The 141,114-nt window shown below is 39.9% G+C and overlaps 2 protein-coding genes across 3 annotated transcripts; one reads left to right on the forward strand and one right to left on the reverse strand.

The window, feature by feature from the left end:
- Nucleotides 1-16,357: 16,357 nt before the first annotated feature.
- Nucleotides 16,358-82,830, forward strand: sema3g (semaphorin 3G). 2 transcript variants are annotated; one of them, XM_085392806.1, is made up of 16 exons: nt 16,358-16,745; nt 37,558-37,718; nt 44,531-44,593; nt 51,233-51,352; nt 60,030-60,120; nt 62,110-62,226; nt 62,414-62,556; nt 64,214-64,328; nt 64,458-64,527; nt 64,650-64,794; nt 69,554-69,785; nt 69,920-70,011; nt 73,693-73,734; nt 73,847-74,072; nt 76,287-76,414; nt 77,774-82,830. In XM_085392806.1, exons 1-16 carry the CDS (start codon nt 16,637-16,639, stop codon nt 78,284-78,286), a joined length of 2,367 nt encoding a protein of 788 aa, XP_085248932.1. In that variant the 5' UTR covers nt 16,358-16,636; the 3' UTR covers nt 78,287-82,830. The 2 variants fall into 2 exon arrangements, with proteins under 2 accessions (XP_085248932.1, XP_085248931.1); XM_085392805.1 differs by having other exon boundaries at nt 16,359-16,745; nt 76,284-76,414.
- A 25,588-nt stretch (nt 82,831-108,418) lies between these two features.
- On the reverse strand, nt 108,419-139,728 carry sema3b (sema domain, immunoglobulin domain (Ig), short basic domain, secreted, (semaphorin) 3B). The gene is made up of 18 exons (XM_085392645.1): nt 138,988-139,728; nt 131,690-132,208; nt 129,499-129,656; nt 127,764-127,826; nt 119,879-119,998; nt 119,452-119,545; nt 119,200-119,319; nt 118,937-119,079; nt 118,731-118,845; nt 116,276-116,345; nt 116,011-116,155; nt 114,465-114,684; nt 114,284-114,375; nt 113,861-113,902; nt 113,332-113,489; nt 113,153-113,208; nt 112,182-112,321; nt 108,419-111,961 (listed from the first exon to the last, which is right to left on the reverse strand). Exons 2-18 carry the CDS (start codon nt 131,877-131,879, stop codon nt 111,470-111,472), a joined length of 2,418 nt encoding a protein of 805 aa, XP_085248771.1. The 5' UTR covers nt 131,880-132,208; nt 138,988-139,728; the 3' UTR covers nt 108,419-111,469.
- Nucleotides 139,729-141,114: the final 1,386 nt, after the last annotated feature.

The following is a 141,114-nucleotide window of genomic DNA, read 5'->3' on the forward strand; positions in this document are numbered from 1 at the left end:
CTCTCTCTCTCTCTCTCTCTCTCTCTCTCTCTCTCTCACACACACACACACACACACACACACACACACACACACACACACACACACACACACACACCTCTTCCTCACACCTCAGCTGAAGCACTAGTTAAGCTGTTTTACAGGCTTGGTGATTATTTTGATAAGCCTTAATGATGATGGATTGACTGAGATTTAATGTAAAGGGATTTAATGTCTCATAAATTTTAAGGTGGCACCTTGTTTTTCCTTGTTTCAGAGGTTTGAAAACCATTACGCAGCGAGGGTTACAGAACATAAAACAGCCCACCTTTATGGCCTGGAGTGAGACGGCAGCAGGAGCGGGGCTGCTGTTTATCATCTCCAAGAAAAATGATATATTTGAAAAGAAATGCTCAAAATTTGGCTTACGATTTTCATTTAATCGAAAGTGATAGTTTGTTCTAAATCAAATGTTTTCCTTTGCCAGTACCCTCCACAAGTTTGATTAAGTTGGCCGGCAACCTCTGGCTCTGTGCTGCTTCCAGAGCGTGTGCTCACTGACTGAAGGTTAAAATTTGGAAAATATGATAAGTAAGCTGAAAAAATATTATTCCAGTAAGGCAGCAGTTGACTGGATAAGCTGTTAGCTTTGGAAATATGACAGGCAGAAACACATCAAAGGTTGGAAAGTGTCATCAGCATCCATTAACAGCTGTGCAAGGAAATCACACAACACAACATCTAACCGCTTCAAATTGAAATGTCATACTGTTTTTGACACTGACAGCTGTGGTCGGATGTTAACAAGCATGCTGACAGTGGTCAAGTATGCGTGTTATTGAACAAATCCTGCACATTTCCCCCAAATCACTTATCCAAATTAACACTGATGAAGAAAAAAATAATAAAAGTAAATCTTTACTGGCAATAATTTAACCAACTGATGTCATGGAAAAAAGAACTGTTTACAGGAGCCAGTCTGGTTTTCCTGAAACAAGATTTTAAAACACATAACATAGTGAACACATACACTTTAGATCATGTGATGAGCTTCTTTAATGTCAATTATTCTCTAACCTCTGCAGCTATCACAATTACATGCTTTGTCATAAAACATAAAAAATTCCAAGCCAGTTTCAAATTCAAGAATTCCAGTCAGTGAAACCTTCCTGACTTTTCAGAAATGTCCTCATTCTAGAAACCTTAACATTCAATAACAAACAAACAACACAGCGTAACCCTGAATCTTTCTTTTTTATTTTAATACATCTAAATATCATCCCCCAGCACATCTCTCAGCACTCAATATGGCACCCTCACCCTCACACCCAAACACACACTCCTCCTCCACTCTGACAGTGATGATGGATGCTGTTAAGGATGAGCGGAATCAATAAATAAACATCTGTGAATGCGGATCAGTGGGTCAAAAGGTTACAAGCCACGGCCAATGTCTGTCTGTGTGTGTGCTTGTGTGTTCATGACACCACCATGCTAATCTTGGTTATCGTGAGCTTCAGTGCAGGGTCTTGACCTTGGCATGCTGTGGTAACCACACAATAGTCATCACTCTGTCCCCACAGAGTGGTTGCACATCACCACATTGTTTGATTTAATTTAATGGTGATTTTTTTGATGACGGACAGGAAAAAAATGTGCACTGAAGTGTTGGCTGTCAAGAAATAATCTTATAAATAAACAATGTAAAACATTTTCCTTAAAAAACTGTCTCCACTCTGTGAGTTGTGAGGCTGGAGAAGCACTGATAAGAAAACAATAATACTACTAAAGCTCTATGAATTAAATAAAAAAGAAGAATGAATTAAAACCATATTATTTTCCTCACTCATAGTTAATATATGGTCTCTCTATCTACATCGCAGAACAAGATAAATGGCGGGCTGCAGTCATTATTTTCCTACAGTGCTTATCAGATACTGTCATGCATAATGCATGCCTGGTATCTGCAGGAGATACTTTTGAATACATGTGTATTAAGGAATGTGAGCTACAGGAAAACTTGTTCCAACACACTATTAAATATAATTTATGCTAGTATTTCTTTTGATAAGAAAGTCAGTGGTAGTTTGTCTCCTTGCAGGCTGTTTTATGCACTCACCTGGAAACCGGCTGAGGGTTCCCCCAGGGAGGGAAAAAAGGAGCAGAGGGGTGGATGATTCAGATGAGGGGGATGAGGGTGACGACAGGAAAGTTGCTCAATTGGGATTTCACCCAGGATAAAACTATCTCTGGGTCTGTTTACTCTGTGCTTACAAGGGCCAATTTTTCCTCACAGAGACGCTAAGTGAGGATTTTTTTTAGTATGCTATCACTTCTTTAAGCCAAGTCGAGTCACTTTTACTTATTTAGCCCATTTAAAACAAGAGGAGCTAACCCTAAGTGCTTTGCAGGCAGGCATATTTGCATTCCAGGTCCAAAAACCTACTTAAATCAAATCAAATCAAATCAAATCAAATCACTTTTTATTGTCACATCACATGTGCAGGCACACTGGCACAGCACATGCGAGTGAAATTCTTGTGTGCGAGCCCCACAAGCAACAGAGATGTGCAAACACAACAACACAAACGAGCAAAATACAAGAATGGCCAACCTGAAACTAATAAATATATGTACAATATATAATAGTGTATGCATTTCTGGATGTGTATACTAAATATTTTCCTACGTGTGTGTGTGTGTGTGTGTGTATATACACATTTTTACAAATTAAATAGTAAAAAAATAAAATAAAATAATAATAATAATAATAATAATAAAATATATAAAATATACAGAGTTGAATATGTGCAAAACAAGTGGCATTTATATACAGTGTGGAGTGCATAATGTTAAAGTTCCAGTAGTGAAGCTGAGGTGTCTATGACGTGTTCAGCAGTCTGATGGCCTGATGGAAAAAGCTGTCTCTCAGTCTGCTGGTACGGGACCGGATGCTGCAGAACCTCCTTCCTGATGGAAGCAGTCTGAACAGTTTATGGCTGGGGTGACTGGAGTCCTTGATGATCCTCCCCGCTTTCCTCAGGCACCGCTTCCTGTAGATGTCTTGGAGGGAGGGAAGCTCACCTCCAATTATCCGTTCAGAGCACATAAAACCCGCACACAACAAATAACATGATAAAAATGTTTTTCTTTTTTTATTCAGGTAAAAGTCTCATTGAGATTAATCTGTCCAAGAGGGCAGCAGAAATGAGAACAAATACAACATGTAACAGTATAACAAGTAAACAAGCAACTGATATTGAATACAGACGTGAATACAGACATGTGAATACAGACATGTAAATCACATGTAATAACAGATCATGATGAGCAATCACCTGCAGTCATTGCAAAGCAAGTAAAAGGAATAAAAAATCCCACTATAATGATGTACTGATGGTCAAGTGCTATGAAGTAGGGTGATGGTCTCCTCCTTAACGTGTGGGCCAATGAATGACACTTTGCATGGACATCATCACACATGTAACTATTATTAACATCTACATGTTTTAAAAAAGACTGATTAGAAATCCTTTGATTTCCCTGTAAGTTACGTTCATTTCCTCATCTCCCTGTGAGTGCTGTTACATTTTCTGGTTGAACTTGTGTCCAACACAAGTAACTTACCAGTCACCAGTAATTACAGCTTAAGAACTTAAAAAAAGTTCCAGTAATTAAAAGATACACATATGTGATAAAATTATAAAGGCACTTAAATAAAAATACTTAAAGATATACAGAAATAAATTTTAACAGTAGAAAGAATTCAAATGAAAGTGCAGAAGGAAAACGTTCACAGTGGACTTGACAAAACCGTGAGGCACCTCAGATTTGATTGATTTAAAATTGTCTGTTGTTTCACAGATTTTCTTATTACCATAAAGTATGGCAGACTATTCCCGAGCCTGGGGGCAATAACAACAAAAATCCACTCGGCTTTAGTTTTGGGTGACACATTTTGGAAGACGACCTTGCAACAGAGTACATGAAAGTACGACTCAGAGTCAGGGATAAGAATGAAGGATATGTCAAGGTAAGGACACAGACACATGAGAGAGTGTGTGTAGAAGTGTTTGGTAGCAGAGTGCAGATGTTATTCCTCGTGCATGACCTGACTTCATTCCTCCCACTACAGGATGCAGCTTCTGGGAGCAACCTGGAGTAAATTATAAATTAAACAGAGATAACTTTCTCTGAGAACAAAGAAGAGCTACTCAACTGTAAAAAAAAAAATTTAGCCTGAAAAGCCAAAAACATGCACGCATGGAAACATGCACACATGGAAATATGTACACATGCTCTACTAAAGAAATAATTCAAATCCGAACTGATCCGCACATTATTGGCAACAACACATTCAAATACAGCAACTCAGCTTATTTTTCTAATGTTAGACCTGTCCTTGCACAAATGGCATATATATGTATATGTATATATACATACATGTATATATGTATATATATATATATATATTAGGGGTGCAACGATATTCGTATCGATATTGAACCGTTCGATACAGTGCTTTCGGTTCGGTACGCATATGTATCGAACAATACAACATTTGTAATTTATTTTATCAACTTTCCTTCTGACGATGCTGTCTGTGTTGAGCGCTCAGTGAATCTGCGTTCGACTACTCCGCCTAGGCTGCACTGTCGAGCGCAGATCCACTGAGCGCTCAACACAGACAGCATAGTCAGGAGGAAGAGCGCAGGGCAAGCTAGCGAGACAGAAGTTAAGCTCTCCTTGCAACATGGACCTCCCCCACCCTCATTCAGATCTGGCGTTTGGAATTATTTTGGTTTTCATGTGACGTATGACCCTGAAGGTAAGCGAGTCATGGACTAAAGTAAAACAGTATGTTGGATGTGCCATGCAATGCTTAATTACATTGGTGTGAACTAGTGTGTTAGCGCAGTTAGCTCGTTAACGTGTTGGCCGTCTAGCCCCATGCACGGGGCGATCGGCGGTAGCTCGTTAACGGAGATTTGCCGTGTTGTGGCGTTAAGGTCATTTCAACGAGATTAACCTGAAAGCACTAGTGGGAACACAACGAATATGACTGCACATTTACGCCGACATCATCCTAGTGCAAAGACAAAAACAACAAGCATGCTACTAACTTTAGCCGAGTCATTTAGACAGCTGTTAGCACGTGATTCTCCTTATGCTGCTGAGAATATAGCCCAGAAGAAGCGGATAGTATAGCTTTTATTTTGGAAAGAGACATTTCTCTGTAATAAACTCTCTTTTCCAAAGATGAGTGATTCCTCAATCAGATACAGGGCTTGCAAAATCGCTAGCCCGACGTCCCGGAGCTAGCGATCTTTCCAGTCGGGCTACAAAAATCTCTCTGCCCTGCCCGTCGGGCTATTGTAGGAAAAATATATGTCAATGCTTTTGCATTCTTTCAGAAATGTAGCTGGGTAATTATGTCATTGGCATCGGTGAGCCACTGTCAATATGTGACATATTGAAATCGCGTTTGAATTTGCGCTTGTTTTTTTGCTTTCACTTTGCAATGACAGCACTGATCTGTGAGTGATGATAATTTGTGCACCAATTCCTCTGACATCGTCTTATTAATCGTTAGCTTACTATGCAAACATGACGAGTGAAATCTCCCGCAGCAAGCTTAAACATGTGAGAGGTTGATCGCGCAGAGAATCGCTGAGCTTATGTGAGTCGTGTGTAAAAGTAGCAGTATATATATTTTAGTTCTGCTGAGCCAAATAAGACAGGTCATTTTTTTGTATCGAAAAAATGTCGAACCGTGACACCAAAGTATCGAACCGAACCGAACCGTGAATTTTGTGTATCGTTGCACCCCTAATATATATATATATATATATATTAGGGGTGCAACGATACACAAAATTCACGGTTCGGTTCGATACTTTGGTGTCACGGTTCGATATTTTTTCGATACAAAATAAAATGTTCATGCCTTTTTAATTTGTCATTTATTAAAATTATAAATATATATTTTAACTCAAAAGTACAGTTTTTAAATTTAACCCTAACCCTTGTGCGCGTTTTTTATTTTGACAGCGAATGCGCACCTGCGGACCACTTATGTGCAGCCCTGGTTATTTAGCTCGTCATATTGCAGCCACAGAAATTCTTTTGTCCATGAAACCATAAAGCTGCACTTTCTTTTTGCCTTATAGTCTCATTTGTCATAACTTCTCCGTTTTGTGGTAAGCTTTTCTTTGGCTGTCACTTCTTCACCCTGACCTGTCTTATTTGGCTCAGCAGAACTAAAATATATATACTGCTACTTTTACACACGACTCACATAAGCTCAGCGATTCTCTGCGCGATCAACCTCTCACATGTTTAAGCTTGCTGCGGGAGATTTCACTTGTCATGTTTGCATAGTAAGCTAACGATTAATAAGACGATGTCAGAGGAATTGGTGCACAAATTATCATCACTCACAGATCAGTGCTGTCATTGCAAAGTGAAAGCAAAAAAACAAGCGCAAATTCAAACGCGATTTCAATATGTCACATATTGACAGTGGCTCACCGATGCCAATGACATAATTACCCAGCTACATTTCTGAAAGAATGCAAAAGCATTGACATATATTTTTCCTACAATAGCCCGACGGGCAGGGCAGAGAGATTTTTGTAGCCCGACTGGAAAGATCGCTAGCTCCGGGACGTCGGGCTAGCGATTTTGCAAGCCCTGTATCTGATTGAGGAATCACTCATCTTTGGAAAAGAGAGTTTATTACAGAGAAATGTCTCTTTCCAAAATAAAAGCTATACTATCCGCTTCTTCTGGGCTATATTCTCAGCAGCATAAGGAGAATCACGTGCTAACAGCTGTCTAAATGACTCGGCTAAAGTTAGTAGCATGCTTGTTGTTTTTGTCTTTGCACTAGGATGATGTCGGCGTAAATGTGCAGTCATATTCGTTGTGTTCCCACTAGTGCTTTCAGGTTAATCTCGTTGAAATGACCTTAACGCCACAACACGGCAAATCTCCGTTAACGAGCTACCGCCGATCGCCCCGTGCATGGGGCTAGACGGCCAACACGTTAACGAGCTAACTGCGCTAACACACTAGTTCACACCAATGTAATTAAGCATTGCATGGCACATCCAACATACTGTTTTACTTAGTCCATGACTCGCTTACCTTCAGGGTCATACGTCACATGAAAACCAAAATAATTCCAAACGCCAGATCTGAATGAGGGTGGGGGAGGTCCATGTTGCAAGGAGAGCTTAACTTCTGTCTCGCTAGCTTGCCCTGCGCTCTTCCTCCTGACTATGCTGTCTGTGTTGAGCGCTCAGTGGATCTGCGCTCGACAGTGCAGCCTAGGCGGAGTAGTCGAACGCAGATTCACTGAGCGCTCAACACAGACAGCATCGTCAGAAGGAAAGTTGATAAAATAAATTACAAATGTTGTATTGTTCGATACATATGCGTACCGAACCGAAAGCACTGTATCGAACGGTTCAATATCGATACGAATATCGTTGCACCCCTAATATATATATATATATATATTAGAGGGTCAGGCAAGTCCTGAGGAATCAGCTGAATGGTAAGAACAAGATCCGGGCCATCAACACGTACGCCCTGCCCGTGATCAGGTACCCTGCTGGGGTAATAGGCTGGCCAAAGGAGGAGATAGAAGCCACTGACATAAAGACAAGAAAGCTCCTTACCATGCATGGAGGGTTTCACCCCAAGTCCAGCACCCTGAGGCTGTACACTAAGAGGAAGGTCCAGGATGAGACAACGAACATCCAAGAATACATTGGGAAGATGGCCCCAACTGACCGAGTGCTCAGTGAATACCTCAGGCAGCAGAAACCCAAGAAAGAGGAGGGAGACGAGGAACCATCATGGAAGGACAGGCCCCTGCACGGTATGTACCACCGGCAGATAGAGGAGGTGGCTGATATCCAGAAATCCTACCAGTGGCTGGACAAAGCTGGACTGAAAGACAGCACAGAGGCACTAATCATGGCAGCACAAGAACAAGCTCTGAGCACAAGATCCATAGAGGCTGGGGTCTATCACACCAGGCAAGACCCCAGGTGCAGGCTGTGTAAAGATGCCCCAGAGACAATCCAGCACATAACAGCAGGGTGCAAGATGCTAGCAGGCAAGGCATACATGGAACGCCATAACCAAGTGGCCGGCATAGTGTACAGGAACATCTGTGCCGAGTATAACCTGGAAGTCCCGAGGTCAAAATGGGAGATGCCCCCAAGGGTGGTGGAGAATGACCGAGCTAAGATCCTGTGGGACTTCCAGATACAGACGGACAAAATGGTGGTGGCTAACCAACCGGACATAGTGGTGGTAGACAAACAGAAGAAGACGGCCGTAGTGATCGATGTAGCGGTTCCGAATGACAGCAATATCAGGAAGAAGGAACACGAGAAGCTGGAGAAATACCAAGGGCTCAGAGAAGAGCTCGAGAGGATGTGGAGGGTGAAGGTAATGGTGGTCCCCGTGGTAATCGGAGCACTCGGTGCGGTGACTCCCAAGCTAGGCGAGTGGCTCCAGCAGATCCCGGGAACAACATCGGAGATCTCTGTCCAGAAGAGCGCAGTCCTAGGAACAGCTAAGATACTGCGCAGGACCCTCAAGCTCCCAGGCCTCTGGTAGAGGACCCGAGCTTGAAGGATAAACCACCCGCAGGGGCGTGCTGGGTGTTTTTTATATATATATATATATATATATATATATATATATATATATATATATATATATATATATATATATATATATATATATATATATATATGTTTACAGCCTGGGATTTGTCAGACATTTATTCTCAGACTAAATAACATCCCAGCTGCAGCAATCATTACGCACATCTGTGACATCTGTATGAAAATGATCTCACTCACACCCAGGCTCTTCTAGAAAAAATATATATGACATGGAAACGATGCAATTAAAGTGTTTCATGTTTTGCGTGGATTTTTTTTTTATTGATTTATTTTTTTAGCACGACATCCAAAGCAGCAAAACACTGAATGCAACCACACTGAAGGGAGAAAAATGTGGATAAGATCATTATAATCACTAAAACTGTCGTTAACTGACATACGTTTCAAACAAAAAGTATCTTCTGAAAGGACTTGAAGGCAAAATAACTGATAACAGACGCGGCGGCGTTTTCCAATACATTTAATTATATGTGAGAAAACACTCCCTGGGCATATGAAAAATCTAAATATCATTATAGCAGGAAACTTTTGACTTTTCCACGCTGCAGTAAAGTGAAATTACCCACATTTTGAGCAGGACAAGGAGCTTTAAATGAGTTCCTCATGCAGTTCCACAGCTTAAGCTTTTTTTAAAAAAACGTTTTTTTCTGCATAATGGAAGTCCCCATGTGGTCTCCCCAGTATGTCAGCTGTGTTTTATCCTGGTCTGGGAGTGTTTAGTGTCCAGTGGTCAGTGGCAGGGTCACAGCTTAATCAGGACAGGCAGGAGCTCTCCCTCTGCGTGTGTGTGTCAGTTCACTGCTGAGGTCAGGCTCTAATCAGTCTAAATTGAGACTGGGGGCACATATAGGTCCTAAAGGTGCCCCGCATGGTCTCTCTGTGTGTGCAGACAGTTCCCAAATGTCACCCTTTTATTAACAGCCCATATGTGCAGAAGGCCCGCTCTTCTGTTGCTGTGTAGCTGTGTGTATTTAAAGGTGGATGAAAAAGTACAACGAGAGAAAAGATTTGAGAGAAAACTAAAACAGAATCATTGTTGGCTCGTTAGCCTTCTAATTGAAACTACGCCTAAATAGCCGTCCAGTCTGCTGGCTTGCTGAAGGAGCGCAGATGTTCATGATTATATCTTCTGCCCTGTGATTTGAGCCAGATGAAATTAGCAAAGCAGAACACAAGCAAACAATGCTGCAAATTGTCATCTCTGATGCTGAGTCCATGGCATCCAGGGAAAAACTATGAGCAGCATTACTCTTTTCATATCTTGATCAGTCACAATATTTAAACCACCGGCCAAATATTGCCTAGATAACTGATGTTCCTCAGCAACTCCCGTCATTTCATCTGCTGCCTTTATCCACTCAGGACGGCTTTGTGTCAAACAATGTTACACTGAAAAAAAGACCATGTTGGACTTGCTTAATTCAATAGTGGACATTGGTTGCACACAATTGTTTTGCTTTGGCAGAAACTTAAAAAACTTAGTTAACTCAACACAACTTAATTATATTCAGTAAACCTGTTCATTTAGTGTTGATAAAACATGATTGAAACATGTTTAGATAAAGTAAGTTGAGCTCTTGGAATATTTTAATCATTCACCATTTTAGCATTTTATTCCAACACTATTCAGTAACGTTTACCCTGATACTACTTGATCACTAAAATACTACATGTTGTCTTCATATTACATAATGTTCAACGAAGTCTAGAGTCTGGTTAACATAAAAATTGAATGGATTTACAACAACTACCATCCTACATGATACAATCTGGTAAGTGTGGTTAGTTGCTGGACTCTTGAAATTCAAAAGATTACATGAGATTTCAAACTGCAGAAAAATCACTGGAGTTATAAGAGGCAGACAGCTACACACACACCACGTGTATGCTATCGCTATTTATTGTGTGTCTAATCTTTACCTGTCAACGACAAAAACGTACAGGAAATTCTGCATCAAGTCTCGAAATCATGGCTTTCCTACTTTTGTTAAAGTCATGTAGTTATTTGAGTTAGGTTACTTGGTGATTCCAAATTGCCCATGAACGTGAGTGCAAATGGTTGTTTGTCTCTGTGTGATAGACTGGTGAGCTGTCCAGGGTGTACCCTTAAACTATCACTTCTGGGTCATGCCCCAGCTCCCCTGCAACCCGGATAAAGATAGTTATACCGAAAAAAGTAGAGGTGACTGCTCGCCTTGACCGAGATGGATGCCTTCCTCAAACCATGATCCAAAGCGCGTGAGATGAAATCACGTGTTTTATCGTGAGATTTAACATTGCTATATTATTGACTTACTTCACTTGAACATGATATGAATAATTTCATTTACCCTCTCTGTATATCATGTAGTTTCTACACTATATAGTTACACTTAACTTTAAAGCATGAGGCAATTGTGTTGAATACATAAACACATGCAACATGCTTACATAATCCCAAGAGATGGACGATTCCTTTTTTTCAGTGTAGGATGTTCGACAGCATGCACATGAATGCCAGGACCCAACCTTTGATTTTAGTGAGATGATGTTACATACACTTGGTATTCTGTACACTGGCTGGGAAAGCCACATAATATAGCATTAGATGAAAATATTGCTTTTTAAAAAGTAAATTAATAAACACTCCAACAAACTTAAGAAACATAAACAAATACAGCCATAGCCAAAGAAAGCCACAAAATAATGACAGAGAGCTGTATTTTGAAGAATGTGGCGAAACATTTCAGGGCTGTGTGGAAACGCTGCGCTCCCCCTTCTCACAGATGCTGCAGCTGTTGGGAGTATTTTTCTCAATGGATTTCTTTCTCTCAGTCTCGTGGAAAGCCCTCAGTGTTTGATTGCTGTTAATTCTTGTGCTTGCTCACAGCTCATACATATCTTGTTCCAGATCAGCTGGCTGTTTTGAGAAACACCTGACTGGAAAGTGTGGTCCCGGCTTACAGTTATGCAGGTTGGTTTTTGTTTGTCTAAAGTGAAAGGTGAGTAAGAGTAACATGTGCTTAATAATGTTGGCTTGTGCTGATCTTTCCTTCCTGCTTCCCCTGTGGAAAAGTGGGGAAAAAAAGAAGTAACATGCTGTAGCCTGTTACAAAACAGACTTCCAAATTTGGTCAAACTGACTCACTCATATTCGTCTCTCATTTCAGTTTTCCCACAATTACTATTTACACTCATATCAGCAGCTCTTCATGTTAAGGTTTGCCAATTTTAGGTCATTTCCATTTTGTATAATGTATTATGTGCCAAAATAAACTGCTCACTCTTTTATATTTAAAGTTTTCTTGAGCTTGTACCACTGAGTGGTACATGCTGCTCCAAGTAAATAGATACAGCAAAATCTTAGGTTTGTATGAATTTTAAAAGTTTGGTATGAACACCTTGAATCTTTATCACAGCCTGAACTCTGTTCGGCAAGCTTTGTTATAATTTCTTTAAGTAGTCTTCAGGAATTGTTCTCCAGGCTTCTCGAAGCACATTCAAAGTTAATCTTTGGATGTTGGCTGTCTTCTGTTCCTTTCTCTGTCAGGATGATCCCTTCAATAATATTGAAATTAAAAATTTGGATTTATAAGATCTGCTGGCACTGATTTTCAGTCGATTTGGGATACCTCAGTCTTTTCTCCCTGGTGATCTTTCCGTAAGAATGGTTTTTGTTACAACCCATACCACACACAAAAAACGACTTCTTACTGTAGCTTTGTGCGTGTGTGTGTGTCTCTGTGTGTTTGTAGATTTAGTTAAAGAAATTTGAACAAATGTTGTGCTTTTGTAATAGGCTGTTAGCTACAAGTGCTTGTTTTTACAGACAACACACACAACGCCAGTTCATTCTTTGACTTAGGTGCCATTTCTTAAGCTTGAATGATTCTTAGGTCATTAAGTGGCTTAACAAACAAGAAAACATTCCTCTGAAAATGGTCAGGTACAAGGACTGGACTGAAAATGAGTGAAGAATCAGTCAATATCCAAAGAAAAAGTTCCTTCAGAAATCCTGGAGAACTGTTTCTCAAGACCACTTTAAACATAACGAGGAAGTTTGTCTCATTGGAAGTAAAATATAAAGTAATGAGGATAATGAGGGATGGATCAAGTCTTTTGAGCAGTACGTAATCATAGCTTCTAACACTTGCTTCATCACAGCAGTAGCAATAAAGTCTTAAATGTGTTTTAACCTCCACATACGTTGTGTACTATATAGTATATATTTTTTTAAACAAAATGCAGCAGCACAATGCTGTAACATCACCTCACAACAAAACAGGCCTTTTTACCTGCATGTATTTTCCTCCAGGGTCTCTGTTTTCCTCCCACAGTGCAGAAACATATGTGTGAATAGGTTAAATGAAAAATAGCTGTAGGTGTGACTGACACATTGATGAGGTGATTGAAGTGCTGTGCGAATGGTTGAATGTGGTGTACTGTACAGCACTTTAAGTGGCCGGTGCGACTGGAAAGGTCCAGTTTAAATGATATTTCATTTCAGTGTGTCATACTTTTTGACAGTGCTGTGTTCACTGTCCTTGGACTGCACAGTACCTCTGAGCTTCCCATTCTATACATTTGACATAGACTACAATTGACTGGTCATGGATATCAACACTCTCTCCCTCTGCTCCTGTCACTACTGATCACTGCTTTCTTAACATCTCCACTCACTGTGCCTTTCCTAAACCATATTGTTCATCACTTTGCCTCGATAAACGTGAGCTCCGTTCTTTGTATTTCTTTTTCACCACAAAAGATGAAACATTTACGAACCCCGTGGCATAAAAACAAAAACACCAGCTGTCTCTTTGCCTTGTGCCTCCAACTTCTCCATCCACTCTCTCTGCCCAACCTCCCACATTGTGAATTCATGAACTTCTGCTCTGCCATTCCTAATCACCACTCAAGGAGCAGCAGTGTGATTTGTCAGTGCGACGCAATGTCAGGATGATAGTAAATGGTCTCGGGTTTCATCTGTACTGACAGCACGAAGAGCATAATGTAGCCCCCCGGAGGATTGTGTGAGGTGCAAAGAAAGTCTTTCACTCATACAGTAGGAATGGCGCACCTTTCAGAATGAATTATGTTGTTAAAGAGTTTTGGTGAGACTGAGAACCAAGGAGATCCATTGTGAGATTTTTGTAAAGAGAAAGTAACATGTTTGAAAACCACACCAGTGTCGTCTGTGATTGGTAATGACACTGAGGAATTCACGGGCAGCGTTAGAGAAAAGACAAGTAAAGCAGAGCAAAGGAAATTGATTTAGTTTAATCATTTCAGCTCCTTGTAGTCCTCTCTGCCATTTCTGCTCTCAGGTCGTTCCCACTCCTTCTGACAAAAACGGAGAACACTCATTCACCAGGATGGAAAGAGGGCTGCTGCTGCTGCTTTTACAAATTAATTAATTCAGCTCTTAAACACTCGCCCCGCTTGTGGCCTCTTGTGTTACTTTCCCACGTCTGTTTGTCCTTCTGAAAGAAACTACATTTGAGGACCTTTGTCCAATCACGAGCCCCCGAGGACTTTTGTTGAGCACTTCAACAAAACTGCCAGTCACAATGACTTCAATCACAATCGGTCACCAATTTGTAAAATCTGTTTGTAAATTTTAATTGTCCTTCTCATTAGCAATTTTGTAAACCTAAGAAATGCATTCGTGTAATCTTTGTCAGCTTGCTTTCATTGTCATGTGAATCGTTTGTCTGCACAGTTAGTTAGCAGTGCCTCGTTGTTACACCAAAAAATCTTCTCTGCATACAATTCAAGCAATCCTTTGTTTTAAGTTAGAATAAGTCAATTAAGTTTACACTGTTATTGTTTTGACTGATGCATTTTATTAAAGAGTGCCTAAAAAAAGCAATATCTGCTCCAGTTAATGATTAATACATGAAAACATCATAAATGCAACAAACTTTTGAACTTCAAGGTTGAACTGATCATCTTTGGATTAATGTGAATAAACTTTATATGTTAGGATTTCTGAACCATGTTTTAAATGCAATCTGATTTCGGCCACCTTTTAATCATTAAAACAGAGAACACAGCCTCAAACTGACGTCATATTAATGGTGGCTGAAAGCAGAAAACAAACACAGCATCATCCTTGGCAGCTTCTACTGACTTACTTCAACATAGATCATCATGTGCAAGTTGCATTTCTGCATGTATACCATTATACCTGATTTTTTTTCCTCTTTGATTTAAATACATCTGTTATATTGTTTAAAGGTACAAACATGAGAATGCACAGATACTGTTGCAGCATTTCTGGCAACAGAAAACCAAAGAATGTCAAATGGAAAAAATCCCTCCAAACATGTTTGTGTACTAAAAGATACCGAAAAGTGCCCAAAGAGAAGGAGAAGTAGAAACATCTTTTTTTCCATCAGTGAACATCAGTATTTACTCGAAATATGACCTCAATTTCACGAAGCACGATACCGCTAGAATAAGATGGAGGCTACCCCTTGTCAGCCTTATGGTCTCATTTATCTGCCGTCATTTTGCAAGTTATTTTGATAATTTGCCCAGTGATAGATTAATGTTTGTGTTACTTCACGAGAGACTTTTAAAGCAATGGTAATTACCGTGCATGTTTCTGTTCTTTGCAGTACAGACTGATTGAATAATAGTTCTGGACAGTGTGCAGTACACAGTTAGGTATCTCTCCAGTTCTTGAAAGATATTGCATTGTGGTTTTAAGTGCACTTTCAGCATATATTCAAAAATAAGACAGTAGGTGTTGTTTGGAAAGTTTAAAAACCTCCCAAGTACTAAAAAGGAACAAACAATTAATTTTAAAGACATATGAATATTTGTGGGCTCCACAGTGATGTTGACAAGAGCTAAGAGGTGGCTCAGTTTTATGAGCACACAGTGTGTGGGACTCTTTCCATGCTGCAAACAAGCATTTCCAAAAGACCCGGGGTTGCAGTAACACAGACACCTTGAATGGCTCTTTCTCACTCTGCCGTGACCTCTGTGTTCACTTGAAAGTTTGCTTGTGAATAGATGCACATAGGAGGAGGGGGTGTTTGAACTCCACAACTTAATTAAAATCATCACAATGGTGCTTAAGAGGTTAAAACAGAGAACTTGGTTAAAAGTGTTGTGGAGGAAAGAAACGTAGAAGGGGAGATCTTTTTGATTCATTCATAGTTCATAAATTTGTGGGTCTTTTGACATCTTCAGTCCCTTGAAAGAGGGACGTCTTCCTCCTTCTGTCCTGTGAAACCACAGCTCACACAACATACACAAAAATAGCTTTTGCTACTTTTAGAAATTGGGAGCTTTTTATTTTTGTGAAAGGAATGTTCTGGGGTTTATCAGGAGTTTGCCTTGAGCACATCAGCATACAGTCCAGCTTGTGAGTCCTTAGTTTTTGCTACACGCTGCAGTAACCTTTCTGTGTTTGTTATGTGCTGCAATTGAGAAATATTTACAGAATGTGGGTGGAATTAAAGTGGGGGTTAAGATTTTATTGTTGTCTCCAGAAGTTTTACTCAGCTGTGTGTTCAAGCTGTTAGAGTGCCATCACTAGCAGATGATGATAAATTTGTACTATAAGTCATCTTCCAGGTGCGTCTGTTTGGAGAGTGCTCTGTTATGCGTAAAGAGGGGGCAGGTCACTTCTCGCTACTACAGCTCTCCCTCTCTCCCTTCTGTTGAGGCGTGGTATTTCTCTCTCCGTGGCTGTAACAGACTTCTGCGGGGCAGCTGTTGGAAGTGAACTGCTGAAGCTGAGTCAGTAAATCTTCTCACCAGCCCAGGCTCAGTCACTAAGCTGGTGTGTCAGAGAGCCATTTACGTGCTGGGGGGGGGGAATTACACTTCCAAGTCAAATGCTGACATCGTGAGAAGAAGGATCCGTCGGATTTTCCCCTTTTAAATTCTGTGGGAATATTGTGTTTGACAGCTCCTGTGTACAGCTTCAGCTTAAGGCTGGAGGACATCTCCTCGGGATGATGAAGATATTTTCACCTTGCTCTATCATGATTATTGTTGCGCTACTTGTCGCCACCGTCTCTGCCACCAAATTAAACGTGCCACGGCTGAGACTGTCCCACAAAGGTAATCTATCTATCTATCTATCTATGGGCAAAAGCTCTCCATCACTATTTTATGCGCTTGGTTTTTTCCTGTTGTTTGTTTTTTTCGGGAGAAAAGTCTTGGTTGTGAAATATTTATCTGATACTTGGAGACGCTCCAATAACCGCTTCTTGTATTTTGCGCATTTTCTCCTCAAACCACTTATCGTCTCCGTGGTGGTCTGAGCTGGAAGAGCTAAATTGCTTTTTTTTTTGGGCTACTGTTTCAGGGAGTTAATGCGCTTTAGGAGACGCACATGTATGCATTTGCTGGTTGGCAGATTGAAACAGCTCGCAGTACAAGCCGGGTGCGCAGCAAGAGGAGAGAATTTGGCTGAGGCTCGTCTTTCTGCGGTCAGACACACCGCGGCGATCGTCTCACTGTAAAAGTTTATTAGGGAGGGCAACTGCGACGGAATAGGTACCTAAAACGAGATTTGTTTGATAATTAGTATTTTCGCTGCTAAATTGTTATAAGCACTGGAGAATTTAGCTAGACTTGGTCTTTTTTTGTTGTTTGTTTCGTTTTTACTGCAGTCGTCCTCACAGGTGGATTTTGTGCGTCATTGTGTGCAAGCTGTTTCGCTGCCGTAATCACAATTCTCCAACATATGACTGTACTAATTGCTTGCTTGATGATAGATTTTTTACTTGTTTACCAAATATTTTTCCTTAGCATTGCCATATCTTTTGGCTTGTTCCCACACATGATCTCTTCCTTTCCTGGCTCTAATCTAAGCCCGGTTGTTGTCTATGACTCACCCAAGTTTAATGATAATGAGGCAGTAAAGTGTATGAGTGGTTAGGTGATGCTTGACTGGGTTTTTGCCAAACTATTGTCATTGTTTCGTTTCACTCAGGCTTGAATGATTCTGTAATCATCATCAGCGATAGATATCACACAGGATTTCCTTCTGTTCATTTTTTCAGGGGAAAAGTCACCAACTGAGCTTGCTTATCTTCCTGTTGCCTGGACTGAAAATAAATACAAGTGGAAGAAAGAGAGCGAGAGAGGCTCATAGAAAATAGGGAGAGAAAATGGAAGTGGTTTTTAATATTGAGGTTAAAGGGCAACAAGAGGAGCAGAAGTTAATAAATGGCATGAAAATCTGAATTTGTTTAGCATTTTAGGAGAAGAGGCAGGGAGGAGATACTTCTGTTACGGCGCAAATAAAGTCAGGCCCCAGGCAAACACTAGAAATGGAAAAAGCTCACGATTGTGACTCACTGTATTTGCTCATGCAAAGCCTAGTTTGCAAATCCCATATTTTCACTTTGGTGGTGCAATAAGCAGATCCATATTGAGCCATTTTTCTTCATAGCTTGCCATCGAAAGACACTCACTTCTCATTTTATGAGCATCACATGGAGTGTGGAGAGGTCTCTGCTTACGAGATTAACATTATGGAGCTTCTTGCTTCCTTTCATCATGACCTCAGATTTGACCCATCACTTTACCCTATTTTACATAATTTCCCCATTGATTCAAGTCTCTCCCCTCCTCATCTGTTTTTTACAAGCAAATCTCTCATAACCTCTACATGTGTCTCATCATTTCACTCTTTAGTCTAATCTCTCCCCTGCCTCACATCTATCCGTCCCCTCTATATTGCTCTCTTGTGCTCTATCAGCTGCATATGCCATTGCAACCCCCAAAAGCCCAGAGGGTGTTTGTATTCCCAGGAGGATGTAGAGGTAATTTAGCAACAGGAAAAGCTGTCATTATCTCATTTCAATCACTTAGTTAGTAGAAGTTCAAGCAGGAAGAAGGCCATTTTTACCTCATAGGAACCATTAAAGTACTTGGATCCCTCTTGTCTTCTTAGTTTTTTTTTCAAACACCATAGTTTGAAAAATGTATTCAAAGGTTTGTTGAATTTAACAATTCAGTTAAATTAATGATAAAACATCTTTTCTACATAACACATGGCTATAGCGTCAATAGCATTTTAATGACTGTTGCAAAGTGCGCCCAGTTTCAAATGTTTTCATTAGCACATGCAAATCTTTCATTAATTTTCCTTTTTCATTTGAATGGCCTTGTGACTTGTTTCATTAGAAAAACTATATTTTAAGAATTTATTGTAGTTTATATTTTCTGAAAACGTGATTGTGCAAAAGTAAAAATGTGTGTGTTCATGTATCTGTGAGCTGACGCTGCAGCGTTGAGGTCTGTAATGTGTGATGTGTTGGCTGGGCTCCCTGCCCTCCCAGCAAAGCATCTATACAAATCTCCCATCAAGCTTCTTTCTCTTTCTGTCTGTGTATGTCTTTCATTTGTTCTCCTCTCCCTTCAGCTGGCCCGATTCTTTTATTCGTTCGAATTCTCTGGGTCTTGTGTGCTCACACACTATCCCACACTGACTTTAGACACACACACACCGTGTCTAACACAATATTCACTTTGTCTGGCGTAAGGCAGGGGGTGCACTTGAAAACACAAACGTTCACATCAGCGTCCCATTCTGATCAGATTGCATTAGCTCTCTGTGTGAAGGGTCCTGTTTGTTTTTGCTTACAGCCTGTGAATTAATGAGTTTGTTTTCCTAGTTGGCTTTGCCTGGATGCTTACATGCAGACTGGTGTTAGTTGTTCTTAGGTGGAGGAGTGTAATCTGTCATCAAGTCAGATGGAGATGGTCCGAACAGATGGAATGTAAACCGTCTCCCATCCTTTCATCTTTTGGGTCTTTTCCCTCTGGTCTGCATCAGTTTCTCCCACCCTCCTCATTTATTGTAGTCTTCCCTAATGCCTTTGTCACATTCAGCTGAAGTGCTCCCAGTCCTCTGACTGGATTGAAAGTCCAGCAAAGAAAAAAAGCTAAACAAAGGAATGAGACTGGAGGGTTTAGTACACAAGCCAATGAGCTTTTTTTTTTTTTTTTTTTTTTTTTTACCTTTTTTTCTTTCTTTTTTTTTTTAACTACAATGTATATATGTTTGCACTAGGCAGTCAAGAATATTTTAGAGGTTTTTTTGTGCTTTAGTAATAGCTGACATGTGTTTAAATCTAAAATGCCTGTGTAAAATGCTAACGTACAGTCAAGAGAGCCTTTAGCCTGCAGGCTCAATAGCAAATATTTAAAGTTTACCGTACATGAACAATAGTCCAGATAGCTTAATAAAACTGGAAAAAATGCAGGAATGGCAAGAAACAGACTTTAAATAGGGTTCTGATCCAAGTGAAAGTAGTGATCCTTTATTGATTTCAGCTGTACAATACACCTTAGTTAGAAAAAGATGCATCTAAAGAAGCATTTCAAAAGCTCTCTAAGCTTTTGGGTCAAAATCAAAGTGCTGCGTTGTTTTTTTAAGCCTTGTATGTGAGTTTTTGTCCAAGAATGATCCACTGGATCTTATTATGTATGTGTTTATGTGTTGCAATTACTTTTTTATAGTGGCAGCATTATACCAGTGATATTTAAATGGATCATATGAGGGTGAACAACTTCTACTTTCCATTCCAATCATGGAACATTTAAGTATGGAGGGTATGATTATTGTCCTTGTGCTAACAAAATGCTAAGAAACATCTAAGTGAGTATCAGGTATTGTAAACATGCATAGACGAGGTCATTTAGAGGTTTAAATTTAAAGATGAACTTTGAACTGCTGCTGTTTCACAGTTCACAGCTGTCCTGTGGTGCACCAACTGGAGCGCATCACCCCTTGTTTACCCACATCTGCAAACCTTTCAACACAGAAGGAGGCAAATCCTACATTTACTGAGATCTGCTGCTGAATATGGGATGATGTTCATGCAAAGTTTTATTTGGATTGGCACACAGATTAATGAGGAGATAGGGTACAAACAGACACATAAATACGCTACCGTACAGTCATTATAGTAAGGAAAAAAGAAGAACATGTGAAAATGACTCAGTTCTGTTGAATGTATTGCAGCCTCATAGATTGCAGTCTCTAACTTGTGAATGATGCAGTGCAGGACTGTTCTTTTCACTCTGATGTGTGTCTGCTTCTCTCTATCAGCCCATCAAAGCAGCTGCACCATCACTTGCTAGGCCAACAAACCATGTGCGTAATTTCCTCAGACACACAGCCTTCATAACTGCAGGATGTGGCAGACAGCAGAGTTTTAATTTAACAACTTGATAGAAGAAGCTGTAAAAGTCACCTATGTATAGAATTCTGAAACCAGGATTCAGGCAAGAGTTCGGTACACAGCAGGAAAATTCAAGGACTTTTCTTTGAGTTTCTCTTTTTGCCTTGTTACTTTGAAACAGTGGTGTTTAGTGTCTTAATGAAAAGTTGAAATGGACAAGCTCATGTGCTACTAATCACGAGTGCTGAAAGTCAAAGTCAGCCTCTGTTTCTGTTGTTGCTGAGATAAATTCAACCTGGTTTCTTCAACATTGAGTGAGTTCACTGTACTCAATTGACTTCCAAAGTAACCAGAGCTCAATCCAGCTACATCTTTGGGATGTAGTGGCCAGTAAATCTGAAGCTACTGTGTGACGCTATCCTATAATTATTCAGTAAAGTCTCTCAGAAATGTTTCCAGCACTTTGTTAAATCTGTGCGAATGAAGAATTAACGCAGTTCTGAAGTCAACAGCAGGTACAACTGGGTATTGGCAAGGTGTACCTAATGAACTGCCCAGTTACTATAAGCAGTAAACTGTTCCTAACCCTGCAATTACCAAAAAAAGCACACAGCACATTAAACATCCTATCAAAACAGCATGTAACTGTTGTCCATGTTTGTTCAAATGGGTCAGAGTGGGCTGTTCATGTTATCCCACAGACAGCCTCCAGCAATCAAAAAGCAAATGTTGTTTTAAAACATTGTTTTGGTATATGTAACCGAAAGCTAAGCTTTCACATTTGTTAGTCGTGATATAAGCTTATCAACTAAAACAAGGTACTTACAGCTTAAATCATAAGAGTGATGTAGAAGTTGCCTCAAAGATTTACACGTCTGACACTGTGAAATTATTTGCAAATGTGATTGGTTGAAGGGTGTGGATTAACATTTAAGCACAAATGCATGTATGCAAAGCTGAGCTTTCAGAACATAGTGAACACATTGCCTGCACATGTCACTGTAGTTCAAAACTGTATGCATGTTTTGATAATATATAATTACTGTAAATCTAGTCATGGTGGAAATGTGTGTTTGTGTTTTAAACTCACAGGTGCTTTATATAAAATATAAAAGAGGCACAATAGTACTTTGTCCCATTCGGGAATATCAGCCATAATTGTTTTTGAGGCTACAGAGACATAATGAGACCTTTCCTGTCTGGTATGTAGACCTGCTGACAGAAGAAACACATTGCATGTTTCTAACACCACAGGCATGATATGAGGGGTGAAGAGTGTCTGAGAGATAAATACAAAGCACTAATGTGTGAGTGTGCGTGTTTTATGTGTGTATGAAGTGTGTAATGTGCACGCGTGCGTAGCCTTGTCCTTGCTAAATACATAGATGTACTGCTTTTAAAAGTAAACATCTGCATGTACTGAACTACTAGACTATGTGTGCGTGTGCAGAGTTAACTGTATGAGAGTGTCTCAATCAGAGAGCTAATGCATCTGATGTCCACATTTGTGTCTCTCAAAGTGTCACTTGTGTGGCCTCGTGTGACAAGCCTCAGACGGTGACCAGCCAAAATCACTGACAAGACACAGATGGAGAAATTAGTGATGAGGGAAATAAGAATTGACAGTAAATGTGTGAGACATGTGTTGATATCAACGCAGAGCCAGGTTTCAGAGCGCAGATGCGAGGATGGAAAAATAGTGTATGCGTGAGAGGAAAGGATCAAGAAAAAAATGGCACAGTATAAGACAAGAAAGATAAAGACACCAGGAGGAGGAGGCTATGTCTATGATGTGCATCTGTGTTGGTCCAACACATTCCTGACACTTAGTCAGAAACCCCTCCTCATCACATTTCCAATAAACTTAGAATCTTATAAATGCATCATCATTTCAGAAGTCCACCACAATTTTGCTGACAAAGAAGAATAAACAACCAACAAACATCCACATTAACAGGTATACAGAGTGACGAGGGACATAATCACGCAATTAAGCAATCTTGTTGCAGACTGATATGTTGGCAGGTTTACTGTAGGCACCAAAACGTCTTGGTAAAATTTTAGGGGAAAATGCTTTGGGTTAAAATATATCCCTTTATATCACTGACCAGACTTTAGTAGCACGTTTCTCCTATTTGCAATACGTGCTATACCTTTATCAACATAAGGGAGCATTTTTATTTCAGTGATTTCGTGCCAGACAGTGTAAGTGTTAATTTTGTCAATTTGTCATTTCACTGAATTTGCTTACAATTAGGAAAATATGAAGAATAGCTGATATGAAGTAAGACATCCTTATTCTGTCAAATGTTCAACCATCACTTTTCTGCGAGTCTCTGAAAGATGACAGCAATAATAAAGTTATTTTAGGTTTACATAGCTGTAGCATATTTTAAGATATACTCATGGCAGTTCTGTGGATAAGCACCTACTCATTATCCTTAGGAGATAAATATAACCCCCCAGCATAGCACTTAAAGTTCAAGGCTGTACTGATAAACCAGTGTTGGATTTAAATGGCTTAATGCTGGTGCAAAACATGTTCAGATAAACACTGCATTGATGCCCTAAAAGGTCAGTGCGCTCAGGCCTTACAAGGCTCGACTGTCTAAAGCTGAACTCTGAATTAACACATGCGCCCCCAGTAATCAGTGAGGTGAATGATGAACTGAAGAGGGGGAATGCTCATGAAAGCAAAGAAACATCAATGAAATTTTAAGATCAGAGACGGAAAAGGAGAGAGGTAATCAATGAAAGATTTGTGAATGTTGAGAGAAAACCAATGAGGGATTTTTGATAGAGAGACTGTAAAAGAAAGCGAAAAAAGGATGGTGAATTGGGGTGAGTTGGGGGGGCATTTTACAAGATGGAAATGCCAGAGGAGGGTAGATAAAAAGAGGTCATGGTAGTAGAGAGAGATAAATGGATGATAAAAGACGGAGAGGGGCTAGGAGAATGAAACGGAAAGGAAACGACAGGAGGTTGAAAGGGTTGAGAGAGAAAAATGAGAGCGGTGTAAGCATGACAGATAGAAGGATAAAGAGAAGACAGGAGCTAACCTGACGACTGAAAGACACTGGTCCCTTTGAGAAGCAAAGGTTGAGGGTTCAAGTCCCAACAATGTGGCTTTGACTATCTGTCATGTAGATTACTAAGTATGCCACTTACACACAGGAATTACAGGGTGTGTGTGTGTGCGCTGGTGAGTCTTGTGCGTATAGTGGGAGTATCCTGTATCCCTGTCTTTTGTGAAGCCTTTCTGGCTGCCCACAATTGTTTGACTAACACGTTAAGAAGAGTTGTGTGTGTGTAAATGGCTGTATGTGTGAGTGTGCATGTGTGCTAAGAGGCTAGCCAAAACCAATCTCAGTGTCCTCAGTGCCGGGTTTATGTTGTCTTGAGCGAGGGGGACTCAAGTCCTGACAAACTATTTATCTAGTCTTTCCACACTCTGCCACACCCAAAAGACACACAGCCGCCCCCCTCCATGGTTTTCACAATAGGTCTTCTCTACTCTGAATCTAGTTTGGGTCTTGTTTCCTGATAACAATCAGACTTAGAAGTAAGGAGGAACTTTTCTGAAAGCTTTTTAGGAAGTCTCTTACATTTTCACGCTTGTTTGCCAAATTAGCACTTAGCATCATTGACAGCTTCTTGAAGACAGCATCAGTGGAGCTGCAGATCATGTTATCTACACTAAAGTGAAAAGAAAAATGGTAAAACTATGACCAAAAAAGTGTCATAAAACATCCAAGTCCAGGCTCTCAAGGTAGGCTTGGAAAAGTAGTCAAAGGAAAGTTAGAAGACATTGAAAATACACTACACCCTTCTTGGTAAATGGTCTGTATTTGTATAGTGCTTTTCTAGTCCCTAAGGACCCCAAAGCGCTTTACACATCCAGTCATCCACCCATTCACACGCTGGTGATGGCAAGCTACATTGTAGCCACAGCCACCCTGGGGCGCACTGACAGAGGCGAGGCTGGCGGAGGCGAGGCTGCCGGACACTGGCACCACCGGGCCCTCTGCCCACCACCAGTAGGGGGTGAAGTGTCTTGCCCAAGGACACAACGACCGAGACTGTCCGAGCCGGGGCTCGAACCGGCAACCTTCCGATTACAAGGCAAACTCCCAACTCTTGAGCCATGATCTCTCTGTGAGCCACGATCGCTTCAGTATGTTGAGACTCTACAACCTTTCTAATGACCAACAGGGGGCAGCACGTCTGGTTGCAAGAAATAGACTGCGTAGAAACCTATGAGAAAATTACCCTACATCTTATGTGATTTATGACCTCGTTAAACATTTTCTTAACTATTTTATCATCAAAGGTGTTAGTTTTTTGTCTTTTTTAAGGCAACATGATGAAATTATGATGCCATTTAGGACCTTGTGATTGTCAAGTTGCTATTATATGAGGATGAGATTGATGTGGAGACTGATATTGGCACACACAGAGATGTGATGTGATTTGAACATAAAACTATGCTGGTAAAAGTCATTCCAGTTGGTTTGTTACCGTCACTTTAATAAAATGGTGATTTCACCAAGCCGCATGCATGAGCAAGCGAGACTCTTTTGGAACCTGTAACCTGAACTGAAATCAGTGAACAAGATGCTGTAATCACAAGAAGTCCATGGTCAGCCTAGGTAAAAAATAATAATAATTGTGTTATGGCCAACAAAGAAATATAGGTTTAAAATGAAAGTCCACATATTTTACACGATCGTCTGTACTGTTAGTCCACCCAAAGTTTTTAAAAGCTTTACACAAATCACACAGAAAACTTTGTACTCACTTGGACTAATGTTGAACTTGGCCTCCTCCAGCATGTCATCATCTGCCAAGAGCATGCAGGGCTGTGGTGCTGAAATGACAGATGCCTTGCCAGTGTTTTTCATACAAAGTCCTGCTGTTCCAGCTTGAGGAACAAACATCATTCAGCCACTCATTTTCTTGATCTGAGACAGATAAATGAATTTATCATTGCTTATGTATTCTTTCTCTGGAGACATAAAGGGAGTAGTAAGCATTTCAGATAGAAATGTGGTACAGCTGAGTCTTCCAGCAGAAATGAAGCAAACAAAAAAGGACACAAAAACCCTTTAAGAGACAAAGAGGGTTCCTCTTGCCCACTCACGTCATTGTAGTGTGCTACCATTCAGTGTTTTGGCTCCAAGCCAAAGTGAAATGGCAGATAAACAGGTCAGAGCCCTCTCTAATGCTGGGCGAGGGGCATTACAAGCCACATGTAGGGAGATGCTTCACCCCTGCCACCGAAACAAACAAACTCAAGCTTGTAGCAGTCAATTAGTTCCACAAGAGCTGCTGACAAGAAGAACACAGCACAAAGGACTCCACTGTGGACTGATGGATCTATTAAACAGCGACTGCAAACATACAAACATGGCCGTTAACTTATACCAGAGGAAGGCTCTATGCGTGAATGCATCTTTGTGTTTGCTACTGTGACAGCCAAACGTGTATTGCAACCAGCTGTCCGATTTTAAGCGTTCTGTCTTTAATTGAATCCTGATTCGTTTTGCTACAACAGAACAAATCAATCAGTTTGTTGTTTTTGTTTTTTTTATTACATTTCAAAACTGAATTTGAAATATTTTGTATGTTTTAGAAATGATCTGCAGCGCAGCGACATCGTTCATCTTCATTAGCGCAGCAGCAGATTACAGCAGAGCTACTTCAGTAGTCCTAAAATCATTTAATCAGTGGATTTGATTTAGGAATGAGGAATTAAATGCATATTTGTCTTCATTTTGTTGCATTTAGATAAAGCGTGGGTGAGGCCAGCTGTAATCTGGTTGAATTGTTTTTGCAAAAACAAGTGACATCACAGAATTTCATACAGATTTGGAGGCATCGAGGGAGCAATGGCTGGGAGCAAAACTGTAAATTAAAAAGCTGAGTCTGAGGAGAAAATCTAGAAAGATGCAGCATTGTTTTTTTCTCTCTCACACAGTTAAGTGTGATGTAGGACTGATGAAGTGATATTAAATAAGAGCCTGACAGGAAAAGACAGAAGGATTTCTGAAACAATGGGAGAAAGAGCGAGATTAAGAGAGGTTAGAAGCAAGGATGATGAAAAGAATGGAGGAAAGCTGAGGCCAGGAGATATGGAGTTTATGAGGGATCAGTTTGGATGAAAGACATAAAGAGTAAAGTGTGTGGTAAAATTGATTAATGGAGTTAGAGTGGATTAAAAACGGGAGTAGGAAGAAAAGATGAAAGAGGACAAAATAGAAAGCTGGATAAAAAGAAAGCATCTGGCTGTCAGAGAGGATGAAAGATAAGGAGAGAAAGAGAGGATGATGAAATAAGGGAAGAGGGGGGTGACCTGATGGGAATTGAGGGTGATGAGGTAACACCCTACGCTGTGTTTTGATTGGACCAAGAGGGAAGATCGAATAACAGGAATACTGACAAGCATCCTGAGACGACTTAGGGAGAAGATGCTTTGACTACTTGTGCGTGCGTACGTGTGTGTGCGTACGTGTGTGTGCGTGCGTGCGTGCATGTGTGTGTGTGCGTGCGTGCACGCGTGTGTCAGAATTTTGTGACAGAAGGAAGATTCAGGAAGTAAGAAAATAAAGAAACTGAAAATCCCACGTAAGATTGTGCTCCCTTTCTGAAATTCATCTCAGTTTTTATCACATGTCATAAAGGACTGGCTGCATTAAAATGTGAGCTGTGAGGGTAGAATGACATCTGCAGTGAGGAGCAGTAACAGGTTGGCAGGAAATCCCAGGATTTATTTTGTCATGAGTTATCTGCAGGATAAATCCTGGGGAAATGTAATGTGGGAATTAATAGCTGTAACGGGCAGGGATAGCTCAGTAGGTAGAGTGGTGGCCCCATGATCGGAAGGTCGGGGGTTCAACTCCACTGAACGGCTACCCTGAGGTACCCCTGAGCAAGGTACCGTCCCTACACACTGCTCCCCGGGCGCTGCATTGATGGCTGCCCACTGCTTCACTGGGTGAATGGGTTAAATGCAGAGGAACTATTTCCCTATGGGGACTAACACATACACATTAAAAAAAAAAAAAAAAAAAAAAAAAAAAAAAAAAAAAAAAAAAGGGAATTAATAGCTGCAAATTAATACTTTCAAAATAATTGCGTAACAAAATTGATAGATAGCACATGGGTGATATGTGCAAGCTGCATGAAAAAATTACATATTTAGTTAGATTTCTTCTCCAGTTTCAGCAAAATGAGTAGAACCCCCCCCCCCCTCCAAATAATTATCTTACAGGACACAATTTACATACATGAGTATAGAAAAGTGTTTTTTGTGTGAGAATGTGACAGAGGCTACAATCACAGCTGTTATTAAAAAAAATCTTAATATCAGATTGCAGTATTTGTGAACTGAAATTCAGTGCTATGCTCAGTTTTGTTCTTGAGGATACATTTTTTTTATAACTCATTTATAGAAAACAGATAATCTGTAGAATGGGAAGAGGTTGATTACCTCACTAAAAAAAGAATAACTTTCAGCAAAGGTCTGAAAGTTATTCTTTACTCTGAGTAAAACTCACATTTAGTTTGGTTGTTAGCACAAACAGACTAACATGGATCCTTTCAAACAATGTGAAGATGAAGATTTGAAGCTTGTGTTTACCATTTTAATCTGTTTATTGTGTCAGTTTGCCAATAGGCTTTAAATAAATGGGTTATATTTTAGGAAGTGTTATAGACTGTATATAATAGATGGACATCACTGACCTACAAAAAGTGCGGCAAACGAAGAGACATATTCCTTCTAATGACCAGCAGAGAGTGACTCTTGGTTTTAGTCTTCTTTTTTCTGAATGCTTTGAGTAATTTTGCAGTTCAACTCGATTCAGTTTTATTTATATAGTACCGAATCACAACAAAAGTTGCCTTAAGTTGCTTCATAAGTTTTTTGAGACAAATTTTTGAAAGAAATGTTCAGATTATCAATAAATGCGAGGCAATCTGAGCTGAAAGTGATAGAAAAGTGAAAGAAAAAGTGAGAGAAAAAGGAAAGGTGAAACTCTGTGGAACAGTATACCTAATTCAAGCATGCCATAATGTAAACAAATCAACCCAGAGAAAAGTAAAGTCTGTGATGAAGCGTCAAATGCAATAGGTAAGTAGTTAACAGTAAATGTAGCAGAATTACACTGTGCATTTTTTTTCTTTGCATATGCTGTCAAGAAGGAAATAAAAAAAGCGAGGACATAGGTCAGGAAGAGGTCCATAATTCTGAGGAATTTTCCAGCTCTTGTAAAAATGAGGAGGAAAAATGTAAAGGATGAGAGGGAATCTGATATCCTTGAGAGGAGGATGAAGCCCAGGAGGAGTGGGTGAGGTGAGAGAAGGAGAAGCATTGTGAGATGACTTTTTGTGCACGCAGCGGATTCCAGAGATATTTGGCACTCTGCAATAATATACAGCCAAGATCTAATGATACCCTGGGAAGTCTGTCAGCAGTGTAATGAGCCTCTGTTTGTGGATGTGGGTGTGTGCGTTTTTTGGTATCAGAGCTCGTGAAAATAAAACATCAAAGAGCAATATTTAGAGAAAGCGTCTGACAGTAAGTTTTGTCATCTCAGATGTGCACAGATGTGGTTTGAACAAGGATAGTTTGACCTTATTGGTTCATTATGGCATGCATGTGTGCCCTACTAGCGCGTATTTTGTAGCTCAGGGGGTCTAATAGGCATCAGATGTGTTCTTTTCTCCTGCCGAGCCAACAATAACACTGATACTATCAGACATGTATGCATGTGCATACATATATATATATATATATATATATATATATATATATATATATATATATATATATATATATATATTAGGGGTGCAACGATACACAAAATTCACGGTTCGGTTCGATACTTTGGTGTCACGGTTCGATATTTTTTCGATACAAAAAAATGTTCATGCATTTTTTATTTGTCATTTATTAAAATTATAAATATATATTTTAACTCAAAAGTACAGTTTTTAAATTTAACCCTAACCCTTGTGCGTGTTTTTTATTTTGACAGCGAATGCGCACCTGCGGACCACTTATGTGCAGCCCTGGTCATTTAGCTCATCATATTGCAGCCACAGAAATTCTTTTGTCCATGAAACCATAAAGCTGCACTTTCTTTTTGCCTTATAGTCTGATTTGTCATAACTTCTCCGTTTTGTGGTAAGCTTTTCTTTGGCTGTCACTTCTTCACCCCGACCTGTCTTATTTGGCTCAGCAGAACTGAAATGCTTTTACACACGCACTCACATAAGCTCAGCGATTCTCTGCGCGATCAACCTCTCACATGTTTAAGCTTGCTGCGGGAGATTTCACTTGTCATGTTTGCATAGTAAGCTAACGATTAATAAGACGAGGTCAGAGGAATTGGTGCACAAATTATCATCACTCACAGATCAGTACTGTCGCTCTCTATACACAGTTTGCACGATTGCAAAGTGAAAGCAAAAAAACAAGCGCAAATTCAAACGCGACTTCAATATGTCACATATTGACAGTGGCTCACCGATGCCAATGACATAATTACCCAGCTACATTTCTGAAAGAATGCAAATGCATTGACATATATTTTTCCTACAATAGCCCGACGGGCAGGGAAGAGATAGATTTTGGTAGCCCGACTGAAAAAAATCGCTAGCTCCGGGACGTCGGGCTAGCGATATTGCAAGCCCTGTATCTGATTGAGGAATCACTCATCTTTGGAAAAGAGAGTTTATTACAGAGAAATGGCTCTTTCCAAAATAAAAGCTATACTATCCGCTTCTTCTGGGCTATATTCTCAGCAGCATAAGGAGAATCATGTGCTAACAGCTGTCTAAATGACTCGGCTAAAGTTAGTAGCATGCTTGCTTTTTTTTGTCTGCTTCCACTTGTCTTTGCACTAGGATGATGTCGGCGTAAATGTGCAGTCATATTCGTTGTGTTCCCACTAGTGCTTTCAGGTTAATCTCGTTGAAATGACCTTAACGCCACAACACGGCAAATCTCCGTTAACGAGCTACCGCCGATCACTCCGTGCATGGGGCTAGACGGCCAACACGTTAACGAGCTAACTGCGCTAACACACTAGTTCACACCAATGTAATTGAGCATTGCATGGCACATCCAACATACTGTTTTACTTTAGTCCATGACTCGCTTACCTTCAGGGTCATACGTCACATGAAAACCAAAATAATTCCAAACGCCAGATCTGAATGAGGTTCAATTTTCCTGTTGCAAGGAGAGCTTAACTTCTGCCTCGCTAGCTTGCCCTGCGCTCTTCCTTCTGACTATGCTGTCTGTGTTGAGCGCTCAGTGGATCTGCGCTGGACAGTGCAGCCTAGGCGGAGTAGTCGAACACAGATTCACTGAGCGCTCAACACAGACAGCATCGTCAGAAGGAAAATTGATAAAATAAATTACAAATGTTGTATTGTTCGATACATATGCGTACCGAACCGAAAGCACTGTATCGAACGGTTCAATATCGATACGAATATCGTTGCACCCCTAATATATATATATATATATATAGTAGGGGTGCAACGATACACAAAATTCACGGTTCGGTTCGGTTCGATACTTTGGTGTCACAGTTCGATATTCTTTCGATACAAAAAAAATGTTCGTGCCTTTTTAATTTGTCATTTATTAAAATTATAAATATATATTTTAACTCAAAAGTACAGTTTTTAAATTTAACCCTAACCCTTGTGCGTGTTTTTTATTTTGACAGCGAATGCGCACCTGCGGACCACTTATGTGCAGCCCTGGTTATTTAGCTCGTCATATTGCAGCCACAGAAATTCTTTTGTCCATGAAACCATAAAGCTGCACTTTCTTTTTGCCTTATAGTCTGATTTGTCATAACTTCTCCATTTTGCGGTAAGCTTTTCTTTGGCTGTCACTTCTTCACCCTGACCTGTCTTATTTGGCTCAGCAGAACTAAAATATATATCTGTCTGTGAAGGTTCTCAGTCATCCAGGTCATCGTAGTCAAATATATATCCTGCTGCTTTTACACACGCACTCACATAAGCTCAGCGATTCTCTGCGCGATCAACCTCTCACATGTTTAAGCTGCGGGAGATTTCACTTGTCATGTTTGCATAGTAAGCTAACAATTAATAAGACGATGTCAGAGGAATTGGTGCACAAATTATCATCACTCACAGATCAGTGCTGTCGCTCTCTATACACAGTTCACGCGATTGCAAAGTGAAAGCAAAAAAACAAGCGCAAATTCAAACGCGATTTCAATATGTCACATATTGACAGTGGCTCACCGATGCCAATGACATAATTACCCAGCTACATTTCCGAAAGAATGCAAAAGCATTGACATATATTTTTCCTTCCTACAAAAGCCCGACGGGCAGGGCAGAGATAGATTTTGGTACCCCGACTGAAAAAATCGCTAGCCCCGGGACGTCGGGCTAGCGATATTGCGAGCCCTGTATCTGATTGAGGAATCACTCATCTTTGGAAAAGAGAGTTTATTACAGAGAAATGTCTCTTTCCAAAATAAAAGCTATACTATCCGCTTCTTCTGGGCTATATTCTCAGCAGCATATTAAACAGCTGTCTAAATGACTCGGCTAAAGTTAGTAGCATGCTTGCTTGGTTTTTTTCTGCTTCCACTTGTCTTTGCACTAGGATGATGTCGGCGTAAATGTGCAGTCATATTCGTTGTGTTCCCACTAGTGCTTTCAGGTTAATCTCGTTGAAATGACCTTAACGCCACAACACGGCAAATCTCCGTTAACGAGCTACCGCCGATCGCCCCGTGCATGGGGCTAGACGGCCAACACGTTAACGAGCTAACTGCGCTAACACACTAGTTCCCACCCATGTAATTGAGCATTGCATGGCACATCCAACATACTGTTTTACTTTAGTCCATGACTCGCTTACCTTCAGGGTCATACGTCACATGAAAACCAAAATAATTCCAAACGCCAGATCTGAATGAGGGTGGGGGAGGTCCATGTTGTAAGGAGAGCTTAACTTCTGTCTCGCTAGCTTGCCCTGCGCTCCTCCTTCTGACGATGCTGTCTGTGTTGAGCGCTCAGTGAATCTGCGTTCGACTACTCCGCCTAGGCTGCACTGTCGACCCTAGGCGGAGCAGTCGAACGCAGATTCACTGAGCGCTCAACACAGACAGCATCGTCAGAAGGAAAGTTGATAAAATAAATTACAAATTTTGTATTGTTCGATACATATGCGTACCGAACCGAAAGCACTGTATCGAACGGTTCAATATCGATACGAATATCGTTGCACCCCTAATATATATATATATATATATATATATATATATATATATATATATATATATATATATATATATATATATATATATATATATCGTAACATAGCTTGTACCTATACTTTGCTTGTGCCCAATTTGTATATTATATTTTCTTCACTTTGTTATCTAACCCACTTTTTCTTTTGTTTCCGATAGTCCATTAATAAAATTCTCAGTTCAAACCAGCTTCTTACATTTATTCTTCATCACTAAATGGAGCCATGAAAATGACAGCAGCAGACTGGCGGACAGTGCAGACAGAAGTGTGTGTTGCTGGCAATAAAACACTGACTCTTAGGTTTACCATTGAGATTTTGTGTTAATAATCCCTCCTAAATATTGCGACTTTGCATAGACACTCTTTAAATATGGTGTGTGTGATAATAAGTTGTACAGGTACTCATTGAAAAAAGGCATATTTGCTGCACATGAAAGCTTCTTTTCATTGTTATTCACTTGTTTGGCAATATTTTAAAATTTTAAGCAAACTTTGTGGCACCAGACATCAGTGACCCACACAGCAACATACAGTGCTGCACAGAAGTCTTAAGACACCGCTCAAGATCACAGCTCACTCATTTTCAGTCTCATCATTAACTTGCCTATTTTCAGAGAAACATTTCTGGTTTGTAAAGCCATTTAGCACTTACTTTTGAATCATTAAAGCATACAACCCATGGGATGTACCCTCCGTGTTGTGTGTTGTGTCTGCACATAAGAGACAAGTTAGCAAAGAACAAATTTTAAATTGTATCTTTAGACCCTTTGCTTTTACTAGCCTGCCACATCACTATCACAAATTCTGTTCCCTTTTCATCATTAAAATTAATGAAACATGACAAAGATAACAGAGTTGGACAGGCGTAAAACAGTATTTTTGCACCAACAAGCTGATTCCCAAAGATTTCATGGCTCTTTTGGCATATCTCAGTGTGGTTTCCTTAAACAAAGGGGACAAAAGAAGAAGTTCCAGACCTAAAAGTTCAAATATAGCAGAAGAGCAGTATGTGAAAGTGACATCTTAAGACTTTTGCACAATACTGCATGTACTCCTAATCCACAATTACCGAATTTTAGTGTCTTTTTTTAACCTTAAAAGAAAAATTGCTTAATCTCCCCAACTTTTTTAACTTCTTGGTTTCATTCATTTCATTTGATTGTCCAGGTCCAGTTACTTTTTGTGTTTCAGCCTTTCAACCTCAGTCTGACCGCAAAATCCAACCACTGCTCTGAGGGAGTCTGCAAGTTGGCAGCATTATTAGTGGTCTAGTCATAGTCCATCCATCCATTCTCCAGCGTGTATTGGACATGAAGTAGGATCCAATCTGGACACACAATTTTCACTTCAACATGTAATTTAGAGCCCCCAGATAGCCAAACGTGCATGCCTTTGGACAACAGAGAGACACCCACGCAGGTAATGCAAACTCCACACGGAGAGGCCATACTGCTTAACATGATGGAAAAAACAGTTGCAGATAAGTTTTCTCAGCAGAACATGTGATACCTCCTAGTTAAGAACCAAATTAAAATCTATTCAGGCAGTGGTGGTGCCCTCAATTTTACCTCACTTCTCCTCCTTTTCATGCTCTTTCCTTTACTGCACAGGCTCCTGGATCAAAGAGTAGTATGCAAAACAGGAGCAGTGAATGAGATTGCAAAGTCCACACGTCTGACGTGTAGATTTGACAAACACCAGGGCATGCCTTAGACCGATTGTGCAGAAGAGTGAAATGTAAACAAATCAATAATAAATTATTGCAAACACATCTTTGCAGCGGGTGAGACTGCGTGAGGGTTGACACAGTGAAACCAGATGCTCATTCGCGTGTCGCTTTGCTTTGGCACATCTGCTGTTTGTCAGTGCAGCACTGGCTGACTGCTTTTAGGGAAATAATGCACATTGAAGACAGATGTTTCACTATGGATGCTGTCATGAATTTGTGGATGTATATATAGACTGCGCAAAAAGATGGATAAAAAGAAGAGAGACAAGGAATAAAGATCAAGTAGCAAAAGGGACAGGAAGACAGAAAGAAACAAGAGATGAAACTTAAGACTCTATTATTCAAAAATGACTTCAAGTAAGGACATTAAAGATGGATAGACAGAAGAGACTGAGTGTGGTGGAGACGCAGAAGAGGTGAGGTGAAGCTGGATAGAGAGCAGGGAAGAGAGAGGGGGAGAGGTTGGTGAGAGGTGAGACACTGGCGTGATTTCCACACTGAGGTGATGAGCTGCTAGAGTGATAACAAGCTACAGATGGAAGCTGTCAGCTCACCTTTCCTCTCTGTTTGGGTGTGCTTGCTGGTGTCTCTGTGTATGTGCGCTCTGGTATTTATGTCGCTGCATTTTTGCTTTGGTTTGAGGAAGATTTGTGTATAGAATCGAGTAATTTATGAGAAACAACGGGAGGGAGAAAGGCTGCTTTCAGTCTGAGTGGGTTTGTGTGCATGTAGGTGGAAACAGAATGAATCCGATTGTGCTGTGGAAAACAAATGGCTCAGAACTGCACGCACTTCATATTGAGAAAGAAGAAAAAAGAAGAGTTTGGATTTAATGATGCAAAACATGTCGGACTTTTGAGAAAACACAAGACTGATAAATGCTATTCTCTGTCTATAAGAGATAGTAATGTTGTCAGCAGCCAGGCTATAAATTAATTCTGCCCCTGATTAGAAAATACACAATTTTATAACATAAAGCCTTACATAAATTCTTTAATTATAAAGTCCAGTTCAAGTGCAGCAGCCACGTGGCTCTGGGGTTATGCTTGTTAAGAAGCTTAACAGCTTCATCTCTGAGTTGAAGCTGTCCCTGGAAATGCTTGGTTTGTGAAAATAAGCAAAGCAACAGTGCGGAGGATCTCTGTGTGGCAGATGTAAAAGTTGCAGAGGGTGGAAGAGACTGCTGAGCTTCAGCTACTGTCGGTTATCTTTCCTTCTGTCTCTCCAGCATATTTTTTTCAGCCCTGCCAGTTTCAAGAAATCAATCAGTCGTACTGCTCTCTTTGTCTGTCTGCCTTCTAATTATTTTCAGACTCTTACCAGTTGCTGAACTCTTCAATGTCTGCATTCCTTCTCTTACCAATTATTTCTTTCTTTCTCTAACTTTGTCTAACTTCCTCTCTCCCTAACTTATATTGCTATTGCTTGGCAATTTTCTCATTAATCAGCCAAACTTTTGGCTGTTCAGCAAAGACACAGGATGAAATGAATGTCAATATCAGTGGAAACCTCTTTGGAAGGCCTTTATGAGAGTGTGAGCTAAAACAAATAAATGGTGGATAAGTGATGAAATAATACCTGAGAAAGTAAAGCATACTTGCAGCACTGCTGAAAAGTGTTCATGCTTATGTATGTGGAAAAATGCTGATTTCTTATAAAAACAGCTCCATTGTGTGTACATGGCCCCAGTGATGGACAAGGTATCACTGGTACATAGGACCCTCCTGCCTCACTCAGTCAGTACTCACGCTGAGTGGCGAGTGACTTGGGCTCCCCCTCTCACTCTCTGTGTTTGTGCATGCTAGTCAGTGTGTATTGTGCTGAGTGAAAATGAGGAGAGAAATAACCGATGTGACAGATGAGTGATGAGAGACAAACGAAAAGTCGATTCAGCCCGAGCTGACTCCTCCGCTGAGAGTCTGACATACCAGCGACGTGTTCACACACACACACACACACACACACACACACACACACACACACACACACACACACACACACACACACACACACACACACACACACACACACACATTTCTCTCCTCATTTTCATACCTAGACAGAAAGAAAGTAAGGTGGCGGGCGATAAAGATGAACAGAAACAAAGAAAAAGTGGGAAAAAATAAGACGTGTTTGGGTGAGAGAGTAGAAGATGTCAAAGTTGTCAGAGACTTCCAGGCAGTTGGGTTTTGTGTTTGGTTTTTGTGGCGTATACGTGCATCAATATGCAGTGTATGTGTGTGTGAAGAGAAGACACCCTGTTTCTAGCTGAACTCGAGTTCACCTCAGTCTGCACCTAGCCTGCAGAGTTATTGCAAGAACCTCTTTGAAGCTGCTGCCAAATCGCTCCATATTCGTTACCATGGTACTTTTACTTTTAGTATCATGAATTTCTGCAGTACTGCATCATGTTAATATTTAACATTTCCTCTTATTGTTTTAGTGCTGTGTTTTAACTACAAGAACTACTTCAGTGAAGTAATTTGATTTCAGTGAAATGAATTGACACTAAAGTTTTGAATCCCATACAAAATACAGCAAATATAATGCAAAAAGTGCATTTTTTCAGAATGCACAATAGCAGGGCCGTGACAATAGCGCACCCAAAAATATTACAGCCTTTGTTCTATTTTTTAGTCTGCACTCCTCCATGTTTTCTGCTGTCACTAATGCCTTGCTCTCTTTGCAGACCTGCTGTCCACCAACAGGTCATCCATCTTCAGCGGTCACCATGGCCACCTCTCTGTTACCGCTGTCTTCCTGGATGAATACCGTGACCGTTTATTCCTGGGCGGGAAAGACGTCCTGTACTCTCTCACGCTGGGACCTGTTAGCAGTGAATCGAAAGAGGTAAAAATGATGTGTTTTATATATTTTTTCTGAGTATGCAGAGCTCTGCTTCGATGATTGATGCACAGTAAAAGTTTTTTTTACTGCACAGTCTACATTTGTCATTTTATTTTGATTTAGGTTGTGGACACTGTGCTTCAAGTGGTTTCACCCTGTAGAAAGATGATTTATGACTTGAAGAGACAGATGGAGGATTTAACATTTTATCAGAATTCCTTCCTTGTAGAACATCTGTTTAAGTGTTCTGTTACAAATCAGCTACAAATATGGCAACAGACATTTCATTTAATATTACTGGTATTGCATCAAACTGAAAAGTCTTCCTCCCATCACCCTCAACTCAGTGAGCCTGATTCCACTGGAGTTTTCTTCCTGTTAAAAGGGAGTTCTTTCTTCCCACTGTTGCTAAAGTGCTTATAGGGAGTCATATGATTATTGGGGTTTTCGCTGTTTTCTTTACTTTTACATTACCTTTTGCACTTCTTGTGTTATAAACAGGTATCCTCTAAACTACACTTCATTTCTACCCTTCCCAGTAAAGGAACACCTGTAAAAATGCAGCTACCCATAAATCAAACATCGTATTTCTGTCTGCTTTGCTTTTAATTTCAGCACCGGTTTGTCATTAAGGTTTGTTAAACACTGTAACAGCAAAGAGAATTGAAAGATAAGATAAGATAAGATAAGATAAGATAACCTTTATTAGTCCCACACGTGGGAAATTTGTTTTGTCACAGCAGGAAGTGGACAGTGCAAAAGTTATGAGGCAAAAATTAGGATACAATAAGAATAAATACAGTACACAACTGTACAGAATAGAATAAAATAAAATACTATATACAGTAGAATAAAATAAAATAAATATACAATAAGATAAAAATAGAATACAAATACAAATGCTATATACAACTGAGTAAAAATACAACGATGACAGAAAGGATTATTGCACTTAGTATTATTGCACATGTGTGGATGTGTGTGTTTGATCAGTTAAAGTCTTTATTATGGAGTCTGACAGCAGTGGGGAGGAAAGACCTGCGAAATCTCTCCGTCCCACACCGTGGGTGCCGCAGTCTCCCACTGAAGGAGCTGCTCAGTGCTGTCACAGTCTGCTGCATGGGGTGGGAGATGTTGTCCAACAGTGATGACAGCTTAGCCACCATTCTCCTGTCACTCACCACCTCCACTGGGTCCAGAGGACATCCTAGAACAGAGCTGGCCCTTCGGATCACCCTGTTCAGTCTCTTCCTGTCCCCAGCAGAGATGCTGCCGCCCCAGCAGACCACACCATAAAAGATAGCAGAAGCCACGACAGAGTCATAGAAGGTCTTCAGGAGTGGGCCCTCCACTCCAAATGACCTGAGTCTCCGCAGCAGGTACAGCCTGCTCTGCCCTTTCCTGTAGAGGGCGTCTGAGTTATGAGTCCAGTCCAGTCTATTGTTCAGATGAACACCAAGGTATCTGTAGCTGTCCACAGCCTCAATGTCCATACCTTGGATGTTCAGTGGTTGCAGTGGAGAATGCTTGTGCCTGCGGAAGTCTACCACCAGTTCCTTGGTTTTACTGGCGTTGATCTGGAGGTAGTTCAGCTGGCACCAGTCCACAAAGTCTTGAGTCAGTCCTCTGTACTCCTTGTCGTCCCCATCAGTGATGAGGCCGACTATTGCAGAGTCATCAGAGAACTTCTGCAGGAAGCACTGGGTGGAATTGTGGGAGAAGTCTGCAGTGTAGATGGTGAAGAGGAACGGAGCCAGAACCGTTCCCTGTGGGGCCCCCGTACTGCAGATGACCCTGTCCGACACACAGCCCTGAGTCCTCACATACTGTGGTCGGTCGGTGAGGTAGTCCAAAATCCAGGTAGTGAGGTGATGGTCCACTCCAGAGTTCACCAGCTTGTCCTTTAGAACCGAGGGAAGAATGGTGTTGAAGGCACTGGAGAAATCAAAGAACATAATTCTCACAGTGCTTCCAGCGGTCTCCAGGGAAAGGTAAATTATAAACCAGGAACCTCACTGCAGATTTATCACAGACTGAGAGTCTGACCAAAACAAAAAGAAGAGATGTTCTATTGCCTTTATCATAATTAAAATTGAAAATTTATCTTTTTTTATATTAAAAGAAAGTATCTAATTCACAGTCTAGATTAAGTTGAGAACAATCACTGATTAGTTTAAGTCAAAAAGACTGAATATGTTAAAAATTATTGAAAAAAAATGCATTTCATACTAGAGTGTAATCTAGGTTTTATTAGTATTTATGCTCTGGAACAGTAAATCCATATGGGGTTTTGCTGTGATTTGTGAACTTACAGAGTTATTATACCTTTCAGCTGCATCCTATAAGGTTTCAGACAGTTTTTATTAGAAGAATTTGTCATCAGGGAAATGTGTGAGTTTAGGTTCAAACAGGATATAATTTCATCTAACTGTGTTACTTTGGAGCAAGAATGTACTGCAAATTTGCATCAATATTTAAATTTCCACTAGGATGTCCAGTTTACTCTGTGTTCCATTAAACTGGTTTCTAGTACATAGTGAACAAAAACAACCCTTTCAAACCAAAGTCCCCGGTGTGCTACAGCACTTAGCTAAGAACAGCGGTGCGTGTACATGGGTCAGAGAGACTGATGACATGAAGTGAATGGGTGAATGGGGAATTTAAGTACGCAGGAAGCCAGATGTCGCTCACCGTATCTACCTCTTAATTTTCCATCCCTCTCTTGCATTCTCTCACAGCTCTCTGTCTTGGCTCGTGATCACACACGGTGTTTGCCGACAAAGTGCGCTGTGAGCGGTGTGAGGTTTAACAACCATGTTTCTAAAGGAGCCGGCCATTGTGAGTTCAGTAAAAGAAATTTTTACAAGATTAAGGACATCTGCCAAATCATCCATAAACCAGCACTCGAAGAAAGAAATTTTGTTTAACTTCAACTTTAGTTTGTCCTCACATGAGGGAGCATCGCTAAGAGAAAGTATGCCTAACTCCAGAAGCACAGCATGTCCCACAGCTTATCCCTTTTTACAACATGATTTTACATCATGCTGTAAAATCACATCCTTCTTAGTTTAGCTAGTCAGTTTAATATGCACCCCTTTCTCATTTAACCTGCCAAATGTTTCCCTCAGCATGCATGAGTGTGCAAAGATCTTCCCAAATATGGTGAAAAAATCCAAAAGTTACAATTAAAAGTTTGGTCTGAATAGTGATCTTACAAATTTTACTTAAATGTGAGAAGAACTCAGTCAACTGCTCCAACAACGAGATTCAAAGAGAGCTATTAGCTGAAACTTGCTGTCTTTCAGCACAGTGTACAGTATTTTCTTAAATCTAAAGTATCCTGGACAAGTGGAGGACCAAAAAAGATCTACAGCAGATGAACGGTATGAAAGTCACGCCCTTAACAAAAAGGGAAAAAAATACCTCCAAGGACCTGAAACAGAATATGGGAGCTATGTCTGGCCCATCTGGTGGTCCATCTACTGTTTACTTAAGCTTCATCAGACATGGTCTCAGTGGAAGGGTGGCTGTCAAGAAGTCATTCTTAAGGAAGGGAAACTGGGAGAAAAGGCTGAGGTATGCCAAACTACACAACAGGCAGATTGAAAATCAGTGCCAACAGGTCTTATAGAGCGATGAATCCAAATTTGAACGTTTTCGTTCAAGTCATCCTCAGTCGGAGGTCAGGAAAGAGGTACAACAGTAAGTGTCTATAACCATCTGTAAAACACTGTGAAGGCTCTGGCATGGTTTGGGGCTCCATTTCAGTGATTTTGGAGATCTTATCAAAATTGATGGAAATATTAAAACAGAAAAGTGGCATCAGAGTTTGATCCACCATGCAAAACCATTGGGAAACACATTGCCAATGCAGTAAAAGCATACCTGGATAGAAAAACACACAGTGGAACACTACCAGTTAAGGGCCTCCCCAGAGCCCGGACCTCAACAGTGTTGAAGCAGTGTGGGATCATCTTGACAAAGAACAGAACAAAAAGCAGAAACATCCAAAGAAGAGCTTTGAAACTATTCATGAAGACTACCTAAAGAAATTACAAGGAAGACTTTTTCATAGTACTGCATATTGTAGCTTTTCAACTTAATCTTTGCCCATAAAAGTCTACAGTATATATCTGTTATATAATCCCAGTTTGGTGCCCTCTATAAATCTGACCAGCAGTGCAGTAATGCAGGGTGATTTAATTCTAAACTCAAGGCTTTAGTCAAATAAAAATCAGATGGCATTAACTCGGTCCATGTTGCATGTGTCAGCCCAGAACTGGCTCCACTACGGTTTGAATCACACCAGGAAAGTGGAAAAATTTCCGTAATGATAATTACCAAGGGAAAACTAAAACAAATAATGATTTAGTACATCTAAATGTTTCACGTGATCGAATAAATATTCCACTTGCTCCATGCGAAAAGATAAACACGTTTGATTGGTATTTGATATCCCGTCTTTGAAAAATGTATATGAAATCTTCACTCTTGCTTTTCTGGCTTGAAAATGTGGCTGGCTGTCAAAAACATTGTTTTCAGCAAGTTTAGACAACTGGTTTACTTTGCAGAGTTTTTGGTTACACACTACAGTGTATATTGTGTGTTTCCTTGGAGATTGTGGAGATGGCATCTAACCCAAAGAGTGATCTCTTTGGCCTGAAAAGAGCACAGCGTAAAACGTGATGTGTTGATAAAAGTGGTGGTTGTGTTGACATTTAAATCAGTATTTAAATCTTCTTAGAGAGACGATTTAAATACTGAGCAGGTTTTAAAGGACTCGTAATGTTTTCTTTTAGTATTTAAATCAAGTTTCCATTTACATCTTGCCTTGGCTCTGTGTTGCTATGCAGAGATGTCAGATTATTTTGTGCATAAATGCAAAAAAAAGCTACATACAGCACATAAAACGTGTTGTGTTTGATGAATAAAACAATAAAATGCATACATCTGGCATTTATGGTCTCAAAATTAAGGAGCACTTTAAGACCCTCTTGACTGTGTATATATTAAAAAATGTTGAAACAGACCATAATCAAGCCAAACTTTAGCCTGATCCACAGAATACATTGTTTCCAGTTGATTTCTACCATTGCAAGCCAGCTTGTGGAGTTGTAAATGACAAATGAATCAGCAATAGTGTCCATTTCATACTAAGATTTGTCTCCAATACATTTTTGATTAGGAAGCTGGAAAAGAATTGGATGAAGCGTGTCACCACTCACACGGCTGTGGTGAGAATTCATGTTTCTGCTCAACTAAACAGTTTCCATCTACGTTCAGCTGCAGTGTACACACTGGCTGGATTTGTTTAAACTAAATGAAGCACACTATTTCGGAACAGCTCCAGGAGGTAGTTGGGATGGACGGCTAGTTTACAAAGCGCTAAACCTTCATCTAGGAGACCAAAAGGCTTTCTTTATGGATCCCAGTGCTAAACAATGTGCATCAATTTAGTTTTTCATTATGATAAACATCCATCAACATAATGCTCTTTGATAACAGTGACTTTCGCAGTGGCACTCAGTGCATGTGCACATGCTGTTCATCCACGCGCTGAGCGCAATCAGACATGGTGAAGCAAGTCGGGACCATTTGTTTTCCCCTCCGGTTGCTAACATCCCGCTAAGGCAGTTTCCTGTTAGATCAGACAAAGACTTATTGTCTCAGAGAAACTCGTGGTAGTACACAAACACTATGACTTTACACACCCCACTTAAGCTCAGCTCAAACCGACTTGGGCTTTTCTCTTCAGTGGCAGTGTGAAAACTAGCCCCATTGTTTAAAGTCCAAATTTTACCTCATGCTTCTCTGAGATTCACCTCATTGGATTATCCAATTTGCAGACTGAGAGGAAGACTCTGGGAGTTTCCTAATCTATGCTGTGAGAACTTGTGTTTTATTATAGCTCCAGATGGTGTTGAAATTATACTCTTAAGGTGGCTGAACACTTTTCTCCCTGCTTATCTATAGCCAGAAATCTAATTTCCTGTCTTGGCACAGAAAAAGAAAGTCTTGAAATCTTTCAGACATCTGTGTAGTATGTTAGTGTAGCCTATGTACAGTACATGCAAGATTTGCTCTTCGGACCAAGCGAATGGAAAATTTCAACCAAAAGACTTACATTGTGGTCTAAAGATTGTTCAGCGCTGTGGAAGTAGAGGAGAGGGACAATGACACACAGAGCATTACATTATTCATCAGAAGCATTTCTTTCCACAAGCCTTTGGCCTTGCATCGTCACTAAGAAGACATTGCTGTTGATCATTATAAATGCGTTTGTTTTACTGTGAGGGCCTCAAAAGGACCTTCTTTCACTGTCATATCAAAAACTTGGGGAAAATTCAAACCAAATCATCTGCGTGGCTTGAAAGAAAAACTTTATATAGCTCAGTTTTTGATGTTTTTAATTTATTTCTTGTGATAGTTATGATTCAGTGTGTGGCTCTGGCTTCTGGTGTTGGAGTGGAAAGTACATTTTTGCCTTGTCACACACAGGGTTTCAGCTTTACAAGCCAAAAGTTAACGCCTAACATCTTTGGCTGCCCACTGGAAAGCCTTGTTTCATCATTTGTGGATGAGCTGTTCTCCTCAATTTGCTTCTAACTGCTACAAAAGTTGAATTTTTGAGGAAGATAATTTGCATTTAACGACTCAATGACTGATATTTCTGTTCTATCCCACCAAAGTCGCTCCAAGAAAAAATGACATTTGGCAGTATGGCTGAGTAAGGCGGTTCTTTGCATTACAGTATTTGATAGTTATGAGGTCATTAATCATCAAACTAATTTTTCTGTGTCCCCGTTTTCTCATAGATCTTCTGGCCTCCATTACCTGGCAACAGAGAAGACTGCATTCAGACAGGGAAGGACCCACAGGTAGCTTTTTAACATTGTTAATATCTGCTTGTTTTAACATGGCTATTTTAATTTTCATTGCAATATGGTGATTTAATGGCAAACTTATTTTTTGTCAAAATGAGCGCTTCAAAAGGCACGACTACATCCAGTGTTTTTTCTGTCTCCTTTGTTTTCACTTTTGTTCTTCAAATGGACACTTGGGGGCGTCTCTGTTGCCTGGCTGGCTTTAAATGGGTGTTGTCAGTTTGGCTACGTCCATCAGCGTGGTTCAAACATACCCAAAGAGCTAGAGTTTAGAGCATTCATGGTCTTGACACTTTCATGCCCAGTCCTGCCTCACCTTCCCTTTAATTCCTCTCACGTTTCCATTCTTCAGGGATTACCTGACCTGTGCACGTCTTCCAAGCTGCTGGTTATTCCCTATAAAGTTTTGATGTCCACCTTTAGAGTCTTATCCTTGTTTCCAGAAACTTGGACTCTGACTGTGCATTGCTGCCAAAAATCTCATCAGAACCTCTCCATAAATGTGCCTGAGTTGGCTCATGGTGCTCAGAAGCTCTTTATTCAATAAACTGCCTCCACTATGACAGAGGGATGGCTCTCTCCAGCTTCCCAAGTTTGACTTTAGGCTCCAAATGATTCTGAAGGCTCACGATCCAAATCCTGCATTCAGAGTTCAGTTGGGTTTACATTTTGTTTAGTTTAAAACAAGATTTTATTAGGTTTGAAAACTAGGATGCAAAATATTTACAATGCTTTTCATTAACAGCAGTCCTCAAATGGTGTGTTATGAAGGGAGGAGCAGAGCGTTCCTCTAGGGCTACTAAGTGTGCAGTAAATGGGATAGCTTGACAGTTTGGTGCCATGTTGTGTTGTGCTGACACTGCAGTTTCCTGCCTTAAGGCAAGTCATATTTTGCCTTAAAAGATAGTAAACTATTAAAAGTAAGCATTTTAATGAGTTAGGAACCAAACAAGTTTCTCTGTATTGAAGTCTACATCAGAGGGAAGTTGAGGGAAAAGATTTTTGTTGTTCATTAGAGCTCTTAATAAAGACTTCAGTGAAGGATGCCAGGGAAGTAGGAATATAGAGAGGTAGGAGGAGAAGGAGGAGGGAAAAACATAGTGATTTACTATCTGGGTGCTGACACAGAAGCCTAAAGCTGGAAGGACATTTCTCATCCACATATATGTGTTTAAACCTATAGTCAACTACCTACAGTCAAGGAAATGTAGCACTCGGGTTTAACATTGGGTTTAAAAATGAAAACATATCAGTATGTTATTAATATTAGGAAAATGTCCATTATGAAATCTATTTATTTTGAAAATGATCCTAAACTAAAGCATTATTGCATAAATATAAACATGAAATATGTGACTGAATGTAACACATCTTTAATAAGAAGAGTCAATAAATTTTAACATAGAAAAATGGGGTCTCCACAGTCCACAGACATGCAGTTCAAAGGGTTAGATTAGCTGGTGATTTTAGATTGTTCACATTGTGACTGTGAGTGTGAACAGTTGTCTGTCTCTCCGTGTTTCTGCTCAACTAAACATTTGATTTTTTTAAATTGAAAGGAAGGAAGTCATAAGTTACGATGATAGAAGTCATAAACTGGTTTCAGAGCTGATCCTGGCAAAGTTTATTGGATTTAAAAATCTGACTGGCAGCAGGACACATGAGCTGCTAACAAACATCTTTAAATACAAAAGAAAAATGATGACAGAGGAAATTAACAATAATATATCAAACTGAATTTGATTGAAATAAAGAAAAGATTATTTCAAGCAAGAAAGCTTATTATCCAAATGGCATCATGTCATAAGTTCTAAGCAACTTTAGATCAACTCAGTGCTTTTTTGGAAGGAAGGATGTAAGGAAGTAGGAAAGAAAGGACTGGAGGAAGGAAGGAGGCAAGTTTATTAGAGTGTGGTTGATTTAATGAGACATCGTTGCATTTGGTTCCAGTTGGAGAAGCAAATGGTACTGTTGGTTAACACACACACTCAGACACACACAAACACACAAACACACGCCAAAATGAACACATAGTGTAAGAGTTATAAAAGCACAGCAATTTTTGTACCCTTTTGTGCTTATGGCAAGGAGTTTGACAGCCCCTCCATCTGGAAGTGGTTAGATATTATGTGTGTGTCTGTAAGTATGTGTAGTCTCTGTGTTTGAAGTGGCAGGTGTGTCATGGGTGTCTTATATCACCTTTATTAGGTGTTTCCTCTACAGGCCGCTCATACGGTGCTGGATGTGTGTGCGCTACTGTACTCTCTTTAGTGGAGAAGTGATGTCACGATCCATTATTACACAGGTCTGAAAACCAGCTGTGTGAAACTTTACCTTACTGGTACCAAAGGAGCCGTATTGATTGTGTGTTTCCCTACACGGGAAATAAATTGAGATATTTGACAGTTTTTGTTAAACTGCACCGCCACCTTTATGCATTCCTTCACATATCTCCTTTACTGTGTGTTTCTGGGCTTTTTTTGGTGTCAAATGAGATGGATTACTGCGGCGTCCTATATAATCTACAAAGCAAAAGACATACACACTGAACACACACACACACAGGCGCATGTGTTACAACTTATACGGTTATTGTCAGAAAGCGATAAAGGTTGAAAGGTGAAAGGTCTTTGGACTTTAGTGTGTGGCTGTTTGGTGATTTAGGGAGAAAGGTCCAATCACACTGAGGAAAATCAGGTTAAAAATACAGTTCATAATTTATAGAGAATGTATTTTAATCTTTGGAATAATCCTTGTTACACAAAGTAAAAAAAGCAATGAAATGCAGTTTTCCTTCTCAGCACATTGCAGTAGAATGAATATCTTCAGCATCCACATCCTGACATCATGACACTGAAACTCGGTGGAAATAAATAAATGTGTTTATCTTATCTCCTTAATGAAAGTCTGTCTCCATACTGTTCTACTGACACGTGCCTACCACCTAAAACATGTTGTTACTGATAGTGTTTCCTCCCAGAATCACAACCTCATGGCCTTCACCACCATTAATCACAGCTCACACAAATAAATACCAGGCAGAAGGGAAGGGAGGCGGACAGCAGCTTCTGCTAAACATGTAGTGTCTTGTTTTAAATTTTCCTCCACTTGCCGCTGGGTTGATGATCAAATCAATTCATCGCTGCCAGGAATTGTCACAGTGTTGTTCCTATGGTGCACAAACAAAGCTTTCCAGGGATTAAATCACTGAGATCAAGAACACGGGTGTTAGGATTGCAAAGTTGACATCTGAGCGTGCATATTTGAAGCATGAATTCTTTATGTAGGCTCCAAAAATCAATTGTGCACTCACTGCTCTGCTTTTTTCCTTTAATGGCAGCCCTGATAGTGTCAGTATTCCAACATTTCTTGTAGAAAGACCTGATTATGTCAAGATCCCAAGCATAAAGAATTCTGGGTTTTAAAAAATAAATAAACGTTTGATAAATAATGCGCTCAGACTCCCAAGCTATGATAACATCAAAGCCTTTGGCCTCCAGATTGGAGCTTCTGCAAAAGCTCCTCTCGATTGCGTTTCATTGTTTGTGTTAATATAAATCTCAATAAGATGCACCAAATGTCTGTAACTGTTCAGAATGACTTTTAAGTTCTCCAAGAAGCCACAAAGGTCTCCACACAGGAGTTTCGTGTCTTGACTGAGTGCTTTCATTGCTCAATCGAGAAAAGTCGTTTCTTTGAGGATCAAACAGCAACTGAGACCAAAGACTTGAACACACCATTCAGCTGTCCAGCTTTGAACTGCCTGCACAGTGTTTTTGTGTGTCTGTATTTATGTAGGAGGTCCTGTTCACTGTAGCGTTATACATGCGCATATTTGTGTGCATGTGTGTGCGTGCGTGTGCGTGTGTACAAATGTGTTGGTCCTCACTTCCTGTTAGTATTACAGAATAACAGATTTCTTTCTGTTGAACATTGGCTGTTTATACTGGAAACTGCTCTCCATGTCCAAACCTGCCTCTCCCTACCCGGGTCAGTCATCCTCAAACATATTTGGCTGCTGCTGGAGCTTTCTCTGTGGTTTGCTCCATGTTAGCTGTAGCTTTGTGTTCCAAGGACACGGGTAATTAATGGACCAGTGACCGCAAAATTAAATTTCTCCAATCAGCATCTCACTGGTGCCTCAAACTTTCAAGCAGTCCTCCTCAAATGTGATCCCCTCTTCCAAAATGAGGTATTATTGGCAAAAAAATAACCCTGGACGACCACACAGTGCATAACTGACCTTCCAGGATTAAACATAATAGCAAAGTACATGCCACAATAAGCCCAGGAGATACATTTCTGATTGCAATTCTATCTTTTAGTTAGTTTAAACATAGTTGGTCTCCATTCAACTTTCTTTGTTTCTTCAACTTCTGTTTTTTTACTTCAAATTGACTGAAAAATATGTTAAATATAGTATATTGTGCACACTACAAGTAGGAAGGTAGATGTCAAATAAAACTAAGAAAAGGTTTCTCTTTCCAGTAGCACCCTGCAAATGTTTCACTGTCACTTTGAAATCTTGTACTATTAATGAAAGTAAACTGCTTTACTCCTGTATGATCCAAATTAATAACCTTATTCAGTGGGAAAAGAGGTTTAGTGCTGCAAATTGCAAAGCTCTGCCAGAGATTTGGCAGGGATCTTATTTGCTTATGTTAATGATACTTTTGTCTCAGAGCAAAAGATTAAAAGGTCACTGTCTAAAATGCTGTACATTCTTCTTTCCAAATACCAGGTTACACAAATGTGGTTTCTGTGGGTAATTTCAGATCTTTAAGTGTGGAAGCACTGTTGCTGAGAACACATTTTGGAGGGCGGCAACCTTCTCTTGTTAATTAAAGGTTAATATGAGCACATTACATGCTTTTGTTTTCACCATCTTGCCCTAACCATGACTTTTTATGTGGTAAATTTCAGCCCTGGCCGTTGTTACGACTACTCCCCGAGATCTCCCAGTGAGACAAAACCAGATTTAGTAATCAAACATCTTCATTTTCTGTTAAACACCACTCCCTTTATTGCCACTTAATCCCAGTAAGCCCACACAGAACTGTGAAACCAAATGTCCCAGAGTGGGAGAGACATATTTCCTCTTTTCAACATTTCAATTCGCTCTTTTCTCAGGGCCACACAGATCTTCAGATGACTGCCCGAGTACAAGCACAGAAACGCAGGAGGGGAAGGTTTCTACTCATTTCCAATAGGCTACGTGGGCTGTGCTGTTTGTCTTCTTACAACCACAAAATTAAATTTACGTCTTAATTTTGTCCCTTTAGAAGACGATTCCAACAGGCTGGAGATAAATTATAAGCAAGTAAAACAACACTAATTTAGGATAAATAACTGAGGGGACGCGGTGTCCGAAAACCTTTAAAAGCTATGCCAAACTGGCTCAATGATATCCCATCATCCTCACTGGAAACAGAATGTTTGAAATCTAGACGCTTGTACATCGAAAAACCAGTAGTACATTTAGATTTGCTGAAAACATTTTTAATATAAATGCGTTTTCTGTTTTTCACTTGCCTGGTTTTGTTTGAAACACAGAAATTACCCAGTGGAGGAGAGTAATATAATGATGTAAACTGTTTCTCTTATTGCAGTGACATGGTTTACATCAGGTCTGCAACGAAGCACTCGGGGAAACGATCAGAGGCGGTTTCAGGTCCAACTGCAGCATCGAGAGGGACAGGGGCCAAATGCACAGCATGGCAGATTTACTCGACACATGCACTTGTAAAAACACAAAGACTAGCAAATGCACACATGTGGAGATCAAGATGGCACACGCAGATAGACACACAACACACAAAAACCTTCACCAACACTCTAGTATCTAACTCTTATGCTTATGCAGACACAGACACACACACACACACACTTTAGGCACTGATTGTGCAGATGACTTTGACCTGCGAGTGATCGCTGCCCGATCCTTTCTTTCCTCAGGCTGACACCCGTTTTGTCTGCTGCTTTGTTACACAAAGGAAAGAGGAAGTAGTCATGCCCTCTGCTTCCTCTGCAACTCTGTGTATCATAAAAAGGTCTTAATACTCATTTCCTTAGTCACTACTTCTATTGTTCCTGTCATGTGTCACCAATCTCTGTTTTTAGGACCTTTAACTTGAATTTCTTCTGAATTTCCTTCAGTTACAGACTGCCTGATAAAGCAGGAGCAGCTTCTAGTCTTCCTTTCCGATTTGATCTCTTCCTGATTCTATATTTTTTCTCTTCTCTTTCTTGTTGCTGTTGTCAAAAGTTGAATTTAGATTTATTGCTGAACTCTTCATCTTATCCTCTACATAACCACAAACGTTTTATACCAAACCACCAGAATTATCTACCACATTTTAACACGGGCTCCCAGGATTTTCTTGGGTTTCATGAGTTCCTTTGACCTGAATATGATGAATTTCCTTCTTTATCATCGCTTTGGCGAACATCCAAAAATCACAGATACCACTCCTGGATGGAGGCTATCACATTTCATCTTTCTCAGGGCTCAGGACAACATTTGGTATCAATAAGCTTGTTGGTTTCTCTTTGGTACCCTCAGCTTGTCTGCAGTTTGTTAACATATTTGAAATACAGATTTTTAACCTGACTGTGTGTTTGTGTGCTTTGCAGACAGAGTGTGCCAACTTTGTTCGCCTGCTGCAGCCCTACAATCGTACGCACCTCCTGGCTTGTGGCACTGGTGCCTTCCAGCCCATGTGTGCCTTCATCTATGTCGGGCACAGAGGAGAGGTAAGAAGGGTTTAAGATGGGCTGCGGGTGGTGGTGGTGGCTGTGGGCTGCTACTGCTTCTTATAGAACTCTGGACATCTGCAGATTGTCTTGGGCAGCTGATTATCTGACTGCATCCACCATTCAGCAGAAAATAGAAAAACATGCACTGACAATCAGTTACCTAAATACAGCCACAAACCCCTCAAAACACAGACATGCAAACACATATATCAGCTGGGGTTGCTGATGAAAGCTCTGTGGTGTGCAGCTGTCACGGTTGTGGGAAACTCCTATTTTAGTGTGAACTGCACTCACTCTGCATTTTTGGGAACTGTAAATTATACATGCTTTTTATGCACTGTGTAGTTATTAGCAGTTTGAGCTGCAACTTTAGAAACTCTGAATATATATTTCACATCACAATTTAATAAGAGCCTGACTTCTCACCTCCACATAACTGACCAATCACAGCACTGAATGCTGTAACGCACTCTGGCAGGTTACGCTGAGAACTTTTATTGCTTCTCTCTCTTTTTAAAATACACATACAAAAACACTTTACTGATCGCTAATTTGTTTATATGCACATGCAGCGGGCATGGATCAATATATTTCATTACACTGACCTACATTTCAGCTCTACTTTTTACGTTTTCTTTGACGTCCACTAAAAGTCTTCTGCCTGGGGTGCATACGTAGCTGTTGCAATGAAATGTAAAGCCTCAGTGGACGAGTCTGTGGCCACACAAAAATTGGCAGGCATGTGGAGGTCCACCAACCATTTTGCGCACCGTGTGATGATGAAATTTATATCATTTGGACCCAAGAAGACCCCAGCAGACTCACAAGTACAGAAAGTATAATCAAGGCTTAAGTCGGACATATAAAGATACAATTGGCCTGAATTTTCCTGGAAATGACTGTCGATGATGTATATTTTGAGACTGCTGAAAGACAGTAATATACAATCAAACCACCAAGCCAAATAGTAAGAGAGTTCAAAAAGATGGGTGTTACTTTCTGCACACTTTTCCATTGGTCATCAAACATATTGTCCAGTGACTCTTAAAATGTTCATTTGAAATTAATTTGTCAATACTAAGTAAATGAACACTGACTAAAGGCCAGTTAATCAAAAATTTACAGTTGACATGATAATGAAAGGTAGGTGGCCTTACTACTTCTCAGTAGAAAAGCATGGCACCATACAAAAGAAATAGTGTATATGTATGAGATGATACAAGGAACGACTGGGTGGCCTCAAAGCTGTGGAGGAAATCAGTCTAATGGAGCAAATGGGGTTGGTGCCAATGTGGCTTTTCAGAAAAACACAGTTCAGACTGACTGGGGTCTGTGCACAGATCCCTGAGGTTCAATGTTAATTCTCTACAGGCAGCTCTACCATGAGTTTTTCTGCAGGCCACTCAGCCGCAGCATTAAACCCTCTATACATCTTTTCAAATGCACAGGCTGGCTCTCAGATGCTCAGCTGAGTGGAAACCTCTGCAGACTCTCAGACTTGGAGCCACTTAAAGGACAAGAATGTATGAATGGAGCTATTAAGACAGACTCTCTTTAACGGCACTTGAACAGATCCTTGCCCAGTGTGCTGCCCTGTAGGGCCCAGCAGGAGAGGGTCAGTCTTTAGGGAAGGGGGGAGGTGGATGTTGGCAAAGCGCTCTGTTAGGGAAATGAGACAGTGGGATGGGAGAGTGCCAACCTTGTAGAATGTGTGTTGATTTGTGTGTGTGGCTTGTGTGTGCATATAAAGCACAGGAAGTGCATTTTTCCTTTTCTGTTATGGATTTAGGTGCTTGACACAGCGTGTGTTCTCCTTAGCGGTGTCATTTTCTTCCTCCCCCCTGATCTGTCATCCCGAGTGTGGTTTTTGAACTCTGGGTTTTATGGCACATCATGGAAAATGGAATACATATTTCTCTGTTCATGTTAAATAATTTAGCTCAGAGACAATATACTGTGGTCTGCGTGGCTCAAAACTGGGGAAACAAACACTGGAGATAGAAACAGTTCAGCAGAATCCTTGTTAAGGGTTGCGATGCATTTGGGAGCAGAGCAGAAATGTAGGCCACATGTTTTAAACTGCAGCCTCCTGGGAAGTGCAGGAGTTTCTGCCCCCAGTGCAACTAAGCAACACACTTGAACTCAGCACTTCTTAGTAAGCGGTTATGGGTTTTTTTTCCTGCAGGAATGATTCAGATAGCCAGTTACGAAACTACAGGGACTGTAGGTGTCATTTTTTTTGTTAAAGTGCATTGAATCATCTGTTGCTATCCAGTTTAAGATGATGAAGGTGGTGCACCTGTCTTTGCAATCATTGCTCCTTCTGTTTTATTTGCCCCACGGGATGCACTTTGTGATAGGATAGTTGTGTTTGCACACGTATGTGTGTCTGCCCAGGTGTGTATTTAATGAGCGGAACAGCCTGCAACAGTCGTATGGATGTCAAAAAACAAATCACTTCTTCTCTCCTAAAATATATCATGACGCCAGCTGCTCTCCAGCTTGCGTGTCTGTCTAAAACCACCACTCAGACTACAAGTGTTTCCTGTCAGGTAGTCAGCGAGTCCGGCTGAATGGACAGCACCAAAGAGAGCCTGTCCATTTATATAACCAATTGTAAACTGGTGGAGAAAACACACCCATTTGAGTGCTTGACCTCTCCCAGGAACTGAGGCGGCAGGCTCTCAGTTCCTGGACTCTGGGTGGGATGACCTTTGACCTCATAGGTGTTTCATCTCAGTTAGGGGGCACATACATACTCTTTCTATCGCTCCAGTGGCACCCCATTCTCTCCCCCTTCTCTTTTTCTTGGTGCCACTTTGTTGCCTGACTGTCAACAATGTTTTACGCAAAAATTTCAACATGTTGTGAGAAAATATTTGATTCATTTTACAACAGCTGGCTCTCAGTGGAATAAAATGCACTGTCAGACAGTGTTTTGACTAAATCTATTAGTATTGGACATGCTGTTATTGCCTTTTGGTGTTAGCCAAGCCCAACTGTATTTCATACTTTTATTCAAAGATGAAAACAAAGAATTGGATTTGGAAACATTCTGGTCAACGATCCCACCAGTGTAACCTCATGATTGGCCGTGTCAGTAATGTTCATATTTCTTGGAGGTCAGGCGTGTCTTAGACAACATTTAAAAACCACTAAAAGCATTTTTTATGCTCATGTGCAATGAGATTAAGTTTCATCGGGCCATTCAAGAAGAACTCGTGTGTCGCGTTCCTTGCTTCAGAAAAATGACCCATGATTTAGTGAATTATCATCAGTTAAGAGCATCATAATCCCCATTAAATGAACCTCTAATTTTTGTCTCAGGTCTGTGTGTCTTTGTCTCCCCCTTCTCTCTCTCCCTTACTCCCCCACACTTAAAGACTAACATAAACTGAAGTCCCCCCCGGTGAGTGACACAGCTTGCCTGGGCAGCGTCATAGATGTGAAAATAAACCAACATGTTACAGTGACGACATAAAGATACAAGACCACACACACAGACACGGGCACACACTTATACGCACACATAGAAGCCATCAAAACAAATAACACCAGCTAAAACATAAATATGTGGACAGGGAGACAGAAACACAAGCAAACATTCAAACATAAAAAAGTTCAATGTATATGTGCAGATACAGGGAGTTAAAGCAAGCTTCATTGATCCTGAAGGTCCATTTTTCAGTTAAAGCTGACTTTTACTTAAGATTTGTGTTTTGTGGAGCTTAAAAAAATAAACTTGCTTAGTAAGGAATTTGCTAAATCATTTCCGCTCGCCATCATGGCCTAAAAAGAGTTATTTTTCATGTCCGTTGGGAAAAATAGTAAATGCCTGTCAGTGTAACAGCACTGCAAGTGAACTAAAAAGCTTGAAAGCATGATGAAAAATTGATTCCTTGTAAATCACCTGTTCTAGTCTTCTCATGTGTGTTGCCTTTGGATCAGACTCTTCACTAGAGCTCTTTAAGTGAAAGCTAAATTTACTGCCTGTGCTTTTTCTGCTCATTTTGCCCCATTTGTCTCATTTTAATTGGTAGTTTACATCAACTTTAACTGTAATAATTGCTATAATTGTAGGCAATAGCTCTCGTTCCGTCTATCCTTGTGTCTTTATTTTTTTTCTGCTTTATCTTCCCCGCTTGTCTTCTAATCTCCCTCCATTCTCAGACTGTTTCTCTTTGGCTGACGAATATTCAGTAATTTTCAAAAGCAAATAAAACCAGAAAAGATAAATTCGAAAACAGAAGAGGAATGAAAGGCAACAAAAGATGAAATGGGAGAGTGTGATTCCCATGCTTACTTCCCCCAGAGGGAGAGTTGAATAGTGAGAGAGGAAGCCCAGTCATTATTTGACTGGACAGAGGGGACATAGCCAAGTACAACATGGTGTCACATGAGGTCTGCTAGTTGTCCAAGATGTTTGAAGCGAGACCAAACACTTTTAGACGTTAAGTGTTTTATACAGCTCCGTGTCGCAAAATTTTATCTGATGTTAAATAATAAACCCCGGACAAGTCAAATAAACTTGATGATTCAATGTCCAGGACAGATGATTTTATGTTTTAATGTGGCGTCACTTCTTCAAAACATTTATAACAATCAAGGACAAAACGGGATTTTTTTTCCCTTTGTTTATCTTAATGGGACAGATGATCTAATTCAAACTGAAAGTCAAATTTTTGTTCCTGTCTGTTATTTTTGCATGCAGCCTATTATTTTATTCTTAGGATTAGGATCAGAATGAAAAATCCCAAAGAGACACTATCCATTCATTTAACTGGTGGAGAAAACACACCCATTTGTGTCGTCAACCTGACAAAGAAAGGATTGTAAAAATATGGGAGGTTGAAGGCGTTCAGTCTGAAATGTCTTGTAAAAGTTAAATGATAAGTAACAGTGTAGATGCAGTCACCAACCTAGAAGTTGAATCAAAATTAAAATCCTCCAAAAGGTTTCAACAGCACACAAACACCGTGAACAGGTCCAGTTTAATCACTTTAAGTAGTGTTGAAGCCTGTGAGATGCTAATTGAGACACTTGTCAATGATTGCATCACAGAAAAATGTCACCCATTTCAGAGTCATTACAAAGGCAGAAACTCTCATAACCACTGAAGCCACAGAACAGAAGGAGCTAAGCGACCTGTGTATGCACTGGAAGATACAGAGATCTATACTATATGAAGAAATGACCAAATCCAGTAGTACAGACCTTTTGTTTAAGGCAGGCTGTAACGATCCTTTTTAATGCTGAAAGTTGGACATCTTAACATGTGAGTTTATGGGGGTTTTGGAGCCAGCCTCAAATGGCAAGTAGAGGAACTGCGCTTATTTCAACACTTCATTTTTCAGCTTCAGACGTTGCCCCTTGGTTGTAACCAGTAGTTGGTTTCACATTCCCAACAATAAGAGCAATAGAGTTGTTTTTACTAGACAAGTCGGGCCCTATATTTATGAATGCAACTTTGTCATTCATTGAATTCTGGTTTACTGTAGTTGCTGTCAGCAATGAAAACGCACATATCCATATTACTGCTAACATTACTCACAAAATATTAGCCCCCTAAGTGGTCAAACCACCAAAACAGCTGGAACAGAAAACACCTGGATATACTGCTAATAGCAAAGTTGTGTTCACTGTCTTGTGAATCCCAGCACCTCATTTATAAGAAGGTGGGTCAGTCTTTAACATTGAATCTGTAGTCTCTCTTTTAGTCCGCTGATTAAGGGTGAACATTGTTTTCAGTATTAGTTTTAATTTAAAGGTTAAATAATCCGCTGGATGGAGGTTAATGAATAAACTAAATAAATGAAGTTTTCCGCATGTTAAATTACACAAATGGAAGTGTGTGCCTGTGTCAGTAGTCACTTGTCTTGCTGGTCTTGTAGCGGGGGTCCGATGTGTTTTGCTTGGCACAGCTGTGTGTAAAGTGGCCTGGATGTTTCTCTCTCCCTGTATCACGGCACTTCTGTGTATTTGTTTTGGCAAAGTATGGGCAAAGTGACTCTGACAGTCTAATCAGCTGAACAGGCAGCTGCGCCATTCCTTTGGATCACAATGAGATAACACAGACGCACACATGCAAACACCCCGAAAGCCGCACCGACTCGTATTTGCTGCACAAGTGCACAGCGGAAAGACTGCATATAGAAATGCAAAACACACACGCACACTCAAACACACACACACACACACATATGTGCACACATGTGAGTGAAGAGGTGCCGAAAGGATAAGGATGACTAATGAATGAGCTAAACGACCTGTGCATGCATGAGAGGAGACGAAGAGCAGAAAGCAGCTGGAAATGAGAAAAAATGCAACACAGAAAGAGTCAAAGTGGTGGAGGAAAGGGTTTACTGTATGACATAATGAACTAATTAAACAATACATTTACACAAAAGGTTCTGCTCTTTTGCTATAAAGTTATTGACATATGAAAGTTTTTGAATAAAAATTGTCACGGTGTGGATAAAATCTGGTCAAAATGACAAATGAAGCCCTCATAAATCCCGCTTGTGTAGTACTGGAAGAATTAAAGAGTTCTATTCTCATACAGGGCAAGACATGAATCAGATTACTTTTAACTTCTCCTCGTAATCTAAAAAACTGATGAAGTGTGAATTCTGTGCATATGCCTGCCCTTCAACACCTTTAAAAGTCATTCAAACCAAAAATCTACATGTAGATTAAATGAAAAAGTTTGTGCATTAAATTTGAAGTGTGAAGAAATTTGACGTGTCCGTGATATTTGGCACTTATTACTGCCCGGGTGACACACTGTGTGTGGGCGTATTTGCTGTCCACTGTGTTTCTTACAGTATTTTTATCAAGCCTACTTCAATGTCATCATCTCCCCTGTGATCTCTGCTCAGTCAAAGCCTCGCCCACCTTGTAACAATGCTCCATTGTTTATTACAGGAACAAAGACTGAGACGGACAAAGTTCACTGTAAGGACACTTAAATCAGTAACATGCACTTGCATTAAACCAGAGGTCCTACTGCTGCTCTTGTCACCTTCTATTCCCCTTTTTTTCCCTGGAAGTTGACTGCATTTGGAATTGATCACATGCAGGCGTCTCTGGCAAACACAGACTGGTACACTGGTGTCACTGAAGTGGAAATTCAAAGACAGAAAAACACAAGGCCTTTTGTCCACAATGACCCTTTTTTAAGTGGACACATCACACAATCCAAAGATACAGTATGGCCAGTATTTGTCAGGTGAACTTTACAAAAGGGTAAAGGACAAAGAAGCCTTCTGTGTGAGGCTTTTTTAATTGCTTCCTTACTCCGCTCTGCCAGAGTAAGAAAAGTAGAATTTAAATGCAGTTTCACGTAAAATGGACGTCAGCGGGGAATGTGAATTTATGTTAACTTGGCAGGCAAGAACTGGATTATAAAACCTAAAATATATTCTTCACCTGGACGCACTGAAGGACGAACCAGTAAAATCATGTCTCCATCCATTTCTATTCAGCATACTCAAATTATACTGCCAGGTTGGGGGGGGGGGGGGGGGGGGGGGAATCACTTTACCTGTGTTTAGCTTTAATTTTGACAAAAGCACAGAAAGGTAAGTGACAGCTATGTAAGTGTGGCTCATTTTCAGCATGTCATGAAACCCCCAAAATCCCATCAAACCCCAGGTCATTTGCATCAAATGTGCTCCATCAGATACCTTGGGGTGTTGTCACGGTGCACACACGATGCTTTGCTTCTGCCTTTTTGGAGACAGGCTTTGATTTTGACTGAATTAACAGACTTTTTAGCCAAACAAAACAAAGGTAAGCAGTAAATCTGTAGTGGGTCAGATAACAACTTGATTTCATCACAAAGTTCAGCCATTGTCCCAACATGCAATATAGAGTGATGTCACATTCATACTTCCTACATTTTTCCAGCACAGACTGTTTTTGGAGTGAGTGAAGGAGCTGATGTGGCTGCAGACTCTTGTCGCCTTGTTTCAGACTATTGTTGGTGGTGCTGAAAACAGCAGTTGCTGTGCAGCAAGATATGCTGCTGTTATGAAAATAAATGAAATAGGAAAGGTTTGAATGAACATGGTGTACGGTTCAGTCTATCATCTGGCCACAGACTCAAAAAACTGTTTATATTTACATGTCATGAATTTGGCTGTATATTTTTGCTTGTTTTTTCCCTGCAGAGTATGTGTTGACTGAGATTTATGATCTCAGGATTGAAGCACTTTTTTTTTATTGTTGACAAAGTTTGTATTTTAAGTCGATTTAATAAGTGTTTTACGGACTCCCCCCCCCCCCAGCTCTAAGGAATAATCTGCACTGGGAACAGGGTGGGAAATTTCTCTGAACCCTGGCAACTGCTCTGATCCTGCATTTCCTCTTATCTCAGACAGCGCCGTCAGTCTCAGACAGTCGCCGGGTTCGCTGAAAGGACAAATAAATGTAACACCCGGTGAAACTAAAACCAGCCCATGGTCTCTTTTATTTGTGTCGACAATGGAACAGAGGGGAAGAACAATGGCCTTTCAGTTATTAAAAAATTAACCCTTTATACAAGATCCAATTTGCTCTGCTATGGAGACATACCTGCTGAGCTTTTCCTCAGAATCAGAAAAAATAAACACTGATACATTATATCAGCTATACTTAAGGAATTAAACACTAACTGAGTGTCTTCCTTCCCCAGCACGTGTTCACAATGGACCCTCTAAATGTGGAAAATGGAAGAGGAAGAGTTCCACATGACCCCAGCTTCCCCTTCGCCAGCACCTTCAGTGGTATGTCCCGTATTGTTTGGCCTACATTTCTAAACAGCTTCCTGAGTGGTTTATGAAGCCATATGGCGAGGGCACCCGTTTAAGATTCATTAGATGTTTTGTCGTACAGCAATAACGCTGACATATTCCAAACATTTAAAACACAGACTGCTCTGGCACGTGTCAATTCCCCTTTTCCTTTTCCTGTTTACTGTCTGCCTCTCTGCTGTCAGAGTAAAGGTAAACATGCCAAAAAAGAGAGAGTAGGTTAAAGACCCAGTATGGGGTGTTCTAGCCGTCATCATTTTCCGTCAAAGGGGTTGCACAACAAAATATCAATTTCATAAGCCTCTGTGGCACAGCTGTTAATTCATTTGCCGCATCTGACTATTTAACCCCCCACCCCCCGGACAAGGTTGAAAAGTTCTGGGTGTTTCTCTCTAAATGTCACGAGGTATTTACTGGGGCTTGTGAAATAACGCTGATTTATGCCAATGACACACAATCCCAGGATCCACTAAGGGTGGAAATATATATAGTGTGTGTGTGCACGTATACATCCCTTTCTGGCTCCACAGCTGGGCGCTTTCAGCATCAGAATTCATCCCTCAGTGCACTGTAATTGGCAGGAAGACCGCAAATTAGAGCCAAATAGTAGTTTGGACATCTGCAGTGATACTGCAGCGGTCACATGCATACAGAAAAAGAGACACAAAAGCATTTGTCATAGAAATAGTAACAGATAAAGACGAAAGCATACTGTACATGCTGGTAGAGGCTCATAATTTGTTAAAGGTTTAGGATTCATCATCAATTTGAATGGTAAAATCTAAAAAATGCAGTCAGCAAATCTCCAGCTCCACTCTGGGTCAGCAAGGATGTGTTTGATGACAGACTGAATTCAGACTCTTGTTACGGGACTGAATTTGACTTTCAGTTTGTCTGCTGGCCTCAGTGATCATTAGTGGTCAAAACCACAAGGTTTTGTTATGCATGTTTTCTTCTTCGCCTTAAAGCTTCTTCTTTTGTGTCCCTAAAGCCATAACCAAATACTGAAAGAAAGAAACAACAAATACACATACAGAGCTTCGACCGACACTCTGCAGCCCTGGATGAGAAAGATAAAGAGAAACAGAGACGCTGAGAATGAAACAATAAAAACCTGATGAAAATCCTCTTCATCAGTTATCAACTCAATGATCTCTCCTCCTCAGTTTTAGGATCTTTTCCCAACATGCGCAAACCTCAATTCCCCACGACCTGTCAGCAAGCATTATGTTGTCCGTGCGTTTATATTTGCACGTTTAATTATGTCTTACCACATAGGTTTGACTGCATGGGTGTCTCGCTGTACGGTAAAGAAGTATCTGTGCATTTCTAATACCATTATCATGGCCAAATAAAATAAGAAGAATTAATTTTCACTTTCCACAAGGTCACATGAGAACAGTCTGTCACCAGATTGAGTTTCTACACCAGCTGGGAAAAATTAAAAACAGTTGTGTTTTTGAAAACAACCCAGCTTCACTATGAAAAACTCACTCTTATAATTCTTCATTATGTGATAGTTGCAGTGGGTTGTTTTATAGGCATTTGGGGTCGCTGTCTTGTCTTGTGACCGATAACCTCCAACAGCTGAGGATTTCCCAAAATATATTGTGAAAAATGTGCTGGAAGAGGGATTTTGTTATTTATCTCCATTTGCAAGAATTTTCAGAGTGGCTGAAAGTTAAAGTTGGTCCACTACTGATGGTCTCAGTGGAGGATGCTTAAGTTTCAAATTACACTCCCTGTGTGTTCTGTGTTGGGTTTGTTCATTTTCTTCTTTCCTGTCCTGCATCTATGTTCTTCATTTAACTAAACCTCAAACTCACCCATTATTTTTGGCTGCCTTTCCTTTTTTATTTACTAATTACCCTCTTTTTACATTCTTGCAACCATTTTCTGTAAACTCTCCTCTTCTCATCATCTTTTTCCCCCTTCTTTTAAACATTTCCTGTCTCTCTGTAGGTGGGGAGCTGTATACAGGACTGACAGCAGATTTCCTGGGAAGAGACTCTGTGATATTCAGAAGTATGGGTGGTCGCTCCACAATGAGGACAGAGACTGACCAGAAACTCCTTCATGGTAATGTTTCACTCTTTCCCGAGCGTTTCTACAATACAAGACAATGTTAAGTCAACAAGAAGTACAAACAAACAACAGCAAGTCTGTTAGAAATATGCAAAATTTTACTATAAAGATGCTGAAATAAAGATCAAAGTGATTTACTCATACTCCCACATGCGACTCTTTTCCATCTTCAACCTTGCAGATCCCAAGTTCATTGCAGCCCACCTCATCCCGGATAATGATGACAGAGACAATGATAAGGTGTATTTCTTCTTCACTGAGAAGGCCACAGAGGCTGGAGAAACAGAGGGGGCCATACACACACGAGTTGGACGAGTGTGTGCGGTAAGATGCTCCATAATGCTTTTTATATTTGATGTAAATCTTTCCTTTAAGGTTTAGAATTTAAATTGTAAAAGCCACATCAATTGAGCTCGTTGTGCACAGACCCAGGCTTTTCACTATGTGTGTGTTTATTATTAATCTCTGTCTCTCTTCCACGGTGGGTTTTTGCCCTATCTTCCTCCCCTCACCCTTAACCGGTTGTGGCAGATGGCTGCCACACCTTCAGCCTGGCTTTGCTGGAGGTTTCTTCCTGCTAACAGGGAGTTTTTCCTTCCCACTGTCATCAAGTGCTTGCTCATAGCGGGGACATTTAAATGTTGGGGTTTTCTATTGGTTATTATTGTACGGCCTTTACCTTAAAATATAAAGTGCTTTGTTGATGATATTTTAAGATATCTACAACTACACAAGAAACTGCATTATTAGAGGATTGAGCATTGATAAAATACATACAGCATCATGCATGTCACATCATAATGCCACAGAAAGACAGAGAAACAAAGTTTCATTAACTCAGGAGATCCACAAAAACTGATACTTACATATGCAGAAACACTGAAAGATGGTTTGTTGATAGCTGTGGATGAGAGAAGCCAGATGTTCAGGTGAGCTAGACATGCACTTCCTCGAGGCCATTCAAATATCCTGTCCCCGGAATGAGACATCTGTAGGGATATTTCACTTGAAGATGAGATTGCAAAGGAGCACCAGATGAGTCACGAAAGGTCTCATATTTTGAGTCATTGATAAGCTACAGAAACACTGAGCTAGATACTGTACAGCAAAAAGTTTGACTCAAGGGACTTTCTGAGTGTATGGCCACATACAGATGTCTGCAGAATTAATTTTCCAGGACAGAAGGTAATTGTTTTATGGGTTTATCCTCCTATTATGTCAGTCATAAACTACCTTGTGGAAAAGACAAATTTCTTTTGGGGCGATCAAATATTTACTTTCCCCAAGGTTGATCGTGAAATTTAGAAGTATATGAAATGTTTCTCCTTCCAAAATGCACACAGCTGTCAGATTTCCCAACAATGATCTCCATCTGCCCTACACGCTCCGTAACATTCTTTCACGCAATGATTTGCCTTATAAACCCATGTCTGTACTGTAACAGCACACGCAAATACAGGCATGCATAAAATATTACACACAAATACACACAAGCACAAAAACACGCACACAGCTGCTGGGGTTTCCATTGATTTTGATAGACTGTGTCAGTAAAGTTTGGATAAACCACTCAGGCAAAAACCCACTTAAACTTTCACCATCTAACTTTCTTTCTCCTTGTGTTCACCTTTTTCCATCTTTATTTTTTTCTTCCTCATACAAGTAGTATTTCCTTGTCAGGCCTCCAATTCTTTCCAAGACAAATGTCATCCACACTCCTATACTGATTTTTGCCAAAAAGCTTTTTACCAAAGCTGATCACCATTATACGCATTCACACATACACATAAACTGAAGAACTATGAGTAGATCTCTTGCTTGAAAATCCTTATTCGACGCTGAAGCTGAAACTCAGCACTTTCATCATCTTTCACTTCACATCCAGTGAGGTGGTGTAAAGAGCCAAAACAATGAATGATTTGTGTTTGGAAATAAATACGCAGCTGTGCTTTATAGATTGATTTTCTGTATCTTGAGCCAGAATGATGTCGGCGGTCAAAGAGTGCTGGTCAATAAGTGGAGCACCTTTATCAAAGCCAGACTTGTCTGTTCTGTACCAGGACCTCATGGAATCGATACTCACTTCAACCAACTTGGTGAGACACATTAAAGCACACACGCACACATAAGAATTTTCATATGATCCTGCACTTGGTTACAGTGTATCATATCTGCACATATTTATACTCCCACGCACACACTGACACTGTCTTTTGATAAAACAGAGGATGTTTTCCTGATGAGGACCAAGGATGAAAGGAACCCAGATGTCTATGCAATTTTTAGCACCATCAGGTAAACACGCATAGAGCTCAGCTTTAAAAATAATGTGCACTCAACATCTGTACGACTCAGTAACATGATTTTTGGATATGTTATATCCCAACACTGTACATTTTACATTCTCTTCTTTACAGTAATGTATTCCAGGGCTTTGCTGTGTGTGTTTACCGCATGACTGATATCAGAGAAGTTTTCAACGGACCTTTTGCACATAAAGAAGGTCCTGACTACCAATGGGGTGCTTATGAAGGCAGGGTTCCTTATCCAAGACCAGGCGTGGTGAGTGATTGCAATCCAAATGTATCATTTTTAACTTTTTTTTTTTTTTTTTTTTTTTGCCTGTCCCGTTTGGCTCTTTTGCCATCAGAATTGTTGTCTAAAGGCAAAGAAAGATGCCCACCGGATTTACTTTACCAAATTGACCATCCCAGCCTTGCCGTAATGGTCCATTTGATTCACCTTTTATTGTTCATTTTATTTTCATTTACTGAATACGGGACATTTTTAACTTTAAAGTTACTTGAGCATTGTTGCTGCCCAGCATTAACCATCCCAGTGACCCTGCTGTGCTTCCCAAAAACATAATACATGTTATTGATGCCAACATTATGAGCAAACACTCATAACTTCTAATGAAATTCAGAATCTGTCTCTATAATCTGCATAACTAGTGTTGGCAAACCAACTGCAAAGACTTTCTGAATGCAGACACCTCACTTAATTGTTATTGTCAGGTGTGCTTAGGTCTTCATTTTGGTTTTTTTTTTTAGAATCACCCATTCTTAATGTTGTTATTCACACTGAGTGCATAATTTCAATGGCCGAATTTGCGAACCAAGAAAGATTTTTCTGATTTTTCATATCCAAATAAACAGATCAGACAACTCAGACCACTGCATTTGGCAGCAAGCTATTAAATATACAAATATTAAAATCATAGTATTTTACCCCATCCAGGTCAATTAGTTTGGGTCAAATGAGTCAATGACTCCTCTGCCTCCTCAGATGACATCCCATCTCTGCCAGCAACAGTTCAAACTGCCCCAATAACACTTCAGTCGTGATACACCTTCAACTCTGAGATCAAACCTTAAAATTTCCCCTGTTGCTGACTTCTTGTGAGAATTGGATGAAGCCATGAATGGATTAACGTACATCCATTCATGGCTTATATATATATATATGTGTATATATATGTATGTATGTATATATATATATATATATATATGTATGTATATATATATATATATGTATGTATATATATATATATATATATATGTATATATATATATATGTATATATATATATATGTATATATATGTATATATACGTATATATATGTATATATATGTATATGTATATATATGTATATATATGTATTTATATGTATATGTATATGTATATATATGTATATGTATACATATATATATATATAAAAACTTTATATATAAACTTTACTAGTAATAGTAAAACTTGACTGTTGGTTAACTGACTTAACTGAAGCTTACTCATAACATTTGCAAATTACCTCCCGTACAGTAGCTGAAACATATCTGATTGTGGTTTGACACTTCAATTTTTTCTTTCATTACTTATTTAGCAAAAAAAAAAGAAAAAGGACTGCAATGGTGTGTATATATGTAATAACAGTTGCTCGGCTCCTGTGTGTACTGAATCCGAGGGGAAAGAGGAGCTATCACAACATTAAGAATGGGGTGTAGAAAGTTTCCGTGTCAGTAAACTAAACTACTGTATACGGCGGTGCAGCTGTGATGACTGTACGCAGTGCAGACCCTTCTTCTGGTTAACATCCTGACACTCAGCAGAGCTCTGTCAAGTTCTCCCAGCCACATCGCTGTAACTCAGTGTTGTTATACACACAAACACATGTGTAGGCAGCATCATTACCATAGCGAATGGGAGAGTATGGAGGCAGGAGGAAAATGAATTATGTGAGAACAGAGCAGACACCTCTGTGGTTTCTCCGCACTGGCTCTTTGATTAACAGGAATGTCTTGGCCTTAATCTGCGAGTAAGAGAAGGAAAAAGGAAATAGAGAAGGAGAAAGAAAATGGTGATGGCTCAGGGCAGACCGGAGGAGGCACAGATGGTGGGAAGAGTGAGGTTGCTTTTTTTTTCTGGCTTGATATTTGGCTGCAGTTAAAATTGTTACCCTCTCCTCTTAAACTCAGTTACAATAACCTACATTGTTCTTTTTCACTTGCACCGACAGAACATTAAAGTCCTTTTTATTTCCATGGATTTTTCATTGAAACAGATTTAAGCCTCGTCCTACCCATCATCGTCTCTTAAGTCACCTGTCAAAACATAAAAGAATGGAAAATGGAAGTTAATTTCAGATTTAGTTGATTTATCTGCTCAAGATATTTATCTTGGATTGAGATGTTCCTGTGTTTAAACTTCACCAGAATTGTTTCCAGCAGACCAAATGACGGGGGGATCTTTTTTATTACAGTTTTGCTAAAGCTGTAGAGGTAATCCTACCAAGGCACAGATATGGAATTTGATAGATTTATTAACCTTATGTTTTCTGAAATTGTTTTTTTTTTTTTTTTGCCATCTTTACTGAAATTTTCATCACGAAAGCCTCAGATTTGATCTTGAACTTTATCTTAATTCTTAATCTTTACAGAACAGTGAAGTCAGATGGGATGAACCATACTTTTTGGCATTAAAGTTATATTTGTAATGCTTTAAATCAGCCCATATCTGCCCACACCAACCTATCTAGTATGAAGTATTGTTTTTGTTTTTCTTTTACCTTCGAGGTCAAAAAGGGGTGAAAATGCAGGTGATTCATTAGGATTTAAACTTACAAAACATATGCTTGACACGTGAACATATACAGTAATAGTATAAATTAATAGGTGCCTGTCAAACATACATCATTTCCTTCTCATTATTTATTGTTGGGCTTTAAATGGAGACATAAGGCAGTTCAGCTGCAGCAGCAAAGTTTAGATAGGTCGAATATTAACTTGGGAACTTTTTCAGTTTAGGTTTTACTTGAAGTGCAAACAGATGAATGGAGACACATTAGTGAAGTTTCCTCTGCTGCACAAGCATTTAATGTTCAACGTGTAAGCTGAGCAGGTCGAAAACAGATGCATTTTAAGTACACTTATTTCTGTTCAGAAACCATGTTCAGGGTTACGTGTGAGGTCAATTTTACTGTACACAAATACCACCAGTTGATTTTGCTCCATATTTGAAATTGTGCTTGGAAGGTATGCTAGAACAATTTACAACAATGTCATGCATTCATATTTAAAACTGTATGATAAACATTTGAAGTTAGTGAGTTATTATTATTCTCTTTGAAGGGTTTAGCTTATACATTCCACATCTTCTGGAATAAATTATAACCAGTGTGATTTGGAAAGCATACTCAGAAAAATTATGCATCGATAGTTTGTGCATATTTGAGGGTAACCTCCCTGCACAGCTCAAATCCCCCCTCTGAAACTGGATCTATGCCATTCCAGAGCTATTGTGTGGATCAGTTACTGTTGTGATAAGCAGTAGTAATTAAATTCCCTCCATATGGAAGTGCAGTCTGGAAAGACAATTACACGCAATACAATATAACAATACCATACCTTCCATTATAATGTGATCAAATACGAAACTGGACTCTCATGAATCTGTTACGTTTAAGTTCATTAATCTCTATTTAATTTCTCTCCATTTCTCAACCTCAGTTTAAGATTTTTTGGCAAAACCGTTACTACTGCAACCTTTTTTGTTCTTTAAATGTCAAACTTGTCGTCAGCATAGAGAAGCCAAACTTCAAATAATCAGAGAATCTGATAGTCTATAGTCTTTATTCTGTGATGTAAAAAGCATTGAGGATACTGGTATCTCTACACATGTTTGTGTCATAATACCTCCAATTACCCTGAAACAAATGAAACTCAACTCAACCAGAAATAAAAACTCAACTGAATTGAGCAATCTGAACTGATGAAAAAACTGGTTGCAGCACTTGCACTTCAATAAAGTAACACTATTGAAACGAGCCAGTAAGTACTCTTTTGTTGTCTTTGGTGACCATTTGTATATTAAATCCAGACTGCAGTCTTGTGAACCTCTTTTCTTTATCTTGAAAGTAAAGACCTCTGTAAAGAAGAGGTCAAGCCGTACTTGCTTATTGTTGAAGTACTTGAACTTAATAAGAGCCACAGCAGGTTGCGTCATCCTTTAACTGTGACAGGAACGCCATCAAAGCTTAAGAGAAAACTAAACGAACTGACAGACTGAAGAAGGTAAATCAGCTTTGGAAGCGCAGAAAAAGCCGTTGCTTTTCAGTGGTTTTGACCACCAGCAGAGATGGAGGGGTCAAGTATTTGATGACTGGCATTTTCTCACCCATAAATCTAATGTAAAAGAGTTGCAATGAAGATTAATGAAACTGTCAGTGTGTGTCACAAAACCTTAAGCTGCTTCATGGAGAGCTGCAGATCTAAATCAAATAAACAAACCCAGAGACCATATAGGTCATATAAATGCTTTCATTTGGACTGTTTTCAGCACTATTAATTTTTTACAGAATCTCCTAGCACATTCATTTTCTCACTGTTACACTGACACAAATGACTAGATTTTTTTCTTTGTTTTTTGGCAAAAAAACTGCTACCACTGTTGCATAAAGCTGCAACAGTGGTTCTGAACTTTCATCCAAAGTTTTCAGGCACAATAAAACTCTTAATGAGGGCTTTCTGAGAAGTTTTCTACACAATAATTAGCCCACAGTTGTTACCGAAAGCACACCCCCTGTATGCAAGAAAATGCTGGGAATTTAGAGTCAACGTGGAAAAGGCGAGAATTTAAATTTCTTCCTTCTGTCGTGATTCTGTTTGCCTGTCCATGTCTCCTTCCACTTTCTTCACTGCAAATGTGCCATCAGTTAGCCAAACAACAATTTTCTCTATGGACTGAATTTCAGCTATCGTCATTAGTTTTTCTCTCTTTTCCTTTGTTTCTCTATGTCTTTCTTATTTGCCTCATATCTCTCCAGTGCCCCAGTAAAATCATCAACCAACCTGGCAGGGAGTTTGGCAGCACAAAGGACTTCCCCGATTCAGTCCTGCAGTTTGCCCGCAGCCACCCGTTGATGTGGCGGCCGGTGTATCCAGCCCTTCGTCGCCCTGTGCTTGTAAAGGCCAACATTCCTTATAAGCTGAAACAAATAGTGGTGGATCGTGTTGAGGCGGAGGATGGGCAGTATGATGTTATGTTTATTGGCACAGGTAGGTGCATTTTTATTCCATAACTTTTAGGCATCCAGGTCCATTATAGCCATCCAAGCACAGTCACTGAATTATTGGAGCAGACAACACTATGTCTGTTCTGTAGCCCTTTAATTTTTCTGCTTCTCTTTCAGATATTGGCACAGTGTTGAAGGTCATTGCACTAAACAATGGAAACAGTCTAGAGACAGAGGAAGTCACACTAGAGGAGCTACAAGTCTTTAAAGTAAGGCTTATTCCATTGAGTCGGTTAAATATACACTCTGTGATAATGTACTGTAGGATTCATCCATATTCCAGAAACGTGTTATCATCAAGGTTCAAGGGTTCAAGGTTCTTTATTATTTGTCACATGCATAGTTATACAAGTATAACACACAGTGAAATGTAGCCTGACACGCTCCTCGACATGTGCAAAAATTGGGGGGGGGGGGGGGGGTGTAGAGGAAGAACATTGTATATATATATATATATATATATATATATATATATATATATATATATATATATATATATATATATATATATATATATATATATACACACACACACATAGTATATACACTGGGTGAATGTGCAGTAGTAGCAGCAAGCAGGTGAATTCTGTACATTAATATGAATAGACATCTGACTATTTTACAGGATAGACAATATAAACATATTTAAAATTAAAGGAATTGAAATGTACATTGTGCCTTGGTTTAGTGTCTGGAAGAGTCCTGACTCAGTCAATTATAGATGATGTGAGAGGGCGGGTGTGTGTGTTTAGGGCACGGATGGCTTGGGGATAGAAGCTCCTCTTGAGTCTCTCTGTCCTTGCCCGGAAGATGCGGAACCTTCTACCAGCTTGCAGAAGTTGGAACAGTTTGTTGCCAGGATGGGACGGGTCCTTCAGTATCTGCACTGCTCTAGTCCGGCATCTCCTGGTGTAGGTGTCCTGAAGCGGGGGGAGAGCAATCCTGCAGCAGCGTTCTGCTGTACGGATCACTCTCTGGAGAGCTTTTTGGTCCTTCACACAGCTGTTCCCGAACCACGATGTCATGTTCTGTGTGAGGATGCTCTCCACAGCGCCTGTATAGAAAATCCTGAGGATCTTTGGAGAGACCCTGAACTTCCTCAGTTGTCGTAGGTGATACAGGTGCTGCCTAGCCTTTTTGGTCTGGACCTGAATGTGGGCAGCCCATGTCAGGTCTGAGGAGATGTGGACACCAAGATACTTGAAGGACTGCACCCTCTCCACTGGAGCTCCATTGATGATAATGGGCTTGTAGTCTCTGTGCTGACCCCTTCTGAAGTCCACCACCAGCTCCTTGGTCTTGCTGACGTTCAGCTGGAGGTGGTTGTCCTGGCACCACGATGCCAGATTCTTCACTTCATCCATGTAGGCCGCCTCATCGTTGTTGGAGATGGCACCCAACACCACTGTGTCGTCAGCAAACTTCACAATGGTGTTGGAGCCATGGGTGGCCACACAGTCTGAAGTGTAGAGGGAGTAGAGCAGTGGCGAGAGGACACATCCCTGAGGTGCTCCTGTGTTGATGGTGATGCTGTTGGAGAAGCACCTGCCCACCCTCACCACCTGAGTTCTGCCAGTGAGGAAGTCCAACACCCATGCACACAGACGGCTGTTAAGTCCCAGATCCCTCAGCTTTGTGAACAGTCTGCAGGGCACTATTGTGTTAAACGCTGAACTGTAATCAACAAACAGCATTCGCACATAGTTACCCTGTTTCTTGTCCACGTGGCTGAGAGTGGTGTGTAGGACGTGGGCGATGGCATCCTCTGTGGATCTGTTGGATCTGTAGGCGAACTGCAGCGGATCTGTGGTGTCTGGGATGGAGGAGGAGATGATGTTCTTCAGCAGCCTCTCAAACACCTTCATTACTACCGAGGTCAGTGCAACTGGCCGGTAATCGTTCAGGGATGAGGGTTTGCTGTTCTTGGGCACAGGGACGATGGTGGATCTTTTGAAGCATGTGGGGACCACAGACTTCGCCAGGGACTCGTTGAAGATGTAAGTGAACACACCTGCTAGCTGGTCAGCAGCGCAGCAGACGGCCGGTGATGCCGTCTGGCCCCGCCGCTTTCCTTGTGTTCACTCTCCTCAGTGCCGCTCGGACGTCATGCTCCGCGATGCTGGTCACCGGTCTCTCGCTGATGACGTCACTGTCCTCGGTAGTCAGGCGGTAGATAGCATTAGCCGCCTGGCTAACCTCGAAACGGGCGTAGAACCGATTCAGCTCGTTGGTGAATGCAGAATCGGCGTTGATCGGCGCAGTGTCCCTGGCTTTGTAGTCCGTAATGGTGCGTAGTCCGTGCCACATACTCCGTGTGTCGCCCTGGTGGAAGCGGGACTCCACACGTTCCCGGTACCTGCGTTTGGCATCTCTCACCGCGCGCCGCACGCCGTATGAGGCCGCTTTGTAGGCGCTCATATCGCCAGTGGCGAGACCCGCGTTGTAGGAGGCGGTCCTGGCGTTTACTGCAGTGCGGATCGATCTGTCCATCCACGGTTTCTGGTTTGGGAATGTGGTGACTCTCGCAGTGGGGATAATCTCCTCCGCTAGCATATTGACGAAGCATACTGCTACTTCCGTAAACTCGTTGATGTCGACTGCGCATGCTCTGAACATGTCCCAGTCTACGTCGTTGAGTGCGTCCTGTAGCGTAGCTTCTGATTGGGCAGTCCACCGTTTTACTTCCTTCGTGGTCACGTCTTCCCTCCGTATGCTTTGTTTATACTGGGGAATGAGGAAGATGGCGTTGTGGTCAGACTTCCCAAAAGCCGGGTGTGAGACAGCTTTGTAGCCCTGCTTGTATGGCGTGTAGCAGTGATCCAAACTCCGATCCCCTCTCGTTGGACACGAGACATGCTGGTAAAAGTTTGGCATGACTTGTCTGAGGTTCGCTTTGTTAAAGTCTCCTGCTACAATGAGGGCTGCGCCCGGGTCCTTGTTTTGAAGCGAGCTCAGCACATCATGTAATTCGGACAAAGCCATACCTGTGTCCGCTTGGGGTGGGATGTAGACCGCCGTGGCGATGACTGAGGTGAACTCACGGGGCAGATAGAAAGGGCGGCACTTAATGCTCAGGAACTCCAGATGTGGCGAGCAGCCGCTGGAGAGAGTAGAAATGCTCCTGGCATCACACCACTTTCTGTTTACCATGAAACATACTCCTCCACCTTTGGTTTTGTTCGACTCTGCCGTTCTGTCCGCGCGGAGCACAAAGAATGAATCCGACGGAGTTACGGCCTGGTTCGGCACGGTGGGGGTCAGCCATGTCTCCGTGAAGCACAGAATGTTGCAGTCCCTCATGTCACGTTGGAAGGTGACCCTTGCTCTTAGGTCATCGAGCTTGTTCTCCATGGATTGTACATTGGCCAGTAGGATACTGGGCAGTGGTGCGCGATGCGCCTGCTGTCTCAGTCTGTTCCTAATACCAGCGTGTTTTCCCCGGCGCTTCTTTGTTCTGCGCCTCGGATGAGCGGCCCGTCCTTTGTTGTTCTCCGCGCCGCGTAGAATCTCTGGCGGCCAGGAAGGGTCAGGTTTAAAAGTGTCCAAGATTAGATGTGCAACCTTGGCACCGATGTTTACAAGTGATCCGCTGTCGTATACTATAAGACTAGAGGATTTTGGGATGTAAACCAGAGCAAAAAATAAGTAAAAAACAAGAAAAGTGGATAGTCGGAGCGGAGCGGTCAGGAAGGCGTCTGGACGTGGCCGCGCCATCTTGTCAGCATCTCATTTACTTTATCTTTTAAGATTTATTTGCAGATGATAGTATGCAAGAATTGTGCAAAAAGCTGGTTCATAAATTGTAAAATCTATGATTCTGCTCTTCTATTTCAACCCTTCTTTAAGCCTCTAAGTGCAACAACAGAAGTTAATTATTTTCAACATTGCAGGTGCCAACTCCAATTACGTCACTGGATATATCTGTGAAAAGGGTGAGTTAATCCAACTGTAGCTGCTACTTTCAGTGCCTGCTTCTGTCAGTTGACATGCAGTGTTGTCTACATGATGCCTTACTTCCTTTTTTCTCCTCATAATTTCAAACAGCAAGCCTTGTATGCAAGCTCTCCACTAGGTGTGGCGCAGGTGAAGCTCCATCGCTGTGAAACTTACGGGAAAGCCTGTGCTGAATGCTGTCTTGCCAGAGACCCTTACTGTGCATGGGATGGATCGTCCTGTACGCGATTCATTCCCAACAGCAAACGACGCTACCGCAGACAGGACATCAGACATGGAAACCCTGCACTGCAGTGTGTGGATCAGAATCTCAGTGGTAAGCTTGGCTGTAACTCTGCCCCTTTCTTTGTTTCTTCTTTGTTGATTATGTGGGACTGGCCACAGTGACTTCTTGAAGTAACCACTGTAAGGCTTTTCTCTGAAAGTCAAACAATTGAATCATCTGTCACATACCCCTTCATTGACTGGGCTTCACTGAATCAAGTAGTCTTTGTTTTTGTCATCTAGTGTGCATTACAATCACTGGATAAACAAAAGCTTACTAAATTGATATTTTCATATTCTAGTAGGGCTAGCTGTCATGATTAAAAAAGGAACCCACATGACATCATGGACTAGTGGTTAACCAATCCATCATGGGAGAGCTGAAACCTGAGACGGAGTGGTTTTTAAACTATGTTAGCTACAACCGCGTCTTAACGAAGTATAAGGTATGGCAATATTTCAGACTTTTGTAGGACAACCCAGAAAAACATTGAAGTTGCTGATCATTCCACATCAAAGTGGCAATCAGCTGAAAAATGCATGACCTCTTTTCACTGATTTTAAGAGATTTAGGAGTAGACAGGAAGGACACCAGTGAGATGTCAGTCTCCTGTATACTGCACATCTCTTTAGAAATCAAAGGCCGGCTTCTTTTAGTTTGAAAGAATAAATGAACGTGGCTGTGCCTGTCTGGGTCAGATTATGTTTGTGAGACTTCTTCCACAGGATGACAACCATAGCGATTACAGTAGGAGATCATTAAAACAGTGATTGAAGACCGCAGCTCAACCAAAATGATTCTTGGTCCAATGAATTTGATCTCATTGCCTTTGAAATGGTTGCTTTACCATGTCAGTGACCAGTCAGTTGCCATCTTCAAAGGAACTTTGGTGTAGCAATAAAATGAAAAGCTATCAGAGTCAGTCATCAAGCTGTTTGCATTAGTTGAAATGGTTAAATTGTCAGTTACATGTACTCTGATTAAATCTTGTTACCCTGCATAGAAATCAACATTAACTAGTCACATGCAGAGTCCAATCAGGAGCTGACAGATGTGAAACAAACATTTTATCTGTTTTCAAATGGAAAATTGGAAACTTTGCTTTTAACTTTATAAGAATATAACCAGATAACAACTAGCTGAATCGAGTCGCCTACTGCAAAACAAATGAGTGGAGTCAGGTGAGTCAGTCTGCATCCCAGTGCAGACAGACTCACACTGGTTGCAACTTGCTGGCAATCTGTCTGTGTTTATAAATTGGACTGCAGTTATTTAAGAGTCCAGCCAGTCTAAGCTGGACTGTGATTGTTTGAAGACAGGTCCCACCAGGTAACCTGTACAATCAGCTTGTAAATTAAAGTGGTCATCTCAACTATTTGCAGTTGGTCTCTGACTACAAAAAATACTATACTATCTCAGGGTAAGCTGTCCTATTTTTACTCATGTGACTGAGACATATTTGCCAAGTATATGAGACAAAGGTTTTACAATATGTTAGTGCATGCAGAAAACAACCTAGGATTCATTTAAAACTAGTTCTCATAGTGTAAGCTTTGGGATTTGTGAAGTAGAAATATCAGCTAACATACTGAGTTCTTGGCAGAAAATGGCTGAGTTGATACTGGAGATCAGGGTGAGAAAATGTGAAGACAGACAAGAAAAAGGAATTACATCATTGAGAATTGGGATAGAAAGAGTGTGTTTTCTTACCTAAGGGCACACAATGTAAGGGAGTGCACAGATGAAAGATGCCTCCCTAACACCCACCTGGTGAATCAAAGTTTCTTTGTGCCCAAGTGTGAGGTTGTTTACATAAGTACTCAAGGGGCAGACGTCTTCAGATTCCATCTCTTCATTGTTTATGTGTAGTCACATGACAAACTCTTGACTAAGTCAGTCAGAGTTTTATTTTATTCACTATATTGTCTGTGACTACACACCTAATATTCAGGTCTTTATATTTATTTTTATATTCATTCTGTTAATGCTGTACAGTAGAAGGTGTCCTTGTGGAGAATGTAACCCGGATATAGGTAGTGGTACTTCCCTTCAAAGGTCTGGGCTCACATTGTCAGATAATGGTGAAGAGCTCAGTCATTCAGGAGGGAATGAATGTAGAGTCACTGTCCCCTGCCACAAAAGAAACCAGCTGAGATGATTAGACCCAGGACAGACTGAAGATGTTGGATGGATGGACGGATGGATGGTTGGATAGATTTCATTCTTTAATAAACTATTTGTCACTCTCTGTTTTAAAAAAAGAAGAGCTTGATGTAACAGAAGACAGAGTGGTCTTTGGTACTGAGAACAACAGCACCTTCCTAGAGTGTGTTCCTCGCTCCCCACAAGCAACTGTCACCTGGCTGGTCCAACGTGATGACCACAAGGAAGAGGTAAGATTCCCAGTGAACAACATTCAGGTTAGAATCAACACAATAAAAGGCCTGTCGATGTCACTACATCCAAAATAGGATGAAGGTGGGAAGGTTTTGGCAAACAGTCAAGGGGTGGTATAAAACTTCTGGCAAAGAATGTTCTGAGTAATTGCCTTTAAAAGTTAGACTTGAGTGTGAGTTTGGCACGTGGTTGATACAGTTGACAACCATTTGACATGTGGTTGAAATTAAGCAGCTGCATTTCAAAGCAAAATGCCCAATCATTCTCTCTCTCTTCCATAAACTGTGAATTCTCTGCAAAACTTGACCATATGCCACTGAAAGTGTCACTCACTGTCTGCTGGTCACTGAGACTTAAATACAGTCTTTTTTTCTTTTCTTTTTAAGTCAGAAAATTATGTTGCTCTGTATGCCCAAACCCACAGTAATCATTCAACTGTTTGAGGTCATGCTCCTCCAAGCTAAACTGAGTGTCGTGGTCAGCCATGCAAGTATTAAAGCATTACCACCCTTCTCCATTTCCCTGCAAATAAACATCTGGCTGCCACTCTATCTGACAAGGCTGCCATGTTTTTGTTGGCATCAAAGGATGGTTGAAAGATAGGATCTGACGGGGGAGTTGGGAGGTAGATGGAGGAAAATATAGAAATGAATAGGGTTGGCAGAGAGACTTTGGGTGGCAGTATGGAAAGATTAGAGAATGTGAGGAAAGAAAACGGAAGAAAAATAAAAAATAAAAACAGTGACTGATCCCATGATATATTTTTGATGTTGCAAACCAAGTTGAGAAAACAATACAAACAGTTCTCCCTTTCTCTTTTCTCATAATGTGAAGTGAAGACTGAAAGCTTTCTTGTCCCGATTTCTTTGTACTGTGTTTACACATTGTTGGGCAGTCTTCAGTGTTTAGTTCTTTAAAGAACAATGCCTCTGTGGTATTTGCGCTGAGAAACATGTGCTATTTAAGGTCAAATCCTGGTCAGAACTCCTTTAGGGACAGAAATCCTAAAACTTTAAACAGAAATCAAGAATTAACCAACCAACAAACAAATCTCTCTATATATAGCAATAAATTAAAAAGATAAATGTTAGGTTAAGGGTCTGATTGCAGTTATATATAAAGTGCCAGTTAACTTTTTCATGCTTTTTTGATTAGCACATGTAGCTCTTTGCATTAGTCAGTGGAGATTTAACCAAATCTGTGAAAAGTTATTTCCATCACGTTGCATCATTATGACTTGACAAATTGAAGCAAACTTCAAGTGAAAAGCAGTGATGGTTGAATTGACTTAGTGAGGTCATTAATATGTTGTTGTATCAAATATCAGACACATATTTTCTATCTGCCACACTTAGGTGAAGCTAGATGATCGTGTGATGTCCACGGATCAGGGTCTCCTGTTTCGTAACCTTTTCCACCAAGATGAAGGCGTCTACATCTGCCGCTCTCGAGAGCACGGCTTCACGCAGACTTTGGCCCGCATCACCCTCGAAGTCCTCCAAGGGGAGACCGTGGATGAGCTCATGTCGCGTGGACACACAGGAAACTCTGACTCAATCAAAGACCGGTCTACAGGGACTTTCAGAGCCTGGATGCCTTGCAGCGCGTACAGCAGGGGCGGTTCATCAAGCCAAATCGGCCAGTTGCGCATATGGTTCAAGGATATCATGCAGCTCATCGGGCCGTCGAATCTGCCGCACGTGGAGGAGTACTGCGAGAGGATGTGGTGCAATGACAAGCTGAGGAGGAAACACAAAAGCATGATAGAGAAGTACCGCCAAGCACAGGAGAGCGCCAGGAAGGCTCGTAGCAAGAGCTCTGGTGAACGCAACAGGACGCCGCGGGATCTAAGGGCGTGGGAGGAGTGACAAAAAGAAGGCGAGGAGTGGAATATGAGAGCAAAAATGAAAGTGGGAAAAAAGACAAATGTTAGTTCAGGACAAGATAAATAGACAGGCATAAAGACCAGCCTAATAGTTTTTTGTAAAACCATGGTAGATCAAAGCAGCGTGTCTCTTTTGCTCATTTTAACAAAATGAATTTTAGTGTGTAAAGAAAATTAGTGTATAAAGAATCTGAAAAAATGACAGTCATGTTGGATGGAAGCACAACTTGAGCTGAAAAACTGCATGTGAAAGTGTATGGGAAGTTTGGGGTATTATGAGGTTAGTGCATAACTCGTGTGTTTCTGGCTGTCACCCGAAAATAGACCGAAGTGTTCACCTGTCTGGAGGGATGGCACAAAAAGAGACTCCAACTGAACTAAACAGGTTGTTGCTAATCCTGATGTTGACTGTAGTTTAAAAAAAGAGATCAGAGACAATTTTTCAACTACACTCTGAGGATGCTTTTTAAAATCCCAGTCACTGAGGAGTTGTCTGCCTTCCCCACCTTTGTTCTTTCGTATTTCTAGTGTCACTGAAATGGCAGGAAATGTTTTGATTTAATCAACTTCTGTCTTCACTGAGAAAACCTGCAAAACTTCTCATTCTCTGATTTAAGTGACATACACGTACCTGCAGGGTGATTTTAGTTACAGCTGGTTTCCTGCTTTTCAGCCTCATTGACTCTTCAATGGTGGTTTGTGATTACTTGTATGTAATTGTTAATTTTCTTTTGCAAAGAGAGCACACACACACTCATGTCTGGTTTGCTATCCTCGTGGGGACATCCCATTGACATAATGCTTTCCCTAGCCCCTTACCCTAACCCTAACCATCAAAAAGGAATGCCTAACCCTGATCCTTACCCTAAACCTAACCATAACCTAATTGTAACCCTGACACTAAAACCACATTTTGAGTGTGAAAATTGCTTTCAACCCCAAGGGGACCTGGATTTTGGTCCCCACGGTGCAGAAAGTCCCCACCAGTATAATAAATATCAGATTTTGGTCCCCACCAGGATACACACACACACACACACTTTTTTTTTTTTGCAAGAATTTCATACGATGCAGTTCACTGGATTCATTTCCTTCTTGTTTTACATTTAATGACCTGTGTCTCTTACCTTGCTTGTTATTACATATTCATGTGTGACTTCAGCTCATAAATGACTTTGCAGTATATTTGCAGAAGGAAAGTGCAACTTGTAAACATGTTTAGGCAATTGCTGTATCTGATCTTGGTCTGTCTGGCTCCATTTGTGCCAAGTCTTACATTAATGGAAGTCTCACTCAAACGGCTAAATGCATAAGCTCAAACCAGAAGCTACCATAAGACGACTGTTGATGGTTCAGCAGATTAAAGGCACATGGCTTTATGTTTATTCCACTGGGTTGAACTTTCCATTAAACAAAATGGTGGTTTATTTTTCATGATTTTGGTTACATGCCATAACACCTCTTAGAAAGAACCTGCATGATACTTGTCTCTGATATTTAGCTCTGTGAACTTTATACGTCTCTGTGCACTAAGTGCTCTCACTAAAGCTCCTTTTTAGTCCTTTCCATCAAGCTAAAGTCACTGGCACATGTCAGCATCGTGTCTGAATGAGGACCCTGATTTATTTTGCCATACAAATAACAATTATTTTAATAACCTCTTAATTTATGCATTTATTGTGTCTGTACAAAATGACTCAGCATTATGCTTTCAATTTGTCTGTGTGACAATCTCATAAACATCTTTAAATAGCTTCTTTTTTTCTTTTCAAGTGCTGGTTAAAAGGAGCTATTCAAGTCAAAATTACGTAACTTGACCTCTCTGTGGGGGATCCTGGCTCACACTTAAGCCACCCACTAAACTAATTTTCCCACAGTTTCTCTGTGTGCTGAAGCTCTCCGCTGATAATGGAGGGAACGATAGAAAGGGGTCAAGTGTATTGGCTGGCTCCTCTAGTTTTCTGCAGTGTAAACACTAGTTTTAAGAGTAGCTTTGTCGTTAAAATATGACTTATGAATGCTGAGAAAAAATTCTTTTCTAAAATCGAGGGTGGAAAAGAGAAAATATGGTTGACATCATGGAACAGAGCACATATCTCAAGACAGAAGGGATTGACACTGAACAAACATAGTCTGGAAATAAGTGAATTTCACACTCACGTTTATCCTCCCTGTGTTGGTGTAGCAGTAATGACGAGATCTCAATCTCCATCTGCCCCAGGTCCTCCTAAGGCTTCGCTTTGCTTTTGGTTTCTAACCATTGAGTGTTGTCTGAAAAACTACAAATACCGAATAAGGTGAAATATAAGCATTATATATTTGGGTAAAAAACATAATTTCTGTTAGGATTATCAAAGTATTGTGATTCTGATTCTGATAAAATATTCATGAACAAAATGTAAAAATCCCTCATAACAAGACAAAATCTGTTTGTTGAACTTGGGTGAGACATGAGTGTTGGGATAACTTCTCTGTTAACACCAGCCTCATATTTATTCAGACTATTATCTAGAGACACCAGTTATATTCCTCAAGGCCAGTGATCTCTTCAACATAAACACTGTTTTTGGACTGGTAAAGAACTGTATAAAAAGACCAGGTAATCAAGTACGCTTAGCAAAAGGCAATTCTTCACAAACACAGGGAGCGTGTGCTATACGTATAACGACAACAATGTGCTTATTCTTATAGTCCTTCCAGTATTTACAGTTAAATGGGAAGCTCTGTGGTCTGTGTCGATGGCTTTTCAAAACAGAAAGGAAATGACAGAAGTGACAAAAGCAGAAAAAAGAGTCAGGGTGTTGTTAATTAAAGAGGTACTATAAGCATCTTATGAAGGCTGTATTTGGAATTCCTAAAGATCCTAACCCATAATATTATTTTTTTAATACATCATTGTATAATATTTCTAAAATGTGATCCCCCCGAACTCCAACCCTAGTTTTGCAGCAAATGATCATTTTTAATCCATCGAAGTTTATTTTCTTAGTTTGAGAGTATGAGAAAGCCTATTAAATGACACCTATTACTTGTGTTTTCTCTATAAACTCTTCTTCTACTGCACTGTTAGGATGGAAGAGGGTTTTTTTTCTCAAAGCTTCCTATTTTAGTGTGAACTTTTTTCCTTTTCTTGCCGTGGTGTCTTTTGTTTGAGCTTCTGCTTATCTAAGTAAGGCATGAATTACTACCACTGCGACATTTTAAAATGTTTTTAAGGTGTAGTTGATTTGTAATCGTGATTGTAAACATAGTAAAATTGTACAAACATGCAAATTTCCATCTAACAGTAACTGTCAGGAAGAGGAAATTGCCAAAAATAAATGCTAAAACTTGCTGTTACTTAACTTATATATTGAAATTTAACAAGTGTGGACTCCATATTTACAGACAAATGTGCCGTGACTGACTAAATGCAGTTATTTGTGCATGGTTCATAAACAATGTAAATCCATTCAGTGCTTTTCAGATTTGCACAAAGTGTGTTTTGTTATTGCATGTGATATTTTCTATTTTTATCTTCTTAGGATGATGTTCTTATGATGTTCACTTTCTATAGCTATCCCATGCTCTCGAGATCATTTCATTTTCATTTGATGGGGATTCACCAGTTAACATCATGATACTTGTGTTTTAAGACACCTTTTTCACAGTCTTCATTCTGACATGCAAATAGATGTAAGTGCAAAACTTTTCATCCCATTCTATGTATAGCACCATGACATATATAAATTGAAATGGGCTATAACTAATGCTATTAATTACACCTGTGTTTAAGCAGAAACAATCTGTCAAAATGAACCTTTCTGAGGCAGGAGGCTTGTTTCAGTGTTTACACCCTCTGGCAAAAAATTATAGCATCATTGCATGTGGAGGATCTTCATTCAACTCCTTTACCTTGTAGCAAATAAACAAACTGTGTCACAAAACTGTTTTTGTTTAATAGTGGAACATGAAAGATACCTCAAGCACATTAAATAATTGTAATTAATGTATTTGGTTTTTTCAAAATCAAGTAGTGGAAGAGAAGCTGTTGCACCTGGCTGATTGAAAGGAGGCAAGCCCCCAACAAGAGAGCTGTCAGTTAAATCAAACTCATTGCCAGAAGAATCCAACACTAAGTGTAGCTAAAGATGTTTGTTCCCAGTCAACCGTGTCTATAACTTGGAGTAAGTACAACCGAAATGGGAAAGTTCTAGGAGGAAAACTTGCAGGTAGACAGGAGATGTCAAAGTGTCAGGATAGAAAATCAGAGCAGTACGCCCTGAAAATGGAAAATGTTCAAAAATGTTAACAAATGGGCCGTAATGTTTGTGACAGAATTATAAAAATTAAATGGGATCTACATACAGAAAACCAAAAGGAAAACCAGCACTAACATCCATACAGAAACAAGGTTACAGTGAGCTAAAAAGAGAATGAAAGGCTATCTCGCTCTCTCTCTCTCTCAATCTTGGGACTATAGATGAGTGGATGTAAGTGACTCCAGTGATAAATCACAAAGTCAGCCAACTAGGCAAGGAAAAGATACCCTGATGCTGTTCCAATGACACATATATGAAGATGACTGCTTGATGAAAACAAGCAAACTTTATCAAATAAAAGGCCCGGGGAAGATGGCAATCATTACTTCAGCAGTAAATGCAGAAGTGTACACTCAGATTTTCGTACCATTCTAATCAGAAAGCCGGTTTGGTGATGATAATAGAGTCATTTAATCAGAAAAGGCCCATTACCTCAGTGCTATGGACACAAAAAAAGGGTTAAGATTTCAATCTGACTGAAAATTTATGGTGAAAAACTGAGCTCAGCTGTTATTTGAAAAAGTTGGAATTAACCAGATGGAGAGTATTGCTTTTCATTAGTGAGCTCCATGCCTCAAACCTTTTGGGGCGTCATAAAAGCCTGAGGAGGTACTAAATTGAGATGATTTCCTCAACAGTGATTCCATTTTTTTCCCCTCCACATGATCTTGAACAGAAATGTCATGTATTAAAATAGTTGAAATTAATTTGTTTGAGGTATGATTCATGAAGCCAGAATGTTCAGCTAATGAATAAAATAGTTCTGTGTCATATCTCTGATTTATTATTGTGCCGTGATACCATAGTTTTGCCGGGGGCTGTAGCTGCTCCTCCTGAATTTGACAGAAGTCTGCACATGCTCTAAACTCCACAGTTAAAGTGCATTAAGAAACAAAATGCAAAATGTGGTTTATCAGTTATACAATAGAAAAGCCTGTAGTTCAGTAGTTGCAGTCCAGCTAGCACATAATCATTTTAAACCTGAAGGGTTCTTGAAGCATGTTTTTAACCGTAAGGATTCTTCAGCTAATAATACTTTGCTTTGTGAAGTTTCCCATTATTATGTGGTTTAAAAAAGTGTGCTGGTTTTAGACTCTGGCAGAAAGAGTCTTATTTAAATGTATATTTAAATACTATTTAAATGTCTTTCTATCCTGCATGCTATGAACTTGTAAGCTATTTAACACAATTAAAAGTTTTTAACATCAGGTGATCCATGACTGGCTGCTTTACTTTAACTTTATTCACAGACTGCAGTGAACATACTTTGACTTTGGTTGACTTTGTAGTGTTGTGGGAGGATTAGACTAATGGGACCAGTGACATAAATGTGGATAAATAGCAATGCCTTAAATCTAATCACTCATCTAGACGGCAACATTTACTGTACTGAAACCAAGACATGCTCTATTTCATACTCAGCAACAAGCACCATGGAGCACACTGGCGATGAAGCACTAAATGTCACAGTACAAGACACTGACTCTATTTTAATATTGTTAAGACCTAAAGCATTGTTTTTTAGCTCAACCCAACCTTAAAGTTAGAAAATACATACAGCTAAAAGAGGTTTTCATACTATAACAAATATCTCAGTGCAATTGTATACGCTCTTCACATGCTCATGAGTGTGTGCGTGTGTGTATGTGTGTGTGTGCACTCGCTCAAAAGTCTTCATAATAGCAGGAAAACATATGTGGGTCATTGGAGACTTAGAGACCAAGTGTCTGCCTATTTTACTGCCCGGTTACTGGTTCTGGCCATGCGTGTGATTGGAGGGTAATTGGGCTGTAACATCACTGGAAATGTGGGGTAACAATGGCTGCTTGTCGCTTCAGCAAACAGACCATCTCATAAAAATCAAACCTGCAACTGAACCCACTAAACGACTTCACACCCTGTCAATTACTACAACCACAGAGCAAACAAGCCCGAGTGAACGTTGGCTCGTGCGTTTGACGTGCAGATGAGAAATTCTAGCGTGCACACAGCTCGCTATAAAACTTCAAAATACCAGTTCTGACGTCAGTCAACGTGTAAAAGAGAGTAAAGCGGCCTCGGTTTGTTGAAGTAAGTTTGAGGATTTACTGATGTGCAAGAAATCAACAAAGGGAAACCAACAGGAGCCTCAGGAGGTTCCTGTCTGCGGATTCCAAAATGTTCAAATTCTGGACACATCTCATTAACATGTAAAAGTCTTACAGCCTGCAGAAAATAGCTTTATGCTTTGGTTTCCAGTGATTTAATGGGAGATTTCATTTAGTTGTGCAGAGATTTACCTCCAGGCTATGGGCACATCAAGCAGAAATCTCTGAGGTTGAAAAGTTAAGTTAACTTTGTCAGGAAGGTACATTTTGTTTTGAGTCTTGCATATTACGTTTAATGTCACAGCGACTTATGGAAAACTAGCATGGGGGAATATTAACTGGCAGATTAAAATGATTTTATCCAAATACAGCGATGTCCTGTTTTGAAAATAATAAAGGTGAACTGAAATAACAAGCTCAAGGGTTCAAAATGAGAGCCCACAAAACCAATGGATGCCATGACACTGGCCACATCCATCGTTGTATCACTGATAGACATAAACATGGTCAGCTATTACTGAAAAAAGAGATATAAATTTTCTAATGATCAAATTCACCTTGGCTGTTTAACCTCTATTATTGACTATATATTGATTATTGTACAAGTGTAACAAACACAATAGACTTCCCAGTATTAAACATATAAATCAAGTCTAAGCAAAGGCTAAAGCTAAGGATATTTCCAGTATATGTTTATTATATTTTACTTTATTTTACTGTCTTTTTTATATCAGTTAACTAAATTGTTGTTTTACACTTTACTTTAATTTTAGTTAACTAAAATAATCCTGATCCACAACAGCATTATTGATGCTGCTGCACTGCCACCGCCAGCCCCATCTCTCTACGTTGAGTTATGACCTACATTTGCTTCCTGTTATGACTACAGCTCAGAGGGAGCTGTTGCTGTCTCCTGTAATAACAATTAAATTCAAGTGCTAAAATGGTAAAATAATATTTATATTCTTTTGTCTGTGACATGTTCAGGTGTATCCTAGACATTTAAATCATAACAAAATCTGTCCTGTTATATAATGCTACAGATTTCAATGTGCCTCCCAACAGATGTTTAAATATAATGGCTCATCGTTCTTGGTTCTTTGCTAGCTTTGTGGTAGCATGCTGTGTGTACTTGCAAAGAGCTGAAGCTCTGTTAGGAGCATAACATGATTGTTTATGTCCCAGATACCATTTGCATTATTTGCATTTTACTATAACACTCATGTCCTACTTTTCAGTGAAAAAAAGGAAAAAAAAGAAAGAAACTACTTGCAGCAGCCAGTGGTACCTTTCAGCCTCCTAAAAATGTGTACATATGTACGAATACATATGTGTGCATATACACCTTTGGTATCAGTTTCAAAATCTTAGCATTCACAAGATTTTCTGAAATCTTGAAATCTGACCCCTGACCTTGAGTGTTGAGGTCACTGAGATCTGAAATATTCTGAGATTTTTAGTACATAGAAATTTTGCAGAAACGATTGGACTGTATAGAACTAGATATGTGTCTTTTTTTTTTTTTTTTAGCTTAAATCCAACTTTGCATTTCTACAATATTTTGTAAAAGAAAACTTAATTTTAATTTGAAAATAGATGCATCAACAACTATATACATAATTAATTCCTCTGTCACTCCTGTGGGTGGTCTTTATCCTTCAAGCTCAGGTCCTCTACCACAGACCTGGGAGCTTGAGAGTCCTGCGCAGTATCTCTGCTGTTCCTAGGTCTGTGCTCTTCTGGACAGAGATCTCGGATGTTGTTCCTGGGATCTGCTGGAGCCACTCGCCTATCTTGGGAGTCACTGCACCAAGTGCTCCAATCACCACTGGGACCACTGTTACCTTCATCCTCCACATCTTCTTGAGCTCTTCTCTTAGCCCTTGGTACTTCTATTCTTTCAGGTCTTTCAGATCTTACAATAAGTTATTTGTACTTTTTAAAATTTTCTTTGTGTATGCACTGCATACTAATACTAAAGCTTTTTCTCTCTCAGAGAAAATAACCATTACATGCACTGGTATCAACAGTCTTGACAAACATATTAACATGTTTATGAGGAATGAAATGAACTTTAACGACCAGGGCTCAGACAGTTTCCCATATTCACAGACAATTAACTATTGAAAATAGTGTTTTTGATCATGTTGTATTCGTTTCCTCTATTCACAGTTCCTGTAACCATAAAATTTATAATGTGAATCTGAATGATAACACTTTGTTATAAATTACACGCCATAAAAATCCATCAGATGATTTAAAGCTGACTGATTGAAGCCACTTTAGATTAAAAAGAGGAATGTCTGAGTTTCCATGTCTTCATCAGCTCGGACTGCATTGTTTCGCTTAGATGGATTAAAGCTTTTTTTCTAGTTCGCAGTTGAATTTTTTAGAAGCAAGAATCTACATGGATCAGCTTGGCCACCATTACAGATCTGATTCACATATGCACACATATAATGTTTCATTTGAAACTGTTGTACACAGCCCTCTTATGCCTGACTAAACTGTGACCATATGGAAAAACACTTGGCCTGTTAAAGTCAAATTTTGGGTATGTTTATATACTTATATACTGATATTAAATTAGCTGATCAGGGATATATTTAATAGCTATAATGGATCACACTGGAAGGACTTTAATTATCTTAATAATAACATGCCCACTGCTGAGCAGTTAATGCAATGCATCACTTTTTACCAGTAAAAAGAATAAAAAGGAAAAGAGAGACAAATATAATAGAACAATATTTGACACCACTGTGGTTAAATTCATATAATCAAGAGCAATCATTTATTCCAGTGAAAAGATTGCTGCTGAAGGCTGGCGGCTCCCGGGGCAATAAACATGTTTTAAAAGTAGTAAACGTTGGAAAGAAAATACAGCACACGACTGCTGTTTTATGCTTTTGCTGCATTTCTAGAAAAGGTATATATTATCTCGGTAATAGATGAACCTTCATGTTTCTGCCACCACTGTTTCCTTTTGCTAAGACCCAAAATATGTTGCGATACTGTCTCTTCAACTTTCCCAGGATGGATTTAGCCACAGTCCGGTGTTGAGGTGTCATTTGCGTTCAAATAGGTTGGGCTAAGCAGCTTTATAGCCTCTGATTTAACTTTACCACAGCACCTCAACAACAACTTTATAGCTCAGTTTTCCCACCTCACCATGTTGGCCTCAGTAGGTCCACTTTTTTGTCTGGAGGACTACAAACAAGTGTCCACTTGTTGAGCTTATTTTGCTGTTTCAGGAGCAGTCTAAACTCACTGATCATAATGGGTTAGGCTGTCTTTTAAATTCTGTGCGCTGGAAAGTGTCACCCGGACTGACTGCAGAGCATGACCTGCCCAATACTGCCACCATTTCTATAACATCATATTAAATGATATATTAAACAATTTAATTTCATTTTAATTTTTGGCTTCATTGTGATTTTTTTCTGCCTCGAATCCACGTTTTGCTTCCAAGTTTAGCAACCTGTTTACAAAAAAGAGATTTTGAAAAGATCAGTACACATTTACTATGGTGCCTGTATTATTTCAGATTATCTGCATCCCTGCTGTCCTATCCCTCTTTCATAACAGCAGCATGTTTCACATGTGGGCAGATTCACTACCGTTGAGCTTTCCGGTATTTGTCTTTGGAGAGCCATATTTTACTGACTTACTTATTTCTTTATTATGTTCTGCGTTTTGTGCAAAACATACCTTTGCAGTAAGGATATAATACAATATCTTCAAACAGAGCTATCTGCATTAGATGTATTGGCTCTCACTAGAAAATGTATGCTGATTGCACTTTGCTAAAAGCAGATGAGAAGCTTTTGTGAGCTTTAGATTAGGCTGGTAGTGATTACATTCTGAGAGGAAATCATAAAGAGACACAGGGGTGTGTGTGTGTGTGTGTGTGTGTGTGTGTGTGTGTGTGTGTGTGTGTGTGTGTGTGTGTGTGTGTGTGTGTGTGTGTGTGTGTGTGTGTGTGAAGTACTGGCATGCTCAAGCAATCTACAGGGAGCTGGCTATAGATGTGGAGGCTCCATTTTGACTGATGAAGATTAATCCATAGAGACGGGGCCGGCTGTGCTGGATAGATGGTGAAGTGATATTTCATTTTGGAACATTCTGGTTTTTGTATAACTTTCCTCTAAAGTAAAATATCACCCATCAGCAGCAAAACCAGGCTGCCCTGGGGACTTGACATCAGCAACACTTTAAAAAAACAAGTCTAAAAATCCACATGTGTTTGTAGTACGCTGAAGTGGATGACATCTGTCTTCATTCTAAAACATTTTTTCCTGTTACTACCATGGTAGTTATTGTGAAATGGGGAGCTTTCATTCATATGTGTCAATTTAAAAGGATGTTTCTAATATTTTTTCTGACTCGTTTTTTGAACATTTTGATAAAATCCCATTTTTAGAATAACCACTTTTCATTTTCTTTTTTCTTTTTGTAAGGGAAGCTCTCAACAGACTACTTTTTTACAGCTCAACTTAAAGCAGCTATGAAAACAGAACAAAGCCAAATGAAATGTCACATTGTCTTTAACTTCCACATGTCAGGATCTCTCCCAACATGCATACATGACTGCTATTTTTTCTTAACTGTAAACCAGTGGACTGTGGATATGCACATATCATCCTAATTGTATCAAAGCAACAAGTTTGGACTAGCAGGAGAGAAATAGTACACAAAGGAAACGGAGGAGGAAAACATAATAGTATGTGTGTGGGGGTATGGGTGGGGTACACTTGATAGTAAATTTTTGAAAAGAAAGTGATGATCAAGGGCAAACAAGGGAAATGGCCAAGGGAAGAAGGAAGACTCATGAGAAATGAAGCCGAGCTTGAGCATCAGTCTTTTATGTTTGGTCTCAGTCATCCCGAAGGAAAGAAATAAAAGACATTTCAAAATAAAAGATTATTTTGTGTCAAAGCCTTTAGCAGAATGGGAGTGGGACTCTGTATACAACAGAACCATCACTCATTAATGTCATTATCCCACGGTGTTACAGGAAACGCAGTCCCTGGACGCACTTAAACACTGTGGCCCACTTTCAGCTGGACTATATATTACTTATCTTTCAGTACACAGTCCAGGTTCATTTATCTCTCACTGACCCTCCTTGATGTTTCACATAACCAAAGAACGTCCTTAGGCTTGCATACTTCATAAAACCACAAAAGAAGTCACTGATGCAACTTGAAAGGATGCTTAATTAAAATAGTGTGGAAATCGTTTTTTTTTAATCCGTGCAGACTTAAGTTTCATTTGAAAAAGAACAGAGCTCTAAAAAAAATCCTCCAGACACATAATCTGTTCGCTGAGAAGTTTTTTTTCCTTTTTAAGATTTAAGATGACAAGACTTGATTGCAGCTTCAAAGTTAATAAGACAAATAATAGGTTTGTTGCAGGGTCACCAAAGATGTATCCTATAGAAAAAGGGGGCAAGGAACATCTGGCTGAAAAACACAGAGTTGATCGATTTTCTGTTTAATGAATAATGTAGTTCAAGTTGTTAACTCAATCTCAAGCAACATTTTTTTAATGTTTTCCCCCATATTTATAACTAATATCAAGTTTAACTTCCTGTGGAAATAGATGCTGTGGATTAGTCTGTCATCACTTGCTAAAAAATTCCATTAAATGCACCTCCCTAACTGAAAACCTTTCCCATGAGCATGTGCTCCAGTTTAATTACTCAGATCTCTCCGAATTTAGTAAAAGGTTGTGTTTGGTGTAAAAAAAAAAAAAAAAAATCAGATTTTACTGTCTTGAAGATAAACTAGGACTGTTAAATTCAATCCCAGCAGTTTCTTTTGTCTTATGTTAGTGAACTTGGAGAGAAGCACAAGGAAGCAAGAATCTTTTGAATCGTTTTGTTTGTGTCTTTGATGAGTGACAGGAAACCCACGACAAACCTCTTGACTTTAAGACTATCCCCGATATGGAGACGTCTGGAGTCATTCTGCTGCTGGAATCAAGTTGATCATAATTCGCTGTGACACATTTATTTGATGTTGAATTTGACTTCTTCTGGAAATCTCACTGAGACCAACATCTCTTTTGAATATGAAAAACATCATATTAGATGCTGACGTTTCCACCCACTTTCTTAGTCACACTTTATGAAGAGTCTACATGTCTGTAAATTGTGAGAATTTCTTAGTTCCTGGAAGCACAGATGGATTATAAAGGCTTAATGACTTCTGAAGAGCACAAATAAGGCAAGTGAATTCTAACTAACAACTTCAACTTATTAATAAACAAAATAAAACATCCATTCAAATCTGGTCACTAGGCAGGAGGAATAGATTAGTGGATTTGTGTTTGGGTGAAAGGTGAAAGTCTAATACTTCAATAGTAAAGCACAAGACTTTACATTAACAGTTGCTGCTGTAGATATGCTGTCTGGGTCAGTGGCAAAGGCGAGGAGAGGGAGGGTGTAAACGTTGTCCTGATTGTGGTGATAGACTTGAAGTTATGGACCTGGGTAAGATGAGTAAGGAAGCATAGGATAGATTTACTACTGCACCATTTCAGTTTATCTGCTGGTATTGAAAGAAAATATGAGAGACAGAGCAATTTGCTTCACCTCTGTGGTGGTGAGGCGCTAACTTGGCTGCATCTGGGGTGTAGTGACACTGTGGCCCGTTCCTGCTCCGCGCTGAGTTCATGTCTGGACGTGTAGACTTAAAGCAAAACAGATTATTAATAGTCCAGAATCCAGACTCAGAATATTCACCCACCCCTTGCATACCTGATCCTGAACATGATTTATAGCACATCAGCGTTTATGAGTCATCACTGAGGTTAGCACTTCATTTGCACTGTTTACCAAGCAGATGACAGGGCTTTTGTATCATCACTGTATAACGCAGCCTGTCATCAAGAGATATACATGATGATGTTTGGGCTTTTTAATTTCCTGATATTAGCAAGATTTTTTGTTTTGTTTTTGACCCTTGAACAGATGTTTGCTGCACGGATAAAAAGAAAATGTGTTTTCATGTGGGTTGGCAAGGAGAGTCATCTGTTAGGCATTGGAAACTGATTGGATCGGAGACAAAGTAATACTGTAGTTACGCAAAACACATCTCAGAGAAGAACAAACACCTGGTTATTTAAAGTGGAAGTAAACAGTACAACAACACACATGTTCGTGCCAAATGTTTGAATAAATCTGGAAACTCCGGTGAATAACAGACATACCACTGGTTGTTTACCGTCACACACACTTTCAGTCTACTTCCTGCTCTTTTTCCTGTTTGGGATCAGTGCTGCATTAGGATTTTGTCCTTTCCAGATTGTCCTTATTATGTCAAAGGTAATGAACAGTCTCAGAGCACTGGGCAGTTGTGTGTGTGTTTGATTGCTACAACAACTGTACCTGGTAAGAGAGCAGATATGGTGATGAAGAGAAGAAGAAGAAAAACCCCGCATTATTTTCCCACCGTCTCGCATATAATTCAGTACACAGTTCACTGCTGTAATGTTTTGATCAAAACATATTGGATAATTATCTAAATAAGGATTCATATAGTGATTTAATAAGCTTATCTGCTTGTTTTCCTCTTGTCCCTTGTTTTTCCTCTTTCAAAAGCCTTACAGTCCATGCAGATGTGTTTTCTTTTACATTTCAGTGAAGTTCAGCTGTGTGTTCAACTGCCATGTGCTTTGTGTATATAAGTGTAATCCATTATCCACGTTTATATACGTGCGTCTGTCAAGGGAAGTGTCTTGTATAGAACGCAGCGGTCATTCAGCTGTTTCCTTCCTGTAGGGACAGTCACACCTTGATCAACAGGAAATGTTGCTTCCTATAAGTACTTGTAAAGATATTTGTCATCCAGAGATTTGTGTGCAGCTTTGTGTCAGTGCATGCTAGTTGTTGACTTATTGCTATTTTTATGTTATATGGTTTTCTGAAACATATCATTCCATATTTAGATACATACACTAATACACCGTCCACTTAGTGTTTCTCTTCTGTGATGTGTTATTGTCAAGCTTTGTTTCAAAGAATATTTTGATTGTCTTCTTCTTTTCCCTCCTTTTAACTCTTGCACTACCTACTGCCTTTTAGTGACCTTGGTAGCTTATTTCAGCTATACCCTGTAAATGACTGAAAGTTGCTTTTCTTTTCTTTGTGTGTGTGTGTGTGTGTGTGTGTGTGTGTGTGTGTGTGTGTGTGTGTGTGTGTGTGTGTGTGTGTGTGTGTGTGTGTGTGCGTGTGTGTGTGTGTGTGTGTGTGAGTGAATAGCTATAAAATCTGGTACATTTTGACTGTGTAATTATTGCTGGGGATTTTAACATTCATGTGGACAACCCTCAGGACAAAGGGACTAAAGACCTGAGTAACACTCTGGGCAACTTTGGGCTGACTCAGCATGTAACAGAGGCCACACATAATAGAGGACACACTCTTGACCTACTGATCTCCAAAGGCCTGAGCATTTCAAAGGTTACTGTGTCTGATGTGGGCCTGTCTGATCATTACTGTGTTTTCTTTGAAAGTAAAATCTCAGCCCACACAAATATATCAACAACAGTGATCACAAAACGGTGTATAACTGAACACAGTAGTGCAATTTTTAACCAGGTCTTCCCATTAACACCTGACCTGCCCAGAGGGTCAGTCAATGAGCTCGTCAATAGCTTCAATGCTAACATGTTAAATGTAATGGACACTATTGCTCCCATTAAGGTGAAGGTTATCTCTGGAAGGAAAAAGTCTCCATGGAGAAACTCCACACTGGTGAAAAATGAAAAAAGAGATTGTAGGAAAGCTGAGCGCAGATGGAGAAAAACAAACCTCCAGGTTCATTATGACATTTATAAAGAGAAACTTCACAATTATAATTTACAACTGAGGAATGCAAGGAGGTCCTACTTCTCTGACATCATCACTAAAAACAGCCATAATGCTCGGGTCTTATTTTCTACAGTTGACAGGCTAACAAACCCTCCTGTGTCAGTGGCAGCTGAACTTCATTCGACCATGGCCTGCAATGACTTTGCCAAATTCTTCACTGAAAAAATCCAAAAAATTAGACAAGCAATTGGTACATCAACAGCAGATCCAGGATATGTACTGTGTCCACCAAAAAACTGTTTAAACACCATGAAACAGTTTCAACCTATTAACAGCAAAGACCTGGAGGACATCTTAGGTCAACTGAACTCCTCCTCCTGCTGTTTAGATGTCCTGCCAACAAGTTTTTTCAAAAAGGTCTCAAAGACTTTAGAGTCAGACCTGTTACAGATCGTCAACTTTTCTTTATTATCAGGTGTGTTTCCAGAATCACTAAAAACTGCTGTAATCAAACCTATACTGAAAAAGGACAATCTTGACAAGACACAAATGAACAACTACAGGCCGATCTCAAATCTCCCGTTTTTAAGTAAGATCATTGAAAAAGCAGTTTCTCAACAGCTCAGTTACTTCTTAAAACAGAATAATTGCTACGATGCCTTCCAGTCAGGTTTTAGACAGAACCACAGCACTGAAACCGCTCTGACCAAAGTGTTTAATGACATATGTCTGAATACAGACAGTGGAAAAATGTCAGTCCTAGTTTTACTGGATCTCAGTGCAGCATTTGATACAGTTGACCACAACATATTACTCAAACGACTGGAGAACTGGACAGGTCTTTCAGGAACTGTACTAAACTGGTTCAAAACATACGTAGAAAACAGGAAATACTTTGTATCAATAGGTAACTTCACATCTGAGCAGACAAGTATCACATGTGGAGTTCCCCAAGGTTCCATCTTGGGACCCCTTCTGTTTAACATCTACATGCTCCCACTGGCACAGATTATAAACAACAACAAAATAAACTATCACAGCTATGCAGATGACACACAAATATATATCACAATGTCACCAGGAGACCGAGGCCCTGTACAGGCTCTTGGTAAATGCATTGAGGAAATCAATGACTGGTTGTGCCACAATTTTCTCCAGCTAAACAAAAACAAAACTGAGGTAATAGTCTTTGGCGCCAAAGAAAAACGATTACAGGTCACCAGAGAACTTCAATCTATACATCTAAAAACCACAAACCAGGCGAGAAATTTGGGTGTAGTGATGGATGCAGACCTAAACTTAGAAAAACACATTAAGACAATAACAAAGTCAGCTTACTATCACCTCAAGAATATATCAAGGATAAAAGATCTGATGTCTCAACAGGACCTGGAAAAACTAGTCCATGCATTCATCTTTAGTAGGCTTGATTACTGTAACAGCATCTTTACAGGTCTACCTAAAAAATCAGTCAGACAACTACAGCTCATTCAGAACTCTGCTGCTCGAGTCCTCACTAAGACCAAAAAAGTGGACCACATCAGTCCAGCTCTGAGGTCCTTACACTGGCTGCCTGTCCGTCAGAGGATAGACTTTAAAGTTCTGATGCTGGCCTATAAAGCTCTGAATGGTTTAGGACCAAAATACATCAATGACCTCCTGACCCAGTATGAACCATCCAGATCCCTCAGGTCATCTGGATCCGGTCTTTTATCAGTTCCCAGAGTCAGAACCAGACACGGAGAAGCTGCATTCAGCTTTTATGCTCCTTATATCTGGAACAAACTCCCAGAAAGCCTCAGATCAGCTGAAACACTCAGTTTATTTAAATCCAGGTTGAAGACTCACCTGTTCTCAGCTGCATTTGAATAAAGCACCAAATCCACACTTTAAGCTTAAATTTCAAAACTTACATTTAACTACTGATTTTATCTACTGTTCTGATTTTATCTGTTTTGATTTTATATACTGTTGTTTGTTTGTTTGTTTGTTTGTTTGTTAATTAGTTAGTTAGTTTATTTGCTTGTTTTATTCAATTTTAAATCATGCTTTTTATTTGTTCTTGTTTCTAATGTCTCTGTAAAGCACTTTGAATCACCTTGTTGTTGAATTGTGCTATACAAATAAACTTGCCTTGCCTTGCCTTGCCTTACATGTTTTCAAGTTCATTATCATGAGCAGAACTTCCTCTAGCACCACCTTCAGTTCAAAACTGATCAAACACTTTGGTCTACGATCAAACACCTGGAATGTGATAGATTTACACAAACATCATTTCAGTCAGAATCAATGTAGTCACAATAAGTTTTGTTTTGTCCATATGCAGTGGAGCATCAGCAGGACGCTAGCACGGAACATAGCAAGCATCAGTGAAAAGAGATTTGACACCTAGTTTGGAATGGAAATGAGGGTTTTCCTATCTTAGAGTAACATTGGGATGAAAGAATTCCACATCCAAGAGAGTCTGACTATGGAGATATCATTTTTAATTTGGTCTTCCCTCTATCTAGATATGGGCCTCTTTAACATCTATAACCAAGTAGTCTTCTTACCTTATAGAGGTTTTTTCTTTGGAAAATATATAGTTGTGTGTCACTTTGGAAAGTACCGGCAAACCACCTATTTCACCACGCGGTATGAACTTTTCACTTAACTCCCATTTTCCCTTTATAAAGTAAATAGTTGGTCAAATGAGGTGTGTTTCAGGGACACAGCTAACCCTTCACTGGCATAGATGATTAAATAACCTGATTTTGCTCATGGGATATTTGATTTTGGCAGGACATATGCACAAGTCCATATACTTTTTTTTTTAACAGAGCTTAGAAATAGCCTGATTTTCATGGTCTGCTCTCAACTTACACACAATACATGGTGCAAACACTAAGTAACACACTCTCAGTATTAGATTACATTTGTGGTTTTGGAGTACAGTATTCTTCAAAATGAAAAGACATGCTCTGACTGGTTCTAGGTCAAAACATGATGTATAATTATGTCCAAGCAGAGTAGAACGTACTTTTGGCCAACGGTCAGCATTTCAGGTCAAACAAGCATTTGGAAGCATTTTCTGTAATCTTAATCTTAAATAGAATCAGTCTTAATAGATCTCAATCTTAATCTTGTAATAGAATCAATCCTTTTCAAAAGGGCGTCTTTGCTTTTGTATGAAGTCGTTCTGTCTCGTGTCTGAGCCACTTGTGTTCTGTAGAAACAATTTGCTGTTTGTTTGTGTTGTCAGGGTGGTAGGTTTCCATCACCACAAATCTGGCACTGGCTCGAAGTCGGTGTGTGTGCGTTTGAATGAGTGACTATGGTTATTTAGTGGGAACCATGTCTCGGTTGTGCCAACAGGCTTTTTAACTTGTTAAGGCTAATCACCAAGGTAATTACTTTTAATTAGGCTCATTAATCATTATACTTGTCAGTGAGTTTTACTGTGTGTGTGTTTGTTTGTGCGTGTGTGTGTGTGGGAGGAGGTCTTGGTTGTGGACATGGAAATGCAAATGAAAGTGTCCCTGTGGGTGTTTTTTGAGGAATGCTTAGGAAGCATGGAATATCAGGCCCACTGTTACAGGCCAGTCAATCACTGTACAACGGGAACAAGAGTTTGGTTTGCATTGCTGGTAAAATGTCAGACTGATTCCCTGTGTGACGCTGGACACCACCAGGGCTGCCCTATGCTGTAATATTTCAGGAAGCTGGTAACATGGTCCTTCAGTCTTCTGTGCACCTGATTCATTTCTACGTAACTCTTCTCATCATGGTCTCTCTTCTTTCCCTCTGTGAGTGTGCGTTTATTTCTTTCCTTCCTTTTTCTCACCTTTGCTTGAGATAATGAACTCACCTGTGGCAATCCTATGACTGACTGCCTGCTATTCAAGATGTAGGAAACCCCTCAGTTGATGCCTGATCGTTGAACTGGCAACAGTGCTGTTGGCTTCATTGTCAGTACTGCTGTATGCTCTGGTTTTTGTTGTTGCCTTACCTTTGTCTCTTCTCTGCGCAGGAATTGTGGTTATGTCTTGTTGAGTTACTAAGAGAGAGATTTTCTCATGTTAAGGGATAATCTCTGCCATAGACCCAACAACCCATTACATTAGCATTAAATGAGTAGAGGCACTGGTTGGAAGAGGCCAAACAACCTTTGGTGGAGTGAACTCATTATAGGAGCTTGCATCCAAACCACTAAAAGGTCAAACTCCTGTCAGGCTAGCTGAGTTTTGTCACTTACTGCTCTGGCTTCATCTGTTAAGTCTGACACCGTCTTTCAGCAGTTTTCTCTTAGGGAGAAACCATCCTCAGAAACCATCATTTCCCTTGTGGGAGGCCTTGATTGAGCCAAGCAGAGGACCCAGACCAAGTGGAAGCCCCGCTATTTATTTACCCCTTCCTAAACGCCTGCAGCTGTGGAGACTACCAGTCTGCCTGTGCAGCACGTGTTCCACCTTCATGACAAGGATAGCTTGACTTCAGGGTTTCACCCAAAGAATAATGAACTATCTGAACAAGCAAATCAAGCATTAGAGGCAGCCTTACGTTGTGTCACATCCTCCAACAAATCCACCTAAAGCTCTCATCTTCACTACCACTAGGCTGAGTCAGTGATAGAAAACAGGATGGATCCATGATTTCATGTTATTTACACCGAGTTTTGACCCTACCGTCTGCATGTCACAGCCGAACTCAAGATCATCAGACTTATGTTGTATAATTTTAGTGAGCTTGTGTGAACTGTAGCTTCAGTTTCCTGTTCTTAGCTGACAGGCGTGGCACCTGGTGTGGTCTTCTGCTGCTGCAGCTCATCTGCTTCAAGTTTCCATGTGTTGTGTGTTCAAAGATGCTCTGCTGCATATCTCTGACCATTTTCATTAAAAACTGACATACTCAGATCTGACCGTCTGACCTGCCAGATTCAGCTCTGAACTTCAGCAGGTTATCTTGGACATGTTTACATAACCAGATGCGTTGAGTTGTCGCCATGTGACTGACTGACAACAACCTGCTGAACTGGTGTACCTAACAAAGTGGCTGGTGAGCATACTGTTTGTTTTTTGTTTTTGTTTACCTTACCTGTATATCCTTGAAGTTGAAGTTCTGTTTATCCTCAGATTTCCAAAGAGTTATGTTTATATTAACTCAATTTTTTAGATATTTTTTCTAAAGGTAATTTGTTTTTTTAAATTTACAAATAAAAATTTTAATGGAGGAATCTCGGCAGCACACATCCTAACAAAAAGAGATTTTATTAGTAGCACACAACTCTGTGTCTCTCTTTGGTTGTGAAAGTATGAAAGGCTTAAAGTAAAAGGTTATCCAGGTTTACAATTAATTATGTACTCAATATTCTAAACTAAGTTTGATGTTTTTTAATATAAAGATTTTAGTGATACAACATGATTTTACTGTTGCATTTAATGTAAACTATATTAAAGCCTTCAACAGAACCAGACACAGTGATCACATGATCGTAATAATGTTAATGTATTAATAAAGATTATCTTAACATTATACTTCTGAAGGGTGTAAAGTTTTGCAGCACGGTGGTGCAGTGATAAGCACTGATTCCTCACAGCAAGAAGGTTCCTAGTTCAAGTCTGCTACCAGGCTGGGGTCTTTCTCCAGATACTCTAGCTTCCACCCATAGGCTGAAGACATGCAGTTAGTGGGGTTAGGTTAATTGCTGATTTTTAATTGTCCGTGAGTGAGAGTATGAATGGTGACAGACTGGTGAACCTTCCAGAGTTTACCCTGCCTCTCGCCCTAAGACAGCTCCAGACCCTCCCCGACTAACTCTGAAATGGATAACAGAGTGGAGGATCTAAGGAAGCAAAGTTGATACACTAATAAGCTTAAAAGAAAATGTAATTTTTTGCATGGTGGGAAGTTTCTGAAATTTTGTTGATGCAAGCTATTGATTATGTCTCTGGATGTTTCTCAGTACTGGAGTGCAGTGTCTTTGTGTATGCTCTCCTCTCTCAATACAAGCTGCCATGGATATATCCTTTCGCTACACTGTTGCAAGTCCAAAAACTTTCCAATATATTTAAATATTTCTCCATCAACACTACAGAGTTGTGTCTTATATCCACTGCCTTACTTTTAGATCAAAATATTGTTTTTTTATTGTTATTTAAAATATGTTATGAGATCACTAATGTACAGGATTCAACTCTTTTTAGTATTGGTGGGACAAATTGAATGAAAACAGTGAATATAGGGGGCATTAGTTTGCGTGTGTAGGAGTCTCAGTGATATCATGTTTCCTGTAGGTCACTGTGTGCCAGCTTCCATTCATTCCATCATGATGCTCTCTGTATAGCTATATATGAAAATACAGTTCTGTGTGAAAGTACTGATTCACCCCTTCTTTTAGATTTTTCTGGGAAAATGGGAAACAGGTGCAGCGATTTATTGAATCATGAAAATATAAATGGAATAATAGTATATGAGTAAAAAACAGAGCTTGGATAGCTCTAACAAGCTTGAAAGTTAATATTTGCTATATAGCTTTCTTGTAATTTCTTTAATTAGTCTTCAGGAATAGTTTTTCAGGCGTCTCAAAGGACATTCAAAGCTCTTCTTTGGATCTTTCCTCCTTTTGTTCTGTTCTCTGTTGAGCTGATCCCAAACTGCTTCAATAATGTTGAGGTCCAATCCATGACTGATAGTGTTCAATTGTGTGTTTTTTGCATCTAGGTATGCTTTTACTGCATTGGCAGTGCATTTGGGATCATTGCCATGATAAAATATGAAGCTGTTTCCAATCAAACAGTTTCCAGATGGTATGCACCGTGTTGCAAGGTGGATCAAAATCTGACGGCACTTTTCTTCAATTTTGACAAGATCTCCAACACCACTGGCTGAACTGCAGCCCCGAACCGCAGAGCCACAGTGCCTCCACCGCATTTTACGGACGACTGTCTGGATCTGGAGTACTTACAGTTTTTTCTGATTGCTTAAGCACATTTTTTGTAACTATTGGCTAATTTTGCAAAACTCTTCACACAAATAAGAAAACCTGTCACCCAATCATCAAAACATTGTAGTTCTCTTGCAAAAGCAAACACAGCTAGATTAACTCTTCACACCTTCGTAAAAATGGTGTTTCCGTATCAAACAGTACACACAAGCCATCATCTACTAAGCACACAATGCGCCAACTGCACACTGATGGTATGAATACAAAACACATCTGGCTTTTGCTTTCTCTGTGCACAAGGTAGGCTATGTCAGTTTGAGCTCATACTTCTGTCATAGATCCATAAGCATAGAGGGATCCAAACTTCAAGTACATCAAAACAAACACAAGTGTTTATTTCCAAGTATAGGATTATTTGCAATCGCCATAATGACTATATGGGTTACTTGGTCTGCAGTGAACATGCTTCCTCTGCCCCAGCATCTGGTCATCTAGCAATTCTGTAAAGTAACAATTTCAGTATTTTTACATCAATGGTATTGGTGTGTTTCTCATTGGCATATGGCAGTGCTACAAATCTTTGTGCGAAGTGACTGTACTAACCGATTCTCATTTCAAGATGTCCCTATGGTACTTGCTACAGTGTAGCGGCTCGAGTTAGGCTGGACCCGTTGGCCAGCTACCCTCAGGGTCATTCCACGGTTGATTACATGGTCCACTATTGTAGCTCTGATGTCATCAGCAATTCTATTTCTTACTCTTCCTACCCTTCCTCTCCCCCCTCCTCATCTTCCTCTCCCTCCTCCTCGTCTTCCTCTTGCTCCTCCTTGTCCTTGTCGTCCTCTTCATCCTACTTCTTCACCTCCACGTCCTCTTCCTCGGCCTCCTCTACTTCTCACTCTTTCTGCTCCCTCCATTGTACTCCGCACACACAGCTTACCTGTATTATAGTGCTTAGGCTGATTGCAAAGTGAACGAATTATCTAAAAAAGTTTTCACATGTGAAAGTGTGCCAGACAGTTGGCAAATTAGTGTTAATGATAGCCATACATGTGTATACTTTTGCTAGGAGTGTGTTGGAAATTTGGTAATTGAGTGTTGTGCAGTGAATTGTGCCTACAGTTTTGCAAAGTGTGTGTTACAAAATTGCAAACTGAGTGCAAAGCAGTTTTTGTGCTTTTAGTTTTGCAAACTCAGTGAGTGGTTTTGCTATAAGTCTGAATAGTTTTAAAGATTGTGCTACAGGAATCACAGTTAGGGTTTAAGCATTCAGAAAAAACTGTAAGCAGAAATTCTGTATTTAAGTAGCACAGATACTTACATTTACAGTTTTTTCTGAATGCTTAAACCCTAACTGTGATTCCTGTAGCACAATTCCTAAAACTATTCAGACTTATAGCAAAACCACTCACTGAGTTTGCAAAACTAAAAGCACAAAAACTGCTTTGCACTCAGTTTGCAATTTTGTAACACACACTTTGCAAAACTGTAGGCACAATTCACTGCACAACACTCAATTATCAAATTTCCAACACACTCCTAGCAAAAGTATACACATGTATGGCTATCATTAACACTAATTTGCCAACTGTCTGGCACACTTTCACATGTGAAAACTTTTTTAGATAATTAGTTCACTTTGCAATCAGCCTAAGCACTATAATACAGGTAAGCTGTGTGTGCGGAGTACAATGGAGGGAGCAGAAAGAGTGAGAAGTCGAGGAGGCCGAGGAAGAGGACGTGGAGGTGAAGAAGTAGGATGAAGAGGACGACAAGGACAAGGAGGAGCAAGAGGAAGACGAGGAGGGGGGAGAGGAAGATGAGGAGGGGGGATAGGAAGGGTAGGAAGAGTAAGAAATAGAATTGCTGATGACATCAGAGCTACAATAGTGGACCATGTAATCAACCGTGGAATGACCCTGAGGGAAGCTGGCCAATGGGTTCAGCCTAACTCGAGCCGCTACACTGTAGCAAGCATCATAAGGACATTTTGAGAATCGGTTAGTACAGTCACTTCGCACAAAGATTTGTAGCACTGCCGTATGCCAATGAGAAACACACCAACACCATTGATGTAAAAATACTGAAATTGTTACTTTACAGAATTGCTAGATGACCAGATGCTGGGGGCAGAGGAAGCATGTTCACTGCAGACCAAGTAACCCATATAGTCATTATGGCGATTGCAAATAATCCTATACTTGGAAATAAACACTTGTGTTTGTTTTGATGTGTTTGAATAAACACCAGTACTTGAAGTTTGGATCCCTCTATGCTTATGGATCTATGACAGAAGTATGAGCTCAAACTGACATAGCCTACCTTGGGCACAGGGAAAGCAAAAGCCAGATGTGTTTTGTATTCATACCATCAGTGTGCAGTTGGCGCATTGTGTGCTTAGTAGATGATGGCTTGTGTGTACTGTTTGATATGGAAACACCATTTTTACGAAGGTGTGAAGAGTTAATCTAGTTGTGTTTGCTTTTGCAAGAGAACTACAATGTTTTGATTATTGGGTGACAGGTTTTCTTATTTGTGTGAAGAGTTTTGCAAAATTAGCAAATAGTTACAAAAAATGTGCTTAAGCAATCAGAAAAAACTGTAAAAATACTCCAAAAGCTGAAGTACTGATTAAATTTCTTTACTCAAGTACAAGTGAAACAGTAAAGGCTCTGAAATGTACTCAAAGAAAGAAAGTAAAGGACAATTCTACTAACCATTTTCTTCTGCACAAGTTGTGTTCATTATTAACTAGTTATCACCAAAAATCTCTGCAAATCTATCAGCTCACTTTTTTGGAAAAAAAAGTCTTGATATCCTGTGTCTGTGTACAGAGCAGGGGGGAACCTCTAGGATCAAACTTTTCGGGAGGGCTCAGGCCCTGATCATAAAGTCATATTTACACTGCCTTGCAAAAATTATTAATGGAATATGTTGTTTGCAAAAAATATTCAGTCCTTTTCACATTTACACACCTTAAATCAATCAAGTACACATTAAAATATGACTTTTAACAGCAACCTAATTGCCAATTAGTACCCATTGTGGTGTTTAAGAAAAAACAAAAATTTTAAAGAGTGGCACTTTAGTTATAAAATCTAAGGGAAAGGTTCAGTAATGTGATCACAATATTCCAAATTGAAGGAATTGTTTATAGCAAATGAGATAAGCAGAGAAAAGTGCACAGTGTTTATTTTCAGTCTCTTAACAACACAAAGGCAGTACATTTTACCTAAAGCAATTAAAAACTCACACTTCTACTCTATGCATCAGGACATAATGCTAACTAATTGCTTTTACATTAAAGTTTTCTCATTCATATACTGTAAATCTTCCTGTTTTTGTGCAGAATAAACACAGGATATCACATTGGAGACTGTTTTTGTGGTCTGTCACTAAAATGTAATGCATGTTTATAGTGATACGAATTCAGTTAAAAGCTACATTCATGTCAACTCATATCATAACAGAAGCTACCCTAGCTATATAATTTTATTGACAGTGATTGCATGTCCACTTTTACTTGCTTCTTTTTGTCCAGTGCAGTACTCTTAGACTTTGACTTAGAGCTTTTTACTCACTGCAGTAACTAGTGTCATTTTAGAAAACTGTCTTCATTGATTGTTTTTCTCCATCTGTCTTAGATTCCCTCTGGTGTGCCCAAAGAAAACAATCCTTCTCTGTGGGAAAGAACAACTCACTTGTGGATGTTCACCTGTCTGCCTTTGGCTGCAACACCTTCTCTTGTGTAATAAAACTTCTAAACCTGGTTCACCTCTCATCATCTGCCTGTGGCTCCAAAAACCTGTGCTGGTTTTGACTTTTGCAATGAATTAAACTTGATGTTTCTGCTATTTTTGTGGAAAGCTACCTGAACCTTGCGCTATGTAAATCAGAATACATACTTTACATCTTTAAATTTTAATTGTAATAAAGTTACTCAGCTTGAATCAGTTAAATAGAACATCAGCAGAAAAAAAAGAAGTAAACCGTTCTTAACAATCCTCTATTTTCTGTTGCCAAAATGGTAGAAGGTGACTTTGCCTTTGAACAGAAAATGAGTAGGGAAGGGGTTAACGTGAAATTCAGCATGTGGGGTAATTAATATTTCTCGTACTGACTAGAGGAGTTAGTTGAAGGTTTAAAATTCCAGTGTTGCACATAGCACTGAGCAGTCCTTGCCTTATAAATATGATCTATCCTGTCTTTCTTATCTTTCTCCATCTCTGAGTGAAGTTTGCTCTCTTTTTTTCTCTCCCTGTGAAAACCAGCAGCTGGACCTTTAGCTAGCAACACACTGTGCGACAAACTGCACGCAAAGTTTGTGTTTGCTGATGTTTGTTAAGCTGATAGAAACGCTGCATTTGAAATTACCTGCTACTTAAAACATGACTCCCTTTATGCTTCTCACTCCAATTATGTAGTGCTAGCTAGATCCTGAGGTTTCGCAACCACAATTGATGAACATCTGCATTCATCACAGTGTTCTGCTAAAAAACATAAAAACACTTTAACCCCTTACTGTGTCACTTGATTTTGCCTCGTTGATCTGCCTTTCATGTGTAACTCAGGCTCAGACTGGTTTGATATATGAAGGCCCACAATGACATAAAAATTACTTGAAACAACTGTTTTAAACCAACAGCCTGTTTTGAAGTAGTAGAAAGTACAGATATTTGTTTAAAAATGTAAGGAGTAAAAGTAAAAAGCTGTCCAAAAAATAAATACACAAGTAAAGTACAGATACCTGAACATTTTACTTAAGTAGAGTGACGAAGTACTTGTACTTAAGAAATGATCTAGCAAAGACCTGACAAAAGACCTGTGAGATCCATCCGGCCCTTCAGTTGCTTCAACTACTGTTCACTGAACCCTCATCAGAAGACCAATTTCCTCAAAACGTTTAAAGAAACACTCCACAGCATGCTATGATATGCTAAACTTTCACCTAATAGCTCTTTGGGAATCACGTTGTTGTTATAAAAATACTGTTTTATGTCACTTAAACTGTCCTATCTTTGACATTGTTCGTGGATTTAACTAAATGAGAACAAATTATGACATTTTAATAGGCTGCTGGTAACAAATTTTAGCAAAAAGTTGTCTACTATGTGTTAACAGATCACTGGCTCATACCTTTTGTTAACTAGAGAACGACCCAGAGCCAATGATTGATGCAGACACATACAGATCGGTATCTTGATAAAGATACACAGTTAGAAACATACAGTGTACATACACATGCACATAAGTACTGACCATTGCACCCTACAATGGTTCCTCAGTTTAAGAAGACAGGTAACTGTGTGTATGTTTAATCCACGTTCTTATCATTAAACCCCTGTTGCTTCATTAGTGAACCAACAATTGACTTCTTTTCTTTCAAAATAACCTCACTCTTTAATCTCAACCCTGACTCAACATACGAGTCAGGGAACACATAAATAGGAACAGAGTGGTAAATAGTAACCAGTAAAATCAGTATACCTCAATTATAACTCCACAGAGCACAGCAGACCCATTTTAACACTTGCAGAATAATGCAGCTCATTGAGAGCACTGGGGAACTAATGGGTTGCCAGTTTGAGTAATATGGACCAAATTTGCCTTCCTATGTGTTTATGACTGGTGACCGCATACTCCATTTGTGTGTGTAAGCGTCTGAAAACTTGAACATATGTGAATGTTTTTCATGCGTAAAGGAATGGTCGTGGTCTTGCTCGTTTCTTTGTGTGCGCTGTGTTGTAAGTCCCAGTGTGCATGTGTGTTCATGTTCCCATTGCTAAGCGGCCTGCCGTGACGATTTCAGGATGAAGAATGTGGGTCCACATGTCAAAGATGTAGATGCAGTTAAACAGTTAAATAGGGAGAGCTACAAAAAGAGAGGTCAACCATGCAAAGCAGCTGTCTGCTGCTTTCTCTATTCGACATGTCTGTGCTAAATGTGTATTTGTGTTTGTTTGCACTAACACCACTGATTATCTGAACAAGTAACAATTTTCATCAGCAATAACAGGACAGTCAGTGGGCTTAATAGTAGTAAGACAACAATTAGCAGCTTGTTGTTGGTGTGTTTTTATTGAGTGCTATAGTTCACTTTTTGGCAGCTGGAAATCCAAATGATGTGTTTCTGCTTCCGATTTCTAGGAATGATTAACACTGTTAATGTTACACATCTATCAGTTTTACTATATAAAACATCACCATTCAGCCTTTCCAATGTCCAGCCCTGTATGTGGAGTCTCAGTTTTATAGCAGCGTAGTCATAGCGACTAGAACAAAAATGATCGTTCTTACACTACCACCATGTGGTCAAAACACAGATGACACTCCAGTCCTGGTAAATTACAGTTTTTTCTGATTGCTTAAGCACATTTTTTGTAACTATTGGCTAATTTTGCAAAACTCTTCACACAAATAAGAAAACCTGTCACCCAATAATCAAAACATTGTAGTTCTCTTGTAAAAGCAAACACAGCTAGATTAACTCTTCACACCTTCGTAAAAATGGTGTTTCCGTATCAAACAGTACACACAAGCCATCATCTACTAAGCACACAATGCGCCAACTGCACACTGATGGTATGAATACAAAACACATCTGGCTTTTGCTTTCCCTGTGCACAAGGTAGGCTATGTCAGTTTGAGCTCATACTTCTGTCATAGATCCATAAGCATAGAGGGATCCAAACTTCAAGTACTGGTGTTTATTCAAACACATCAAAACAAACACAAGTGTTTATTTCCAAGTATAGGATTATTTGCAATCGCCATAATGACTATATGGGTTACTTGGTCTGCAGTGAACATGCTTCCTCTGCCCCGAGCATCTGGTCATCTAGCAATTCTGTAAAGTAACAATTTCAGTATTTTTACATCAATGGTGTTGGTGTGTTTCTCATTGGCATATGGCAGTGCTACAAATCTTTGTGCGAAGTGACTGTACTAACCGATTCTCATTTCAAGATGTCCTTATGGTACTTGCTACAGTGTAGCGGTTCGAGTTAGGCTGGACCTGTTGGCCAGCTACCCTCAGGGTCATTCCACGGTTGATTACATGGTCCACTATTGTAGCTCTGATGTCATCAGCAATTCTATTTCTTACTCTTCCTACCCTTCCTCTCCCCCCTCCTCATCTTCCTCTCCCCCCTCCTCGTCTTCCTCTTGCTCCTCCTTGTCCTTGTCGTCCTCTTCATCCTACTTCTTCACCTCCACGTCCTCTTCCTCGGCCTCCTCTTCTTCTCACTCTTTCTGCTCCCTCCATTGTACTCCGCAAACACAGCTTACCTGGATTATAGTGCTTAGGCTGATTGCAAAGTGAACTAATTATCTAAAGAAGTTTTCACATGTGACAGTGTGCCAGACAGTTGGCAAATTAGTGTTAATGATAGCCATACATGTGTATACTTTTGCTAGGAGTGTGTTGGAAATTTGGTAATTGAGTGTTGTGCAGTGAATTGTGCCTACAGTTTTGCAAAGTGTGTGTTACAAAATTGCAAACTGAGTGCAAAGCAGTTTTTGTGCTTTTAGTTTTGCAAACTCAGTGAGTGGTTTTGCTATAAGTCTGAATAGTTTTAGAGATTGTGCTACAGGAATCACAGTTAGGGTTTAAGCATTCAGAAAAAACTGTAAAAGTTGAAATAAACTAAATTTAATAAAAGATTGATCTAAATGTATCTCTCTGTAAAACATATAAAACAAGTAAGTCACTTAAAAATGTAATATTTACACTTCTTTAACCTGCAAGGAGACTAAAAATCAGTGTTTGAAATTTAGTTGTTTCCTTTTTTCTGTTCTTTAAAATTGTCATCATTTTTATTGGACCATCATTCTGAGGTACTGAGAACCTGTAGTTGAATGTTTTTGTAGTGTGAAGTGCATTTAGTTACTATTTTATGTGCAGCTAACTTCCTGTTTTTTCATATTTATGTAACTTCATGAAATCAGTTCATTCTGATAGTTGAACAGGAGAGATTACAAGCAAATGTGGAAGTAACTGCATATTTTTATTGTGTTAATGAAAAAAAAACATGACAAGACATTTCACAAATAACTGGGAGTATTACAGTGCACCACGTTACTTTGGCCTTCGACCTTTGAACTTTCATCTACAGACCACTCTACACACAGCTGTTCCTTTGCCATTATATACAGAGCTTTGCTTCCCCCCCCGAGACTCACACACGGACACACACGCATAAAACAGAAGCATACAATTCACCCACCCTCACACACACACACACACAAACACACACATACAAGCTTCTCCTTGTGAGCTGTTGAACAGGGGTGCGTCACATGACATGGAATCCAACAGGACTATTTGATTGGAGGACTGTGTGCACATCAAAGACTCTAAGTGGACACTGTCTTTAAGGAAGAGCTTCTCCATTGGCTGTAATGTACAAAATTGTTGGGGATGAGTAATTTTAAGCAAAACACAAACAACACAGATGTAAATCTACATGTATAGGAAAAATAAAAATCCACCACAACATATCAGCTTATCTTTGCACATAAATACATACGAATAATAATAATAATATTCAACATTGTGCTTTCTTTCTCCCCATCTCTTTCTTGCCACCACACCTTTGTCAAATGCATTAGCCACTAACATTGGTCATGCAATTTCAAGCACAAAACAACAGCTGGGTTAAAAGGAATACTCAGGCAGTTTGACATCACTACCAGTGTAAAAAAAAATGCAGTTTTGTAAGAAGGAAAACCCCTATAGAGTTAATATTAGCACAACTTAAGTAGTTCTGTGAATAAAAAGCAGGCGTTGGCACATGCAGAGACTAGCAGCATGCTCCTGCAATGAAAATCAGTTTACTTATTTACTTATGCAGTAACCCCTCTCTACCTGGACGTGGTGTCAAAATGCAGAGTGTCCCTTTTACAGGAGTCAGTCGGTTCAGTTCAGTTTAACGAGTTAATTACATCTCTATAAAGAAGGTATATAAATAACAGCAACAATGAATCCAAACATCAAAAGTCCACTCACAGGTCTAGTTTATGCCATGAAACATAAACAGACCACATATTCATCATGAAAAACAGACTGAACGCAAATAAAAAGCATGTTTTATTTTACAAGGCCAGCCAGTTTCACTTTCTTTCATGTGGATAGACTATGATACATTAAAGTATGGTACCACAGGTAGGCTTCACCTAAGCCTGTACACACAATGGACACTAGGGGCAGGGCTACACACACAATGTTAGCACAGACAACCAACAAACAAAGACTTCTATACAGACAGTACACAGCGAGAGATTAGACTAAGACATGAGAAGGAAGACCTTATAGTACTAATTGTCCATTATGTAGGGATGACATCATTAAGCAGCAGAAATCAGTAATACTAATGACCGGAACACCAAACCGAGAAGTGATTACAACAGTGTATGAAGTCAGATAGAGTTGTTTTTCTTTTCTGTTGCAGTGAAAATGCGCTGTGGTTTTTATAACCGTGCTAGACGAAGAATCTGTGACTCGCTTAATTTAAATCTTTGCATAACTATTTAAAAACAAACAATATATGCAAGAACAGTGTAAAACAAAAGAAGTACCGCTTCGAATACCAAAAAAAAAAAAAATTAAAATTAAAATTATAGACTCACTCATAAATATCATGCTAATATATATACCGCAACGTAGCCCAGAAACACAGGTTGTCATACTTGGAGTCCACCAATATCTTTCCTTTTCCTCTTCATCCTGCTTGCCATATTAATGCTCCTCACCCAAAAAACACCCGTCATCATTTCGTCTTAATGTTTACGCACAAAATGTTGAAATCAGCTAATTTTTAATCTTTGGAGTGAGGTTTTGGATTATGTCAGAGCTCTTCCTACTGTATTTCTTGTATTTTTACACATAACAGATACCAGGTTAGTTTTAGACATACTTATTTAGGTTATTATTTGCTTTCAAACTGATTTCTTTGTGCTCCATCTGTGTCTTTGTACTGTAAACATCTTTTTGTCATTTCATGGAATTCCGAGTAGATTTTCCTCTACTCTTTCTACAGTGGTTCAAGCCAGTATGTAAAACAATATATGTAATCACATCAGGCCAAATATGCCTGCTCTCTAACTATGACCACCTGCTTTGCATTGTTTAATTTAGTTTGCTGTGACATGCCTTAAATTGCCCGAGGAAACTGCAAAATATATTTTTTTAAACAGCAAAATATAACATAACCAGTTATTTGCTGTGATGCCAGGATGCCAGCTCTTTCTTTTGTGACAGCTTTATGTAATATGCGCAAAACCATGGAAAGGTGACATTATTATGAATGCACTTGCTGTGTACAACACCACAGGAAGTTGTTCATTTCTATGAACAAGTTTCAAATGTTACTTTTTTTTTTAACTGCCTGTGCAATTGAACTTAAATAGTAATGTGTTTCCAGTTACTTTTTTGTACGTTCCAGTTGCTCCGTTCGGTCCCATTGTGCATAAAACAAGAGTCCACACTTTTGCTACGCTGGCAGGAAATCTTCAGGGCAGAAAAGCCGTTTGGAGTTGATCCAAAATTTTTGGGCTTACATTTGTTTCTGTGGTTCAGTCCTTTAAAACAGTGTGCACACTGTGACGCACTAACTACACGCAATGTGTAATTGGATTTTTTGAGATGTGGAAATCCTTTGCTATGAACCCATGACAGGTAAGTGAGTTTATTGCTCACACATAAAGGTGTGTTTACTCCCATGTATCTGCTAGTAAACTCACTAATCTAGTGGAACTATAAAGGGATCGTGCAGAATCAGTTAGAGCAGCACATGCAGGGACTGGCCAGTGGGATGAGGACTCAGGGATTGGACTACCATATAGTGGGGGCATCCATAGATAAATATACACAATAGAGGAGGTGCTGTGTGTGTGTCCGTGTGTGTAAATGTGTGCGTATGTGGGTGTATCTGTATGCGTGAACACCTCCAGGAGTTCTTGGTTTCTCAGTCTCTGTCGTTCTCCTGCTTTCTTCTTGTTTCAGTCATTCTTTTCTCCCTCCATTTCTTTCTCCACATCGTTACTCCCCTGCACTGCGTGGCGCACGCGGGTTTGGTTTCCCATCGTGGGTCCGACGGTTTCTCCCCTTCCTTATCTCCTGAAGATGCTTCCATTTCTTATTAGGTGGGCGGACAGCAGGACGCAGAGGTGCGATGTCCTTACCCACCTGGTCACCACCGGTGTTCCTGCGTGCCCAAACCTGCTCACAAATCTGGTCAACTGTGTTTAGGTTCGGATGGTCCACCAGCTGCATGAAGTCCCGGTACCAAAGCTTTTGATTGGTCATTGGGGGTCCGCCTCCGCTGCGGGGGTCTAATCGAACAGGGGCATCGGAGGGTAGATTGGAGACAAATGAAGGTGTGGAAGGTACGAGTTCTAAGGTGATGCCTAGTAAAGTTTGGGTGAAGCCGTGCTCCATTGCATGGCACTGGTAGATGCCAATATCTCTTTTCAGGACACGGCGAATCAGAAGACCTCTGTCTGTCTGGAGTATGCGATCATCTAGACGGACCTATAAGCAAGAAAAAATCAACTTAAATCATGAAAAGAAATAAGCTCTAAAGCTGCAAAGCTGTTGTTTGCTAAAGTAATTATAAACGAAAGAATTTGATTTCTGATCTGATCTGATGATGCAAACACACACAAAACATTTTCATGACCTATAAATGCCACAGTATACTTTAATGACTTCTCGGTCATCATCTCTGGCCAGTGTCAGCCATTCCTCTCACCTCTTCTCGTCGATTCTGTGGATGTTTCTGGAAGGTCCAGGTGATTCTGGCCTGAAGGGATTTGGGGACGCACTCTAAGAAAGTGCTACTTCCCTCTACACCATACAGCTTCTTCTCTGCAATACGATGCTTATGATGATCTGCAGGGGGCAGCAGAGACAAACACAAAATGAGTCAATGTAGAGCAGCACATGTGCTCACTAATAACAAAACATGTCCAGGTTAGAATAAGACAGAGGAACCTGGAAGGATAGGATGGTGAATCCAGAAATGTTACTAGAAAAAACAGACAGGCAGACACAGGTTTGAGAGTAACGAAATTTCTATTCTCTGTATGTCCTGTACATGTGGCAGAATTGACAAATAAAGTTGACTTGACTTGACTTGATAACATTTTCTAAAATGAGTGATATGACCCTAAATCTTAACCACAGCCATAAAATTGCACAAAAGTACTCAAAGACTTAAAAGTCAGCCTACATCAAGGCCAGAGGTGGGGAGAGGATTACACAGATTACTGGTGAAACAATGGTCTACAAACTGCCAAACAGACTCCTGATCAGCATTTTATGGTACTTTGGGGTAGTGCCGATCTCATCACAGACAATTACTCTGACCTTCATTAGTTTTACACAACACAGCTTGCATGCCAAATGATGTAATCGCATTACTCAGGAGCTCCTTCAGTTTGAGCGATTAGCCTGATTCAGTTTTGTGGCAGCAAGACAGCAACAAAATGCTGGTATTGTGGCCTGAGCGGACAGAGGTCACCAGGGGTGAAAGCGGGGGATATTTTAGATTATTTGGCATAAGGACTGTAAGATTTCAGATGGCAAGCTTCTCAATGAGTCCAAGAAGCATCAGACTACAGCTTGCATAGTTTAGTCTTAACAAATAGGAATAACACCAGTTTTCCTAACATGTATACAAAAATCATTGTTGTAGATATGGAAATGATGAAAGAATTGTACCTCCTGAGCACAGAGTGTTAGGGTCTCCATTTCTTACATCCTGGCGGCGAAAACGTCTGTAACAAGTTTGACATTTTAGTTTAAGAAAAGGAATGTTTTATTGCACGACAGTATTTGCAAATTCACTTTTTTCTTTTAAGTAAAGATCATCTGTTATAGGTCATGTTAATGTCGAAGACCTCTTTGTGTTTGGCAGGTAGCGAGTACAGGAAGTTCCATCCCAGGCACAGTACGGGTCTCTGGCCAGGCAACACTCAGCGCAGGCCTTCCCGTATACACTGCAGCGGTGAAGTGGAATCTGGGCAAGGCCTGTGTCAGAGCCGACATACAGCTGTTGCTGTGAAAACAAAGCAAGCAAAGAGAAGCATTTAAAACATGCTTTATTCTGAAACAGCACAACAGCTTATGTGCCAGAAATACCATCCATGTGTCCATTATGGCAATTTATGTTGGCTCTCTTTGGTTATATTGTGCATTATCCATCATCACCATTCTGATTTAGTACAGCCTCAGATACTATATTGCTCTTTCGGGGCATATAAATATATTGCTGTGCAGATAAACAGGTCGATTAATTTCTAAGTCTAGATATGTCAACCATTTCCACTGTGAAGAGGAAATAATTGACTAAAGATAATACAGTGCTGCACTGTTTGACATACTCTTAAAAACATGATTTTGGGGCTTTTAAGAATTAAACAAGCATACCCGCTTTGAGGAGATCTGCATGTTGATGATAGATGAGGCGTCCTGGGAAGGAGAAGAGATGTACCAAACTAAATAACATACTTTTTAGATTTGACCAAAATTATCAGTATGTAGTTCAATTTTATTTATATGGCACCAAATCAAAACTTCAAGGTGCTTTATATCGTAAGGTAAATATACTACAATAATACAATAAACAATGGATGTATACATGCATATGTATACAATGTTCTTTCAAACTATCCTTTGTTTTCCTCTTTAGGTCGTGTCCAGGGAGTACAGTACACTTAATAAAAGGCATGCAAGTTTGAATGATCCATTAATTTCAACACTTCATTGAGATTTAATGCTTGTAAGAATACAACATGTCATGATGACTAAATGTGCTAAATACATGTACTTTCATGTACACAGTTTTCTTACTTTGAAAACTTCCAACTCCTCCAGTAAAAGTTCCTCCATGTTGTTCCAGCTCTCCTTGGGGACACTGATCACCTTTAGTACTGTCCCTTTATCTGAAATTTCACACACACAACCGCTTAATAACTAATTTCATCATTTTCCTGTTTAACCCTAGAGTTAGAAATGATTACTGCTCATTCACCTGTGCCAATGAACATGACATCGTACTGTCCATCAGCAGCATTGACTCTGTCCACAGCGATCTGTGTAAAGCTGTAATCCACATTGGTCCTGATGAAGATGGGCCTTCGGCTCATAGGGTAGACCGGGTTGTACATTAGAGGGTGGTGACGCGCGAACTGAATCACATCATCTGGGAAACCCTTTGTTGACTCAAAGCTGCCGAATGTCTTGCTGGGGCACTAAAGAAGGGCAGAAAAAATCGAATTAGTATTTTGGGAACTTAAAAAGTTTACATTGAGGTTAGTGCACTTTACTGAACATCAGTGGGGATAAAAATAAAAAGAGGATTTTAAAAAACTACTACTACAGTGAAACTACAGTGAGTACACATTTTCTCTCAGGACCTGAATGCGTGAACGTGCATGCATGCGGCTGCTGTAAAGCTCTGCAAAAAACAGCTGACTCTGAGTCAGTGCTCTCCTATTTACTATGTTTGGACTCGGTCATTGCACAATGACTGATATTTGATGAGTAAACTTGTTTTGTCTTTCTGGATGTAAACTGAAATTAAATGCCGAACTTCTCAGCACTTTAGCTGACCTGAAGTACACAAAGCACAGTTCAACAGAGAGGTGATTATGGTGTGATGGGTCTCAAGGACTTAAAAGAGATTTACACCAGGTCAGAGTCCAGCCACCCTCTTTAATTAAAATTCCAGTCCTGGATTTTCTAAATGCTGAAAACTCAATTTAGCATCATGCAGCGTCTATTCTCATACAATTCCACGTTTTTCTTTTTACTAATTTGCACTTTATTGAGCCACACTGTTTGTTTTTTGTTTTTTTTGTGGGTTATGCATTTTAAATCAGAATGTGCATTATGTGCACTTTTTGCGTAAATGTACTTGTAAGCAAGATCGCGTTCTTAAAATCTGATTTGTTCTGCTAATTTTACAATCCAGCGAGGTAATGATGGCGTGAGGGAGGGTTTTCTGTAGGCCAAATACAATTAGTATTCTGCATTCATACAATAGGGATTGTTCTCCAGCAGCAGTAACAGCTGAAGCTCTGCATAACAAATCATGCTGATGCTACACTTGTGTGCTTAGCTGAATGGAAAGGCCCATAATGAGCACATATTGATTGAAAGGAAAGGGGGTTTGGAAGAAAAAAATATTTAATATTGAATACTGTCTCAATGTGACTATGAGGCCATTTTTTTACAACTTTTTTGTTTTGTTTTGAGTTTTAGTTTGAGGCAACAAATTCAACACTGAAGACATACTAAAGAATATTCCACTGTATGTGATGGTCTAGCATTATTAATTTATTGGGTCATTAAATTTATGGCAATGTGTTATATATTATAGGATGTATATATGTTTTGTACTTAAAATCAGATTTTAAGTAATAACTAAACATTAACGTAATCTAAAATATACACTTCCAAGTAAAAGTTTCTCACAATTACGCAAATATGTGTACATTTACTTGATCAGCCAACACTGCACTTCTGGAAACTCTAGATACTGTGACGCTGATGCGCTTTTATGATTACTGACATACCATTCCGGGGCGGGGATAGGGCACTTTTCCCTGGAAGGGGACCCACTGGTAGTTGGGCCCCTCTTTGTGAGCAAATGGCCCCAGGAAGGCCCTCCGGATGTCATTCATGGAGTAGAGACACACAGCTGAGCCTTTAAATACACTGCTGCTGGTGGACAGAGGGAGTTGGGTTAGATGCAACAAAAACACGCAAAATACACAAAAACGTCTCTCCTCACACACAGACATGCACAAACATACACACGTAATATGAACAGATTCTGACCTGGAAGTGGAGAAGACGGTGTAAACCAGAGGGTTCTTTCTGTCTCTCGTCTGCAGCAGGAAAACATCGCCTAAGGATGCACACACACACACACACACTGGTCAGGTGGCAGTAGACTAACGGTCAAAGGTTGAGTGAAAGATAAACAAAACCCTTTGGCCATGTCTAAGAACCTTAACGAGACATGTTACTGATAACTGAGGGTCATGACATGGAACAAAATCCACCACAGGTTCATGCAGCTTATAAAAATCTTTTAAACAAACTGAGTTTCATTAAGTTTTTGCTTCAATTGTCAGGTTTGAGATCTCCATAATAAACAAGAGCGTATTTCTTAGTCTTGAGCCACAAAATGTGTTTCCATGTACTTTAATGAAATTCCTGCTTCTAAAGACATAACATGGTGCACATACTTTAATAGAACAAAAACTTCAGATTAACAATTATTTATTTTTACATGGATATAGTTGGAAAAAATCAAGGTCAAGACAAGAGACTGAAAGTTCATGAGGGAATGTGATGGACAGATGTGGCCAAAGGGTAATTTAGACTTTAGCCTAAACCACTTACTTTTCCTTTCACTATGTCATGAGATAAGCACAAAGACAGATCATATTATAGCCCACAGATACAGCCAAGAAAGCTCTATCGGAAACATCTTGAGAGCTGAAACTCGTGCAGCTGCTCAGCAAACCACATGACTGCAGGTTCGGGGAGTAGTTGTATAACAACAAATAGCTCCTTCTTTTAAAAATATATTCCAATAATAATTTTATTAATACGTATAAGTAATTTCTCATTTTGGTAAAAGTAAATCCTGAATTCCAGATAGAGTGAAACAAACCAAAAGCAACTTGTTTTTTATTTGAAAGAAATCTCTGGTCATCTCAGGTATAGTTAGCTAAATAACTGGCCTGCATGTCTTTTTATTACACCTAACTGACTCATTATGAAGGTGAAAACCCCATAAAAAGGTTCCTAAATGCTTTATTGTTTATATTTTAAAGCACTATTGCTGATTTTAAAAATTACAACAGAAAAATTCTGAATGTCGACTGTAAATCATGTTTGAATGTCAGGTCTCTGATAAAAACTCAGACTTTGTGCTAAAGTGATACTGAGGTCTTCTGATCTTCATGACAGACTCACTGTTAGTGTCTATTCTCTGATGGAATAACTTCCACAATTAGTTTTTGCACTGCGGGTTAATGCTAAATTTATTATAAACAGGACTATTTCAGTTTATAAAAAAAAAAAAAAACAAGATGAGGAGTGCCAAACTACCAAACATCACAGCTATATCCATTTTGTATTCACAGATAGCTTTAAAAGGCAAAAAATGTGCCTAACATTGCTCTTAGGATACTCATCAGCTTGACTTGCATTTTATAACTTCTTATGGGTATGGGTACTGGACACTGCTCTGAGGATGGGTTCAAAAAAGGGTCATTTTTTTCCAGAGAAACAAACATGATTTACATTTGTCCTCTGAGTCCAAGGATCCCTCATAGAATCACACTATATTTCCCCAGACATTCATTTTATTACAACTGCAAAATGTGGTTAGAAATTGGCGTCTATGCGCCAAACTCATAAATCTCCTCCTGGAGCCAAAGGATAGGGGTTGAAAGAGTGGCACCGTCATGTCAGAGGAAGATATGGAAGGTTTTGGAGCTTAAACAGACCACAAAACTGGGAATGTGTGCTTGGTGTGCAAGGTGTACAGGACAGTCTTTAGAAAAGGCTTTTAAAAATATACACATATATACATATATATATAATGAAAAGTATAACTTCTCGGTGGAAATTCATATAGGTTTACAGGAAAATTGTGGTTTCTTTGTCATTTGATATGCTTTATAAATTTAGTCTCACTTCTGGATTTCATCTCCTGAAAACACATTATAGGTTTTTGTCATATGAAGAGTTACCAGAGACGAGCCTCTAACTTTCTCTAAACCCACAGCAAAAACATTGGCTTTCGATCAGGCCAGAATCTATTACCAATTAATCTGTCACTCATGCTTGCTCCAAGTCTGCAGGAATGTTAGACTGAATGGTAATCTACAATTGAGGTCAGAAATCCTTTTTTTTTTTATTATGCGTTCCAGGACCTTTTCTCCATTTGCCCGCAGAATGTCCTTCTGGATAAAAATCCAAAAAGGAAAATCAGCACTTTTTTTTTTGCTTTTCTGTTCTCTGTCTACTGAAAAGTGAGACTACCAGATTATAATGCACAATATCTTAGAAGCGGTGACAGGAAAAACAAAACGTTAGTAATGACCAAAGTTTTTTGGTGAAAGTGGCAAACAACCTAACAGGAGGAGGATGTCGAGTGAAAGCTTTGTTTACTTCATTTATGTTATAGCATATTTTTACTCAGCACAATTTTCATCTTAAAATAGTTCACACAGTACATACTTGTACTTCTGACAGTTTGCACAGCTGTACTTACGCAGCTCATCGAAGTACGTGTCGCTGCCATCAGCTCCTGGTACCGAGCAGATCAGACGGGTCTTCAGAAATGTTGTCCACTTGTTCACCAGGCTTCGCTGACCGCCCATATCATTCTGATTGGAGAAAAAATAGCCAAGATAAATTTAAGAGGATATTTTATTTATATTTGTCAACAATCCAGCTGGAATTGCTGCTGGATTTTACCCTGCACAGCTGTCCGATTCTGGAGTAGGTAGATTTTCCCAACCCTTGAGCCTCAACCGCTGTCTCCCGGAAGAAGAAAAATACCTTATCGTCATCTGGGTTCTCACTTTCAGGGACCCAAAAGGACCCAACAAACTTTGGTTCTGGTAAAGAAAATCAAAGAAAAAAATTAGTCAAAAATAACCTTTCCTATCAACACAGTGTAATTCTTCATGTGAGTCGTCTCAACACATAATCTGATAAAAAAAAAGACAAAAGTGCACCATTAAGCCATCTTGAATCATGCTGTTCAGTGCGGATAGAGGGGCGTTTCCCCAGGCTTCTGAAGATGGTGAAGTCCCTTCCCATTAAATCTGTGGCCACGCCTGCATACAGCTCATCACCTAGGAGACAGAATTAGTCAACGACTGTTTGGATAATATATTTGTAGTACGTCAAATCAGCCCAATTTCAAGACCCATTAAATGAACGTTCTTATTCAGTCATCTCATATTAGTTTGCATGGGTGCAATTACCGACGAGCACAGATGCAGCGTTGTGTCGAGGATCATACGGACTCTTTCCTTTCCCGTCCTCCACTTCAGAGGGGTCAATCCTGAACACGTGGTCCTGATGGACAGAGGAGGGAAGGGATTTTACAGCGTGATTATATTTGCATAGTCCTTCTATAAATTGGGGGTTTAATTTTATTTTTGAGATTTGTTGTAAAGTAGATGTAAATGCCAAATTCTTTATACACTTAAGACCATATTTTAAGGGTCTGTCGACAGGTACACTGAATAGAGACTAAATTGGTTGGCAGAGGACTGAAGTTTCTGTGTTTGAAACATCTTATTTTCAGCAGATGAGAACAGATAAAGACATTGTATAATATTTTTAGACTTTCTTGTTACACTGTTGCATAGTGAGTGTAGTGTAGGTTGTGTTTTGTACATTCCTCACCTCCATCCTGTGTCCCACCTCGACAAAGGCACAGGTGGGGTGGAAAGCACCCGTTCCACAGGCGTATAAGTGGGTGCGGTTATAGTGGTGTACAATCTTCACGTAGTTCACGCAGTCAGACTGAAAGACACACACACATATAGTACTTATTATTAACTTAAAGGCTGATCTTTAGGAAGTTTTAGGAAGGAAACTGTTTTGTGATTGGCACTCTACAAATTCTGAGACAGAGTGTTAGGTACACTACTGAAACACAATTCTTGCATGAAATACAATGCCCTTTTTTCCAAGCCTGACATAGTGGTAGTGTTTACCTTTAAATACAGTAAATAGCTGTCTGCCATTTAGTCTATGATGTCCCCAGATCCATCTCCTACTCACAGGTTTGACATCATGTGTGTCCTGGTTAATACGACTGACTAACAATCAAATGGTCAAATGAATATCCACACGTAATTTAACCATGTTTCCTAAACTGCTATAATATCACCAATCTCTATAATAACCTTGCTGTCAAGTTTCTTTGACTTATATGTATACATTTATAGAAAAGAATGCAAAATAGTTACATAAAGAAATAAGATAAACTTATATTTCATTATCCATTTTATTTTTGCCAGACTTATATCTTTTCAAACCATTTTAATCTTTGTTCTATGTCTTCTTATTTCCATTATCCTGGCTTCTTTCTAATAACAAGCGAGCATGTTATTGATTCATAGACACATCTGTTCATCTCAGAATCAGGTTACACTGAGATGGATCTCAAGAGAGTGCTGGAAAAAAAGGATTTACTGTATACTAAGATAATGGATGGTACATTTTTCTTCCTGTCTTCAAACACCACGCTTTGAGGTGATTAGCCCATAAAGAGATGATACTATATGTGGACTGCTGTGGATACTACAATTATTGCCATTATCATGAGAATCTCACACCACAGATTTATATTGAATATGAATTTTTATAAATGATTTTCTGTATTGTGATTACGAAAGTGTTCAAAACAACATGTCATCAGTACATTGTTTATTTCTTATATATTCACACACTGTAGCACACATTTAAGCTTTTATCTTTCCATTTTGCGCTTGTCTACTTCTCCCCAGACAGGTCACTGTAACATCTGTCTGTCGATTGTTGTGAGTATTGGTGGATCTAAAGGTTTGGAAAGACATGAATCTCACTGTCAACAGCAGACAGTCATAATGCAAACAGCTCAGAGCCTGGATCATTTGGACAATTAAAAGACAAATTAATCATTTTTGGAGTAAATATGCAGAATATCAGTTTCTGTGTAAGCGTTCATAGAAAGTGAATTGTTTGGCCTGCTGTTTTCCAGGTCTCCTGCACGGCAACAGTTTAGTCAGCCAATCGATTGGTTAAACACCTTTATGTGTGCGTGTATACACTACAACAAGTAAACTTGTGTATTCACACAACAACTCCATCTCTAATCCCCTGGTAGGTTTTAAAGGCTGAATGGCAAGCCTTTGTTCTAAACCACTGAAGGTTATAGATATGTGTGTGTGTGTCTCAGGGGGCAGAGAAAGGTGAGGCACTCAGCAGAGCAGGAGGCTGACAGAGAAAAGTCTTTGATGTGACAAAGGAGAGAGATCAGGAGGGTAGGGAAAAGATGCATGAGCGACCCTGAAAAGATACAAAAAGAATGAGGTGAAATGATGACAGCAATCACTTTTTCTCATTGTCTGATCAGTGTGTGTGTGTGTGTGCATACATACAGAAGGGTTTGGGTGTGTGGAAGGGTTGGGTGTGTGTGTGTGTGTGGGGGGGGGGGGGGGGGGGGGGGGGGTTAACGGGTTCCCTGGACAACCTTTGACATGCCACTGACTCATTAGTTGAAACAGTGAGCAAAATGAGGGCTGTGACCTTACAGCAGCTTGAGCTCTAAGTCTTGCCTTCACGTTTTATAATGCTGCATTGTTCTGCTGTAGATGTCTTTTTCTCTGTTTCTCTTTGTTCCTTCTGTTGATGATTAACCTGATCTACAGCATTAATGTAGTATTTTAGCCACTATCTGTGCTCTGTTTATGGTATTTGGCTCCATATCGATTGCTATCATATAAACTATGCTTCTTTGAGCATTTTATGTGAAGTGTAACGTGTTCTGGTTCAGTGGCTATTTTTGTGTTTGTCAGGTGCATAAAATTTAATCTACCAGGATGTCCTTGAACTAAATCAGATTTTTTCATTTGTCCTCGACATCTGAAACACTTCAAGTAAGGATTACTTAAATATATATACAGGGTAGTTTGCTTTTGAAATACAAAGAAAATCCATAATACGATCAGAGAGATCAGGAAGAGTGTGGAAGTAGAAACATCACTGACTTTTCACTGAGACTGGAGTGTTGACTGTGAGACCATTTTTATGTTTTGCTTTCACTTGTTGTTTGGTTAGGCTGAGGCACCAAAGCTATTTGGCTAGCTCGTTCCACTGGCTAAGTTACCAGGGTGCCTAGATGCACTCCATCTAAGACATGACATGGTTTCTGGAGGTCACTTAACTTTAAAAAACAACTAGGCTGTTATAAAAGCTGCTGGAAGCTTGTATTTTCCATTTGGTTAAAACCAGAACAAACTGTTTGAATTTGTGTAAAAGCAAAGATTCCAAGAGATGCAGGAAGCTTTAATAAAGTTAATGGCAGAGAGGGTTTGACTTGATGGGAATGGTGATGTTCATTAGATACACAACATATCACAGTGTAATAACATAGGAATGCCTTTGATCATCTCTGTGAAACGGGACAATGCAGTATCAGGGGATACTGGCAGGCCACATTTCTCCTAAAAATGGACTGATTTCTGGAATCCAACTCTCTAAGTGATATACATAAGAGGGTGCCTTCTTTCCATTTGTTTCCAATTCTTTTCACCGTTGTTTGTGTGTGAATTCCTGCACAGTGATCGTCTACACAATGCTGGAAAAGAAAATGTTCTTTGGTGGTTTCAGACATACTTGGTGGTCACTGAGCTTCTTCTCTCAGTAGTTAAAGACAGAGGTGTGGACTCGAGTCACATGACTTGGACTCGAGTCAGACTCGAGTCATTAATTTTATGACTTTAGACTTGACTTGAAAAAATGTTCTAAGACTTGTGACTTGACTTGGACTTTTACACCAATGACTTGGGACTTGAATTGGACTTGAACCGGTTTACTTGAAAAGACTTGATATTTTACCCCAAATATAAAATTTAACATGCATATTATATAGAGATTGAAAATGTGACGTCATTCACGGGTAGAACCGCAAAGGATTCTGGGAACTCGTGGCAAGCGGTACTAGCGCACGCAGGCTTTCAATTAAAATCAGTTAAACAGCGATAAAAAGAAACACAAAAATGTCAAGAAGCTGTTGTATTATTAACTGCAATAGCCGGTCGCATGACAGCCACGGGAAGCCGACGGGTAAAGAGATCGGTTGTTATCGGATTACGTCGTTGAAGAGAAATTGTTCAAGCCATGTTTCCGAAGTAACAAAGACGCGACGGATGGCCTGGATTGCAGCCATTCAAAGACCAAATATAACGTCCCAGAACCCTCCAGCTCACAGGTTAGTCTGCTCCAAGCATTTACACGAAGGTCAGTGTTTTTTAGTAGTTAATGCGTCATTTTCATAACATAATTAGTGATATGGGTTACAAGCAAGTCTGGCGCTGAACAGAAATTGTTGCGCTATGCTCCTTTATTTATTGTGCATAAATAGTGAATTGTCCTGACACAATATTGCGTTTCGCTTCTGTTATTATGGTACATTGACAAAAACATATACTTTTATTCACAGGATAAAACAGTTTTTTTGTATCACTAATTGCCCAGTGCGATTACAGACTGCGGTAAAGTGAGCCGTCATTTGTGAGCCGCGGTCAAGCCAGCCGCCTCCTATCCGCGCGGTGATTACAGCATACAATATTGTTGTCACTGCTACATTTCTGTAACGCTACCAGAAATTATTTCCACTACTAATTAATTACCGTTGAGCTCAAAGGTCCTATTAATAAACGGTTAAGGAATGTGTATTTATGACGACAATTTGTGAGACTGGTAAACTTATGATACGTACGATGGTCTTTCGTTCTACACGGTGCATTTCAAGGTCCTGCACCCATCCGTCGGTAAACTGTACCTGGGCTTGTTGCAGTGACCGGAAGTTACTAAACTTCATGAGTGTGTGCACTCACTCCAAGAACCGTATAATTATAAATATGCATATAAATATGCTAAGATGAGATAGCTGACTTCATCTAACTAGGAAATGTTGTCCAGGCTACGTTGGTGATACAGTTTTTTTTAATGTGTATGATATTTTTGTCATGCGATTTTAAAGCTGGTCCTACAACCGCATCCAAGAATAACATGCAGCTTATCTCAGAACTGTCGGTGAAAATTATTCTTGGAGCTAGGTTTAATTGAGCTGCATTTTAAAGAGGTGCAATTTCACAATTTGTGTATATTTTCTAAGTTCACTATTTTGTCATGTGTTGAGAAAAACACAGATTTTAAAATTACATGGTCTAATATTTACATTTAGCATAACTGCAACATTATTTTTTCGTTTTTTTTTTTTTAAAGACTCGAAAGGACTTGAAATTCAAAGTTTCAGACTTGTGACTTGACTCGGACTTTTACACCAGTGACTTGAGACTCGACTCTGACTTGCCTGACATTACTTGAGACTTGACTTGAGACTTGAGGATAAAGACTTGAGACTTACTTGAGACTTGCAAAACAATGACTTGGTCCCACCTCTGGTTAAAGATTAACACAATTCAGTTTGTGTCTTCCAGAAAGACTAACATGAGTATTTGGAAGAGTTCTCCTTTTTAAATTAATTCTTCCCATTGAGCTATTGGACTTCATTCATAATCTAATTCATAATGTCCCAGAACTCATTGTGCAACATGCAGCTTCTTGGATACCTTTAAAAAAATCAATTTTGATTTACAATTGTGATTAATGCATCTTCCACAGAGCATTTTACATAAGAAATTGCTTTGAATGATATACTTATGAAATAAAGAAAAGGATTTTTATTATTAATTCCTACCCATTGATTTATTAATGGGTCTTGGAAGGCACTGAAAGTTACCAAGTGGGTACTGAAATGACAGCATAAACACACAATCTATCACTTCTGCGGTTCTGAATATGACTCCGGCCTTACAGTGACGCCTCAGAGTGCTGAGTCAGACCAAGTGTCTGGGTAAACTGTCAACTGTTTACTGCCCCGCTCTAATTCTGTTTATCTGCATGTGTCTGTGTTTGTCTTAGTGTCCTGGCACATGCAAGGTGGTTTTACTGTTTGAAGGACTGGAGGGTTGTAAATAACAATATTAGATGAGGACAGGGAATATGAAGAAAGGACCAAACATGGAAAATGAATGGAGGGAAGAGATCAAGTGGCAGGGAGAGCTTTTGACCTCTTCCTATAGAAAACACATTTCTCTGTAATTAGGGTCAATAGTGCGTGGTGGAGGTTTGGGTGAGTTTTCACACAGAAAAGGATAAAAGAGGATAAAAATAACATTTCAAAGGATAGAAATGTGAGTAAAAAAAACTACTTTAATGCAAAATCTGTCATTTTCTTTGAACTTTTGTCTTATCACTTTCTTTCTCCCACAATAACTCATTATCTTCTTCATTACATTAATTCTCTTCATCACTCACAGTCTCCACAGTTACTCGCACTTTCGAACAGGACATATGCATACAGAAAACTGAACACACTCATGCACAGACAGACACACACACAGACTCCTGGTCAGGTGAAATTAGAGCCTGGATTTTTGTATGAATGGAGCCCGTTGTCTGTCTGCTACAGCTGTATAATCACACTGATGAGGGGTTTGTTTTACACACACATAAAGACACATTCACAGACATTAGACACACACACTGGAAACTTACACATACAGGGATAAATGTACACACAGACACTGTCAAACACTTGAGTATAAATAGACACATTTATGGTATATCTGCATAAGCAGATGTGATTTTACTGTTTTAAACAGTTAAAGCCACGAAGTACCTACACACACACTGACCTGTAGAGTTATCTAATTGTAATCTTGGGTGGTCTATAGGTTCTTGGTGGCCTCTACATGTTGGTCAGTGAAGCCAAGCCCCCCCCTGCCCACACTACATCCACATGCAGAACATTACACAGAAAATCTTTTTTTGGCACTTAAATAATAAGTCAAGGGAACTTGATGATGGCGTATCTTTTGGTAAACTCTGCTGTGAGTTCTGCAGCAGGTCATGAGTTCAGTCATGGAGACTTTGTGCATGCAGTCATCTCAGAACGGAATCAGAATCAGATCAAATCATCCAAATAGAAACACTTTAACAATCAGGGTTTTGCTTCATTTCCTGTTAATCTGCATCTTTTTGCTACTGCTGCAGTTCATGTCCAAGATGCTCTTTATTAACCTCACTCAGTCCGTCCATCCTCATATAGATAATAAACATCCAATTCAACCTAATGTAACGAGCCACATTTTTACAAGCAACGGGTAAATATTTAGATTTCTGTGACCTCACTGCATTGCATCATATCGTCAAAGCGAAGGTATGTAACTGTTATTTTCTGCTGCACATATTCTTCCAGTGAGGAAGAACCCAGTGAGTTGCTCTCATAGTGAATATATCAAAGATCTTCAGCAAGAACTGTGTTTCCAACTGAGTTTCTCTGATTCACTAACCCAGTGCAATACAAAGTTTAATATTTAAGTGACATTTAAAAAATGAAATGTTTGCATTGATCCCAAACCTGTCTGGTTAGACAGTGTGTGTGTAAACACTGAGTGTGAGCTCTACATCAGACTGTGTGGATATCATTCAAATAGGGCTCAAAGAAACAAATTTGGAGGAAGTAATCTCACCACATGGCAGGTCCAAAAGTAGGAGTGCTGCACCTATTATTACATGTTATCTGTTTAAATGTGGTGTTTCTGTCTTGTGATGACTCCCATGACTCGAGTGGATTAAAAGGTAGCATTGTGTTAGGCTGGGTAGGAGTGGACGCTTACATTCTGCACTTGGAGCTCAGTAGCAATGCTTACTGAACTGTATGTAAAATGGGACATGGTTAAAGTGGATGTTATGATGCATTATGTCTCATAAAAACTCAGTTTAGCTAACAGGTTGTAGTTAAATATTCCTTGAGTAATAATAATAATAATAATAATAATAATAATAATAATGCAGTGTGTATTATTGCATAGGATGATGACAACACACTTCTAAAAACTTTCAGGTTCCACATCTGAACTGTATCAGCTGTAAACTTTTATAAATCAAAGCAGAGATCACAGACAAGATAAAACACAGGCGTAGCTGTGGGGTCGGGCCAATAAAGCCAATACCTGGTGTTCTTAAAAACTTTCTATCGTTCTATCTGAGGCTTCTGGATGGTGATAGCTGTGGTTGCAAAAGGACTTCCAGCCCCATTGAAGCCTATCTGGAAACAGCTCTCTGTCTTTACCTCTGTAAGCAATTTCCTGCCTCGTTTATGTTCCCGGTCACTTGTTTTGTGTTATACTGAATAAAAAATGAAGTCTACCTTGCAAATCTCAGTCCTTCTATGCTTCAGAATTATGGATTATCTTTGGTATGAAACTACAAGCTCATTGGTTAACTAGCTGTCAATCACAAGTCATTAGTGAATGAGCGTGTGGTTTCACAGTCAGACCTGCCCTTACTTTTTTCAACCAAGCTGGTGACAGCAAAAACATTTATTGGAAGGCTTGAAAACAGGGCTTTACCAGGTGATATCACAGTACCCACATCAATTTTTTTTTCTCTGGTAAAAATGAAAACATGAAATCACAGGGCTAAGGTGACGTGTGGTGTGATCACTTACAGTGATGTCTTTGCCAGCCCAGTTACACTCCTCCCTCCAGTCAACAGGGGCAGGCCAATAGATCTGAAACAGGCAGACAAAGATCAGTCCATCTTGTAAATTTACTCTGGATTTTTAATTTGGCTAAATTAGATTATTTAGAGTGTACCAGAGATGCATTCCCTCATAATATAACACAGCCCAGAAGATCACTGGCTGCTCTCTGCCCAGCCTGGAGGTCACTGCAAACTCTCGGTACCTCAGCAGAGCTGGCAATATCATCAAGGACCACTCTCACCCCAGCAACCAACTGTTTGAACTATTACCGTCAGGCCGACGGTACAGGTCACATAAAACCAGGACAAACAGATTCAGGGATAGCTTCTTTCCCAGAGCTATCACCGTAGTAAATAAGCACAAAAACAATTGAACCTATTCCATACCGTCACTGTCATTATATTATGCTGCTATTCATACTGTCATTATATTAATGCTGCTATCCTGTATATATTGTACATACTATTGTTTCAGTACTTACGATTGTTTTTTTTGTACTTTTTATATTTTACATTTATATTTATTATTGAAACTTGCACCAAGGGAGTGGCACTCCAATTTCGTTGTACTCTGTACAATGACAATAAAGGCTATTCTATTCTATTCTATTCTATTCTATTCTATTCTATTCTATTCTAATATCAGGACTTAAACCATCAAGTGTAAGAACAGTTTGATCCATCTCTTTCTTTCTAACCTATTTTATCCTGCAGCCATTCAACAACATTGCAACCCCCCCCCCCCCCCCCCAAAAAAAAAAAAACAAAAAAAAAAAACAGGAAGAGCTACAGTGAATCTGCACACCCAGCTCATAAATCAAACTCCCTCATCTACCTAAAACCAACAGAGGTTTCATATCTGACAGATAGAAACTTGCAATTTACTCCAAGCAGCTGTGGACGGATGTGTTTTGTGGGCTTTTTTTGTGTGTAACTCTAGTGTCTATACATTTCAGTTCTTTTGCCAGTGTGTGTACTGTATACTCAAGTCTTTTTGCAGCTCTGATTATACTCCAAAGGCAAAGGCCTCACAAAGTGTACCTTTTTGATATGAATCATAACCTCTTTTGCATAAATGTTTTTTTCTTATCTCCGTCCAGCTCTTTGATTTTCTACCTTCCTCTATGGCTACAACACTTCTCTTTTCCCCTCAGGTCAGACACTTAAGTAGACTCATATGTGCACGGATGTTATTTTCTAAAGGGTGTGTTTGTAAAAATGTTTCCACACTTCTGAATATTTCCTTCAGGAATGCAAGAATACAAACCACAGGTGACTAACTTTGTGAGTCAAAATAATAAATGATTCTTAGAAAGTAAACAATGTTGCAGTGGTTGTAAGAATGACTCACTTTCATCTTCTGCCAGTATAATCACCTAAGATAGTTAACAAAAGGTCACAAAATATTTTCATGGCAAATGTATTTGGAGTTGTTGAGATTTATCTCTTCTGGTAATGGTTTGTGTATTACCAGGGAAAATGCTGTGTTTATAAAACAGTTCCTTATTTTATGGATAACTTTTTAAAAAGCCTTGTGCACATGAGAATCTAAAATTAAATCTACTCATAACCGTTAAAACACAGAGTTGAAAATGTTGAAATCTCAGCAGCAGTAACTTAGTTTTGATCAACAGACCGCTCACACTCCCACATGTTTTACAGCTGTACAAGTTTGGTTTTGGGGGTTGTTTCTGGCCAACCTTGTGTTCTTGTTTGGCGATGTTGTCCAACGACAGAGACAGCAGGAAGTTCTTGGCTCCCACAAACAGTCGACCCCTCTCTTCATCCAACAGCAGGGCACTAAAGCAGCAGGAACGCTCCAGCTCAAACCGTCGCACTCCGTGGAACTGCTGCAACTCTGAAAATGTAGATTTACAGGGTGGACCTCAGTCAAACACTGATATGAGTCGATGATTTCCACATAACTTAAAGATAAAGATATTAAGTATGGGAGAACCCGCCTATGCATTTGTGTTAGTGTGTAGGTGCCAATGTGTTTGCCTGTATTTATGGAGAAATGTTCTTATATGTATACAGAAAAGAGATAACTCGGATAACTTTGCAGGGGCTTTAGTTTTGGACCAGTCTTTTGTTCTTTACTTGTCTTTTTTGTTGTATAGCGAAGTAAACTTTTTTATTAATTATGTTCTTCAGAAAGTAAGTAAAGAATCATAAAATCTTTGCATTCAAAGCTGTCATCGGCGTCTTCAGATCCACATCAGTTAGTTGGCTACAGGGCTTCCACAAGTCACGCTGCTAAAAAAAAAAAACCCTCAACATCTTATGTATTTCAGTATATTTCTGAGCTGTGTCCTAAGGCCAGTGACTTGTGAAACGAGCAGGATGAAATCCTCTGACAGTAATGACACTATATTAGTTTCAGTGGAAAAACTGAATGTCTTTACCATTTCCAAACTGGCAAGAAAAAGTTCTAGAGGAACAGTGCCCAGGAAAATTTAGCTTGTATTTGTAAATTTAAACTATAATAGTCACCCCAAGCTTAATGGAAAAAAAAAAGAATTAAAAACTGTTCTTGGCTTGAGGAAACTAAGAAATAAAGGGACTACATCCTCCCCTACGTGCTCAGCTCAAACTGGGAGCTTAAGAAAACAAGACCAAAGCCCTCCTCACTTCGACATTAAAATGTCTTTTATTAGTCTGCCATTGTTCTAATGTGAATTTATAACTTTAATTAAGTCTTTGACGCCACCCAATAGCCGCCAGCATGACATCAGGGACTTTTATTCAGCCCCACCATACTGTGGTGGCAATAACCCTGGGCTTGAGGGCATAGTGTGTTAAAAACATGCGTATGATACCTGCCTTCTGCTAAATGCAGTTACTTTTACTTTAAGATCCAAGTGTATTGGTGTTTAATATTTTACTGCTCCTTTCTTGAGCGCTGGTACAGAATATCTGTCAAGAAAATATTATTTGACAGCCCAAATCTACTTTAAGTAGTTGAGTTAAGTAATGGTTACTTCATCCTTTAAACAAGTAATAATGCTTTCTACTCAATAAAAAGCAGCAGTCAAAAATGCCATTTAATGCTACATTGCTAACTAAAAACAAAAAATGTAGTATTAATTAATATACTCTCAGATAGATCAGCTGTACAGCATGTCATTGTGAAACGCTTGTTTTTAATGTTTAACATATTATGTTTATGTTTGCTAAAATCCTAACAACAGCACCATTACCAAACACACAGAAAGGCATCAGCAATTTAGCTTCATTGCTAAAGTGGCTAAAATTGTTTATAGGACTCTACTTTTATGTCAAAGTAGTATTTTAATAACCGCCTACAGCCTAATTAGGAACCAAGAAACTCTCACTGTTGACACTCATTTGTCATTTGTGTTTCAAATAAAACTAGAATAGTCTTAAGTCTTCTCATAATAAATGCTTCAAGTTACCTTCAGCCCAAATTCAGGCGGGTACATGTCTCAGCTGTGCAAACGGTCTGCAGCCAGCTTCATGGCCTTGGCCAGTTCATTCAGGCTGTAATTACCAGCTTGGTTTATGTGGCTGTGTTGGGCATTGAGCTGCCTTCTTCTAACATACAATACCCAAGATGAAACACAAAACCGTGCTACTGCGTGTTTAAGTTGTGTGTGTGTGTGTTTAAGTTGTGTGTGTGTGTGTGTGTGTGTGTGTGTGTGTCTATGGCTGTGAATCACAGCAGCCACAAATTACAGTTGGCTACTGTTCAGCTGCATATACTTTCAAAAGGATAAAGCTGAATATTACATGAAACAGAGAAAGTGGGGTGTGTGTGTGCGTGTGGTTTGTGTAGATACTTTTCTAACTATTACGGGCAGTGGAAGAGAGAAATTGCCTTTTTTTTTTAGAAAGAACCAGAACTTTTATCCTCAAAGCTTTTGTTCTTACCTTTATATGATAACTTCATGCGCGGTGAAGTGGATGATGAAGAGGAGGAGGAAGAAGAAGAAGAAGAAGAAGCTGAAGAGGAGGTGCGGGTCACGGTGCTGGAGGACACATGGGCAGCGGCCAGCCCCAGCAGGAACAGAGAGCTGCAGGTGACCATCGTGGCCACCACCATCATCATCATAGTCATCATCTTGGCAAACGTAAAGCAAACTCCTTTCTTTCAAAAGCGGAGTCTGTCAATTTATTTATTTAAGTTTTAATTTATTAATAGAAGCTATAGTTGTGTCCTGGTTCTGATTCAGTCTTCAGAATCTGTGTGACAGAAGCAGGGACCGGCCTTTTAAGGATTTATTGGAAGGATCCTTGAAAAAGTGTTGGCTTCTATTTTTTTCTCTTCCAGTCTTCTTTTTAGAGTCTCAATAATCAGCGTAACGTCGTTCTCTTGGGACTCTGAAGGATGATCAAGCTGAACTCTCACATCAACGATGGGCCATAAACATTAAACATGGACACATAGACCTGAAAATAAAGACAGAGAAGTAACAAATTTAGAAATATGCACTGCTAGCACACGTGTGCTTATGCCAGGGATGCCCCCATGCACAAACACACACACACACACACACAGACACACACACACACACACACACACACACACACACACACACACACACACACACACTGCTGTCTGAGGTATTTTTAGTCAGACTCAGATTGATGCTCCTGCCAGGCTATGCTAATGCCAGCCTCCATTATGGCAACACTATAATCTCTTCACATTACAGCAAGACTCAGGGACAGTATCCAAAGCGCGCGCGCACACACAAACACACACACACACATAATCTCTGACCTTGTGTGATGAATACTGTGTGTGCGAGATAGAGATATGCTTTGCGCACTGCCAAGCCAAGCGCAAACTCTCCATGTCTGTGGCACTGCCAGCTCACACACACATATACGCATCCAGCACTCACACACTCGCTTGCTTGCTCACACTCTTCCTCGCTCCCTCCACACTGGCAGACAGTGTCACTGAATGAGATCTCTTCATTGTGAGGGACTAATGAGCCGACAGTGATGAAGATGGATGAATGGATGAGCACATCAGTTCTTACAACAGTGTCACTTGTGAGCGAATCCAGCCTCACAAAATGAGCGACTGTTGGCTTCTGATATCAATATTGACTTACACAGTAATAGATAAATGAAATTACAAGTTATTTAGAGATTTACAGTGTTGCTTTTTCCCCCAATCTAGTTTACACATGGCTTCTATAATGTTTTTTTTTTCTCGGTCTCCTGATGTATTGGATTTGCGGAAATTAATGAGACAGACTTGCTATTGTTTCAGAAAATTCCCCAATAACATCTTACGGCACTGTCAATGCCAAAGCATGAGGGAGGTCAGTGGCTTGTAGTCCTACATCTATATGAATGTTGTGCTGCAAAAAAAAAAGGGAAAAAAAGTGCGCAGTGAACACACACCTCTCTTTCAGTACTTTGGACTCTGCAGGCAGCAGGAACAATAAAGCCTTTCAGTAGAAACAGTCTCCTTTATTATATTGCACCTCACAGTTGGCACTCAGTAACAGGCAGACAGTTGGCTTTTCCCCTCTTTTCATTTTCAATCTTTACTTATTTTCCTCCTTCTAACAATTACCTCTATCACTTCCCTTCATCTGTCACCCTCTATAAAAACCCCTCTTGTGTCTTGGCAATAAAATCAGCTGTTCAATAATAATCTGCTCTTTACTGCAGACTAGATCTCCCTGTCTTGACTGGGGCAATATTAGACGTAAAATAACAGTGTCTTTCTTTGCTTGGGATACTTTAAATGAGGGGTAAGGCCAAAAAAGATTTGTGGATATATTTAAACTGCAGTCTATTGCTAGCCATATGTTTTCAACTAGAGCCAAATCAGCTGACTTTGTAATGCACTATAAAGGAATACAACATTTGTTTTCCACTAATAACTACAAAAGATGATCCAAGAGAGAAAAAGATATCAGTCAGAGCAACTAAGAAAAAGAAGAAGCAGTATTTCTCCCTGGAGTAATTTAGATTTGGCAGCATGGCGCTGTACACAGCCCTCCTCACCTTTCTACGACTACAGAAACAATAAGGTGGGAAGAATAGACTAGGCATCTGCAACAACGGACATGATACTGATTGTCAGACACATATGGGTTGATTTTGGATTGTAAAGTGGCTTGCAGATGCAGGCAGAAGTTTAATATCAGAATCTGAGATTTGTCAGCCATTAGTTGTAGTGGGATGCCACTGACCTCAGTGTACGTAGAGGTGTTGTGTCTACGTTCCGCGAGGATGACTGTGTGAACAGAGTGAGGCCTGTCATCACCAACATCATCTCAGCCATATTTAAAGCATGCCAAGCTTTCAAATACGCACTTTGCTCTAAGCTGGAACAACTTTCTTATTAGTTTCAAATTCCTGGTTATCACTGAAAACTAAAGAATCACTTTAAAGCACAATATACATAAGATGAGAAAACACATATACACTATACAGACATAGACCCGTCTGCGCTGTTGGCACAGAGTTTTATGAATAATGGAGCTATTGAAGCGTAGAGACAGGAGAGCTCTCATAAGCTCAAGGCTCCCAGGCCACAACACAACAAGACACAGCTTAACAGGAACATAAACTCTCACATACCCTCCAGTATCTAAACACACGCACATTTGTGAATGGACAAAAGCATACATGCAAGGCTATATCCCAGCACAGCCTGCTATCTGCTACTTTAACTCGCTGTTTTCGAATTGAAGAGGTCTTGGGTGATTTCACAGATGTTCGCTGAGTGCAAAGTTTCCCAGCTAGCATTAAAGAAGTGATCACAAGAGCACTAAACTGTGCTGAGGTCTGTGAAACAGAAAGGCCGAAGCACAAGGCTGCATGTCTATGCACGCTCAAGTTTCTGCACTGAACTGCAAAGATGCTGCAGTATTTCAAGGGGAAGGACATCAGCACTCTCATCAGCTGCAGCTACGTGACACAAGAACAGAAGCGAGCACGCACACGCGCGCAATTCACGTCACACTCCCTGGAAGCGACAAGAGGAGCAGCGAAACCCTCACACTCCTGTTGGCTGCTATAAAAGGAACGACTGGTCCCATTGTTCCTCCGAGACACCCCGAGCTGTGTGTTGCAGTGTTTGTGTGCATCCTATAACTCTTCATGAGTTGAAGAGTCTATTATTGTTCCTCTTCATCACATCACATCACAGCCCTGTGAGCAGGCACACACACACAAACGTTTGTATGTATTCATAAACAAGGATGTAGGAGAATATATCCCCACCTAAAAAACTAGCCCTTCTCAGCACACACACACACACACATGCATGCACATGCAGAGGCAAACACAAAGTCCTTGCATGTTCCATAATGGATCTTAATAATAAAAAAAAGCCATTGGGGCCGCTGACACTTGCATTCAGTTCAGCTTCAATAGACATGGAGCAGCAGCATGCCAAGAGGGAATGGATTAAAAGTAAAGAGAAAGACAGAGAGAGAGAGAGATTCTGGGTGGGGGGGGTCTGGGTGGGGGGGGGGGGGGGGGGGGGGGGGGGAGAGAGAGCAGGCTGTCCTGTCAAAACCAGAGTAAATTGAGATGGGCAGACAAAGCAGCCCGCCTCCAGGGTGAAACGGCTTTTTCAGAGTGGGGTTAGAGTGCAACTTTACTGTATTGTATGCAGTAATGAATAAATGGATATCTGCAGTTTAACCTGTAGACCACCACTGCCACAGGTCACAGTGGAGATCAAGAGCAAGCCGAGCCAGAGGGGGAAACAATGAGGGTCAGATATATGAAGAGACAGGTAGGTGAAAAGGAAGCAAAGACAAATAAAAACATTACAGAGGGAAGAATGAAGAGATGACAAAATGATGTAGAGACAGAAGGCAAGAAGTTGTTGAGAGGCCGGTTAAGAGAGGGGAATCACAACAGGAGCAGAGCAAGGAAAACGTGTGAAAAGAGTTGAAAGATGAATTGTGGATGAAGCAGTAAGGCAATGTGAATGAAAGGGAGAGGAAAGGAGAATTAGAAGTCTAAAAGGAGGGAGAACGGGGAGGGGAGAATTGAAAAGGCAGGGAAAGACAACAAAAGAGAGAACGTGGAAAGGAGTGAACAAAACAACAGGATATAGACATTTCTGCACTTCAACCCTGCAGCCAGCCTGCATGCATGCAGTCTTACAAAAAAGGAGAATGCAGCAGAGGTAGGGAGGGAGGAATGGAGAAGAAACAAGTGAGGCAGGAGGTGATGGAGAGAAAGGAGCCAATTGTTTCTCCCCTAGGGGAAAAAAAGAGTTCCCTGGCCTGTGAGCAATAAGTCTAAGCCTCCCTGCAAGTGAGAAATGAAAAGCGGGAGGGATGGATGGATGATGATGAAGAATAAGTGGAGAGGGTGAGGAGGGGAGGGAGAGCTTTACAGAGCAAAATAGCTGTAACAGCAGGTAACTGGTGGCTTTTGCACCAGTTAATTTGCTAAGGGGGCGACAGATGGGACGAGCGACGGGGTGAAAGAGAATACAGTAAGATTTTTTTTTTAAAAGTTCGTATGTAATTCAAAGCTCTCACTTGAATTCTCTGTTTCTTACAAAGTGTGTTTTACATATGAATGAGGAATACGGCAGGAGAACAGCATAGGAGTTCCATGTATTTTTCCATAGTTCCATCTTATTTTATGATTTTTAGCTCCCCAACTCGGTCAGGTTTAAGAAAAGACTTGGCTCACTGTGAAAGAGATACTTGCTTATCATCACGGTGATGAGTCCCCCTCCCATCTATACTATCTAATTTGATTGGTTTTCTGTGGAGCACTGAATGCAGGAAAGCAGTCAGTGCTATGGAAAACATATGTTGGCACACAAAAGCCTTTATTAAAAGTCAGTCCAGAGAAAGATCTGCTTCTCTCCCATTATCACTGACAATGCAGCTCCTTTAATCTATGGCTATTTATAATTATGTGTACTGCTGAATTGTGAAATAGTGGAAGTAAATCAGAGGAAGGGAAGGAATGCAAGAGAGAAGACAGTAGAGGATGGACGCAAAGAGCGAGAAGAAGGTTAAGAAGAGGGCTGGTAAGGTGAACAGATAAGTCTTTTCCAAAGAAACCAAGATGTTTTTCCAGAAATACTATAAAGTCTATAGTTTTGAAATCATATGACCACATAAAAGAGTTAACTGCATTCTCATTGAAACATGTCATTTTGACATAATAAAACACATCTGAAAAGAATTGAAGCTGGAAGCACAAATGTTATGCCACCAGCTGTTTTCCTTCTGGTTATTTACTGCTGTTTTAATCAAATTCAGAAATTTTTTGCAATAAATTTGACTCATGTATTGATGAAGTGATCATAATACGTGTCAGAACGCAAAGCACTAATAGTCTGTGTCACATTATTTTTCTCGGATTAAAAGGATAAATATTAACTAGTGACAGCTAAGTCACTAGTAAGGAAATGGTATTCAGGGTGTAAATGTGATGGTTAGAGTGAACCCATCCAGGGACCGAATGCATCTGTACAATATATAGTAGCATAGTATAGTGAGCATGTCAAATCGTGGACCTCCAATCTAAGTTACCACCTTGGCATTTAAAGAATACTTTTTAAAGCACAGTTGTGTTTTGATTCAGTTCTGACTGAAAAATTTTGGCTTGCCAGTTTTTGCCCCATTTCCAAGAATGAAAAGAAGCATGGAAGCAGAAAGTCTTAGATGTGTGAACGGGGCAGGTGATGCAGGGAGGCGTTGCTTAATGTAAATGCTGCAGACTTTAACAAACAAATTCTACAAGAGTCATGCAAAACTGTGACTTTAACCATGAATACAGCTGTGACAGCGCTTTGGTCTGAAGCATGACAGCGTTTTGCTTTTTCTGGGAAGGACAACGAGGTGCGCAGCGCTTCATTTCCCTTGATAACTATAAAAATAAACATTCATAAAGACAGACCACCTATAGTGAAAAAGCAGTAAGTTGAAATGATGGTTTTCTGCTATAATTATGATATAAATGGCCCATAAATGTAAAAAAATTACAACTAAAAGTTGAGTTGAAAAACTTTTAAAGTACATAGGAAAAAAGGGCACAAGCCTGAGTCATATGAAGGCTACAAAAGAATTTAATAAGCATCTCAGAAGTTCATTCTTATTTGAAGTGTTTTAAGTCTTTGGGCAATGCTAGTCATAGAAGCAAAGTGAAGCTTCACACACACACACACTCAACAGAAACAAAGTAAGCCCTAGCTTTAAGCCAAAAGTGAGCACCGGTCTTTATGGGATTTAAGCTGAAACATATTGAGAAAGAAAAGCGAAACAGTCTGAAGCAGAGTCCTCGGGTCCCTTTAAAAGAGTGTAAGTGAATGAAGGAGCTGGAGATGCTGTGGCAGTCCGCTGGTCCTGAGCCATTTGGCCCAGCATCACAAATGGAAAACTTCCCAGTCTACAAACCCCATGGCTAGCATTTATTCAGTTTGACTATTCTTATTATTCAGAGTGTGAAGGGAAAAAATAAATATTGAAACTGGAGTCACTAAAACTTGCTAATTGGGTGTTTGCTGTCCTCACTAATTATGCTCATGCTCATACCGGTCTCATTTGTGAGGATGGATAACTTTTCAGTCTTTCACCAGTTTTGCCTGTATCGCCGGGATGGGAAGAGGTGATTGGAGTGATACTACTGAAGAAAGAAATCTGCTTAATTACTGTGGGAAAATTGCCTTGCGGTCATGCAGCTTAAATCTCTCATCTCATGGAAGAAACTCTGAAATAAGAGATAATGAAGGAGTCACTAAGGCGAGGGCAGCCTGCTGGTCCCTGGTAGCTATCCATTTGGCTGTGTTAAGCCCTGAAGCAGCAGTAAGGCGAGACCTTACAGAGCAGCCTCTGGTCTCCTGACTGGATCTGCTCCAAACTGTTCCCAGAGGAAAAACAACTCAGTTGACTCTCTCAAATGAAACAACAGAGCAGATTTCAAGTAAACACTCTGAGAGAAATCCCACATGTCATCGGCATGACTTTTAGAAAGATATTTTAGTTTTGAAGTGGTGCGGGATAAGCAGTGCTGCACGTGGTGGTCATGTCACAGGCACAGCAGGCTCAGGGAACCGGGAACTTAACGGCACAGCAGGAGTCATGATTTCATTATTACTTCATCTACAAGTTAAGTCCGTTTGTGGTTGGAAGTGTCTTTCACTAAACTGAACTAATTTTATTGACTTTACGGACTTAAATGGTGATCTTACTGGAACAGAGTCCAAATTAACTTACCTGCCTATCCGTTTCCAGGGGAACCAAATTCCACAGGAGTTCAGAACATTCCAGGTCGGGATCAGCATCCACCTGAGCCCAACATGCCTCTGGCAGCGCAGACAGTATCCATTGTTACCACACTGTTCTGTTTCATTTTACTTTCTCATAGTCTTTCCTCTACTTATATGCAGAAATCACTGAACACAAACCTTTTCAGTTTTTGTTGCGTGCTTTCAAAAACCCATTCCCAAGATTTTTCATATCTGATTTAAGCAAGAAAGATAAGACAAGTTATGGAGTAATGAAAAAACAGTTACTGACCAGTCCAGAAAGTGAGAGCTGAGATCAGCTAAACAGGTGGAAATACCTGAAAAATACTTTTAAGAAATCTGATTAAAAAAAATAGAAAAAAATAATTTATTTCCAGTTATGGGAATGGTGCATGAACAGAAAGAGAATAACAGCAGAGTTCCACTGTGGTGCAAAATATGTCCAGTGAGTCTTCAAAAAGTCCAAAAAGTAAGTAAGTGAAGTTAAAAAGCAGCAAAGCGAGATCTGAGTATTCCCCCTGCCTGCAGTCAGCTCCACTGATGAACGGCTGCACTTCAGCTCTACTTACAAAAACACACAAGCCTGTACACACACATAAAACTCTTCTTAACACATGCATGCAAGGAGTTCACACATACACGGAGTTTTCGCAGCAGCTGAGCAGAGTAGACTTGCTCAGAGGCAGAGCGGGCTGGGATAATGGACTTAATTCAAGGGAGGGAGAGAGAGATAGAGGGAAAACGTGAGAGAGAGAGAGAGAGAGAGAGAGAGAGAGAGGGAGGGGTTGAAGAAAAGGTGGGAGGTTAAAGGAGGGGCGTCAAAGGGGGCAGAGACACACACTGAGCTGTCCGTAGTGTGTGTGGATATGCTACTGTGTATCTGTGATGGGACCTGGCTGAAACGTTTTCTTTTTCAGAGTCCATCATTACCATTACCAACATTTTTTCCACTGTTTCAGGTTAAACTGCTTCCACTTATTCTACAGCTGTTCTAATGCAGCTGTTCTAATGCAGCTGTTCTAATGCAGCTGTTCTCAGTCTTTTTCTGACACGCAATGCTTCAGAAGCCAAAAGCCTCGCCACCCACCTGATAATTTATTTAGAACTGATGTTAAAATTTTGCTTAAATATAGTTGGCTAAACCAGTTTTCATACAAAAATACATACTTGTTCAATTGAATTTTACCATTTTTTTTGCCTAGCCATCGACACCCAACCTGAATGGCTCTCTGCAACACCAGTGTGGCCCAGTCCACGGTTTGAGAGCTACAGGTCTAATGGTATGAGCCTTAAGAATTCATGCTACCAGCTGTTATCCCAATAAACCAGTCAGATTTTCTTCTTTTCACATTGCTTTTGCGTTGCATTTTGTGACATTCTATTAAAAACTGTTTGGTTTGGTTTGGTTTGGTGCGTTCCTGGTGTTGTTACATGCACATAAACATGCGAGCTCAGGTGAGCCTTGAAACAGGGTTATATGTGCTGTGAGACGTGACTTGACACTTACAGTGAATGACTCATGGCTTGGTTTACTGATGCATTTAGATAAGAGATCAGTTAAAGTCACTATAAACACACAGAGAAACAGAGATTTCCAGATACATAAGAGTGACTCAGGCTGATGCGGAGAACACGTACGCTGAAGCTGGTAAGAGGGTAATTGGCACACATTTATAGAACATGAGGGTTTACATCATTCAGACACATATCAGAGTTGAAGCTTTGGTCAACCATTCATGATGCCCGGGCTTTTGAATACACAAATTCATAAATATGCTTCTTTTTTTCAAACAGCTTACATGTGTTTTAGGTTTACAGATGGACCAAAAATGTATATTTTGCAAAATCTTTAGTGACAGTCTTTGATGTGATGGTGGGCTCAGAAGCCTTGTCTTCTCTCTCTCTCTCTCTCTCGCTCTCTGGGGTCAGTCTCTATATGGTAAGCTACAATGTATTCCTTTGATACATTTTCACGGGGAAAAAAGTATAAAAGCATTCATTCAACTGCAACAACTCCTCCAGGACGATGTTTTCGTCCGTCCATTCAAACAGAACGGTCAGTACATCCCAAATACTCCAAGGCAGGACCAGAGCG

Source organism: Rhamphochromis longiceps, linkage group LG20, assembly GCF_057381845.1.
Source record: "Rhamphochromis longiceps isolate RC_006_pf linkage group LG20, R_longiceps_female_GT1.1, whole genome shotgun sequence".
Lineage (NCBI taxonomy): Eukaryota > Metazoa > Chordata > Actinopteri > Cichliformes > Cichlidae > Rhamphochromis > Rhamphochromis longiceps.

Bases quoted from the DNA above. Each gene is read 5' to 3' on its own strand.
- sema3g (XM_085392805.1), top strand. From the start codon at position 16,637: ATGATGAAGATATTTTCACCTTGCTCTATCATGATTATTGTTGCGCTA. The intron at 64,329-64,457 runs GTGAGACACATT...TTGATAAAACAG, and splicing joins TACTCACTTCAACCAACTTG to AGGATGTTTTCCTGATGAGG. The intron at 74,073-76,283 runs GTAAGCTTGGCT...TTTTAAAAAAAG, and splicing joins TGTGGATCAGAATCTCAGTG to AAGAGCTTGATGTAACAGAA.
- sema3b (XM_085392645.1), bottom strand. From the start codon at position 131,879: ATGATGACTATGATGATGATGGTGGTGGCCACGATGGTCACCTGCAGC. The intron at 118,846-118,936 runs GTAAAATCCAGC...TTCTCCAATCAG, and splicing joins GAATCGGACAGCTGTGCAGG to AATGATATGGGCGGTCAGCG. The intron at 113,209-113,331 runs GTCTTCGACATT...AACTTGTTACAG, and splicing joins TACCTGCCAAACACAAAGAG to ACGTTTTCGCCGCCAGGATG.